General features: G+C 38.6%; 3 protein-coding genes across 3 annotated transcripts in view; 2 read left to right on the top strand and 1 right to left on the bottom strand.

The window, feature by feature from the left end:
- HCRTR2 (hypocretin receptor 2) overlaps positions 1 to 12,983 on the top strand; it is a 34,834-nt gene extending 21,851 nt beyond the window's left edge. The window contains exons 4-8 of the mRNA XM_056344207.1: positions 2,732 to 2,847; positions 7,870 to 8,090; positions 9,476 to 9,597; positions 10,644 to 10,844; positions 12,500 to 12,983. Coding sequence (XP_056200182.1) covers positions 2,732 to 2,847; positions 7,870 to 8,090; positions 9,476 to 9,597; positions 10,644 to 10,844; positions 12,500 to 12,693 — 854 coding nt within the window. The 3' untranslated portion in view covers positions 12,694 to 12,983. The remainder of the gene's footprint in view (positions 1 to 2,731; positions 2,848 to 7,869; positions 8,091 to 9,475; positions 9,598 to 10,643; positions 10,845 to 12,499) is intronic.
- A 5,218-nt stretch (positions 12,984 to 18,201) lies between these two features.
- GFRAL (GDNF family receptor alpha like) lies at positions 18,202 to 45,220 on the top strand. The gene is given in 12 exon segments (XM_056344013.1): positions 18,202 to 18,236; positions 21,593 to 21,727; positions 28,512 to 28,588; positions 28,591 to 28,666; positions 30,223 to 30,651; positions 31,364 to 31,420; positions 32,138 to 32,465; positions 34,507 to 34,766; positions 37,578 to 37,676; positions 44,080 to 44,161; positions 45,134 to 45,147; positions 45,150 to 45,220. Coding segments are annotated over 12 exon segments (1,650 nt in total). The 5' UTR covers positions 18,202 to 18,214.
- A 4,105-nt stretch (positions 45,221 to 49,325) lies between these two features.
- Positions 49,326 to 137,303, bottom strand: HMGCLL1 (3-hydroxymethyl-3-methylglutaryl-CoA lyase like 1). Its single transcript, XM_056344379.1, has 9 exons — positions 137,058 to 137,303; positions 111,446 to 111,523; positions 110,341 to 110,448; positions 105,280 to 105,375; positions 103,333 to 103,481; positions 90,162 to 90,225; positions 85,552 to 85,740; positions 58,853 to 58,978; positions 49,326 to 54,536 (listed from the first exon to the last, which is right to left on the bottom strand). Exons 1-9 carry the CDS (start codon positions 137,172 to 137,174, stop codon positions 54,423 to 54,425), a joined length of 1,041 nt encoding a protein of 346 aa, XP_056200354.1. The 5' UTR covers positions 137,175 to 137,303; the 3' UTR covers positions 49,326 to 54,422.
- Positions 137,304 to 144,179: the final 6,876 nt, after the last annotated feature.

Below are 144,179 nucleotides of genomic sequence, written 5' to 3'. Positions count from 1 at the left end.
GCTGAGAAGGAAGCTTTAGAAAAATTTAAAATAGCCCTGCAGCAGACAGAAGGGGGCTTGTTTTAGCATAGTGATCCTCTATCAGGTGAGTTATCATACGGTATGACTGGTGCTGAGTAGGAACATGGGTCTCACTCCAGTCCAATCCCCATGACCACCTGCTTGCTTTTCATCCCTTCTCTCTTTTCTGTAAAATAGCTGCCAGTGATGTGAGAATCATTAATTTCTTCTTAAGGGGATTGTTACTCTAGCTAAGAACGATCTCTGCCTATTCTGAAGTCCATTATGTGACCATTGAAGGCAAAGACACTTTTCTCCTCTTCTGCTTGGCAGTAAGAGGTCCAGCAGTCCCAGCCAGGCAGGTGATATATCATCAGGACCATAGACTGACTGATTTTCTCATTCAAGGAGCCTGGAACTCACTTGATAAATGAATGGTATCCCAAACCAGCCCTTCCTCCTTCTTGCTGCTGTGATTGTCAAACAACTTTAAAGCTTTTTTTTGGCTTGAGAAGCTAAACAGAGTCATGCTTCTTAGGGAAACGTTCTACAAAGGGCTTTGCCCTGGGTGGAGGAAGGGTAGGTTTCCTTTGATGTTTAGCAGCTGGCACTTTCCAGGTGGCTAAACTTCAAAGACAAGTGTTAGGATCTTCCTCCAACTTGGTCCATCAGTTCTTTGTAGATAGCTAGGCTCATTTAATGTTTCACTTTACTTGGAATGCTAATTTGGAAGCCATAAACTCCAGATGGCCTTTTAAATATGTACCGTCCTTCTACCTGAAAGGGGCCTGGTTGCCTGCAAAGTGTTGATGGGGCAGGTGGCACCTCCTTCTGAGCAGAAAGAATGTAGTTTCAGCTCTGACCTCCTGTGATCCCAGTAAGTCACGTTACTCCAGTTTCTCCCTAATTTCTCCACCTATGAAGCATGCATGTTATTATTCCTGTGTTTGACAGGACTGCTGTGAGGGTGCATTTTCTGGAATGCAAAACCAAGTTTGAGATCATCAGTCAATACACAAACCCAGGTTATAAATTATAAAAGACCTGCTCCAAATGGTCTGCCTCCCCCAGGGGCATTGACAGGATCTAGTAGCTGCGGCTGCTAGTTAAGAGTTGGTAAGCTGGTTTTGCTACAGGATGTTAGAGCAAGTAAGGAGCCAAATGCTGCTTATCTGATTTTTTTTGAACCTTGATCCATCAGAGCTGTCAAATGTCAATGACAATGTCTCTGTTACCTTCGCTAGCAACAAACATGGGCTGGATTTTGCTATAAGAAGTTTCTCTTTCCCTGGTACTGAAGTTTTTCTAGCTGGTGAACCAGATGACACTATCAGGCCCAACACTGAGCATGATATGACTTGAGAGTGGGTTCGAGGGTGAGCCTGAAGCTGATGAGATGGTGTACTCTTCCCTGCTAAGAGAGTTATGGTCCAAGTCTTTGTATGTCCTTGTCTCATCAAACTCTCAGGGATTCTCCTGGTGTGCAAAGGGACTTCTTGTTTGATAAGGTCCACAATCTTAGTCACTTTGAGGCAGAAAATAGGTTTGACTTACCAATGTTTTGATCTCATGCAAATCCTTTTGCCTTTTTTTTTTTTTTTTTTTTTTTTTTTAATTAGAACTACAGTCAATGCAGTTTCAGTTTCAGATCTTACCATCCTGAAACATTCGAAATTCTGGAAATTATCATAAACATTTCTTCTTTACTCAAGCCAAAATGCAATACTTAGGTTTACCATGCAGTAGAACTGCTCATGGGGTGCACAGTTTCTCCTCTGCTATGTATTGTCACTCTCCTTAATGTGAATTCCTTTTCTGAGGTCATCCATAAATGTTGTCATTAATACAAACATATTGGTAATATCAAACTAAATTTGATGTAACAAAAGTGAAAGCAAGTTTTTCAGGAACCCACTGCGCTTTCTGCTAAAATCTAATAATGAAGCTTATGAGGTAACATTCTTAAAACACTATACACTCACAACACTTGTAAGATGTTTGTCTCTAAGCAAATAACATTCATAAGTTGTCTTTTGAAAAGAGATACACAGGAAACTAGGATACAGTAGTAGCAAAGTCATTATTGTTAAAGCTGAGTCAAAAATAATTTTGGAAATTTCCTAAGTTTAGAGCACTTGACCAAATTAATTCTATTTTAAAAAATGTAATCATAATAATAAATCACTGAGTCTTATCATGTTTATTCTGCCAGCAAAAAGTGATTTAAGAAAGGTCTGTCTCTCTGTCCATCAGCATCCTGTGTGCTGTAGTCTACATCCTGTTTATAGGTGAGAGACTGCAGTTTACTCAGGGATACATGGTAATCTTTGCAGAATTAAAACTGAAGACAGTTACACAACCTGTTAAATACAACAAAGATGGCCTAGGTTAGATAATTAGTCAGCTATTGTTAGGTAATGGAATTTTCTATCTTTCACTGATTTCATAAAAAGCAAAAATTCTTAAGACTTCATACCTAAAGTAATAATGTGATATGAAAGCAATACTGTGATAGAGGAGATGCTCGAGATAAAAGCATGTTTATAATAGATACAGAATTTATATTGAAGTTATTAAAAAAACAATTCTGACCATAATATTATTGGAGATATCTTCCATTATAACCTATTATGTTTGAAAAACATGCATACCTTTATAAATAATTTAGCTTAAAGTGATTTTGATGTATGTATATTTAAATGCTCTTTTCTTATTTGAATTATCTTTCCAGCTGAGGTATACCCCAAAATATATCACACGTGCTTTTTTCTGGTAACATACATGGCACCACTGTGTCTTATGGTGTTGGCCTATTTGCAAATATTTCGAAAGCTGTGGTGTCGCCAGGTAAGTCACTTAACACCAGCTCTGCTTGCTTTCTGTCGTGTTTATGTGCAGACTCCCATGTACAACCTTCTTCTCTGTTTGCCCATTCAGCACTGTTACCAGGTTCAGAGACACTGTTGGCTCACAGTGACCTTGGGTAGGCACTGAGATTCATTAAAAAATGAAGGCAGTCAGGCTGAATGTGAACCCCTTCTGCCTCATGTCTGCGAAGGGTTTGGAGGGGGAGAGGGCAAAAGGCAACAGAAAGATTGATTATAGGCAGAGGAAAGATCCCTCCCATTGTATCTGAAATGCTTACCAAAATACCTTAGGTGACCTTATACCACTAAGATCTCCTGTAGCAGTCAAAAGTGGGGATTGACCTTCTACTTTTGTAAATAGTCTGTTAAATATTTTATTTTTATGTTTCATTCTATGAAGTCTCAGGTTCATAGCAGGTCCAATCTGAACAGAAGTTAGATTAGAATGTCCAGCTATCAGAACTGTGAGACTGAAATTGCCTGATGTGAAGCTGGCTGTTGCCAGTAACATTTTATGTGAATTACTGACAAATAATTGGCATGATTTCACATGTGAATATCTGTTTTTTTCAAGCTTCAAGTTAAAAATACAGGGGGGAAAATACTAAACAAAAAACCCCAAGCAAGCAAGAACACAAAGAATGTTTGAATTGAAGTGGCAAAAATTATGTGAATTTTTTCAGGAATATTTTTTCCCCTCCAACATTTTGACGTTGTGTCAGCCTGAGAATAGTTTCCTGGGTGTGAACACTAATCTGTCATGCATCAGTCCATGGTTCTCTCTGCTGTCGTCTGCTTTGTTCAGGATTTATCTATAGTTGTGGTTCTCTCCTACCCCCTCCCTGTCATTCTGTAAAGGACAATAAACTCATCCCATTGAAGACATTATGCAAGATATTCCCTCTCCTGTTTTCTCAAATAGCTCTAACAGTGGCTGACATTTCCATCAAGATATCTGTGTGAATCGTTTCAGTTTCACCATTATGTCTGATACCATCCAAATTTGAGTTAGCCTGTCCTGACCAATAATACCAGGAGCATTTTTCATGCAGTTTAAACTGATCCATCAGAGAAATCACAAGCAGATTTTAGATTTCTAAATATACATATGTTAAAAGCAAAAATAAAATCTTATACTGAGAAAACAAAGTCTCTTGCAAATAACTAAAACAGGAAAAAAACAAATCTGGTTTAAGGCATTCTCTTATCATCAATACATCCTAATACCAATTATTTTCACTTCTAATCAGATTAGATTAAACCCCATTTGCTGTTTATCTTTAAATTATTATACTTGCTTGTAATTTCTTACAAGTTTAAATAACAAGGTAGCTTGAAGGTAAAATTTATCCTTTACAATCTGAAGGGACTGCTCCCCAGAACAAAGGTTTTGCTTGGTTAGTTTTGAAATTAAATTCAGTTTAATATATCTTTAAGATGCTCAGTATTGCTGAATAGTTATCTGTCCTGTAGTACCCAATGACCTTATCACCATATCGCTTCTTAACCCTCTCTTCTATACATTCTTTACAGTTTACTTGTTCTCTCAAACTCTCCATTAATTAAATGCAGAACAATTGTTCTTAACCTGCCTATAGCTTGAAAATGCTGGCTCAGATTCAGAGCAGAAGTTGGACGATTGGAAACCTATTTGTTTTATTGTTTTTTTTTTCCCACGATTGTATTAGCTGAGCTATTTCTTAACAATATTTCTTCTCTATGTACATCTTGCATGCTGACAAGGTTAGGATGATCCCTTTTTTTTTTTTTTTCAGTGGCAAAAAGACAAATAATGCTACAGGCTTAGTGCTATCAATGATGTAAAATTACAGCTGTCTCGTTTCCTAGCATAGATGATAGCACTATGTATAAGAGGTTGCACTAAGTGAAATTAAAACCACAGCATATCTATTATCAACTGTGACTTGGCTGCAGACATCAGGCATTTTTCTAAGTGCAACAGGTGTGCCATAATCAGTCATGTAGAGCAAATGAATGCAGTGCTTTAAATGTATTATTTGATAATAGCTTCAATTAAGAAATCATGCTGTTCACCAGAACTTCAGTTAATATAGTGATCCTACTGCAAGGTGCAATAAGCCTTCCAGATGTACATGACAGAATAAACACAGCAAATGGCAGATGCCTTCTATGCCTTAAGCTTTTAATAAAGGTTCTTTTTTAAAATTGAGTGCGTTGTACATGCAAATTTTCAGATGACTAAAGGTAAGATAGATTTACAAGCTATCCTTACCGTACTTTGGGCAATAGGCCTTAAAATTATTGATTGTGTCTTTCAAGCAGCTTTTTGAATATAAGCTTTGCAATCTTTGAACTAATGATTCAACTTTGTAAAGACAAGAACAATCATGCCACAAATACAACAGATCTTGAGTAATTTATTTTAATTATTAGCAAGGAAGTAGTGACTTAGAAGGAAGGCTATGTTCTCTTGTGGATTTAAGTAGATTAAAAATTCTGAACAAATGAATAAGACCGGATGGACTTACGATAAAACTGTTGATACATAATTTGTATTATGAAGTTCCATACCTTATGCCTCAATTTACTGATGTCCAAATGCATTGACACTGAAGCCTACTCCTATCAATAACTAGGAACCCTACCGATTTTCATTTTGGCAGGTAAAATACACCCTTCCAATCTTTGCAAGTTGTTATTATATTTTCCTCTGGTTATAAACCTCATGACAATAATTTGACGGGATAGAGCAAAGATACATAAGAAAATAACTGCAACGGTTAGTACCTGTTTGGACACACCTAGTGTCTTTTAGTAGATCATTGGAATTACACAAGTTCTCCACAATTATCTCTATAACTGATTCATTATTGAAAAGCAAATATGTATTATGCTGGCATGTGTATACTTGTACATACATAATCATAGAATCATTTAGGTTGGAAAAGACCTTCAACACCATCAAGTCCAACCATTAACCTAGTACTGCCAAGTCCACCACTAAACCATGTCCCTAAGTGCCACACCTACTGTTTCAGCTATGCATCTGTGGGTATAAAGCTCTTCTGTGGTTTTCTTTCCTGATAAAAGTCTTGCTGTATTATTGCATATTGGTGTAACAGTAGCAGTACAAACTCCTTAAGTTGTAGCAATTTAATACATAGTACAGTGAGACTGTACATAGTTCTACCTTTGATCACCTCTTGGTATTAAACACTGCTTAAATACCAGAAAAGACATCACACAAAGGTACAAACCATGCAGTCATGTCCAGCATTTCTGTAGAAATAACCGTCCACAATTTTGAGCCACAATAACGTGTCTCTTCATCTAAATTGCTCCTACCTACATGAAAGCTGGTCACAGATTTCTTTAAGTGAATACTTGACATAATCATGAGGGAGAGACGTGGCTGAATTTTTCTGCTTCTATCTCCAGTTCTTGCTACAATATGGTAACTCAATATGACTGAAAAGGAAGGAAAACTTCTGCTTCAAATATAGAGAACAGAACATCAAAGTACCCTTGATAAGCTAGAATCAGAATCTTAGACAGCATATTACCTCAGCAGTGTGTGGCAAAGACACATTGCAGTACTGCACCCTACGGCCAAGCAGGGTAAATCCCTTGCAGTAGGACAGACGTGTCCAGGTATGAAACTGATACTGCTGATTTCAGCAGAATGAGTGGGAACTCGCAGTAGGAGTAAGTACAAGGTGGGTTTTTTTTTTTTGCTTTAAGTCCATATGCACATTAGTAAAAAATAAATGTTATAACATAATCCTTGTTCTGCTTCATTGATTTCCTGTTCATTACAACACAACTTTGCCAAAACGTTCCAATAGTTGTAAATCAGGTTTGATGGTGCACAAAAATGCTGAATTAAGGGCTTGTCTGTGCAAAGAAGCTATTGAGAATAAAAAATAAACCAAAACCAACATAATGACTGTTCTAGAACAATTCTGAATGTGCATGCTTTTAACAGTATTCCCTTTTTAGCTTACTTTTTTTCTGAAATAAATATCCCAAAATGTCACTCTTTTCTGGTCAGTTTGTGTGGAAAAGTCCTCATTTTTTAACTGTTACAATAGACAATTTGAATTTTTAAGATACATTTAAACATGAATTATTTTACACTCATGACACTAGTCACCTCACAGATAATTGTATTACACATGAATAAAGCTATATTTCTACCCAAAAGGTTTTCACAATGTGTAACATTGAAAACATCATTAACGTCATTGTAATAAAGTTCTCTGAGAAATTCCCTGCCATCTGTAGTCTTTCACATTTGGCTGAAGGCAGGAAATAATTTTGAAGAACTGAAGCAAAATTGCTTTATTTGGCTTGGCTAATGTGAGGAAACAAAACCAGAGATTTTTCTTTTGATAGCATGGTGCTACATCTACCCATTGCAAGGTGTCTTTGGCTAACCTGATTCTTCCTGTGTCTTGGTACTCTTCCATGATTCCCCTCTGTCACTGTATATACATTCAGTTTTGAAGAGCTTTGCAGAGACATCCATACTTCGGCTGTGTTTTCTTTAGCTGCTTCATTGTCATCTAGATTGAGTATTTGGAAGTTTTATGGCACTTAAACTATGTAGGCTTTAAATCTTTGTTTTCCAATGCTGAAAAGCTGTTTAGTATTTAAAATTAACAGCATGTTAATGGGATAAACTACTCTGCCATACAACAAAACATTCAATGTGCAACTTTATAACAACATAATTGCAGCAATAGGGATGGTAAGTGTGATAGTCTGAAAACACAAGGTATGTGGGAAGTAAAGAAAACATAAATATATCAATTATATTTGGATAAAACGCAAATTTTTTTGCAGTCCTTGAAGTGTGTCCAAAACTGGGTTTGTTTTTACAGCTACATCAGTTAATTTATTAAAAAACCCTACTTTTCCCTGCAAGCTTACATTGCGTACGTCAACATGTCTATTTTTTCTTGTTAAAGCTACCCGCAATGCTAATTTTTCAAAGTGCCCCTTATTTTGTCTTTCTTAGATCCCAGGAACTTCTTCTGTTGTTCAGAAAAAATGGAAGCCTCTGCAGTCCTCAGCACAGCCCCGAGTGCTAGGACAATCAACGAAGTCAAAGATTAGTGCTGTGGCAGCTGAAATAAAACAGATTCGTGCAAGAAGGAAAACAGCACGTATGCTAATGGTTGTCCTCCTGGTTTTTGCACTTTGCTATCTACCAATTAGCATCCTCAATGTATTGAAAAGGTAAACACTTGGTAGAGCTTTCTGTGTAAAAACAATCCTCTGTTATGAGTTTCCTGTGATTCTGGCAGATACTTCTGAAGGATAAGCTTACTTATTTCTCAACAAAGAAACTGAAAATAAGCATACAGTTGCAACAACAACAAAAAAATCTAATTTATCCATACTACTTAAACCAAAGACCAGATTGTGGAACCCTTTTTAACAAGCTCTTCCTCATGAAAATGGTCTAGCCTGTCTCCTCATTAAAACCTGTCATTTACATGGGATTACAGCTTGTTTTGTGTAAACGCATCCCTGGAAGTGCATTTACCTACAGCAGCAGCTGAAAGTTAGCAGGAGGGTGTAGTGTTGTGGTTTCGCCCCCAGGATTGTGAAATGCTGGGTTCAAACCCAACCCCTGTCACGTACAATTTCGACACCTTAGGCTAACTCTTCAGTTTGCCTACAAAGCTATGTTTTTCTTTTTTACCCTTTTCTCTCCAGTTCATTTGAGACATAATTGTGTATGCTTTTTCGTTTTTGTACAGTGCCTGACAGGCTAAGGCTTTGGTATAGTTATATCTCATGAGCCCTCTGGAGTACTGATAAATAATGACCTATTAGCAGAAGATTTGAACATCCTAAAATATAAGCAGCCTGTTACTGGTGCTTGAGTAATGTTTTAGTTTTAAAGGAATAGGTTCACATTGGGTATGAAGGTTTAAATAAATGCCACTCAATTCTGGAGCTTTCCTGAGGCCTAGTTTGAATACTTTTAATCCTCAAGTCCTTTGGTAGGCAATGTGAGAGGAAGAAATACTTCCAGAAGACAGTTCAGGCAACCTACAATCTGAATCACAGAGGAACTGCACAGGCTGCCTCGACTACAACAGCAGAGTAGACCCATAGTTAGATTTTCACTTAAATAGCAAAATTTAGGCATAAGGAGTCTGGGAAAAGCAGATTTCTCCAGAGGGCAGAAGCTGCTACTGTGCCCTCAGCTTTGTGGCCAGCTCAGTGACTTTTCAGTTCCAAAGCCCATGTTTATTTGAGAGTGGGCCTAGAGCAGGGAACCTCAATGATGTGAATAGGTCAAAAGCAACTTTTCCCTTCTTTCCTTGGCTTATCTGACACCAGCTGACTTTGGTTACTTAGCAGAAAAGTGATGCATCTGCACCATTGCAAAGTAAAGTGCTGATTGTCTCTTTTGTGCTAAACCACCAAGACAGGAGGCTGAGGGACAGGGAGAGGACTTCATTGCCTCAAGAAAGCCAGCACTGTTGAATCAGCTTTTCTGTGATACTGCAAATAGGTCATCAGAGATAAAATTAGTCTAGAAGTCACCAAATCTTTTTACATGTTTTCTAGTTTTGCCATCTTTCAGTTTTGTTTTTCTTTTTCTGTAGGGTTTTTGGCATGTTTAATCAAGCCGATGATAGAGAAACTGTATATGCCTGGTTCACGTTCTCACACTGGCTTGTATATGCAAACAGTGCAGCCAATCCTATTATTTATAACTTCCTCAGTGGTAAGTTACAGTTACATAGAATTTAAATTTAATGTATAGTTTGAATGTAATGAGCCATAGCAAGTAAGATTAATGACTGTGTAACATCAGCCCAGCTCCTCCAGTGGGAGCTAGATCCTCTTCTTGGAACAAGCTGCCTGAAGTATTACCTTTAGGCTATCTACCTACAACTAAACTAAACAGTGCCAGGGCCTGAGTCCAAGTGCTTGAATTTGACTGTCCATGCCATTAATTTGGTAGAGAATTCCCTGGCATGGCTTTGGTCTCCCTGGATATTGCCTGGGAGGCAGCACAGGCCAGGGACTGTCCCTAGTTTGCATGTTATGTGCAGGTACTGGGGTTTGGAGGTGGTGAGTCTTTAATAGTGCTTGCATGGCTGAACTGTGCCAACTAGGTTCAAGAGCAAAGAACCAGCCAGGATGTACAGTATAGATTTATCTTAGTTTGTATTTGTCTTATTTGGCTGTGGACTACAGAATCAGCTTCAAAACCATGAATGACAGCAAAATACAGGGAGGCAAAAGTCTATTGATCCTCACTATTTCCCTGCTGCAGTTTTTTTCGGTGTATAGTGTGAGGATGATCTGAACAATTTGCTCTGAGCCCCAGAGCAGACTACTGGGTTGCCAAACACTTTAAATCTTCTTTTAAAATGTATTCAGGTTGAAATACAAGTCGGTCATGCCCTCTCATTTCACATGTCATTTAAGGCTGTGATTGCTCAATTACTTGTTTCTGTTAGATATGTTATTAATCAACAGACTTTCCGTGACATGATTTCATAAATTATTCTAGTTTGTCTGTTCTGTCTAGCCAAGGATAATTTAGGCTTCATACTACACCTCACATATCTTCTTACAAAGGTTATATTTTTTCTCTTTCTCCAGGGTGTTGAAATTGTGATTTCCTACTTCTGCGTTAGAAGAACATCTGGGTGTTTTGGGTTAATTTTGCTTTAGATAGCTGCTTTTTTTTCTAATCTATAAAGTTGATGAAACACGGTTTCTAGTACAGATTTTTTCATGAGTCTTTTTTGTGGTTGACAGGGAAATTCAGAGAAGAATTTAAAGCAGCATTTTCTTGTTGCATCTTTGGCATTCGCAGTCACCATGATGAACGGCTCACCAGAGGTCGTGCCAGTACAGAGAGTCGGAAATCGTTGACCACCCAGATCAGCAATTTTGATAATGTTTCAAAACTTTCAGAACATATTGTATTGACCAACATAAACACACTTCCAGCAAATGGTAGTGCACCTATTACCCACTGGTAGTATACTTGTCGCTATGTCTTTTGGTGCTGTGGAAGTAAAATTTAATTGTGCATACAACAATATCTGAATCTGAGCACAATGCAATGAGAGAAGTGTTCATAATTAAGAGCTGACTGTAAGAAAAGTAACTTACAAAAAATATCTTATAGAATATTCTACAACTTTGGTTATATATTGATGAAACAAAATTTAATCTAATTTATTTCAAGAGCTGAGTTGCAATTGGGGAAAGGGTAAGGTAATCATATTTTATATAAATATTTTCTTTGAACCCCTGCTTCCTTTAGACTCCTAAGTAAATAGAGAACAGGTACCTGAAAGTATGAAAATTGTTTTCCCTGGAGTTGCAGTGTCTTTATAAACAGCTGTATTCTACTCAGAGCTAATTCTCTGAAGTTGTGATATATTTAATAGCAATTATTATAACCAAAATTGGGTGTACAGGTTGAACTACCTGAACATCCTTGACAATTTCAAATTATTTGCTTACCACACATTCTGGTGTGAGTTGGCCTGATCAGATAAGAAATTCACATTAATTTATTTTCTCATATTTTCTGTTCTTTTTCATGTTGGGTGGGTGTTGTATGTGTTCAGGAACAGCTGGGAAGCTACTTCTGATTTTTCTGCAGTACAGGTTGATAAACAATTGAACACAGTCTGAAATGAAAAGCAGAAGTTCAAACTTTCCCAGTTCTGGGTAAACAGTGAAATGATTGTGCAGTTCCCTAGCTTTGTGAATAGGTAAAAAATGGCCTACATTTTTTTTTCTATTTCTTATTACATTATATGTAATATCCCAGAAGGACTTTACAAGACACTGCAAGTACAGGATTCATCCCTCCTTTCCTAGGGATGTGACTTTTTTGTTGTCCAGAAGTTCCCTCAGACACTATAGGTTAGGACTATACAAGCTGTATATTGATAACAGAGAAATTGGTATCTCCAAGAAGAGCTAATGTGTTCCTAAAATACGTATCTAAAAATAATTATATTAATTACCTCTGAAGAAGTCTGTTCTTTTCACTTACTATAGAAAGAATGTTTAGGGGTTTGCTGTCCTGCATTCAGCTTGCTCTTCTCCAGTAGTGTTGCCATTCCTATATGTATGGCATAAGCAAGGTTACAGCCGTGAAACACAGATGACACTGTGGCTGTAGATTATGTTTTACTCTACATCTGTTATTTGTCATAATTCTCTTCTCCCTGCTGTCCTGTGCTCATGGCAGAGAGGTTGGACTAGATGATCTTTAAAGTTCTCTTCCAACCCAAACTATTCTGATTCTATGATTGACTGGCTTGTACACAGGAAGCTGTAGTGCTCTGCTGGTCACAGTGGCATCTGGATAAGGAACCACAGGGCAATTTACAAAATAATAATAAGTAATGGAACACATTAAAAATGTTTAAAAGTAAGAAAACTGAGGTTTGTGCATCAGAAATCTGCTTAGACTTAAGTCAAGAAGTCTTAAATTTGACATTTAGAAGTGCAATTAGTAACATTTTCTGGCAGCCCATTTTGTTAATAGATCATTACCTGCATAGTGTTCAGAGAGTGACAATCACAGGGTGAGCCAGTCAGCTACCTGATACAAACAGTAAAATAATCTTAAAAACTCTATCTTACAGGTATCCCAGCTACACTCAGCCCATTGAAATCAGTGGAACTGCATCTCCACATACCAGGGATGAACACGACTTCAAATTTAGATGAAGCCATGAGGATTTCTGCAGAAGGCACTGGCAACACAGAGAATGCAGACTGGGACAAATTTGTCCCTAGTATAACAAAACTTACCTCGATGGAGTTACAGCAAGGATGACTTTGGCTCAGTACATGTAAGGCCACCAGAGAATGGCACATGCTTTTAGCTGTGTTACAGACTACAGCAATGGGACAAAGGGATTCCTTCAAAACAACTGCCTCTCCTATTTCTTCTCAGTCTTTACAGAAACCTACTTACCTCAGTATGAGCTAAAGAACATGTCTTTACAAGTCTTTTTAAAGACTGGATTGTATCATACTTTGTATATACTGTAGATATTTATTTTTATATATTTTAGATGCTGTGGAATGTTCTAAAATGTATCATATAAAGAACCCTAAGTATTTCAAAGAAGTCTCAAACATCATTTATTTATATCCCGTTTCTATGAATCAGTGACTTATTTACAAGGAATGCTTATGCACTAGCGATATTCTGGAATTACTTTGCACTTCTTTTTCTTGTAGTAAAAAAATTCACTTGTAGTAAATTCTACGTTCATTGTGGAACTTTCACTTCAGATTGATGTGGGGAGATTCCACATTACTTTGCTAAGCACAGACATGCTTCTAAGATGTGAATCCAAAGTGCTGCAAATCACTCATGTTTTCATAAGACTACACTAAACAGCCAAATATTTTTTTTCTTCAAACTCGAGTGCCTAAAAAATAACTACTTAAATAAAACTTATGTGATGCTCAAAGGTGCTATAAGCTCAAAATTCCTACTCAGGCCAATAGGAATAACAAATGTCAGCACCCCTGAAGAACAGAACATTTTAACTTCGGTAGCTCATTTTAGTCCATAATGCCTGCAAGTGTTGCTCTAGAAGATCTCTAAGGGTTTTTATAAGAGAAAACATTGGTTATCTTTCTTGCTTTCAAGATTTTTCTCTCAGCTGCCATTTAATACTAATGATACAAACAGTAAACTGATTTATATGCCAAGAAAATGTTGACTTTTCAATGATTAAAATACAGTGTTTCTCTCTGGGAATTATAGAGGTGATATCTCATTGGACCAGTAGATCAAGTAATCATTTATCCATTTTCCATTCATGGGATAAGCTCCATGGCCTGGAGCTTCCTACCATGCATTTTAAATTTTCTTCTTAAAGAATGAACATGGTGCATCACTGGAAACTTAGTCTATTAGGGGAATGTGGCCTGTCGGTTAGAAAGAGGCTAGTCTAAAAGAACCTGAGCTACACACTCCCTGGGGCACTATTCTTGCATTTCAGTTCAGATTTTTCAAAAGGAAAGGTAAGATGGGCAGGAGGACTTGTTTTTCAGTAAAAATCATTTGACGTAGAAAGAAGACAGTCTCAAACATTCAAATATTTCTGAAAAGCCAATTATTCATAGACAAAGTGTTATTTGCTTACCTTATGTAAATATTTTTTCTAGGTTTTACTTTGACCCAATGTCATGTGATGTACTATCATGACAGCTATAGTTTTATGAAGTGCTTAGTCACTTTATGCTTTAGCCTCCCCCAACAGCTGTTTTACTTGACATTGTTGCAATTACTTCTAGTTTACACTGGTGTAAAGTGAGAGGAAAAAAATGCATTTGTTTGTATATTAAAGTTTTCCAATAAAAGATAAAAAAGAGAATATTCTTTTTTTGTTAAAAGAAAAATAAAAAGAAGTACCTAAATGAAAACAATGTTTAAACATCAAATAAAAACATAGGAATTCCTATATTCCTATTTGTAAGCTTAATTTTTGAGTATAGCTATTATGTCATTGTTATTTCAAGAAATTATCTTTGTCTCTTCTAAGAAAAGAAAACCCAGATAACTGTGGAAATTACAGCAGGATTTGATTACATAGCTATTGCAATTCCTTTACCATTAGAAGGCTATTTTTGCTCTTCAGCCACAGGAAATGTAGTATACTTAAATGGTGTGGAACAAGATATAATTTTTCTATATCATTTGAAATTATTGGACAACCAGCTAGTGAGTTATGATATTACAGAGATGGGAGAATGGAATACAAAAAGTCTTTTTTTTTTTTTTCTGTTCATGTAAGTAAATTAGAAGTCAAAAAGTTAAAAACTAGTAATCTAATTTCAAATTAATTCTCAGTGGTCATTTAATTGTGCCATAAAATGTTGCCTCAACCCACTGATGAAAAATGTCAATTATGTCAAAATTTTGCAAACCTGTACTTTTATTTCAGGAATGTAAATATCAAGAAATTTCCTTGAAGAGAGCGCAAGAATGTAGAAAGTAAATAGTTATCTAAGAAAACTTTGTCAGTATAAAAGGGGAGTATGTATACTTTTCGAACATAACAGGCCACAATTAATGTGTAAAACTTGCCAAGATCCCTGTGAGAAGAACTGGAAGGGAAAGGGCACAGTATTTCTGACTTGGGCCAGCTAACTAGGAGCTAAAATAGTAATGTTAGCGATGCTCATTGAAAAACTGTAAGCAGCATCTTTCCAATGAGGGGTTAAATACCACCTGCCAACACAAATTGTCTTTTTGCTTCTACCTTAATGCCTGTGGGATAAATTGTGTTAGTTAATCTGTGGTGGGAACACCGCTAAATGTCATCGGCCATTTTTGGCTCCTGCAGGTCTTCTGTGACATCGTTAGAAATGGAGCTCCTGGCCTTAATTTTCTCTTTGTAAGAGAAAACTTCTGTTTTGTTCCCTTTGTTCTCTTTTCTTATTTTCACTTAGATCTCCAAAATTAAAGTATTCCAATGTTTCTAGGAATAACTTTAACTTAAGAGTAATTTTTGTGTGGAGAATATAAATAAAAGATGAGACATTCATTGACAAATGATTCTGAGTTTTTCTGTAGCCCGATTTTTGTTCAGTAAATAGCATATCTTTCAGACACAAATGATATGATCAGAGCTTATCTAAGATATAAAATTCTAAAGATAGAAAGTGTTAACTAATTCTTGATAGAGAATATGGTTATCAAACTAAAGATTCAGCTATTTTAATAAAAAGATTTTTCATTCAAAAATTTGTTTTTTTGAAATAAATATTTTTGATGCAAACATTCATATATATTTATTCTGTTAGCTTTACAAAATTTGAGAAATATCTAGACATATTCTTCTTTAGCTCAGATATGTTTTCAGGCACCATACCACCAGAAAAACTTCATAAGCATTTAAAAATCTGTTGATGACCTGTGTAAAGTAGTGGTGGGGTTTTTGTCAGTTCTAAGACCTTTTACTCCAGAAAGATCCAAGTATTTGGATACATTCAAAATATTATCCAGCTGGATTTATTTTTTAATGAAAATAATCACTGGCAGTTTTCAGTAAAGATAAACCCAATAGTGAGTAGTGATTATTCATTGGGACAGAAATGGCTGTGAGAAGACAGGTGAAGGTTTTAAGAGCAATATGGAATTTAATGCCTTTTGCATGTGGCAGAAATTAAAGCATCTTAAGGAAACTTATGGGTTTCTTATCCATCAAAAAAGGTCAGGTGAGGAATGAGCATTTCTTATCCGTTGTATAAGTATTGAAAATTATCTGAAAGCTGAGCTTTAACTGGGTTTTGTTACCTGTAGCTGTTCTGGTATTCTAATATTTCCATTAACAACTCAGGAGCACTGGAAATGGAGTTTGCATGCCATTGTTTCTGGTTGATCATAGCATCATAAGACATAGAGTTTAAATCACAACATATTTGTTCCTGCAGATAGAAATTGTTGTGCCACCATCATTCTGGCACTTAGTCTCTCAACATATTTCACAGTCTTGGAGTTCTGGTATCCTGACCTCTTTCTCCTTTCCTGTTGTCACTGTAGTGATAAGCTTGTGCCCTGGCAGTCATAATGACTGCAAGGTAACTTCTCCCCCTCTCCACCTCCAAAAAGGCGATTTTTTTCCCTTTTCTTCTGGACTGCATAGAGGGCACCATCTCATTCTCTGATATTAGCAAAATGGATGCATGTCATTAACCTGGAGACTGCTTTATAGGAAGGAGTACGCTACACATTAGCTTGTCTCAGCCCTCGCTGCAAAATGTATCACAACCTAATGCTGCATGTTACAATGGATTAATGCCAAAGCAATTTTAGCCTTCCAACCTAAAATTTTCTCTATAGCTAAAATTATATTAATCTGTCAGGCTGTTCCTTTCACCTGACAATAAGGTTTTTCTCTGACTGTTGGATATATTGGATGAAATAGTATTCTATTTTTATTGAACACACTTTCAAAAAAAAGAAAAAATATTACAAGTATTTATCAATGTTGGCATTAAGACTCTAAATAATGCAATAAGTTAACTAAGTTAAAACTTGGGTTTAAAAAAATAAGAAATTATACGCAGGATTGAATTTTTCTGAGCTAAACAAAAAATAAGCAAAATCTGGACTTGGCTTGAGTTTTGCTTTGCCAATAGGGACAAATTTCACCCACTGTATCTCTTATCTCTACTAGCTGTGCTGGAAGTTTTGTTATCTTTTTGTTTGAAGTATTCAATGATCAATTCCAATGAAAAATGTCCTGTATGTGATATGAAATTTGAGAAAACAAGATTCACAAGTAGCATGGAGAGATCAATAGGGATCTGTTGTTTCCTCCTCCTTCCAGTGCAAAAACAAAGAGGATCCAGTGAAGCCAGCAGATGTATCATTGTATGCTTGAGGGTTGATTTATTTTTTCTTAAGTACCCAAGTCAGATGCTGGTTTTTGTATGCCGAATTGGTTTTTGATGTATTTTAGTACAACTTCTGAAGTCAGATCCATAGTGAAGTATGGGTCTAGACAACGAAGTAGTTATCTGTTCCTCTGGTCTGTGGTCCAACATGCTGCATAGTTCCTCTCTCTCCTTAACAGATCATGATCCTGTTCCACATCTGAGACGAAACAAAGTTCACTACGAAAATGCATTGAAAAGTGCATACGGAGGATGATCAGACATAGCAACAGGCATTTCCTGGGGAGGCAACAGGCAGCCGCCAAAGACCTGCTCCGTTAGTTTCTGTGGAAGCCAGGCGGGAACCGAAGGCAGAAGGAGCGCCAGACCCCCGGGAAATGCCCGAGAACCGGGTCCCCTCTGGGCGCCGGCCGCTGTGGCCACGGCTTGGCTGCTGCTGCGGCAAGCGGGGCGAGGCAAGCGCGGGGGTGACGGGGGCAGCGAGGGCGGCTGGCGGGGTGGGGGCAGCTTCACCCATCGCTCCTGGCCGAAGGCGGTGGGCAGGGAGAGGGGCAGTACCTACCTCGGGGGTGGCGGGACTGGGTCCGCAGCGCGGCCGGGGGCCGGGGGGCGCCGGGAGGGGGGGGGGGGCAGGGGAGGCGGGGGGGGGGCCGGGCAGGGGCTGGGCGGGGCCGAGGGTCCGGGGTCCGGGGTCCGGGGGACCGGGGGGGCCGGGGGGCCGGGGTCCGGGGGTCCGGGGGACCGGGGGTCCGGAGGCTGGGGGGGCCGGGGGGCCGGGGGTTTGGGGGGGGCGGGGGCCGGGGGGGCCGGGGTCCGGGGGGCCGGCCGGGCGGGGCGCTGTCCCCGCGGCGGGTGCTGAAGGGGCGGGGCCGCACCGGCACCTGCCGCCCGGCGCAACCCGCTCGGCGCGGAGCAGCAGCCGCCCGCCGCCGGCCATGGCCGCGCTCCTCGGCCTCGGTAAGTGCCGGGGGAGGCGGGGAGGGAGGCAGCCCCCAGCCTCGCCGGGACGCCGGCGGCGCCCCGCGCCTCCCGGCCTCCCCTCTCCGTGGGCCTCCCGGACAGCTGCACCCCTTGCTCCTTCCGCCGGGGCGCCTCCGGGCGGGGGCGGACAGGTACCTGCCGGGGGGTCCTACCGCGGTGCGACGCCCCCCGGGCCCTGCAGCCCGGCTGCGGGCAGCGTGTCTGCAGGGAGGTAGGGCAGGAGGTAGGGCAGGGAGGTAGGGCAGGAGGTAGGGCAGGAGGTAGGGAAGGCAGGGAGGTAAGGCAGGGAGGTAAGGCAGGGAGGTAAGGCAGGGCAGCAGGACCCCCGGCGGTGAGAAGCTGGGTCGGCGAGGAGACCCTCGGGCGGGATGCCTGGTCTAAATAAACAGCCACCTGTTTGCTAAGTGGGAAGCGGTCGGTGGCGGCAGCGCCACACCGGGGGCCATTGACATTTCCCTTCGGGTCCGAACAGAGGAAAAGGGAAAATAAACAAATGTGCTGTAGAAGGATTTCGTGGGAAAGAATACAATAAGACGAGTATATTTTAATTTCCTTTATTCTCCTTTTCCCCTCTCTACATTTTGTAGATGTGCTGCCTCGCTTTTTAACACCCCGCTACTCTAAACTCATCTCCCGCTGCAGGTAGTTCTGCCCTAGGTTTTGTTAGAACAAAGCTGTTCTTTATCACTTTTCAACTATATTCGACTACAGTTTGCCTTTCCCCTTTGGAGCTAGCTGTCTTGCTGCTCTGGCTGTTGGATAGCAACCACAGCTTCGTTTCCCATGATTCAGTATTATCTGCCAGGCAATAATTCTGAAATCTTGGGAGAGACTGCAATTTCTCTGTTCCTCAGTTTCCAATCTGCAAAATGAAGATGCTGAAATGTCCTTTGTTTCTTTCCATTTTAGACACCAAATTCTCCAGAACCGGGAATCTTACACCTACCCAGTGACTCAGTAGACACTTGCGCAAAAATACAGACTCCTGTAGAAATCTAAATTTATGTGTCTTCATGTCAAAATGGATGTCTTTAAAAGTTTTAGCTACAAACTAACTCTTCAGTGGCCTGAACTCTTCTAAGTAGAAAATAGTTGCTTAATACTCCATACACTAGAGCAAATAGCTAAAGTGAATGGCTAAAGTAGTAACGATCAGTTTAAGCAATTACAAAAGCTACAGTGCACTAGATTCTAAAATCATATAGGCCAGTTTGTTTCATGTATGCTTGTGACAGTATGCCCCCATGTCTTGCTGAGAAAACAGAAGACCCATCCATAATATGTAGATGTAGAGAAATCCTTTCTTAGATTGAATTAGCTTCAATCACAGATTATGCCACTCAGCTCTTTACTTTGCAAAAGCATATCCTCCTTTTTGTGGGCACAGTTTCCAGGTGGGTTAGAAATAAACATGCTCTGACATAATCCTTACAAAGGAGCAGGAACTGCTAATTGTCTTATCAATCGATTTACTTTATTAGTTTTCAGTCAGTGGTTCTCAATAGCTGTCTTAATGGGGGGACATACGGGAGGGGACAGGGATGGGACGACAGCACAGACTCTTAGTAGCACGGATCCTAATCAAATGTGTAAATCTTCCATTGTGTTAGTACCTACAAAACAGGTAAATGGTCATACAGCAAAATACCTTTTCTTAAAAAGATCCTGGGTTTGTAATTTTCTATATATATATACATTAATTTTCACTCATAAAGTATTTGAAAACTTTTTTTTTTTCCCTTGTCATCTGAATAAATAGTAAGCAATTTCACAGTTAGAAAGAACTTTTGGAGACAGTCTTGGGACTAAAATAATGAGCCAAAATTGTCCCTATGGATGGGCCAGCTGCACATTCCCCAATGTCAAGTGGCAGGAGCCATTTCTACTTCCAGGTCTTCCAGGCTGACCGGCAGACACGGCCTAAGGGTGTTTCAGGCTGGAAATCACTGAAATCGCAACCATCCCTGCACAGATCTGAGAACTGGCAGCAATATGTGCAAGTGGTGAAGGATTAGCACCAGCTAGAGTAAGCACATGTGGCCTCTCCTGAGTCTTGTAGGCACACTAGATGCTATTGCACCTGTCAGTTATAAAGTATTAAATGTTGCTTCACCTTTACCAACATGCATCCAGAAACTGTTCCCTATGGTAGCACTATTATATCACAGGTAAGCATGATTTCCAGAAGGGATGGCATCACCTCCAAACAGTAGTGGCTCTCTAGGATTATTAAAAGTGATATTTGATAAATAATTTCTGTTTTCTCAAAGGTATAATTTGAAACATTTCATTTCTCTAGATGGGGTCTGGAAAAGTCCTGGGGAAATATTCCATGCCTCTTGCAAATGATGTTTAAAGAATTAAGCAGTGATGGAAATTCCTCAAATGCCATATGAACTTACATGAACATAAAGGAAAAAAGGAGACTTGGCCTGGGAGATTCTGTGTCCTTCAATACCTAAAGAAAACACTCCCATCAGATGTTCAGCAGCTAGTTTGATAAGGCCTGAAATCAGTGTCTGAAACTTAATTTTATAGAAAATTAAGACACATGGTTACAAATTGGAGGCTGTGTTACCATGGGAATGCTGATGAAAAAGCTAAACCCCAAATGGTTTGTCTTAGCAGGGCAATTAAATTTTCTACTGATAAACCAGAGGTGATGCTGATTTAAAATTCCTTACTTTAAAACCTCCATATCAGTCTTCAGTTTCAGAACTTTTTTATGCAATTAACATGGCCATTAGGTTCAGTGCACTCAGGGAAGCAGGTAAAGACATAAATGTGGGGGTTGCTTTCACAAAATGATGCATCTGTGAAGCAAAACTGAAGAGGCTTAAGAGTACTGTATTAAGAAATAAAATCATATTTATTATCTAACAGTTGTGTAGCTGTCAAATATCTTTCACATGGTGTATTCCTAGGAATTCCTGTGTAGTGTCTAGCTTGATGAAATTGCAGTCCAAATAAAATGCTGTTTCCTCTGAATTTTATACTGTCTTCCTTTTTGTAATTTATTACGGATCTTAGAACTGCAGTCATTTCTATATATCTATGGACTGATGTCATATATAGCTATGGTTGATGTTATAAGACTGGGGTAAAAACAATACAAAATATGCCATACTGCAACTCTGAAAATTTAAAATTAAAATTTAATTTTCCAGTTATGAAACCGAGGAAATGTTTTATTCTGTTAAAAAGTAACTTGGTAGAAAATTTGAATCTATAGATAAACCATAGTAAATTATATTGTTATAATCTAAGTGTAAATGAAAAAGGTCAGTACAATATCTGTTGTATTAAATAGTTGTTATATTCTGTTTTTACAGTGTTGTTCATGTACTTCACAAGTATATCTACTGGCCAGACTACTGACTGTCTGCACTTGAGGGAGCAATGTATAAATGCTGCAAACGGATGTCAGAGTGTCTGGAATGTTGTTGAAGATGTCTGCAATATTTCAGGTAATTCTGTATGCTGTATGCAGCTTTATTTTGAGTGTCTGAATGTTTGCATATTCAGAATTTATCATAATATTGCTGTGGTAACTGAACTAAGTCATGGAGAGTTCAAAGAGAAAATGTTGGCAAAAGACAGTCAACTTCTGAAATCCTTGACAAGGGCCAATACTATTCTCAGTAGCAGTCACACTGTCTCTTCAGTAAGTTGATAAAAGAAATTTTTGAACTATGAACAAAGTCAGTCTGAATCAACTCAGAAGTCTGAATTCAGCAGAAATTATGTTTTTGTGGGATCCTGTTAAACAAAGACAGCATGCAGCTGGAAAGAATTTCCAACCTTGTTTTCCATAACCTAGAGGAGTTGATCTGCCCCCTACCTGGAAGTGTTCGAGGCCAGGCTGGATGGAGCTTTGAGCAACCTGGTCTAGTGGAAGGTGTCCCTGCCCATGGCAGGGGGTTTGGAACTAGATGATCTTTAATATCCCTTCCAACACAAACAATTCTATGATTCTATGATCCTATGATCTCGAATGATACCCAAAACTACGTAGTAAAAACTTAGAGTAATTTTAAAATATTGTATTAGAATAAGAAACAAATCAAATTAAGCATGCCTCAAAGAAAGCTGCATTATAGGGAGGCACACTGTATTTATTCAGTGAATAGTACCTACACGTCAGAGTGATTCACTTGCAGGGAGTGATGGTACAATAAAGTGTGGGTTATGATGTGACTAAGCCTCCTTGAATTCTCACATTCTCACATAAATGAAAGCAGGAAATCAATCTCTGTCTCTGTTTATTCCGCTTCCAATGCTTTGTGCATCATTTCCAAGTAAGGTATGTTTCAAGTGGGGGAAGACCAGATGTTGTAAGTTTTACCTGAAACTCATCCTAATCTCTGTTGTCATTCAGGTGAAAATGCTCCTTTCTCTGAAGGCCAGTTAAATTCTTGAACAAAGCTTGGGTATCGGTCACCATTTCTCTCTTTCTTTAGATCCCTCCAAGACCTTGCTGTTAATTACCGAGTTGCCAGGTGCTGTGAATATGAAAGGGAGAAGAGTGGCAGTGCAGTGGGGTGGTGTCAATAGACCAAGCTAGTAATGAATCCTTTGTTGACTGATCAATTGATCAATTGATCTGTCAAGGCTACATCAGTAGTATATAAATGGACAGACTATTTTCTGTCCCTGAGATCAACTGTCATGGGGCAGCATTAATCCATATAACTGAATTGTCTTACCTCCATGCTGGCTGCACAAAACTGCCTTTTGGGGGTGACTCCAGGCCCACGCCACCTTCACAGGCTTGGTCCAGACCACACACCATGTAAAAAATGCAGCAGTATAGACACAGTCACTTGCCATTAGCCTAGCCCATGCCTTGGTCCTGTTCATAGATGCAGCCAAGGTTATTTAGGTACATAGCTGCCATTTCTAACAACTTAATTCCATAAGGCAGGTTCTCTGTCAGTGGGAATCAGAGGTATCTATATCTCCATGGAAACCTCCCTTCTCTTTATATTGACTTCGTTTAAACAAACCCAGCCATGTCATGGTCCTGATGCCATAATCTGTTCTGAGCCTCAGCTGCAGCAGGTTGATAAAGTAAAAGTCCCTCTGCCTGTCTTGATGCCAGGACCCAGTTTGATGTTTGGTCTGTGTTGGAAGCCAGGCAGCAGAAGATACTGCCTGACTTTGTGGTCAATAACCCATTGCTAGAATGTTCACCTGCAGTGTGAACTACCTGAAGGCCTCTGTCTGATTTGTTGCAGAGATTGGAACCCAAGCATCCCAAGTCACAAGAGCAGTATTTAAAATAATTAGAGCAGAAAATTCTCTGAGGAGTCCTTCTTAGTGTGTCCTGTTCAAGATGTGTATCTGCTTTGCAGATACTTTTAAGAACTTTAAGAATACTTTTAAGAACAGACAGAGTAAATGAAAAATACATGATAACCTAATGGTTACAACTGCCCCCAAAGGAACTGGGTTTCAGCTCATGTTCTATTGCATTTTAAAATATTTATGTGAAGTGGAACAGTTTCAAAAGATATGGCTGCTGTTTGAAAAAAAGTATTTGAATATGTAATACTTTCAGGCTCAAGACAGTGACCTAAAGATGAGGTTTCTAGAACCAAACCTCCTCCCCAAATCAGAAATAGAATTTGCTTCTCTCACATCATTCACAAAGGCGTTAGCACTGAGGCTACTTGACATAAAGATCAGGATTTGTACTGTAGCCTGTTCTGCGTCACACCCTGTAGCCAGCATGATGACTTCTGTGGTCTCCCCTTTGGATTTATTGCATTGTCCCATAACATGCCATTTCCCTCGCTTATTGTCCTCTGTGGTTATTCACTGATATTAATGGTACTTGTAACTGGACCAGAGAAACCTTCAGAAAATAAATTCTTGCGATGGCTTGTTTGGTTCTGCGTCTGTATATTTCCTTAGGATGATAGCTTTTGGCAAGGACCCTCCAGCATTGCAAGGCACTCACATACTGTGTTGGGTCTAGGACAAATTATTCTAAATGTGCTGATTAGATGCTGTGACCCAGAGGCTGTAAACCCACAGTCAGACAGCTGATGGTACCTCTCAGGGAGCTCACAGAAACAGTGACAGAAAACCTAACAGCAGCATTTTTACTAAGAGTGATGTTATGCTGTCCGTCAGGAGTACTCTGCATGTGCAAGACTAAAAACTTCATAGATGAGCTGTAGGAACAGAAAGGCCCTTCAGTGCTGAGCACAAATGTGTTAGTTGAAGGCAATAGGCAATGGGAAAATATTCCTTTTGATAGTTTCTTTATTAAAAACCTGTCTACAAAATATAATTACGCTCCTACTCTGTGATGTAAGTTCAATAACTCACTCCCTTGGGCTGCAACGTCCAAGCTAAATGTGTGCGTTATCAAGACCTCCATCTTCTGTTCCTCAGAGCAGGTCTGGTAACACCCTCCAGATGACAGCCTAAGTCACTCCTTTCTCTGTCAAACTGTCCATCACTGCTCCTCTACTACTAGAGCAGCATTTTTAGAGTCCTCTGAGTCCAATCCTTCTTCCACTTCCTGTTTTGTGTCAAGATACGGCGGGGGGGGGGGGGGGGGGGGGGGGCGGGGCGGAGGGGGGCAGGGAGGGGGGTTGAAAATATCTATGAGTTAGCTTGCAGGCCAGAATGGAAAAGACTGTTTCATTTTGATGGAATCAGAACTTTTCACTTTGAAAATGTCAAAGAAGTTTCAGCACTGCACAATGAATATTTTAAAGTTCGGGATTTTCTGGGGTTTTTTCTTCCTTTATTTCACTGAAAACAACAGAAATTTCTGAGCTCTAATTTAACTGCGAGTATATATTTTCTTAATTTTTCAGAACTAGAAACATCTGGGTTAAAAAACAAACAGACAAACAAACCCCCAACAAACAACAAAAAAACCCACCAAACCAAAAAAAACCCCTCAGATCACCTATATATTAAGAAATCATATTTTTAATTAGATTTGGAAGTTTATTTTTCTTAGAATAACAGTTTCTTTGAGGTTGGAAGGGACCTCTGGAGACCCAGTCCAATCCCCCTGCTCAGGCAGGGTAAACTGCAGGCTGTCTCCCAGGGCTGTGCCCAGTTGGATTTTGGATATATCCAATGATGGAGGCACCAAAACCCCTCTGAGCAACCTCTTCTGCTGTTAGGCCACCATCATACTAGAGAAGTTTTTTCTGGCGTTCAAGTGGAACTTCTTTTTTTCCAGTTTGTTCCTCTTGTCCTGTCACTGGGTACCACTAAGGAGCCTGTCCCTGCCTTATGCACTCCCCTCCCATCAGGCATTTATACACACGGGTTATGTGTGCTGGACCGCCCCTGAGCCTTCTCTTCTCCAGGCTAAACAACCCCAGCTCTCTCAGCCTTTCGTTGTAGAACAGATGCTCTGGCCCATTAATCACATCCGTGGCACTTTGCAGGAGCCGCTCCCCTATGTCCATGTCCCTCTCATCCTCAGGCATCCAGCACTGGACATGGGGTCTCACCAGCCCTGGAGGGGAAAACCCAGTACTTTCCTCAGCAGTCTGCAGGTGCAATTCCCTCTGAGATGACTGAAGAGCTGACTGTGCCCGACCAGAAATTATCACTCTGGAAGTGCCACTTTCTACTCTGTCATGCTTCTATCAGTGGTCTCATGTACATAAATTATAGTACATACAAATAAATCAATTTATGAATAATGGCTGCTAAGCATTAGGTCAGGGATCATTTTTTGTAAATGCCTTGGAAGCATATGTATAGGCTAAAATATATTACATATACTTAATCAATGGTAAAACAACAGTAATTGAAAACCAGCAATAAAATATTTGCTGCTGTTCATCACAGCTGAATCAACACAGTGTACAAACAGACCAATACTGATAACAGGTTGTTTCTATACAGCTTTCAAGAGGCCAGGCAAGGGAACGCCATAAATCTGATGTGCTTCCTGATTCTGTCTGTGCCTTGTGTATGTTCGTAGCCCCACAGACTGCCTCCCAGCCCCGGGCTGTCAGCCGCTGTGATTCACCGTGGAGCACGCACAGCACACAGGGCCACCCTGGGCACAGCCCCTGCTCCTGACCCCTCACCACAACTCACATAGCTGGGGATCTGCATAAAATATACCGGGATTTGTGTTTCTTATTGCCCTACCTCTGCTCACCTCCACCCTTGAAGTGTCCTCAGTAACCTGAAGAAGACAGTCACAAATTTTGTAAATTAGCTAACTTTTACACAAGCCCCTCATTTCCTTTCTTGCTCTTTTTCTACCCCTGGAATTTGTCCTCCTGAAACTGTCTCCTGCAATGCTTTTATTATCCCTTACTCACTTGATAAAATATGGAGTAGAATATCCACCCACCCACCTCCATAAGCCTCCATAGTTCCCATATCATAATATATTTCCCACCCTGCTCTTATGGTCAGAGAGTGTTGTATGCCTCTGGCCTTCAGTAGATCTCCTGAACTGCTTGGCTACTGGAGAAAGAAAGAAATGTGAGGGCTAAGGGTCAGGGTCATGCGCTACTTCTAAAGGTAAGTTGAGATGGAGTTGGAGAGGTACAGGCAAGCCCAGCCACCATCACCTCCGCCTTTGCTGATACAAGAGGTGAAGTGGGAGCAGAGGCTGGGGACTGCAGCTCTTGCTGGGCTGCGACATCCCCTGTAGCAGTGCATGTTTTAATACATCCTCAAACCCTCCATAGTCAGCAACAGCAACTAGAGAAAGGGCAACACAGACACTGTTTGAAAAAGGATTTTGGGGTGGCGGGGTAGAGATGCGCGCTCTGGAATAGCTGGTAACTCATTTCTTCAGGTACAGGCAAAATGCCCTGTTTCCTCCTACAGGTCTTCACCTGGACTGCCTTCTGCTACTATTTAAATAACATATATATAAATAACATATAAATAACATATAAATAACACTAAAACTCTAATCGCATTAAAGCTTGACACACAGCTGCTAGCTTTGCACTTTTACTACATGGTCTCTGCTGCTCCACACTAGTCACCAGGGAAGCAGCAGGGCAGGAAGCCAGACATCACCGTGGGCAGGGCAGAGACAATAGCATAAGCGCTTAGCAGATTAAAATATGATCCTCATGCTGCCTCATGACCAGCCTGGATCTTGTGAGCCACATACTCCTTATCTTATATATTGTGAGATACTTAATATCTATGAAGTGAAGAGAGGAAATGTGCTGGTTTGGGGCCCTGCATACCTGTTTTGTCAAGGCAGACCATGGCTTTCACAAAATAAAACTTTCTTAAATGGTATTAAACTGCTGCTTATGTAACTTTCTTAAGTAACTTCTAACTTTCCTAAGCAATAATACATAATGAAATACGTTGGAAATCTTTTAGTCCATAAAGTAGAGGGCTGATTGATATACCTTCGTAGATTTACAAACTAGTACGCTTTCTTTATTTTTACTACACATACAAGGAAAACACGACCTGACAGCCTGTGTGAGTGGGTCATTGAGTCCAAGTGCACATGCAAGCAACAGGCTTGAAACTGGACAGACAAACTAAGGATTCTGCATTTTACTTTAACTTCTCTTTTATTGTTATTATACAAAAACTTAAGAATCAGAATATTCTTGGACTCCTTCAGATTTGTTGTCATTGCAAAACTTAGGCAGTGAAGTTGCTCTTTAAGGTAGCAGTCCGAGGGTATATCCAAACAGCCAGACATTTGTAGGCTCGTGCAGTCCTCACATGAGGGATCTGAAGCAGAGATGACAACTCTCAGCATGGGGTTAGCATCACCATTACCATGGGGCTGTGCCTGCCCTCCTTCGTCCCTTTCTCTTACTCTGTTACATGGCAGTACCTTCACCTGGCCCACACTGTGAGTTCCTGTTCCTGTACCAGCAACCAAATTTCTACACAGGAACAAGATGAGTGTCTCAGTGCCTCAGTCCAGAATGTGCCCCTCAGCTCCTGTGCATCTTTTTAGTTTGGTCTCTGTGTCTCATCTACCTAGAATAAAAGGTAAGGGTTCAAGGGTTTGTGTACTTTGGAAATGAGAATAGACATTCTGGCAATGGGTCAGATCAAATAAAAGGCGGCAATATCGTACCCACAACTTTATTATATCACTCTAAATTTTATTTAAAATTTGTAAATTATGACAAGTTTTCAAACAAAGCTAACTTCAAACCATCTTCTCTTGGAAAAAAACCATTATTTTTGTGCTTCAACTGAATTGTTTTATGTAACCATAAACATTAACAACATCATAATTTTAACGGTGAGTTCTAGGTAATAGATGCAAGGCAGAAGATGCTATTGGATGTAATAGATTTAACCAGGTCCTGGCTGATAAATACCCAGAATTTAAAAAAACTGTGTCTGCACCATGGGTGATTTTTGTAGCATCATGACTTTGCTTGGGAAACAATGCAGCATTAATAAAGGTAACAACATAAAATTTTAATTACAAAGAGCAAAAAGAAATATACATTTTTGTAACCTTCATTTTAACTGGATTCAAGTTTCTTCACACATTTCTTAGATCTAATAATTTCCCCAAAATTTAGTTTTGTCTTTTCTACGATATTCACACTCCAACATGCATACGAAAGCAATGCCACATCTGCTTTAACATAAGCAAAGACAATAAAATGCATGTGAGAAATTCAAATGGTTTCTAAAGCTCTTGCTCAGTCCAGTGGAAAGCAAGAAAGAAAACACAATGTGCATTGAGAGCTACCCATGCCCAAGGAGGTTTGAGTGCCACTGGATCTACGTTACGTGTAGAGAGGCAGATCCAGCCACCTTGTGAATGGAAGTGTGAGTGAATGGGGACACACAGTTGTGCACTTGTGTCACATTGTGTTACAGGAGTATCTTCATACATCTAGGAGAGGTTACTGAATGTGGGGAACAGTTACTACCTTCATAAAGCTGTACACAATATATAAAATGCATCCTTTTAAAAATTCTGTTGTGATCAATGGGCCCAGCTCCTTTATTATTGGGGGGGGGGGGTGTTTATTATTCTGAGAACTCTTTTCCCTTCAGAAAGTCTATATCTGTAACTGGGAATTACTTGATGTATGAAAGGCTTGCAGTTTCTGATCCAGGGTCTCCTGGACTAATTAGCAAAGCTGACATAAGAGAGGTAAAATCAGTCAGCAAATGAGTCTGAAAAGCAAGCCCAGAGGTTGGTTCCTGGCATTGATCCATCACTCCCTGTTGGCACCAACCAGTGTGCATCGTAAAGTAGTATAATATATGGCTTTATAGCAGAGGAAATAATAACATTCTGATCTCTTACTCCATGCCCAAAATAAGAAGAGTAGGTATCTGAAGCCTGATGTTGATGTCACTGGAACAGTTGCTTTTGCTTCTAGCAAAATTAAGTAATTTTATATTTTTTTTCTGATTGAGATTACATTTCTCACCAGTATAGCAAAAAGTCTGCATGGACTTACACTAGTATAGGTTTTACCTACAGATGATATTTTATGGTGTTGGTAGATACTTTCAGGAGTAATTATCCCTGTCTAACTTAAATGCCTGGTTTAGATAATGAATGAACCATCTTCTGGAATTGCCATTCTCTCTTTACAAATTACGTATTCAATTAATACTATAATCCATGATATGTCCAATCTGTAGGTGGTTAAAACTATGTGAGATTGACCCCTTTAGATATGATTTTAGTGAGGGTTTCTTGTATTACTGTCAGCAGCTGAATTGTTAAAGTAGACTGTATTATACAGCTATCAGGACACAGTAAGCATTCATTAAGATTCACAGTAAGAATCACATTAAGAATCACAGTAAGATTCATTAGTCTGCAAGGCTCTGAAATTATGTATTTACTTACAGCTCAGAATGAAACTAGAGCTGTTTCATTCATTTTGTTGCATTAAGAAAATTGTCCTTTTCCTGAGTTTGTTTTGAGATGACCAGTGATGATACTCCATCTTCCATTTGATTTACATCTCTGTACCTATTTGTACAGAACATTTGGAAACTTCCTCAAGATCAGATACTGAGCTGAGTTTTAGGCAACACAGAAACACCAAAGACCAAAGACACCCAGAAGAATTAGAGAACGACTGCAGTATTGCAAAACAACGCTGTCGAGAGGACCCTTACTGCTTTTTAGTGTATAAGAGCTTCCAGCGAGCATGCCAGGCAGATGTGGCAAAATGCAGGCTCCCGATGGTCAACCAGGAGTGTGTGTCAGCATGGAAAGAACTGAGAAAAACTGTGCTGGGAGAGTGCAAGTGCTCAGAACCACTTCAGATGAGATGCATTAAAATATGGAAGGGAATATTTAACAACGCTTGTTTACAATACTCTCAAGAGAGCCAGGCTTCAGCAGCTAGTGAAAATGACGATGATGATGATGATGTTGATAATGAGAAAAATCAGGACACCGACACAGGTTAGTGGTATTGCAGCAGTCTGAATGCTTTCATACATAACAGTAGTGTGCGTAAGTCTGTGAAATTTTTTTTCTTAATTATTTGCAGTTTAACATTGGAAACAGGACAGTTTTAAGAGCTTATTTAGATGCAAATGAGTAATTTGATAGTAAAATCATAGCCTGAGTGCAAATATTATTGTCCTTCAATGTGTTTATTTGATACAGTCTTATCCAAATAATTTCCTTTTAGTATGCCACTATAACTAGAAACAATATAAGACCAATAACAATAATTTTCTAGTAACAAGAATTGTCTGCTTGCCTTGACTTTAGATCATGACAAGCAGTTAGTTGACCTTGAAAACTGGGTGCACTGCTGACCCCATCATTAGTTCATGCCTCTGGCCTTCATTTATTCACAAGAAATCTGATTTTATGCTGTGCTGAGCAGTTCTAAGAACTCTTCTTCAACTCACAGGATCTATAATTGTGTGGAGAATGTTATCAGCAGCCATTGATAAACTGTGCTTTCACCCCCCAAAATTATAAATATGCATAAAAATTATCTTAGAGTTTGTTAACAAGCTGACAGGTCCTATTTGGTCAAGTTAATTCATTTGATTCTTGTCCATTTCTACTACTGGCACTATGCCATCAACACAGCCAATGCTTTAAAGTTAAAAAGTAAGTCAAGACATTATTTATCACTTATGCCTTTTTTTTTTTCTAGACAGTATTAGTACAGAAACAAAATTACAATGGAGTTTATCTGCTCTCTCCAAACAAGGTAAGTGTGAACTTACTTATGAATCCTAATAACTCACTTTAGTTCTGTGTTCAGATAGTGTACAATGTATCTTGAGATTAAAATGAATAGTTTTCATTCAAATTACTGAAGAGCAGTGACTCAATAGGTCCAACATATTTTCAGTGAAGCTACTGGGTAGGTAAGAATCTAAAAATGTCAGGAAACAATCCTGACCCCGTTAAATTTACAGAGGCAAATCTTATCTCATAAACATTTTAGAGTCAGAATTTCCTAGATCTTTTTGGAACGTGTATGGCATAGGCTAGAAATACCTAAACTAGCTTTAAAAGCACAGAAATGTCATTTACAGTCTCTTCTCCTTTACTTAGTACACAGCCTAGCACAAGACTGCTTGCTGGAGTTCTCAGTGGTTTCAGGTACCTGCTAGCCACTAGCTTCCAGGAACTGTTACCATGAAGAAGTTTCCATCTTGCTAGTTTTCACTTTCTTCCCCCTTATTTATCTGGCAGGGGCAGAAACTTGCAGGAGGGTTGCTTATGAGGGCCAAGCAGTGGAAGGGAGAAGTATGAAGATCACAAAATGGGCTTAAAAGGGGCAATGCTGGAAGAGCTGGACCAGAGTTTTTGGGAGTCAAACTTGTTTTTAATGGGAATGTTGCAGGCATCATCAACTAACAATCATCACTTGAGAACGGTTTTCTTCTTACTTTCTTTTAAAAACTGTTATTCTTTTTAGCATACAGAGCAAACAGAACCTGTTTGGAAATGAACAAGGAGTGTGTTGAAGATGAAGTATGTAACAAACAGTTGTCCCTGTACCTTAAAGTTTGCTCAGTAAATAAGAAATGCAACATGGAAGAATGTCAAACAGCCATGAGGTTCTTCTATCAAAACATGCCTTTTGAAGTTGCCCAAATGATGACGTTTTGTGATTGCACCCAGCCTGATGAATCCTGTCACAGAGCCAAAGAACTTCTTCATGGCAAGCCCTGTGCAGTTACTGCAGTTCCAACCCCATCGTGTCTGAATGTAATCCACATGTGTGAAGAGAATGAATTGTGCAGGTAAGTAGAAGAAAGATTTTGCCCAGTAATGTGTTTTTGAATAATGATTTGGTAAACAACGTTTACATATATGTCATATATCTCATCTACAACAAAATTATATTCTGCACTGTACTGTGTATCATCACTTGTGTTTGACTTCTTCACAGACGTCTGCATCAACTGTGGTAATGCCACAAGTAATTCCACAAGTAAACTGAAAAATCTAATTTCCAGAAAGATCTGGAATCTAGCGCAGGCTTTTCTTAGCCTGTTTCATGATGCTTAACTGCATTTCTGCTGGACAAACTATGCCATTGCGTATTTTCATTACCACTTTCTTCAGATAGCACCTGCCAGCCTGCACCTTTGCCTTCTAGCAGTTTGCACAAAATGTGCAGTGGACGAGACAAAGTTTGTTTGGTTTAAGTAATTGCTTCTTCTACTGCAGAGTCTGACCCTTTGTACCCAATGGCCATACAACCAACTTGGCCTGCCCAAAATTTTTTTTTTATCCTTTTCATCTCAAGCATACCGATATTTGAAAAAAGCTGCCCTGAAACATGCACAGATCACCAAACTCATGAGAATAATGCAGTTGTCAGATTTGACTTTATTTGTAGAAAACATGAGACAGGATTAGTCTGTGTTAGTAGTTCTACATAATTGCCACCATTTGTGGATGATCAATTGGCCCGCTTTGTTTTTCAGTGTAGTCACCAGTTCCCTTGTGGATTAGGCCTGAATCTTACCTCGAAGTTGCGCTCTAATTAACCTTCAGTCAACAAACCCAGAGGCCAAGAGACGGTTTTAGTTCTGTGCAGGCCATTCACATTGACATCAGTGGGAATTGCCCCTTTTTATGTCAAGAAGGATTGGGCTACAGATGTATATCTGTGCATGTGCATGTGTACACATGTAATATCATAATGGAGACTTGCTGAATTACCCATCATTTTGGGAACATTAATGTTTCCTGGCACTGACAGTAAGTGGATATAATTACCAAAATTAGTCTATGAATCATGACTAGCCATATCTGTAAATCAGGAGGTGAATGAAAATAATTCCATTAGCACAGAGGTGGCATCTGCTTTGAAACCTTTGATTGTATAATGAAAATATTTACAATAATGTCCTTGTCAGTGTTGTAACAGCCCATGCTTTTCCATGTGACTTGCTTGTAACAGCTACACAATATCAACGGTAAATTAATAACCTAATTTTATGATTGAGGAAAAGATGTTTTAATATATTAATGTACAATGTAAAACAGCTTACTTTTATCATTCCCTAACATTTAATGGAGGTGATAAATTGGTTTCTAATTGATATCTACAGATTTCTCAGTTAACTTTTAATAGATGTTTTCTATTATCATTCATAGTGCATTAAAGGCCAATTTTATTATATCCTAAGATTAGCAAACTGAAATAATTTGAGATTATTGAGCTGGGAAAAAAAGTTAATTCTTCTCATAACTAATCTCCGCTATCAATCTTTAAGTTCAACAGAATTACTTCTAATTTTTCCTGAGCCTTGGACATTTTGTATTGTGTTAGCACTTGGGGGGAGGAGGGATTGGCATTGGGTGTAGATTATTTTATGTAAAATAAGTGGAATATTCATTCTTCCTTCATGCTGCCCAGCAAACTGGCCCACTAGAACAGAACCTAGTGTGGTTTCGTTGTGATGACTGGTCTAATTCCTCTAGCTGCATTTCTTCTCCAAGGATCCGAGACTGTTGGTATTCACTCTGATTTTTTGCTGAACCCTGGGAAAACCTCCACAGGTGCTGGTTAGAAGTGCAGTTGCTTTTTCTCAAAAAATTTTTCAGTAAAACCAAGTTTTTCCTCAAATTACAATTTTGCAGATTTCACTCAAACCAATTCGGTGCAAATCAGAGCAGAATTTAGGCCAGATATCACTGAATATTGTGATTTTTTAAGGCTAAAGGGGTACCTTGGAAATACTCTCTTTTCATGATCATTATTAAATGTCTTTTTGTGAAAACACAGAGTTCTTAAACTGTCATGGTATACTTCTGGGTTTTTTCCACCAGGAAAAAATACACAGCTTTTTGGTCAAAGTGTTGGAGACACGTGACAAAAAAATGCTACGATGATGAAGATTGTCTTGAAACTTTAATCAAGGATGACATGCCCTGTTCTGCAAATGTTGACTGCAAAGGAGCCTACATCAGCAACTGGGGCACGATGCTGCGTGTGGAGTGTACCTGCCAGAATGTGCCTCCTGCAGAGCAATCTTTGTGCAAGCTCTTCCATCACATGCTTCACAGCAAATCCTGCTTCAGTGAGTTACGTGAGTAACACACAAAATTTTAATGAATAGAATAATCAGTTTTAAAGAGTATTAAAATGTTGACACACCAAATCCTTACTATATCTTTGCTACTGTTGATCTCAGCAAGGTTTATATCTGCGGGTTTTTAACTCAAATCAAAACACAAATTGCAAGTACAGTTTTTTCCTGTTATTTATATTAGCAGTAAATGAATAAAATTGACTACGTCTCATTACATGAATTTGCTGAAATAAAAATAAAAGATTAATTTCCAGGGTCTGTATTATTACTCAGATTAGAAGTCTTCCTATGATGAGCTAATTTTGTACTTTGGTACATTGTTTTTACAAATAATATGATAAATTATGTTGGGTTTTCTTTTCTTCTTGGGAGCTAAATATTAGTATAGCTCACACACATCTAGCAATTTAGCAAATGCCCCGTTTGCCCCCACTTATTGTGCTGTGGGTCACATCACAGGGTGGTTCCTTGAGTCCTTCAGCCTAAAACTGAACCTGAAGGTTCCTCTGCCCCCTCTACAAAGCTCCAGCTACATCTAGGCATCCAGTCCATGGACCAGACTAAAGACCACAGTATCCTCTTCTCCTCATGTCTCTGATTTACCACACCAGCTATTCTGCTATATAAATCCTCTTCACATATACTATGTGTTAGTGCATCTTACCCTACACCAGTCGTCTTCTATATGTAATTATAAAATTATTATATAATTATACTATATATTATGTTATATATTTTATATATAAAATATATAATACATAATATATATAATTATAAAATTATAATATAAACCTAGCTTGGGAGATGTAACTGTATCTAAAGATTTTAGTGAAAAGCAATGACTATTTCATAGTTCCATCTGATGGACTGTCTTTTAAAAACGTGTATCAATTGTGTGTATGTGTTTCACTGAATGAATTAGCTAGGTTTTTAGTTTTAGTGGCCAAAATAGTGTCTGGTGGGCTGATAAGGGTGTAATTTTTTTCTTGTCACTCAGAGTCTACCCAGAAATCAAAATCAAGTTGCTGAAACACTGTCCTTAAGCTTAGTTAATCACTACTAAAATTCACTCTGAGAAAAGATTAAAAATCTTATAACTCCCCTGGAAAAGTGATACCATCACACACTTAGGTTTGAGACTACTGGCAGTGATTTTGCTGATGAATGTTATTTATTTGTTTGCTTGTTTTATGGCTGTATTTAATGGTTCAAATGAGTGATAACATCATTGTATTAGTTATTCTTTACCTACAGAGCAAAAAGATGTCCCTCATGTCATAATAATCAAATAATTGCTCATGAGCTTTTGCCATTCCCTGAAGCAGTCTCAGGATAAAATGTTTATTTTTCGTGATGGTAACTTCTGTAACCTAATTGGGATTGAAAAACAGAAGCTTGCTTGCTCCTGTGGTGCGACAAATTCCTGCTAGTTAAACAAAAACAGTTTGGGGATCCAGGGCCTTCAGCTGAGTAAAGGATTGGCACCTACTCTACAGAACATTTCCAGAGTCTTGTGAATCTTGCTTTTATTTTTTCTAGATGTCTAGTTGTAATGTAGCTAAACTGAAGAGAGAGATGGTTATGGGTTTGATTGTAAGGCACAGTGTTAAATGCCATTATCTGTATGGCAGTTCAGAGTCATGGAGTGAGTGCTCTGCTGCAGACCTCACCCAGCCCCTCCTGCTAACTCATCCATCTGGCCTAGGGGTGAACTTTGGATAACGTTCACTCTTACGCTGGTGATGATTTTTAACATTAAAGTCTTTCTAAATAGGCAAATACGCAGGGCTAGGAAAATGGATCTTTGCTTCTAGAACTGGTGTGAACAGACCTACAAATGATGTCTACACCATCACCTCTTCCTACTCTTGGTACAGCACTGCCTTGCCACAAATGTTTGCTCTTGTGGCTCTACTGGCAGGTTTAAAGCTTGCTGCAGGCTCAGTCTTGCAGACAAGAACTGTGAGTAACTGCGTGCTATATGAGACAGAAGCACAGTGTGGAGCAATGCCAATGTAGGATCGGTGTCACAACAGGAATAAGCAAAAATGCCAGTGACAGAAAATAAGAAGTTAAGTTCCTAACATCCTTTAACTCTGGGTTGTACTTTTGAATCTCACAGAAAAAAAAAAAAAAAAAACTATTACAAGGAGATTTGGTCCATTGCTATTTAGACAATGTTCCAGGCTGCAAACGTGGGCCTTTGTCATATCATTTTCATTCCCCTTCTTCATTGCACATAATGTGAGTGACCATACATAGTCTTGTATGGTTTAGCCTCTGGCTCTGTAAACTATTCTACTTAGGTAAACCTTTTACTTTTAATTTCAACAGAAGATACATATTTTCAGATACATTCCTGAAATCATGCCCACTAAGAGGACAGGCCTTTGTGGAAGAGCTGACTGAGGTCTAGCAATTCATTTGGAGAATATGCTCTGCCTTTTAGAAATGACTTCAAACTACTAACCATTTCTGATCCCTTCTATATTGGCTTGGTGGGACCAATTATTTTGGTAGGCCTATTTCTAAAACAGTTTATGTGACAAGAGAATTTAAGCTGTTTTGAGGTAAGGATATTTTTAAAGCACGCTTGTCCCCTGTGAGGCAAACTACAGGGGAGGTTTAAATGAGATGTGAAAGGAAGAACTGTCATTCACTTTGTTCATCAAGTATCAGTAAACAATATTCTTAAATAGCTGCCTTTATAAATTCTGTGACTCTTATCAAAGCACCAAACAGCAATATTCACCTAAATTATTATTTTAAAGTAATATTTTGAATGGGTATTTTCTTTCCAATATTCAGGTAAAATTTCTAATAAGAAGAAAGGTTTTCATTGGGTAAATACAGAAATGCCAGAAGGAAAGCTTTCCAGAGCACAGCTCCATTCTTCTTCAATTAATGGTGAGTCTGGACAAACCACTCCATGATTTTAAGAGAAGTACTCTTGAAATTTCCCCCATGTATGCCAGAATAAAGGTTTGATTCCTTTGGGTGGGTTCAGGCAAGTGAGCTCTACCTGTTGCTGCCCCATTCAACATAATGCAGAAAAAAATCTCCTTGTTTGGCTTTGCTTATATAACCACAAACCAAAGATAATGAGACTGAATCAACTTCTCTGACAAGTAGTTTTGAAATAGATGTCTCACAATCACTATATTATAATTGGGAAAATTAACCTATTAAGCCCACCAGAGCCTGACTCTCCATACAGTCATTAGAGAGGAGTAGCCATCATGTGTAATACAAATTATTAGCTTTGATGTCACACCTACTTCTCTCCTACCTCTCTTGACTTTTTGTGCCATAGTTGTTACAGCAATGCAATTAGGAAGCCACAGTAAGTGGTCTGAGGAGGGGCTTGTATTACAGTCCATCAGACTACCTTCTCATGCAACAGAAGGGCATGCAGTTGCAGATCATGATATCCCACGGGCTGAAGAGCGGCATCTGGTTTTATTTCCATGCATTTACAGTAAGAAATTAAGTGACATAAATTTATAGGATATTGAATTAATATACAAATTTTCCCATGGCTTAAATAATATTAATTTTATATTTCCTTTTGAAAGACCCAATTACGCAGTGAGAACACTAAAGAGCTTAATGCACAAATATCGACTCTAATGAGAATGACCTATTTTACCTTCTGTGGGGCAGATTACAATACTCCAGGCATTACTATGAATTAGTTCCCGGAACTGTTCATACTGAACACCTTTAACAGTGGAAAAATAATTCAAGCTCTGTGTGCAGTACAAAATGAAGGGACTTCTATAATCTCCACCCTTCAACTATTGCTGAAGTGGGCAACCTGGGACATATAAAAATAGATTCATGGGAATGGTATTCTTGAGACCTGTATGTGAATAATTAAGCGTTCAGCTGTAACTTTAGCATTAAAATTACTTAAGAATCATGTGTGTCATCCAAGTACTCTGTGTAGCCAGAGAAGAAAGTCAGGGACCCTCAGAAGAAGATTAATCCCACCTTTTCAGACTGTCTTTGCTGGAAGTGTTGGCTTCCCTTTGCCAGCTACAGAGGGAGCCTGAATCTCTAGCTGGAATGAGACTCCAGTGGTTAAACAATGCAAGTTATAATGCAAGAAATCCTGCTCTAAGTGAGAAAATGTAAAATGTGAGATATTTTACCCCTGTGACTAGTTCTAACTGCAGACCCTTTCTGTGGATAAAATGTATTATACATTTCCCTCAGAGATTCAGATAAATGTTTGCTAAAAGCAGCCTGCACCCAGTTAATTCTGTTCCCATTGAAGTCTGAATACTTTCCAAAAACCTGTCCTTGAACTCTTAACAGAATTTTGGATGGCCTTAGAAAAATAGTAAGAATGCTGACCAGCTTAAACCATACAATAAAATATTCCTTCTATTGGAGCTGTCAAGTACACTAGATGGGAACTCTCTAAGCTATAAATGTCTCATAGGAAGCCAGGTCAAGGAGAAGAATCTGATTCAGAATATCTACCTGATGATAAAAACCATATTGCAAATTGTTTCATAAATCCCACTGCCAAAAATCTAACTCGGTATCTTAGATTCATATGCTAGTAAATGTGCATTACTCAGGCTGCAAAGGGAGTTATCATCTTTACAAAATATTTATCTTTACTGAAATCAAATCCCAAGAAGAATCCCAGGGTGCAGAAGCAAAACAGTTACATTGTCAAATATGGCCTTTTGTGTGTGTGAAGGTATTTGAAGGTATTTGCTTCTTGGCTATTTTCTGCTTGAAAAGCAGGAGATACAGTTTGCCAATGTCTTGCCCCTACATCAAAGTCTCAGAAGAATCCTTTAGTTAGCTTGTCATTGAAAGATAAAAGGATGTCTTTCACCAGTTCAGACTAATGACCACCTATAGCTGAAGATGCCCAGAAGAAATTCCAGATTTCTTAAACTTTTTCTTGATTTTATAATTAAAAAAACACACTTACTGTTCAAAAAACAATAAAATTTCTCCATTCTATTCAGTGGCATTGCAAATCATGCAATTGGATAAGACTGGTTTTAATAGAAGCAGTCTTTCACAATAAATAACAAATTTAAACATATATCCATATATTCATATATATTAGTAAATATAACCATGTTTACTTGGAAGAACATTATTCCAGCTTTTGGTGTAAGCATATGATAACATAATTGTGTAAAAATCTTGTCTGGGTTTACTCTCAGCCACGTGCCTAGGATGGTACCAGCCAAGCCAGTCGTCTGTGGGCTGATACAACCCTGTTAGCAAGATGTGACATGGGCAGAGTCCTGACCATATAAAAGTTAACGAGACTTGCTTAAGCTTAGATGGGGCCAGAACTTTAAGTCATTTTGGAAACAACATCAAAAAGTGATAAATCAAACAAAAATTCTCCAAACTGCAAAAATGTTGTTATTGCCTACCCAGTTATGCACTTTCAGTTTGGTTTTGGCTTTATCCTATGCAAATTATCTCCGTGATTTTACAGATCTGCATAATTTAAAAGATTGCTTCCCACACTTTAATTTGAAAAATGATTGATGTGTGAAGATAAGCATTTACTTTGATCAGCATAGAGCTTTGGAGCTAAGGTATTTTTTTGGCTGGAAGAGAAAGCTAGATATACAGAACTCTTATCCTGTTCTTGTGAGATACAATAAAATTGGGCTTGACCCAAAACTATTGAAATTAATCTCATTTCATCTTAAATCGTAAAGTTATCATATATTTCCTACTGAGGAGTTTTGCCATGCTGAGGCTCTAGATAAACAAGTAATTGGCAGGGTTTATCTATAATTATACCAGCTGCTGCGGGAACTGAGATTAGTTCAACTCCAGCGACTTTAATTTGTAAGGTACGAAACACTGTCAATGTGACCGTTTTATAAATGTAGAAAAAAGCCTGTGACAAGCTGTGGGCAGCCAAGAAACCTCTGAGTACCCACTGGAATTAATCTGCCCGATGAATATTCACAGCCATTTCACTATGTATATGAAAGAGTGTAATCCCACTAATTGTTCCAGCTGCCGAGCCCACAGCAATCCTCCACCAAACCTCATGACTGGAAATGTCCGTTGTCTATGTAGACAGCTCGAGCTAGTGCTTCAGTGGTACCCGCAGCCCCAGTCATCGTGTCCCTGAGGTTGGCAGCCCATCCTAGGAAGGGCAAGACACGCATCATGGAGCCACAGTGGCCCTGCTATAGACCAGCCCCAAGGTGAGAAGGTCCACAAGCTTATGACTACAGGCCATCTCCACAGGACAGAGCAGCCCTCCCAGCACCTCAAAGCCCTTTCCCTGGCAATGGGAATAATGCTCTCCACTTGTATTGATTGGTTCATTCTCTGCAGGACAGAGCTGGAAACATCTTGTATTTTAGCCACCTCCTATTATAAGTCCTTAGACACTGTCTGCGCCTTTCTTTCTCCATGGTACATGCAGATATTTGTATTCCTTTCTCCAACTAGTCAGAGAACCCAAACCAGGTTTGGTCTTCTGCACCTCAGCCAGTTGAAGAGAAATGCTGAAACAGGGACAGCTGTTTCTTAGAAAAGTAATGGCATAGGCACGTTACGTACACTACCTTTTCTTACCACTTCTGCTAAGAATAGGAAATTATTCTAACTTTTAGTCATGCTTTTAATGCTTGTGATGGATCTATCTGCTCTCCAGAGCAGGTCGAACTCAATGATCTTAAAGGTCTTTTCCAACCTAAATGATTCTATGAATTCTATGATCCCAGTGAACTACGAATGGGCACACAACACGAAAGCTAAGGCTGTTTACTGATCTGTAACTACAAACGTGCCTAATTCCAGCTGGTGTTTTTATTGTTTGTTTAGGGCAGAGTTTTTTAAGCCTTACCTTGTTATTAGATCATGTTCAGATGGTCAATACCATGTATACAGGGATCAAAATGGGATAATACAGCCTGTTATGTAATACAGGAATTGAAATGTGGATTCTGGTGCTTTTCATGGACAAGATTTGGGATGAACAGAGCCAAGATTTGATAGCTGTATTTCTTAACTTCCCTAGCACTATTTCACATTTCAAGAACTGATTTGATATAGATTAATAGCAAAAATTTCTACAAAATAACCTTTTGATTTTTAAAGAAGAGCAGACTGCCTAGCAAGAAACTGCCTATCCCCAACAACATTTTTAAGGGAAGATGAATAAGCACATTAAATTAGTTAAACCACAAAGAATATATAAAATGAAGAATCAGCTCTTCAGCCACAAAAATGTGCCCTCTCCTCACCTTACAAATTCCCTTACTTCTCAGAAGGTAGGAGAAAATACTTGGCTTCTAGCATGATCTCATTAGCATCTCTCTTGTGTTCCCCCTGGAAGTGAAAATGTTATAATCAATGTCTCTTTTACCAGAAATTACTTCATCAAAACTGTAGCATTTTATAAGTTTTTGACAAAAAGCAGAACATTCTGATTTCATTTGATCATTTCAAAGTGTTTTGCTTTATCAAACTGAAACACTTTTTCCAACATTTTAAAGAAAAATATTACAATGTTTTGGTGACATTATATTAGCCCATTTTTGACCATCCATGACTGTTGCTCCTAATAATTTTCCTAGTCTTGAGATAAGTGATGTACTTTAGAAACTTCTATTTGCCTTAAATTTGTACACCTCAACTTCCACTTCAAAAAAAGTAGGAAACTTTTTCCCCTACAACTGCTCCTTCAATTGCAGAAAATTTTAACAAATGACTGAGTGTACAATTAAGATTCAGAAACTTTAAAAAAAGCCTAAGATACCATCTTTTCCTAAAACTCATCGTCTTTAAGAATTGTTGCAACTTGAGAAGAGGGACAACTGCTTATCTATTTTTCATGTTAACATCATAACATGTTAGCATGTTAATGATACCAGCAGTCCTGCACTGAGACTATGATAGGCCTTGCCTCCCTTCCTTCAAAAATGCACCACATGAAGTATCTTTCAGTAGCCTGCTGCATTAAGCAGCGTGTTTATTCTGTGCAACTTGTGATAGTTCAGTCATTGCTTTCGTTTTTCTTTTATTGGAAAACTTGGCACTTAGATAGCTTTTTGAGAAAAAGTGAGCATCATCCCGCAATAAAAACCAGCAGGTCCAGCATCCTGCTCAGCTCTTTCCTATTGGTTGCTCCATCGTAGAATATATACTCAGTCTCTCTTACTGGAGCCACTCCAGTATCCATAGTGCCTGTGTTTGTAGTACACTATACATCTGCTGCTTATATGTAGTGTATACAGAAATGTCTCATTTAGGGTCTGTGCACACATATGCACGAACACATGGAACACAATAATTGATTCAAACACCAGATTTTGGCCTTCTCACAGTCCAGAGAAGTGGCTCAGTGATGGGGCTGGGACTCCATCTCTTCCCCAATGAATGTTTCACTGCCTGTGTAAGGTAGAGGAGCTTGGGAACAGCTAAGGCCCTCTGCATTTGAGTTCCTATATAAATAAAAGTTATTTAGTTGTATAAACACGACAGAATCAGTGCAACAGGAAAGTAACTGAAAGGTCTCGTTTTATGCTCATGGCTCTGGATATGACTCCTCTTGTCCAGTCATCTAACCTCTGCGCCTCTCCATCCCAGGTTTAGGGTTTATGTTACATTCTCAACTTAAACATTTCCTTTAGAATATTTGATCAAAACTGATGGATTCATTCCTCCAGGAAAAATAAGTTTCTCCTCATTTGGAAAACAGAAGTTGAAACAGCTCCCAGTTTTTCAACAGTTGGAATTTTGAGCACATAAGCTGCCTAAGTGACTTTTTGGTGAGAAGCCTAAGAGAAAGAGGAAACTTCATGGGCACAGGGCCCAGAAACACAATGTTAGATCCCATTTTACATTAATTTGATTCTAGATCAAGCTTTGCTGCGCACTGCAATTTTCATAATATGTGAAAAAGGAAAAGCCTAGCAGGTAAGAGCCAGGTCTCCTCTGATACACAGAATAAAGTTAACACCTTAAAATCAATGGGAAGAATATTCCCAAACACAAATCTGAGTAACAAGCTGTTCCCCAAGTAGAGTAAAAGGTTGTACACATGTACACACATGAAGTGCTATCAGAGCTGGTATTTACTAAAAGGAGTCTGAAGATGATTTTGCACCAACTGGTGAAGGAAGAGTTTATTCCTACCATTGGCATGCTAGGTTATTTTCCTCCTTTTAATTACTTAAGTCAGAATTGATAGCTAATTTAGCTTACATATGTATGCATTCCAATTCAGATCTCAAATCTGATTCTTATTACTGAAGAAGTAAATGTTTCATGTCTGCTTTCTGTCTTTTCCTTATAGGTGAAGCAGTCTACATTATTGCCTATTCCTCCTGCATAGTTCTTATCCTAGGAATAGTCCTGTTGACTCTCCTGAAGATCAGGTAATTTGATAGGCATTATTAATCATGGGTTCTAGGAAACTGGAAAAGCAGAAAATAAAATGTTTTGACTTAGTTAAGAGGTTGGCATTGCGATTGTCTTTAAACATGCCCCGGTGATGGAAAGAACTGACATTGCGGGTATCAGCAGGGAGGAGTGAAATACGATGCATATCTACAATGCTCTCCATTCATACCGAGATCCCAGGCTTCAGGAGGTTTCATTTCCTGTCCCATGGCAGGGGAAGGTGAAATCTGAATTCAGAAATTCTGCGAGGCTGCCTTCCTAGCCCTGTAGCAGGCAGAGGTAATGCAGAAAGGAAATGAGAATATTCAGCGTTATAACATATTTAGAAACCGAGCCGTGAATGCTGCTATTGTAGTTAATATTCTTGCCCAATGCCATTTTTGCTGATAGGATTCTGTAAACATTCACACACACACACAGAGTACGAGAAACTGCCCATACACCAATGCTTGGTAAGAAAACAGAAATGTGCATTCACTTAGTCAAATGAACATGCCCTTTTCTTAAATGATACATTTTCTTGGACCAAATTAAATGGCCAGATTTCAAGAATTACACTGTCAGATGATAGCTAACAGAACATGATGTAGCAGGAGCTATATATAGTGGGAGGGATATTGAGTCAAATTTCATTATTAAATTCAGAGGCAGATCAAAGAGGAATCATGCAGAAAAATGCAAAAGGCAAGTAAAGGATATAGGGGAACAGAGGCTTTCTCTTTAGGTTTGCAGTTACAGGAATATCAGCATATAAATAAAACTCAGATTTAAAGAATAGAGGGGATGGAAGAAAGAGCAGTACATTAATAACAGTGAAGGGAATTATTTTATACCACAGTGTTCATCATAAAAAGAGGGGAATTTTGCCACTGATTTCAATTAAGCCAGAGTTCAAACCAAAAGCTGTACAGTTTATTGTTAAATACATGCACATTCTTTGTTTTCAGAGCCTGCAGAAAAAAAATGAGTCAAGAAGTTCCTTGCCAGACCATTCTTCTGAAACATTTATGGTCCATTATAAAAGTCACAGATGAACTACTCCGTTGCTTATGCTTTTCAAGGCTATTCTTGAAAGCCAGCCCGTTGTACATATGCGATAATAAAATATATATTAGAAAAACTACTATAACTTATGGAATTTTGTAGTTGAGCATACAAAAGATCTTTATATTTATTAACTCATATTAAACTTTTCACAAGCTAAAAAGAAAGTAGAACTGTACCCTCCCTGATTTCTATAGATTCACAGATCTGTCCTGAGCTGCACATTTAGATGCACATGACTGGTCTAAACGCTGTATCAGCATAAATCTGCCCAGCAGTGGCAACCTTTGAACCCCACCCTTCTAATTTGAAGGTACCTCGCAGAAAGGAAAAAAATCCACTCAGAAACACTTTAGAGAGCTGTTAAAAAGTACATATGTGGTAGTTTTGTACACTAGGTTCCCAGGTGCTGATGTGATATTTGTAAGGTGGCAGTCACGGGTAGCTTGTCTCTAGTGTGACGGTGGAGTGGAACACTTGCAGGGTACGAGGAGATCAGGACTCCAACCCCTTTCAGTACAATGAGGAATTAAACTGACTATCTAGGCTAATGCTTTGACCTCAGTATGCTGCTGCTGAAACTGGTTTTTCTTTCTCCTCCAATATCCCTCAAAAAGAAATGAGTGAGCCTTGCCAATCTGAATGCAGTAATTTTAGAAACCATTTTATGTTCTGACTGCCCAGTGGAGAAAGCCACTTGCCTGAGGCAGAAGTGTAGTGCCTGCTTCTCAAGAGAGAAGTTATGACCCGTCTCACCATCTGTGTTTCCTATTCATTGTCTCTAGGCAATACCCGAAGTGCCTAATTCTCCCCGTGCACTGTACTGGGAGTCATGGTCCCTAACACACCACTCTGGATTCCACTTTCTGGCTATGAGCTCTGGATTTCTCTCTGTAGCGGAGTTGTTTTGCTAGATTTAAGCTTCTATTTGCTAGCAATTAGTTGTTTTTGTTATATCTTTGTAACGATCTGGTTCTGGTCAGCACAGGACAATGGACTTGCTATGATAGCATCTGACGAATTAATTTTATTTTGAATTTGATTAATTTGAATTTTATCTGGATTCCCACTAAATGTAACTCACACAACTAACAGTATCAGGAATGTAACACTGGTTCCACTGAATTCAGCTCCAGCTTTGACCATGACTGATTCAGATCTAGGGCTAGAAATTTATGATGTGATCAGAAGAGCAAGAATCTCTACTCTTCAGTGTGACTTTTGCTTCTGGCTTTGATGGCTTGATAATCTGAGAGCAAAATCTTAGGTGTGTAATTCTACTGGGCAGAGTTTTAAAAATGTTTAACAATTCTTACAAAATGCATTTTCTCTTTCTTTAGGATCGGCATAAAACGAAAAATTCCTTCTTGTTTTGCAATCAAATGCTATGTCATTACTAATCCATCCAGCCTTTGGACAAAAAAAACAACAGAAAAGTGCAAAGTTGGTTAGTTTGTTAAACACAACAATCTCCCTTATCAATCCACTAATTTGCAGAATTAATTTATCTCCCACCACATAGGTATTTTGAAAGAAGTATATTAATATTCATTTCAAATGTGTGAAAAGGAAAAAGTTCAAACTGAAAATACTGTTGAGAATATGTTTTCATCAGTGTTGCAGAAAAACATCTCTTTATATAGGAAGTATACATATGACGTGAACCCTGTGTGGGTTTTCAATCTGACTTCAAAAAAAAAGATGCAATGCTGAACCCCCTGTGCCACAAAATTTCAGGTAAACCTTTTATATTCAGATTTAACTAAACCCCAATCACAAAAAACATCTTTGTAACTTTCTGTCTTATAAACTTTTTGTTTTCTAATTATCTTATATTTAGATACTAGGAACTCTGCTTATATATGTGCTTAGACACGCATACACTCACACACACACACACACACACACACACACACACACACAAGTATGTAAAACGCCTTTGAAAACAAGGGTAAATATGTGAGTTACTGTGAAAGACAGCAAGATATTTAGTGGCTATTGTATTGCTTCTGTAATTTTACAGACTCTCTTCATTAGAACTGACTGTAATGCTTAATGGAAAAGTACATTTCCTCCATTATACATGTAAAATGTATTCTTTGGATTTATCTTTCCTAGTGACACTGTATTCTGTCAATTGTATCTAGGTGTTATTAAATAAAAGAATTTCTGCTGGGATGATCTGTATTCAAGTGATCATGATTAGACTCAACTGCTTCATGAACAGTTTCATGATGGAAGAAGTAGTATCTTTGTAAGAGCTTCATCATTAAAATCTTTTCCCCTGAAGAGAGACATCTGCACCTGATTCCCAGTTGAGGAAAATGGAAGTCTCAATGATGACTTGGGATTCCCAGGACATAGGTTGTTTTGGGTAAGGATGTGGTATTCATCCCTCTTCCACTGGAGCCAGGAGAGTGAAGAAATAAAGACTGATTGCGCTAGAGGGAGAAAGCAAAAATTTTAGCTTTACAGTGTTCTCATTTGAAAGGGGGAATACTGGGCTCATTTTTTTCTTTCATGATTGTTTATGCAGTTTATCTAAAGATCGCTTCAAATTAAATGTGTAAAGAGTTTTTGAGACAAGTGCACAGGACTAGTTGTTCCTTACGCAGTATTGAAGCTACAAGGCTGTAAAGTTCAAGTCTCCACTTCTGTCTCGCCACAGTGGGTCTTGAATTCTTCAAAAGGCAGATTTTCCTCAGCCATCTCACCTGTTAGTGAGCTGAAAGAATGGGTTTCTAGGACAGACAGGCATGGACTCAGCCTTTTCAGGCTGTTGTGGAATTGCATCCTAGTACTCTGAGCTAGATGTAGCAGATCAAACTAGTAAGGCTAGTTTGGATAGAAACTAGATGGATAGAAGCAGCACCCACAGCATGCCAAAGGTGATGCCTTAAAAGAGTGAACACCATTCAGTTCTTTCAAAAAATACCATGGGTGTCTTTGCACCAGAGAAAAAACTAACTGTTGAGTTCATGCTAGCTGTCATGGTTTCAGCTGGAACAGTTTTCTTCCTAGTAGCTGGTACAGTGATGTGTTTTGGATATAATATGAGAATAATGTTGATAACACACTGGTTTAGTTGTTGCCAAGTAGTGCTTACCCGAAGTCAGGGCTTTTCAGTTTCCCATGCTCTGTCAGTGAGGAGGTGCACAAGAAGATGGGAGGAAGCAGAGCCAGGACAGCTGACCTGGACTAGCCAAAGCAGTATTCTTACACCGAAGAACATCATGCTGAGTATATAGACTGGAGGGAGTTGGCCTGGAGGTGTCAACTGCTGCTCGGGCCCTTGCTGGGCATCGCTTAGTGGGTGCAGAGACATTGTATTGTGCATCACTCGTTTCTCTTGCACTTTATCTCTCTTTCTCTTTTTGTTCTCTAATACTGTTATTATTTATTATTATTATTCTTGTTGATGATTATTTTTTACTTTATTTTAATTATTAAGCTGTTCTTAACTCACAGGTTTTACCTTTTTCTGATTCTTCTCCCCCATCCCACGTGTCAGGGCAGGAGGGAGTGAGCAAGTGGCTGCGCAGCACCTAGTTGCAGGCTGGGGTGAAACTATGACACTGGTGCAGATAACTAACTGCAGCTTATGTTGAGGCACTTCAATGGTAGCATGGGGTAGGGAATTTTGCTGTTGACTTTTCCAAGAAAGTTCCCTGATCAACTTGCTGATGTTTCAGACCACATGCTGAAATCATTCAGTCTCCCATGAAGTGTGTAGGGGGTCTTAGACATCACTTAGAGGGCACAGATTTGCGCTCTGCGGTGGAACATCTGAAGTTAGAGAATGCCTCATTGAGTTTTTCAACTCCTACCTCCATTCCTGGCTGTAGCTTTTAATGTTCAGTTAATGGAGGGAAGAAATGTTTCCCTAGTAACTTAGAAGAGATTTGTGAGCTATAAAAGCACATGGGAACAACTGATAAAAAGGTAGTCCTAAAAAAATGCACTCAAAATGGATTACGAGGTAACAAAGTCAACACAGGCGTGCAGGTCAGAGTGACAGCTTGTATTTGCTAATGTCGTATGTGTGAGCTGGTTAGTCAGAGCTGCTGATTTTGGTGTAATACATGAGCATATCAGTTTCAACAAACACTGAGATAGATTTTATTTCAGCTGTAGCACCACACATTGCAAACTCACAAATGCATTTAACCAAGAGGGTACACGACAATTCCTTAACAAACATATAATCTCTTTGACATCGGTTTCAAAGGACTAAGTTGACTTTGGCTGTAGTCCTTCTGCCTGCTGTGTTATTGCAGCAATGAAGTTCAACACTGAGTTAAAGCAGGACCATAGAGAAAAATAATCTTAAAAGATATAACAAAAGAAAAGCATTGATCAGCAACTCAAGAAGTGGAAAGTGTCTTTCATTCACTTCTCCAGACCGATTCTTCTGTTTAGTCACTTCTCTATGCATTTCACAATCAATAAAGAGAACTTAAGGCAGTCTAAGAAACAGGAAAACTCAGTGACAAAGAATACTCATTTTTAGGTATCACTTCTACAACTTAAAAATAACTCCATGAAAAAATAGGCAGATCTTATACATTCACACTAACCCTTTGGACAAGCATTTTTTCATTTCAGCAGCACTGATCCCAAACATAGGAATTTTACCTCACAGACTTGCAGTCTTCATTTGCTGACTCCTTATTAAAATAATAAAAGTTTTATGAACTCGAATGATGCTATTAGGAAAGGAAAATTAGCTAAAGCTTCTCTGGACTTATTCACAAGACCAGAATATTCACTTACTTCCATAAACTCTGGTTATACATGAAAATGAAATATTAAAGTGCTGGTCCAGAGCCAAGTTGCCTCAATACATAAAAGTTTAAACTACAAAGCAAGCTGCTGCTGGAAGACAGTAGCACTATCCACCTATGGGATCCATGTCATTGCTGTGTTGTGAAAGGCACTGAAGAACAGTTATGTCCATTACCAACAAAACAGATCAGCTTCTGCAAAAATGCACATTAGCCATACCTTTAGAACTACATAATATCTTGAGCAGCCAAAAAAGCCAGTATTTGACTTTCTAGCTATTGCCAACAATGTAGGAAAAAGACAAGCTACTGGGAACTCCAGTTTACAAACTACCATGGCCCTGGCACACATAGGATGATCTCCATGTTCTGTGAGATCTCTGCAGTGCCTTCGGTACAGTGAGCTACAGAAGAAAGTCTCCAAATCATAGAAGTATATATCTTGGTGCATCTAATTTGTCTCTGATAAGATTCCGTGAGGACAGTCAGTAACTACTTCTTCTCTCCCTCATACCCTCAGAGGTTACACTATCCCATTCTGAGCATTTACAGAGGACCACCAGCAAAACAGACAGGGAGACGGGATGTCCCCACATTCCAACAGTGCAACCATGATATTCAGTGCTCTTGCTTTTTCTTGATCCCTTTCAACAAATGCCTATATATATAGATATAATTTTTATAATGACACAGTAACAAGAACACCTGTTCACAGAAGCCAAACACCTGGATGCAAGCCTTTGCAGCCAGAGGGTTGCTTCAGGGTGAGGTGACAGCAATGTGTTCAGTGGGGTACACTGACAGGGACTAAAAGAGCAGGGCACCATTAGCTGAATATAAACATAAAGATTTAGAAAGTCAGAAGCACTGGAGAGCAGTAGCACCATCCCAAGACTTGCCATGTTTTTGAAGGGATGTGGTCTCAACTGCTTTATTATGTGCTGCGTTCAATGCTGCCTATGTGAGTGACACGCATGGCATAGCTACTGCATTAGCCCTTGATCTTAAGGGCAATATAGGCCTATTTTGTGAAGCCAAAGATTAGGCATTAAATTGCTCCACACAGTCAAAGTGATGCCAGCCCAGGAAAGCAGATCACCAGCACTTTATGTGCCTAATAAATTTCAGTAGCGAGAACATGAGATGTCTCAGGATTCTCAGTCACACTACAAGTAAAGAGGGATTTTATGGGCACTGCTTACCTGTACCCACAGGCCTAAATTCATCCCAGGTGGTACTTTTGGCACATAAACATTGGCGTTTTTTGGAATTTGGCTCTGTTTCTTCCTCCCTTGTAACGATCCTGACAAACAACCTATTTGTCTGTGACCTCCACCCTGGATTGCTATAACTCACTACGTGGTTGAAGCTGAACGTGTGGGTAAAGAACAGGCTCCAGATGTGACTGCTCATCTTTTCCAATGCTCACATCATTACAGAATAACAGACCTGCATTTACAGCACTCCACAAGCTCCCAAGTAGTTTCGAAATCAGATCCAATAAAGAACCAAGGCATTTTAGGTTGTTTGTCCCTGTGACTTAACCGGTAACCTGTTCTAGTGCATAGGGTGAGATAAGAGCCTTAGAATTGCAAACTGGACAGCCCAGATGCTAAGAAGCCTAGGATGCACTATGCACAAAGGCATGTCTGAAAACTCTTCCACACAGTAAGGGTCTCCTTGCACCACAGTTAGAAATCCTTTGTGGTAGTTAGGAACATAGACATCTAGAACTCCCAAAGAACTAAGCAGAGCTAGCTTTTATTTTACAGTCTATGCTCTACATAGGTATTTTATTTAATGCAAAAGTTGTGGCAGTAGTGAAACCACTCACTTTTACCTAAGACGTAGTTAGTACATTTACCAAAAAAGTGGACAGCATCAGCTCGGTTCCTAACTTGGCCTACAGTTGAAGCCACCATCATCATCTTCAAGGAAAAAATCTGTTGCAGAGACATTTTTTTCTTGTGATCTTTCTGGACTCAGGAATTTTTAATTCCATGCTAACCAATGGCACATCTTCATCCAGATCCACTAGAAAGTGTGTTCTTTCTCAGTCTGTATATAGCTGGGTGGTTAGATCCATCGATTAGGATGCCAAAAAATGTGCATTTAAATCTCCCCAGGCTGAGTAGCAAGCTAATCTTGGATCAATTGTTTAGTCCAAAATTCAGGCTAACATTTAAAAGGTGGTTTGAATCACAACTACTTTTGTATTTTTAAGGGGTGACTTCCCTTCTTTGAGAAGCTCAATCTTGCTTATGCCAGTTAAACATGCTCACAGGATCTTGGGTGGAAGAAAATTCATCAGGCTTACATGAGAACTGCATACCTCAGCTCAAACTGAGCTAATCCTGTGCCTGCACAGAAGCTGAAATTTTATTGTTAAACAGAAAAGTAGTACAGTATGGTTAGTCACCTTCAGGGGTAAATGGCACCTGAATTAGTGAGTCCTTAGGATGTCAATTCTGGCAGCTTGGTTGGGCTTAACTACTAATTATTAGACTAAGTACTGCTGCAGATTCCTCACTTCTTCATTGGATCTAATCCATTACAGAATTTTAAAATCTGTGAACAGTTCAAGACCTAGTTTTATTGAATTTCATATTTTGATATATGAGTCATAGTGGCTGCTAAATAACAAAGCTCCAGCTGAGAAGTTGAGAAAACAAGGACAGAGCATTTTCTGTGGTGATCCAACTATGCATCCAGAGCAGGACAAGTAAATCAGGGTGATCACATCTTTAAGAGTACTTGAAGGTCTTCTAGATACTGTAGGAAAGGGTTAGTATTTTGGATTGATAGGCAAGATATTTCCTGCCTCACCCGAGCACATTTCTTTGCTTATTCTTTGACTCTTTCCATGAGAAGAGCGAAACAATGTAGTTTGTATTAGCCTTGATTATCACTACAGCATAAACAGGACAGAGGTTTTATATCAAATTTATAGCTTTGAGTTACCTGGCATGCAAATTTGTACTTTCTTAAGCTGTGCCAATCTTAAACTACAATACTGGCTTAAAGATCTCAGAAAAAGTTCACTTTGGAATTTCAAAGGCAAACTGAGACTCAGCTGTAACTTGGCAGAGTTGAGTCCTAGACAAAAATTACTCAGCTTTTTCCTTCTTTACATGTTTTCTTACATTTTCTTTCAGCTTAACTCTCCCCAGTCTTTCATATTTTGGAGGAAAATGGAGAATATGGAGAAAGGATTTTAGATTACCATGTTAACAGGCTATGTTCAGAAAAAATATAGCTCAAGGTTAAGTACACCGAGAATTACAGAAGGATCCTACACAAACAATAACAGTACTGATATTTCAGACTAAAAAAATTTCAGTATTTTCATGGCACTTTTGACAGTTTATAGATAGGGTAAGGTTGTTCTTTGAATTTGTCCATTTCTGATCTAAAAATGAAAATGCAGTTCACTGGCATCTCTGCTGAACTAAGACATTTAAAGAACAGTATCACTATCAGTAGATCACAAAGAAAAAATGTAAGTGGTTCCCTTTGTGTAAGCTAGTCCAGCAGAATATTATTATCCTCCAAAACTCATGACTTGTAAGTGAGAATGTAAATGCATAGACTATAGAATAAAAAATCAAATTGGTCAATGAGATCTTGGGATAAAAATTTAGCCCCTTCTACACTCTTACTACCCTGAATGATGGTTGAAAACCTTGCCAATTTTAATTGCTTTATATAATTAGGTTTTAATACAGTTGACAAAAAATCCCAACTACAACAAATATAACTTAAGTAACAAATAAGGAGATTTGCATTAGATTTGGAGAATGTGGCAGACTGCCATTCACCACAAAGTCTTGGAACAAGATAAAGTCATCCACAACTTAACAGATGTTAAACAAAACAAAAATTAAAAGTGCTATTGCTAAAAAATTCTTATAGTGAATTCAGATTTGGCTCCATGTTCTTAAAACAACTGACTTTACAAATGAAAAGATTCATATAAATAAAACACATAATAGAATGGCCACACACAGTGTGGGATCTCATAAACTACTGCAAATATTTGTACTGTTCTAGAAGTCATCTTGATTAAAACTTAACTATGTATTTGCTGTTATATGCAGTTTTCCTGAAAAGAACTAAAATTCAATCTCAAACAAGGTAAAATGTCCTGGTGTTGGTGTTTACACATTTTTATCACCTGTAGAACCACCAGGCACAGAGTTCTATACTACAGTCATCTATTTCTTACTTAGAAATCAGACAACTCTTTACAAGAAAGTACAGTACAATAACTCTTCCCATAATAAAAAATTACATATGGGTACTGGTTTTGGATCTTTGTGGAAATGGTTTTGTTGTATTTGTTTTCTTGACATAAGTATCTTCGGTCACGGTAGATGACAAATGTAATTAAGCTGCCAAAAAAATCCATTTAATTGCTAGTTCCAGTACTGAAGGAAGCTTGTGCAACCTTTGAGTTTGTTTTCTTGTTCAAAGCTGTACAGATGAAATCTCCAGCTTCCATCACTGTATAAAGGTTTACTCCCTAAAAAAGAGGTGAAAAATAGTTAATAATAATAATAAATGCATATGTTGAAAAGGCTTAAACTCCCTGTTTTTTTGCTCCAGGGTCTAATTTTTGCAAAGGGCCTGATTCATGTCGTAAGTTGGTAATGGAGATCGGTAGAGTTACAGTGAATTACACAATAGTCACAGCTTCTAGTTATTTGGAAAGTTCTACCACTTCGAAAGTGATTTCTTGTCCTAACAGCAGTGGACCAAAGACTTGAGTAATATCTTTCCAGCTCAAAAGAATCTGGAATAAAGAACTGGAATAACAACTAGAAGAAGAAAAATATAGTGTCTACAAATGTGCTGTACTTATTTATCACCCAATGCTAAGAAACCTCATGCTTAGAAATATTTCATTTGCAGCTCAGAAGAACGGAAGAAATACACTTGTACTGGCCAATAAGTTCAGCACGAAATGGGATCCCACATTCTCTTGAACAAATAGAATCTCCTTCTCAAAGAAGTTCCTTTCAATGCAAAATTAAAATTTACATTGCCAGCACAACTGGGCAAAAAATTGCAGCTGCTTGATCTGCCCATGCTAAAAAATAGTCCCTTGAGCAATCAACCTGTTTTTAACTAATATAAGATACATATCAGTACTGCTTGATTGCTAAAATGGAATCAGATCACTGATTAAAGAGGAAAAAAATACTTATTAGTCTCCTGGATTATTCACGTATAGTGCAAGTTTTAGAGTCAGAGCATGTGAGTGATAGAAATACTTGCTCCAAAGACCGGAATTTAGAAGCCAGTAAAGTACCTGTAGGAGGGATGCGAAAGGGGACTATGAACTACCAATACAATGAGTAGTCATATAAAACTGGGAGAAGTGTGTCATTCAGCATTAAAGAGCACAAAATGTACCAGAAATACACTTTCGTATCACTTAAGGATTTCTGCACTGAAGTTCAGACCAGGACCTGATTTAAATGCTTCATCCCCTACTTGGATCTAGCACTTATTTCCATGTTCTGTGGAAAAATTTGCCTTTTTCATTCTTGGAGTTGGCTAAAAATGTTAATGAGAATGAAAATTACTTCACAGAAATGTAATCAAAAACATTTTGAATTTGAAAAAAAATGCTTCAATGTTAGCAACCACCTTTAGTATTTAGCACCATCTAAAACATTGTTCAAAGACACTCTTTCATAACTGTCTCATTTTAATACAGTTATAACAAGGGTGATTTCAGCATATTCTGTTTATCTTTTATTGGCCATTATTTAGGCTTAGTTTGTAGAGTGCTATTGCACATAACGTAATCTAAAAAATTCTTAGAGCATCTGTGCTTTTTTACTAGGAAGAAATGAGAAACATACCATCATAGACATACTTGGTAGACAGACTATGGAAGATGGCAAAATAAAATCCCCAAACTATACAAAATTCACATTTTCAGGACTGTAACACTGCATAATGTGGTAAGTGTTGATAAAAAACGTATGTTCAAGGTTCACATTCATTAAATGGAACACAAGCACCTCTGCCTTTTAAATTCTTGTTATGTAAGTGTTGTGGACCAAAGAGGATTACCATGAGGGCAGAAACCCCAGAATTCACAAGCATGACTCACAGATGAAGATGGGAAAAGAGTAGGGACAGGTGTTTGTAAAGTTGTTGAGTCAAAATAATATGTCTTCAGAGAGATATTAAGAAATGTACTTAAGTGTACTTGGTAAACACTCCATATATCCAGAATTATTCCTTGACACCAAGGAATGAAACTATGGAACACAACGACAAGTACTTCCAATAGTACCTATGAAGTTGGATAAGTGCCCTAAATCAGAGGAGCTTCTGCCAGAAGGCGAAGTCCTTTAACTCCCATTGACTTCAGTTAACCAGTTCTCCTTCAGCATTCATAAATACCAAGTCTATTATCTCTCTATACTTCGGTTTCGGTGTCAATAATGTGAGGCTAACAGCACTTAGTTGCTTCTCAGGAAGGTGCATTGTTTTCCAAGTGCTTTGAAGGCATCGTAAGCACAAGTACTATTACTGTAATTACACAGGAATCATATAGAAACTGTTTTTATAGAAAATGTATGTCTCCCTACAAAGTTTCCTAAGCATTAATGATCTATGACATAATTATCTATCCATCACCATGGTGCAACCAATAAATCTTTTTGTATATGGGCTCTGCTAGAAAACATTTAGCCTGCTGGAGATTCATTTCACACATCACTTTCTTGGTTATGTGTTCTGAAGAACAGTATAGAACAAGCACCAGTTACCACTTTGATGTATCTAGTCAATCTGAACTCGATAATATACACTTAAAATACTGTCCATCCTTTAGCTGACACTGTAAGTGACTTCAGTCAACAAAATGAAAGCTTTAGTGCATAGCTGAGAGAAACATGAGAAAACGCTCCTTGCAAATGGACAGTATTAATAATTACAATTTCTTTTTATGCCATTACACAAAAAAGGACATATTAATAGATTTTTGTGATAACGATTTTACAGAATTGGCCATGGTACCAAAAAACAACACTGAAAAGACCAAAGGTCATATATTAAGGTAATAATTTCAAGGTTCCATGTCTCTCAACCAGTAAACCACTATTTTCTTAACGAGCCAGAAAAGAGTCAAAAAGCAAAGCCTTGTGTTTTGCTATCGCATAATCTAACATTAAAAAACCAAAAGGAGGACTAAGTGTTTGATTGTGAGATTCTTATCTCCATGGGATTTGGTATCAGCCTTTAGGACAAGCTAGATCCCTGCTTGGACACAAGATCATTAACAGATTAATAAATCTTATCAAGAAGCCTGGAACAGGTATATTTCATTTAATCAGGGTATTTTTATTTAAATTATTCCTTTTGCTATATGTCAGTTGGAAAAGTCAGTGGGTATTTTGCCCAAGGAAAGACCACAATGAAAACCTAAGTCTAAGGTGCATAGCAATGTAAAGTGAAATGCATGATTCTTCTCCTTATTCCAAAGAACTGTGTTGTTTCTAAAGAATAAGCACATTCTCCATGAAAAAAAGCTATCCCAAAGCATGTATGAACAGTTCAAAACAGAGTCCACTTGTAAAACGGACACTTGTGATTAAATGTTTAAACCTTTTCTAAACAAGTATCTGACATCTACCCAAACTCCCTAAGAAGCACATGAAAGCAGATGAACTCCGTGAACTCTGTAAAGTACTGAATATGCTTTAACAATGCTCAGGAGATGTACAGTTCAGCAACAAGTTCCATGACCCTTTTATGGCAAAGAACTCCATTGGCATGATCGCCACACGGAACTGCAACCTACAGATTAGTGGTAAGATCTCTGGTAACTCAGATCTTCGTGTTTCAGACATCAGGCTTTTCAATTTCTTTCTGCAGCAGTTTAAATCCAAACCACACACGCTGCAGTTTTTGCAGGTCTTTATATGTTCTTCTTTGACCCTGACTCCCAAAGTCTATGTCTAAGTTAAAGGTAAAGTCACTGTATTGCTTGAGTTAGCACAAACTCATTATGCCACATTTCCAGAACAATGACGATCAACAGGAAGACCAAAGAGCACATTCTTTGGGGAAAGCAGCATCTCTTGGTTCCCAGGAATACAGAATAAATAACATGCCAGCTGAGCCAGGGATACTAAATGTGTCCTCTTGAAGTGTGGATGCTCACTGGCAAAGTTCATCAAAGTGCAGCTCAGTGCAAATAAGCTGCTTTGCCTTCTCTTCCAAGAACAAGAATGGAAATAAAAATGACCATGAAGCTTACTAGCCAGTAACAGATTTTGTACAATTTTTAAATATATTAAGTGGACACCTGAGAAATAGCAATGTCCTGTGCTTGACTTCCAAACACTAAACTTTTTTTCTACTTTGAAGCCGGAAAAATTATCAACAAATAAGCACTCTGAACCAAATCCAAAGCTCTATGAAAAGAGCTGAGGTCTGCTCAGTCTTTCCACTGTAAAGCTGATCAGACTTCCAGAGCAGTGTCTACAGTAGTGATTTTTTTGTGGTTACTGAGGCATAGCAATGACTCAAACCAGTTGCTACTGAGCTCCTCATAGGTAGGGATCTCCAGGTAGAGAGCGGGGCATTATTCAGCTTCCTGTCAAATACACAAACCGGTTCTACTCTAAATTGCCTAGTAAAGTCAACGTCACTCATGTGATCTGTCAAACCATGTTAAAGCATGAGTTTGCAAAAACGACTACTTGCTCCCAATGTTTTATTGTACAGCACAAGTAATTGTCAAGTACGTATCATATCTTTTCTAGAATAATTTGTTTTTCTTAGTGTCTTAAGTAGAAAGTAAAAATATCTTACTGTATTGACCCCCAGACCATTAAGCATGTATATCACATCTTCTGTGGCTACGTTTCCAGTAGCACCTTTTGCATAGGGACAACCACCCAGTCCTGCAACAGATGAATCCACTACAGTAACTCCCATCTGGAAGGTAACAACACAAAAATGCAACATCAGCATAGAGTATTATTTATAATAATTCATAAATAGCGTGCTAGACATATTAGTTACTATGGATAAAATACACATTTCTCCACAAATGGATGTGTTCCTCAGAAGAAATTCCTTATAATGGCCTTAGCTCTGACATCTTTATAAGGTAAGACTCTTCAAACACAGGATGTGGAACCAAGAACTAATGGTCCATTACATGCAGCAGATAAGATGATTGCTGGTTTAGAGTGAAACAGAGGTTTATGTTTTCTCTCTGTGTCTCTCTACGTGTTGTTTATAAACAGTGCATCTACTCTTGCAAAGTCTTACATGCAACCAAACACAATCAATGTGTTTATACAAATGTATAATTTTAAGCATATGTGTAAGTCTTTGCAAGTTGGAAGTCTTAATATTAGCATCTGATTCATGTGTCATCCAAAAGATTTTGGGACATCTACCCTCTAAAATGTGTTTTGTATTAATGGCTATTCTTCCACAAAGAATTTCCTGAGCATTTTCTCTCTTCTAATTTTCTTTTCTTTCCTCTTTATTAGAGTTCATAAAGCCACCATGTAAATAACTTTTTTGTTTGTGTTTTAGAGGAACACTACACAGTATTTTCACCCAAATCAACACCAAAATGTAAGGAAGAATTAAATTTTGCCAGATCTGTTAGAGTTCATGGGTTCAAATCAACTGTAAATAAAAGCTTAAAGAATTTTATCCTGGTGAATCTGACCCATTGTTTACCATATTCACTAGTCTAGAAGAAAACACAACCCTCAAAACAGTAAATTTCATACTTTAGAAGTCCTGGAGATGCATTCAAAAGCCTAGTTTTTAAGATGCTTGGAATAACTGAACAGCTTGCATATAACAGAAGTTCTCATAGACAGAGGTTCTGAGCTTTACTTTGAATATTTTTAAGGGAATAATTGGTGCACAGTGTTAAAGCTTTCTCATTTAAATCATGACTTGAAAAAACACTCAGCTGTCATAACTTCATAATTCTCCCATTTTTATTTTCTTCCTACAGCATCCAAGTGTTTTCTCTCTCCTGATTCTCTCTCAGCATATTCATGATAAAAAATAGTAAACCAGTTACCAACTCTGCTTAAAAGATAGTATTAAATTTCCTATGGGATAAAGCCTTCCCTGGCAGATTGGTCATGGAGGGAAAAAACAGCCTGTGATTTCCACTGATTTGTTTAGTGAGCTCTTGCACCCTCTTCTTTCTGTGATTTTAAAATAAAGCTGAAACTGGGAAGTATTTCTTTCTGTAATAACATATTATATATATGATCCAGGACACCGGGTCCCCCTTGTCAGAGAAAGCTCTTCAGTCTGCCTCTTGAAGAAGATCATACACCTCAGGAGGCATTCAGGCTCCAGAGATAACCAGAGACAGCAATGGCATTAAGCAGAAAGGCCATCAGGTCTTCAAAGACACCAGCTTCTCTCTACCTTAAGCACACTAGAGGGTTCCCCACCCCCTAGGGCTAATTTAGGCAGACGAGAAGTTTGGAAGGAGAAGTCGGGCAGGCAAACCAGAGCGCGATCACAGCTCAAATTCAGGACAGGCATTCCTGTGCAGAGACATGTGTTCAAAATTCCAACTTTGGCTTTGGGTCCGGAGCAATTCAGAGGTTAAACCATGCCTGTTGCTCACATTTGCAGGTCAGTAAGATCTAGAGGCCCGGCTGCATGGAGAGCTGATCTCCATTGCTGTCCTTCTGAGGGACCGAGCTGTCCCTGCAGGCTGCTCTGGGAGCCTTAGCTTCTCCTCCACAGCCAGGCGTGCACCAGCTGGCGAGGCAGGCAGAAGGCGATCTCCTCCATGTTGCAGTTGCCAAGTCCCCTTTCCAAACAGACCCATCGGTGTTGGGTTTTTTACTTCTGAAGTAAACCTCCCGAACGTTTTGTTGCATTTCCTTCTAGTTTTATCCTTTCTATAGTTTTATCATTGGCCTTACAGGCTCTTTGAAATCCCAACATTTCTGGAAGGCAATAATAGAGTACTCCAATGAAGTGTTGTCCCAGCTCCTGTTCTCAGACAAGGAACGTTACCTTGAGCTAGGTAACTGCTCAACGCCTGCGATAAAGACCTCAAAGGAGCTGCAGTGCATAACTGTGACAGGCACGACAGTATTGCTTAATACTGCTCACACAAAGAGGCTGTCTAAGAAGGGATATTGTATTTTAAAGCACACTAATCTGTGAATTATGAAATGAATCACCGAGTACATGTTTCACATTTCAGTCGCTTGTCACACACTTTGTTTGTGTAACCCACCGGTCAGAAAATGTGTTACACAACACATCTGTGTCCAACACACAGAGGGCATGCATTTAGGACAGCTTGCAACTGGAAATTCCGTCTCTTTTTGCACTGTCTGCTAAGATCCATACATTTACTCTGGAAGTCATTGCTTCAAGCTCCACAGTGGTAGCTTTCAAGCTTGTAAGTGTGCCTGCAGAAACACACCTAAGGACTCTTAATGGGAAGACTTAGGATACGGTGAAGGTCTGGGGAAGAGGTAAGGGAGACTAACATGTAGATGTGCTGGTACAATACAAGCATGCATCCCACTACCATGCCTGCTCTCTCAGTCTGATTTTAAGCTTTCCATCAGAAACGACTGTTTCACAGATGAAAAGGTAGAAAAAAGTGCCTTTCATGGAGTTTTCCTATTTTCAGTTGTATGCTTCTGTCATAACAGCTAGAGCATTCTTGATGTACTTATTTTCAGTAACTTTTACTTGAGGATAAAACCTATAGGCAAATAATGTGCTGAGGTACATCACGGCTGTTAAACTCCCAGGGAATATCAGCAGACTCAGAAACAGTTTTAGAAGCGTATAAGCAGTTACTTTCTAACACCAGTGAATTATCTCATGAAATGCTTGTTCTTGTGCAAAAATGGGAAAAACGTCAACTAAACTGTATTTGGTGAAAACAGCCACAAAAGTTTGCCAGATCAAAGCTCAGTATCACGATCAGTAGCCTGCTCCAGTCCTTCACAGAGCTCTCACTGTGAAAAAAAAACAAGAAACAACATGCTGCCAGCATTAAAAACATGTCTTCTAAAGGCATTAGATATATTTACATTTTAATTTCTCGATGTGCTTGTAGAAACACTTGTGATGCCCCTGTAATGCTGCATTTGCATTGCAAGTTTGTGGCACTGGGGTATATGTTTCTTATTGTTTGTTGAAAGTGTTTGCAAACACATGGAGGGGTATGGGATACCACAGCAACACGAAGGTAACATGAAATATTTATCTTTGTCCAAGCACATCCTAGTATTCTCGGGCAGTCTCGTCTGAGTTAATTCACTCTACCTCCACTGGAAACAGGAGTAAGCTCCGTCAATTTAGCCTAACGTAGATGCAAGAGCATAAAAAACAATGCCTTCTGCTGGCTAAGCAGTGGGAGCAGTAACCTCCAGATGATGGACAGTGCTAATTGTCTTTTAAACCATCAACTATTATTGCTAAACAAAAAGAAGGAAGTCTAGTCACAGCTTTACATTGGTAACATCCTCAGTGTGGTGGCCTTCATCCTGGTACAGGACATTTAAACCATTGCTTCCCAGAAGTAGTGTACCAACACATGCACATCTCTAAAATTGCATCTGCATCAGGTTGCATTTGCCATTTTAACATTCAGCCAGTTGTAGACAAGGTCTTGACACGGCATATGTAATATAGCAGCTCTGACTGACCTCCAGATCAGAATGTCTTCAAATCAGTGCTCTTAATATGCCAAGAGCGGGTGTGTCTCTGCCTTTAAGATACTGTTCTTTAACGTTCTCTTCACAATGCTTCTGATAAGATGGCTACTGCAACGTACTGCTATTTCAGCAGCAGGCTCAGCTGTATCTGTCTGCTCTTGCATGTTGTACAGGCAAATATAATGCCTTTTCTGATTCGTGTGCAAAATCACTGTAGCCCATCTCCAGTGTGGCCCCATTCAAAAAGCCCTTAAATAATCCATACTCCACGCTCCATTCTAGCAGTGCTAAAAACAGATGTTGGAAAACATCCTTCAGCAGCACTACTAATTTGGAGGTTAATATTACAGCCCAGCCTGTCCAAGCAAAGTCTGAAGTAGCACCTAATAAATAACTTCTATGCAAGTTTGAGCAGCTATGAAACTGTTTTGCTTTTGCAGCCATTAAAACCATAAGGGGCTCTAAAAGCAAAGCTAAAAACTGACATAATGTGTAAAAGGCCTCTTCCTTCATCACATGTCCACTATTTGTCAGGCTTTTACAGGAGATAATGAGTTTCAAGCCTTTCAGCAATCTGAGCTTGCAAAACATTCGCTGTCAGTATGAGATCTACAAGCCCACAGTCGTCTTCTCACTTCCTGACAGTCACTAAATTGTGCTGAGATTCATGAGAAGTTGCACGGCAGCTCTGTCGTAGGATATGTCCTAGACGAGCACTCACTGCGCTGCTTACGTATGGATGTGTGTGTGGGTGAAAAATGGCTTGGCTTCCAGGACAACTTCAGTGCTCCAATCTTTTTGACACTTGCAGAGTTTTGATAATCGCTAAACTCCTGACAGTGGTTCCTGAACACCTTCCAAACTTTAGCTTTGGCTAGCTTTAGCTTACTCTCTAGAGAAGGCAGAAGACTTTTTGCTCCTGTCCCATGCTAGCTTCCTAACTCCCCAATGAGAGAGCAAGGAATTAAATTCATCACCTTTGTCAAATAGCCAGTTTTAACAGGAAACCATTATTGCCAGTGAACAATAAATGCTTCATGTGTCTCAGCTTGCTTTACTACCTCCCCATAACTTCTTGTTGGGACATCAGTCTCCTTCCTTACTGCTCTTTAAACCTGGCTTTGTTGGACATAAGTTTAACTTTGTCCGTCTCTTAACAATGGCAAAGTCAGTGTCAGTAACTGCAGGGATGCATGAGGTATAAATCAGAAGCTATAAAACAGGTCTCACAAATAAGGATTTTTTTTTTAAACTATGAGATTTTGAAACCATAATATTGAGGAATGCAGGTATGCATCAAACAGGAGAAGATTTGTTGTCCAACATAGTTTAGGGGCCACAGCACTGTCAAGTTCAGTACTGCAGTGTCTTAAAGATAGGTGCATGTAAATGGGACAAAGAATCACTGTATTCAGCATTTGTTCAAGGAAGGGAGAAGGAAGAGAGGTAGAAGTAAAAGGAGGACCTACACACGGTAAGTCAAAGGTTGTCCACACAAAAGGCAGCACAAGACTAATACTGTTTAATCTTGCAACCCCTGTCTGTGCCTAGCTGACACTTCTGGCGTGGATGGTACTGTGTCTCTCAGGCATCAGTCTGCTACCCACCACTACTTGGTATGCCAGCCATCAGGAAAAATGCCTTCTCCTGTAGAGACAAAGGTAACTGTAGAAATACAAACAACAGCAGCGCTTTGTAAGTTGGCTGTGCCCACAGAGACCCTTCTGTGAGCTACATTAACAAGTTGTCTAAAATGAAGGCTTGACATCCCCCTTTATTTCAATAAAACAAATGTATGCAAATAAATATTATTTTAGTATTTGAGCAATCAGAAGCATAAATTTCTACATATCAGGCAATAAAATGGGACAACATCTCTCTGTGGAAAACCCTGAAAGTTAACTGCATTTCCTTCCTGCTTCTTTTTCTCTCTGCTTTTGCTAAAGATTAATGCATCACAAAAGAAAACACTACTTTTCAGAGTTAACTTCATCACTACTGACCACACGGTGTCACTGTTACATTAAAATCTATAATTTCCCAGTTCATTTAGTTAGAAAATTAGTACATTCAGTGAAGAAAAAAAATAATATCCTTTTCTCCAGAAACATATTGAGATGCAAGCAATTTGTGGGTAGACGTGCCACATAAAATAGGTTAATACAGCATTCCTTCAACTTATGGCACACATCTTTTCATATTGCTACTGACACATTTATTATAAGCAAAGCTGGCAATGACATCTAGAGTTAAAATTCCCTAACACTTTCCATCATAAGGCCCTACTTTCAGTTGTTTATTACTTTGTCAGCCTTTAACTGCTGCAGCTTATATTTTCCATGCCTTGTCTCTGCCTCAGGCTGGATTTTTTTGGAAAGTTTTAGTGAAAAATGGGGTTGGCCACTTCCGAGAACAAGTTTGGGGGAAGAAAATCACTTTGTTATGCTAATATTCAATAATTCAAACACAAGCTTCTTGGAGATATTCTTGTAGGTTTGCACTCTCAGATTTGGCACAGGAGGAATACTGATTTTAAGAGATCACACAGTCTGGACCTTAGTTACGAGCTTAGAAAAGTTCCACCTCGCCAGGAACTGGTCAGTCTGATAGCTACAATGCTTGAGTGACCAAGACAGCAGCAGCTGACCATGCTCCTTCCCTCAACCTCAGCAAAGAACTGTGACACAATTTCTCTGTAACTGAGCCAGAAAATCTGTGTCTCTGGCTGACAGTGCATCACCTGCACAAAACACCTCTCACCAATGGGCTTGAGCAGCTGAGATCTGTGTTGCAGATCCAGTTCTTCAGAGAACGTTCAAGGATGTTTAGGGGGAATTGATGCCATTAAACAAGGATGGTTTTGAGATTTTTGAAAAGCTTAGAAAGTCCTAATAAAAATCCTACGCCATAACGAAAATTACTGTGGGGAAGCAGATGTTCACAAATCACTACTAGTATTGCCTATGCAGGCTTATTTTGCTCCTTTTTTGAACATGTGAACTCTTATTTACAAGACACTGGGGCTTGCTAGTTGGGGGTTGTGCACAATTCGCGCTGCTCCCCTGCTAAGGGACACAGCACCTGCAGGGGGAGCAGGAGAAGCATTTCAAGGTCTTCTCGAAACCCATGAAGATGCTACGATCATCACAGCGCTGAGTGACTTTCCAGTCTCCCTTCCTTCCCTCCCCAAGCAACTCAGGGCACGGCCAGATCTCCCAGTTCAGCTGCTGCTGATCTGAAGTAAGTAGTTATTGCCCCAGATGCTTTCCAGCAGAAGTTGCTGATCTCAAGTCAACCTCTCGTGGTTTAACAGTTTGTCTGCTTGCTATGATCTTGTGAAATAATCTGATCTAAAAATGCAGAAGATTAATTTTGTAGATCTAAGTTTGGATATGGTCAGAAGACCAGTTACACAGGTAGAACAGAGAAGATAATATTCTTGGGATCTGGAGGGAAAGGGGGAACTAGAGAGGAAAGGGTGAACTAGCTTCAGGGGAGGCAGAGACAGGGCCATCTAGTCCAGAGGTGCAACAACTGCGCCAGGTTGTCCATGCTCTACATGCAGCCCATTGACGACAAGGTTCTCACGTGCTACATGTCAGTGAAAATGAATAAAAATAAACCTGAGAATAAAGCGAGGGCTTTGAACGGACACAGAAGACAAAAAAGATTGCTTAACTTGATGGTAAGGTTACCGAGAGTTGCTCTGGGAGAGGACAATTTTGCTGGGACTGGAGAAAGCATGTTTGGAACTGCTGACAGCAAAGGTCCAATGAAGAAACAAAACCCACTCACTTTGCAAGGGACGGCTCACAGAGGATAAGCCAAGCAGAGACACACCCACTAAAATAAAATGGGTCAATGATCATAATGGCTGAATTATGGGACATCAGTTGAGAATGGGTTGAATGAAGGAGGAAACCCCAGGTAAAAATCAATGTGTGAGATGCAGGCTGCAGAGAGCACACTTCACTGTGAGTTACAATATTGCAAAAGGCCAGAGTGCTGCTATGGACAATCAGGGAAGGGCACTGATTTAGTATTTGAAGTGCACATGGCAAACATGGAACATGTGAATCCATCAATAAAAATGGCAAATCTGATGCCAGCATCACAGTATCTGAAAAGGCAACTTTTTACTACATTCAGGGAACATATAATCTAGTTCATTTAGGTACCCCTTTTATTGATGTCTATACCTTAGAAAGAAACTACAAATACTTCCAATCTCGTTGTTCAGTCCTGGTTAGCTCTGCCAACTCCCAACCCTCAGCATTACTCAAAGACCAGTTTCTGTTGATTCATTTGGTGGCTTAAGCTGGGTGGCCAAAACTGCTCCTGGAGGTGTAATTTCCCTCACTTCGATTAAACAGAACACTTTCAGCATGATGCACCAAGTGGCAGAGGACAGTCCTGTAGCAATGTGAGCAAAAAAAAATAGATGGGTGGCAGAAAACATCTATTCTTATAAAATAAATTTCTAGCAATGATGGCTATATATAAGAAAACTGGGAAAACAGAGCAGAACTCTTTTTATTCCATGGTAGTATTATGGTATGTCAGCACCAGGGTATCCAAAAGAACAAAATGGAAACAGCATTTAAAATCCCATCTGACTTCAATTCAGCCAGAGCTCTCACACAGCAGCACCTGACTCCCCTAGAGCCAGGAACATCACCCGCCCGCAAAACCCACTTTGTTTTGACTTTCATTCCCCGTGTTATCTCTAAAATCACACCCACCTGCCACTCAGCAAGAAAGGGGACCTCCCGCGCATCCCCAGGGCTCATCTCCAGATGTGCTGTGAGACGAGATCCCTACAGAAGTATCAGCTCCTTGTCTGGGGCTGATCAGTCATACAATGTGTGTGGTCTTCACAGTCTGAAAACCACCACTAGCTCCTTAGCGTGGAAGCTGGGGAAGCTCAGTCAACCAACATGAGGGACTCCAACATGGCATCAGGAATTCTAATGGGTTAATGTATGCTGAAGTCAGCCTCTCTGTCTTCCTCTGTGCAGCCTTCTCCAAGGAATGCTATAGCAGACTAAAGGTGAGACCGCAGTTTAAGTTGTTGGACAGTAAGACTGATGCCTGTTCTAGTAAAACGACATTTTCTTCCACAACTAATTCAGCTGCACCCAGTGCTTTCCATCTCAACTGCATAACCAGCATCCACATAGAGAGTGAAAAGATCTTTTCAGATATGAGTGACTTTCAGTATTGTTCCCACTCACACCTTGTCATCTAGACCTGCACTTGTTTCTCCTGGATGTGATGATATACAAAGGGAGGGAGCAGTCGGAAAGTGCCCTTCAGTCCAAGTCTCCCATGTCTCTGCCACATACCAGAATGCCTGCTGAACGTTTTGGCTATCCCGAACATGGTGGCAGTAACAATGTACTAAATGATCTGTTGCACATGACAGTTTAAGTAGATGACTGCTCCTCTCTCACGCTTCCAAAGATTTTCCTCTGATGTCAGTACCTATGCTTTCCAGAAAAAGTTGCTCCGGTTACTGTTACAACTATTATAGCATCTTCCCTCCCATTTTACCTATTTAATAGGGATTAAGTTAGGCTATAGTCAGACTTCCCTCCCTCCCCCCCACCCCCCCACCCCCCCAATAACCATCCCAGAAAGATTTAGCTGAAGTGGAGCAGGTTCAGCAGTGGAGCTAAATAACAACCCATGCATGTGTCCAAACACAAACACATCCAGTAGGCAAGCAGTGGTACTTGCCTACGTGGGGCCCAGGTTTTTTTTTCATCTTCCTTCTAAATACATGTCCTAACTATTGGGTAATGTGGGACACCCAGGCAATGAACCGCAAAGCTCCTGCCTATGGCTTTTTTCTCATTTGAGACCTAAACTGCACTGTGCTTCACAAACGCACAGCAACACTTAAACAGAAGATCCTGCTGAAGCTTAAGTTTTCAGCTACTTCAGAAACACCAGGAAGGTGGTGGATTCTGTGCATACCCTTGAGAAGTCTAGCCCCTCTCTTAACTTCATCTTTGCCTCTCATCTTTTCAATCAGATTTTGCTGCACTTTTAATCTCCTTATGCAACAGCAAGATAGAAAGCCCCAAGCAGCACAGTTCAACTTCTTAGAAGAGTCTGGCATTTCATACAGACACAGATCTCTTGAAACTCCTTAACTGCACAAAAGTAGATTGCACTAACTCTTGCTTTCCTGAAATTATTATTCACTGGGAGCTTGCCTGAGCCAGGGCATGGACCTCAATACTGTATCATCATCATCATTATTATTATTATTATTAGTTCTAACCTGCAGTTGGAGTTCATAGATTTGATTCCTCTTGCAGATCTCAGTAACAATCAAAAAAGTATCAGAACTCATTAGTAAGCATGCAGAGAGAAAATGACCTGATTGTATCAGAGAAGAAAAGTCTGTTTTCATCTTTTTAACTGTTGTTAATGGTTTTCATCTTTTTGGGAAAGCAACAGCTCTGTTAATTCTGAGGCTACTTATTTTGCAAAAGAAGATACTTGGAAGTTTTCTAAAGGAAGTCACACATTTCCAACAGGGTACATGTTTTACAATGATACGATTTGCTACTTAGAACTAGGAAATCACTTTAACTTTCCTCAAGTGTATATAAGTGTTATCCTTATGCACTGTTTTAGCTGTTCATATTGATTTAAAATGTACTACAAGGATGTGCAGAATTTTGAATTCTAATTTATTTTTTTCATAATCCATAGTACCTTTTGCATTTTATATTAATATACACAAGATATGCTTCCTACTTACAATACACAGTATATGCTCATAGCAGTTTTCTAACATGAGATATTCCTGGAGGTATGTCTTATAACAGAAATGAAGAATTGTGCATCCTTCTCAAGCTGAATAGGTTTACATCTCCATCACTCACCATGACTCAATATTAGATTTAAAGTCTAGGCCAAAAATAATTTGTACAGTTAATGCTGTTAAATAAAACCTGCACTTTTTATTCAGACATAACTACTATTTTGAATCTCTATTAATTCTATTTTCATAAATCCCTGAGTGAAACAATACTTTATTCTATTTTAGTATGTAGGATGTAAGGAAGTTCAGGGATTCTGCTCCCCAGTATTCATTGACCAAAGCTACTCAGCCTAAGGAAAAGCAGATTGCCACGATGTATGGTAAACTACCCCTAGAAAAAAGCTCCTGGCATTTATTACATCATCTGGATTACACAGGTGCATATCCATCTTCTCTCATATTTGGAAAACAAGAGCTGCATTCTCCATTCAAATGCTTTTAAGTTATTTACAGCTAGATCTGGAGACTTAATATTTATCATCACCAAGTATAAAGCCAAATGTCCTTTTTCTTCAGGAGCACCAAAGATTAACAGATTAGAATGTTTTCCACATGTCCATTTTACTGTCAAGAGAATATTAAAGAAGTTTTCCAGCTTCCGCAGCTCAGCCAGATGTCAATGGATCCCACAGTGAAGCAAAATTGGCAGAGTAGCCTTCTCATGACCCCGTCATTGTTTTATCAAGGATCAGTTTAAAAGTATAAAGGGCCATTTCTTGCTGAGATCTGTAATGTTTTTCAGCCCTTTTCCCCTGCAATTACACAAAAGTGCTGACTTTGTTGAACTACTGATATGCAGTAGTATTTCTTATGACTTCTCTCACACTGCGCTGTAATTGCTGTTTGTGTTGGCACAAGAAAAGTACCACATCTTGTTTCCACTGTACATTTCCGGACTCTGGTTTCAGTAACATCAGCGTAAGATATTGTACTGGGCATATGTTTTGTTGTGTAAACATTAACTGGTAATTTACCCTGTCAATCTCCACAGGATGGCCTCTAATTACCAGAGGTTGAGGGGCTTCAGATGGACATTTTATAAAATATTTACAGTAGTTAGACTGCTTCTCTTTTTTCTTTCACTGGTATCTGCATTCTGAAAATCATTCCAAGGGGAAAAAAATACAACATCAAAAATCATAAAACAAAACAGAACAACAAAACCGAATGTATTAATTCTTGCACACCTCATTCTCTAGAGGAAATAACACTAGGTTCCCAATTAGCTAAGCAAAAGTTAAGGCAATATTGCAGTAGACATTAAAGTATAATATGGCATTAGATATATCTGAATTATTCCCTTTACATCTTTTGTAACAACAAAAAAAAATAGTGTATTATTTCTATCAGTACTTTTTTTCTTAAAATTCATTTTCACTAAATATCCTCTGAACTTGCGAACACCTATGCACATACTTAATTTCATTCAAGACTCAGACAAATGTATCTAACAAATGGGACCATGAAAGTCTTGTTGGAAAATACAGCATCTACTGCAAAGATTCAGAACCAAGGAGCAACCTCCTTTAAGGGCTCTGGAATATATGTTTTCATTCACCTATATAATTTCAAGGAAGTAGAACTTTACGTTTTGTGCTAAAATACAGCATCTTGAGTAGAATTCCAGGATTGGATTAAATAGTTAATAATTAATGTGACAAAAGAAGATGCAATCAAATAGGGCATCTTTTTGGACACCACAGGCAGAGTGAATCTTTATTTCAATTAAAGTTCCCACCACAATTTTCATCATTATGCGGGAAACAAAAAAAAGAAAAAAAAAAGTGTGACAGTTTCTCAGCTTCTACTATTCTAACTGGATCAGTTTAGTAATATTAATCGCATTACAGTACCTTATCATATTACACTACCTCCAAAAGAATCTTCCCTCCCAGTATGTTGACTAATTAAGTGGTAGCATTAAGCTGGTGAGACACAAAACGTAACGTCTTGCAATTTTTTCCCCCTTCTTTTGATTGAGGTTCCTTCTTCAAAAAAGACAGTTGCAAATTGCTCATCCAACATATCTGCTAGCAGTAAAGCCAGAAGACTTATTTTGTTTCAAAAGGCATTCAATTTAGCATCTTGTCTTTTGCTACAGACGCACATTACATTGCCTTGCTAAGTCTACTTTTACTCTGTTCACTCAGTTTATTCTTTAGAGGAAAAGATACTACATCAAATTAAAAATTCTTACCTATTTTTGCAACTCTTAGCGCAAGCAAAATCTAACTGTTGTAACACAGATCAGAGAAAAAATATTTCTTTCTATAATTGTTTATTTTATGCATTTGAAAGAACTCTGTATTAAGCAAATCACATCATTTGCCTCTGACAACCTGTCACCATACAACACTTGCACTAAGCAACAATGGAGAAAAAAGTTAAATAAACAGGAAAATACTTAAGCTGGCAAAAATTATGGAGTGTATAAAACTATCATTCATTTATCTTTAAAAATGATCAAAAGGTTTTTATTTCTGAAAGCCTGGCTGTTTCAATTTGTACTGTAATATTTCAAAAGAAAAGAAAGATAAATGACAAATTATTTGACTCAGCAGACTGGTTCAGTGTTGCTTCTGCACAGCACAGAAAGAAAAGAAGATGATTGTCATACTTTAAGGACTGCATCAGCTTTGGTTTCTGTCTTAACTGAAGAGTCATCTTTGACTTATTCCGCTTACAGAAACAGTCGCTCGTTCTCGTACAGCTACAAAGGTCCACCCAACACACAGAGTAAGTTCAGGAACTTCAGACTGATCACAGTATCTCTGGATTTTCTGCAGTTTAATTTACCTTAGGAAACACCCTGAGAGCTTGTTTAAAGCCACCTGATGCCATCTCAGCGATAGGAAGTCACTCTCCCTCCCTCATTGTTTGCTGGATGATAACAAAATTGGTTCCAAGGAGCCATAAACATGCAAGAATGGCCAGAGGTTTAGTTCCACCCCCTCAGCACAGCTGTCTGTAGGGCTGCCCAAAAAGGAAGGAAGCACCATCTGTAAACACTGTGCTTCCCTACTGGAGGCACTGGGATTTGTGATTTCCCAGGCCTGTTCCTGCAATGGCAAACTCCTCTGATCCTTGCTTGGTTCCATGCAGTGCCCTCTTTTTCAGGCAGCAACTAGAATAGAGAGACCCAAAACCAGCAAAAGGTAATGAAAAGAAACAATAATTTCCAAGTGGAAAGCACTGTAGTGATCCTATCCTCATTTTACACTTGCTGTTAAACTTTAAGAAAAATACTTCAGGCTAAAAAGGGAGGGGGAGTGATTTCCATCAAGTAGAAAAATACACATGTCTAAAAGCCATTTATATTCTTCTAGCTGATGTACACAGAGTCACAGCCTGATTAAAGTGCAATATGATTACAAGGAGGATTTCTAAAAACAAGTCAAACAACTCTTACAGAAATAATTCATTTTCAAAACATCACGAAAATCAAATGAGGAATTAAATCCTGAATAAAAACCTGGGTTTAAAGGTACTTAAAATAACTGTATCCTCACCAAACTTTTGAAATTTTTCTTGCACAACTTTTAAAATTATGTTGAAATATCTTGGTTTTTCTGTCACTGTGCCACACACCACATTTTTAGTGTGCAGCACGTAAGCTTAAAACAGAAAGAAAGCAAAACGAGTAAGACTGTATCACAGTCAATCAAGAAGGAGACCAGCTGCAAACACAAAGTTAAGACACACAGCCACTGACATACTCCTAAGTTGTAGATTAGAAAGTATTTAAAACTATATATGCTAGAATTATCGTTGTAAGTACATATTAATCACAGGAATGAATAGGCGGTCTAATGAATATTATTAACTTAGTATTAATCTAGAACATGTTTTAGATTACTTTTAAAAATACAGATACTGATTTTTATGGTGCATTTAAATTAGAAATTTAATTTAAATTGGCACGTTAGCCATACCAGTTACAGACTGGCCAACATTTTCCATATTCAGATCCTACAGTAAACTGCTTAGTTTTGCCAGTCTTTTACTAATCAAGCTGATATCCTGTGGGATGGATGTCTGCCCTGAACTACAGTGCTCTGGAAAAAAACTAAAACAGTTCAGCTTTTCAGAACAACTTACATGCACACTTAAATGTGTCATGCTAGTAAGCAGTGCTGCATACCTCAAGCATGCCCCCACGCCGTGAATCAAAAGCATATAACGTGGGGAGTCCCACCTTAGCTGTAGAGATGGGTGTAGTGTAGAGATGTTTAAGGAAGACCTGCAACAGCTCTGCAGTGAGATCACCAGGGATGCCAGCAGCACACTCAGCTGAGCAGAACCTCTGAAATCTCAGGTCTGAAGACATCCTCGAATGGCTGCAAAAATCTCTCTTTTGTGCTGTTAATACACAGGAACTTGTGCTCTTTTGTGGACACATACATATATATCTGACCAATGAACTAAATGGTGTCAGGTCTGGAACTCAACTGTCTACCGTGCGTAATTCTTGCCACAGTCCCTGCCACAGCTTTGGCCTGGGCCAGGTAGTGCTCCACCAAACAACTTCTGGCACCATCTGGGAACCAGCACCATTTAGGGGTTGCTCATACTTGGCAGTCTGGAAGTGTTGACCATATTTTGGAGGGTAACAATTTAATATTATGGATTCAAGCTTTTTGTATCGATTGGTCTTAGTGCCACAGAGGCCAGGAGGTACTGAGACTGGGAACACTTTAAAGGGGTGATATAGCAACTATAGGAGTGCAAAGTCTATTCAGACATTCAGTCTCACATCTAAAATTAGTATGATGGCTGATGAGATAGAAATTGAATAAATGCATGCTGTGGGAGGAGTGTTGAGAAGGGATAGTGGGATGGGCTTGCAAGGATGGAACACTTCTGAGATGAGCCAGTTCTGTAGAACACTTATCTGTGGAAATCACATTTCATTTGTTGTGAAAGTTAGAAGGTGTGTAACAGACAAGCGCGACACCGTAAACCCAAAAGGGACAGGTAACAGCTGTTCTCTAGCTTGTCTTGCGGTGAATGAGAGAGTGCCTATGTGATGCTGCTGCAGCTGTTTTTTGTGAGGCACAAAAACAACCTTCAGGCCAATGAAAACTCTCCATTTTCCAGTCATCTTGATAATCTAGACTCTGATATTCAAGAATTGAATGAAAAACTGTTGTTAAATAACAGTAATCAGTTAAATTTCTGATTGCTACAGGCAGTCATCTCATCAAACCTACAGCCAGCCATGCAGTGCCCTAGAAACTACCCCTCCCCGAAACACTACCTCTCTTATGCATGCAATCCAGTTGAGGCACAATAGAAATATGCATGGGGAATGTGACACCAGTGTGCCCTGACCATATTTTTTATGCATGCTACAGATCAGTGACTTCAGTTTTCTAGTGTTCTATTTTCACAACTCCTAAAAGTACTAAATATTTATTTTAAATTGGGCTTAGCATTTTGAAAACTATTTTATACTAATTTGTTCTATAAACACCTGAAAACCCTTTTTGAAAAGCCTTCTTACATTTCCAGCATTTGGAAGTAATTTGTTTCTAGTCCAAAAAAATGAATGTCTGTCTCTAACAGAAAGAGCTGGATTACTGCCCAGTCCACTTCAGAACTGGATGATGCTGACTTTTAGCCATTTAAATAGTCAAGTTAAACAAGACACGGTTGGGATGATAAAAGGAGGTCTGTAAAAAGACTATTGCTCTGGCCATGTGGACTTAGAACTATCAAACAATGACTAGAAAAATAGTGAGAGAGAGGAAAAAATTAACATAAGTGCCAGGCAAAATATTAGGATTAGGTGAACGTAGGAGCACAGTATCTGTTCACATCATTCTCCCTTCTTGCCAGTGAGCTGCCAGCAGGATACTGACACTGCTTAAGCCCTGATGGAGGCAAAGAATGGCAAAAAGGCATGACAGAGGAGAACAAAGGAGAGGGGAGATAGACACTAATAGTTTGTATGGGGTACTATCCTCAAATGAGCCTATAATCTGCAGGTTTTGTATCTAAATTATATTCTGTGCTGTCTTGCGGGAGGCTTGTTTGCAAGCACAGCTTTGCAAACCTCTTATTAGCTGGCAAAAGGTGAAATAAAAAAGAACTGTCTTCTCATATTCTATCAATACTAACAACTTCCCCTTTTACAAACTATAGTTCCAGATATGACAACTAAAGAATGATGCAGCAGAACAGATCTGATGAGGACCAAAGAATCATTTAAAGTAAATTCTCTGAATCTGTTTATTTTTGCATGGGAAGAAGGCATTCATAGGAGGAGAAAAATGCATCGTAGTGAAAGCAATACTAGAATCCCTTTTAGGTACTTGTCAACCAAACCAATGTGGCCTTAATTCTTCAAGATTTAATGAAACAGGAAATGATCAATGAAGTTGCAACTGGAATGTACCACTGACACTGCAGAATGAAATGAAGAATGAAGAACGAACACCACTGACATGATGGGAAACTCAGAAAAGAAAGCATTTAAGATGTGATCAGGAAAGCTACAATAAAACAGCATTCTAAGAGAAAAGTAGAAATATGCAAGGAGGATGCAAGCACAGAAAACCAGAAAAGAGCATAGAATATTTGGGCCATATTCATTCTTTCTATAATTCTATGGCTTCAATGCTATTAGTATAGAATATCTTTGGCTTTAAGATAGAAAACTAAAACCACTTCAGATTTTATTTCTGTAGTTGCTGCAGTGAGTTCTCCAGTCATATTCCATTTAGGCCTAGGGTGATAAATCTATATGAATTTACTGAGATATAAAGACAGATGCATAGATTTGCATGAGAAATTCAAGGTTTAAAAATGTTTTAAAAGACAGCTGAGGTTTGACTGTAAGCCAAAGAGAAGTTGTGTCTACTGCTCCAAGTCAGCTCTAGTGAGGGAATTTGGAGATGAGAATAATCTATAACTGATGAAGGATCTCTTTGTCTGATTAGTATCCTGAAACAGACTTAGACTTGAGGTTTATTGGTTCAGTAACTAGGGTTGAAAGCTTCTGAAATTCAATCATCATGTTAGAGGCAGCTAGAACAATGTAGATTTCTATTATTTGTTAATCCTTTAAAATATACTAAGTTTCATGTAAGATATAAACCAAAAAACACAAAAACGTACAGGATACCTATTGATATACGTAGGTAAATAGTTCCTTTGCCTCAGGAACTCTGGCTGCTTTCCAGCGTACGGTAACAAATACATTCCCTTCCTTATCCTAAAAAGTTTAAAAAAATCAAAATCTTGTACCAAAGTCTAGTGTTTAAACTTTTTTTTTTCCCTAGTAATAGCATAATAGCTGTAATAATAGCAATGAGGAGTTTACTTGTGAACTATCAGGCTATCAAGGTTTTCTGAAGCATAGGGAGAAAGGTCAAAAATTTACAGCTCCTCAGAAATTGCATACTATGCACATCCCACAAAAAGCAGCAGAAAGCAATAAAAATAGGGTTGCTAACTTCTTTTGTACTGATCTGAGAAAAGAGCAGGAGTGGTACTGCCTGTTCATTTGCTTGCTTTCTTATTTTGCTGAAATTACAGGCAACAACATAAAACCAGAACCTATAAAAAGACACAAAAGAAAGAAAAAACCCAAACAGAATGTACTGGAAAACATCTGTCAGATTTTCAGTACGAATGCTTATGTTTTCATTTTCTTCCCATATGTAGGTCTGATTTATTCATTTGAGCAGTATGTTTTTTCACTTACAAAAGTAACTAGCCAACTGCTCATAGTAGCAATATTATTTGATAAAACGCGAGTGTTTTTCTACTTTCCTAAAGCACACACCCTCTTTTTAAGCTTTCTTCACAGAAGAAAGTTGCTGCCTTTTCACAATTCACCTGCCATTTTCCCCCTAATTTATCTGCTTTCAAATACAGTCTGACTCACCTCTGTCTTGTTAGCTTTCAATCTTAAACGATTCTGCTTACTCTTTTCTAATACGCTCCTTCAGCTCAAACATCTGGTTTTTTTTAATTGCTAGCTTTACCTAAGTGCTATGTTGTTTCTATGAGGAAAAGAGAATAAAAGGAAACAGAACTAAAAAAGCAAACATGTTTTCTAAAGAATTTTGTGTTATTGCTAACAGCTCTTTTAGTTTGACTGTATTCAAAAACATTGTTTACACTTTCAAACCCAGAAAATACTCGGTAAGTGACTATGATGAATTAGTTCCTAGAGAAATCCAAAAGTAGAAAGCTGTAGGAAGACCCTTATTTAAAGGGTCCCATTCTTACAATGGGAATCTAAAATTTGGAAAGTTTTATTTCTACAAGTTAGAAAAACTGCCCCTAACATAAGTGTTATGGTATTGCAAGTTATTCATTTAAGCAGGAAAACCTGGGACCTACAGGCCAATACTTCCACAACCCTGCTGATGGGTGCTTTCCAGCTTGAAGAAATTCCGTTTCATAACTCCACTTGTTTCCTGCCATTTAGCCAACTTTCCACCTATTACATGCCTCCACGCCTTAATATTAACTTCCAGTGCAGAACACTGTAAATTGTTTTCTGAAAAATCAAAGCATATGATGGCCACTGTATATCCTTTGTCTTCTTTGGCAGTGACTGCCTCAAAGAATTCCAGAGAAATACTGAAGCATGACCAGCCCTTCCTGAATCCCGTACAGCTATTCTAAGTCAAGCTGTGTTTTCTAATGTTTCCCTATCTGAACCTTGAAATTAGTTTCTAGAGATCTCTGTTAAGTCTTCTGCAGTTTCTTAGCATACCTTTGCAAACAGCAGAGGAAAGTAAACTTATGAGGTCTGCTGAAACCTTTCGATTTCTACGTGTTTCTTCAAATAGGAATGCAAAAGTATTAACATTTTTTCAAGATTTCAAAATATGTGCATGCTTCATACAGCAAGTCTTTCCTACCCTCACATCATGCTACATCAATTCTTCAGAGTGCCAGGCTGTGCTGGGGAAAGGAAACGGAGTGTTACAGAACTCAGATAATTTGATCAGGCATGTATGTATCTTGATCACTTGCCCACTCATATACCTTGGATTTTTTAATCTCAAAATTACCAAACTTAAAATCTATTCAGTTTCTAAACTTTGATTTCAGGAATAAATTTTACATCTAGACTTCATAAAAATGATTTGTACTTGTCTGATGCTCTTCCTCTGTAGACCTTTTTTAGTGTTTCACAACCTAAAAGTGATGAGTCTTATTCCTTGTTTTACAAATAAAAAACTGAAGAAAAGCGATGTGCAGAGTGACATGTCAAATCAGGAAAAGACAAACCAAGATGTTACTGTTCATATAGTACTTCTTATTGGCTTAAAAAACCCTGTCTGCAATACGGTGCTGAAATTTTAACTGACTTAAGTGTCATGACTATTTTTTTCTGTTAAAAATTAGTTTAGATGTAAATAATTTCATTGCCAGGCAGTGGGTACCCTGGCACACTGCTGATAATAATAAAAAAATCCTACTGGCATTTCATGTATTATTCAAGCAAGAGCTTTGGCAGTCGCTACACACAAGTTCATTTCCTCAATTACTATGTATCTCCCCCAAATCAGTATTTTTTTTAGTTTTGTAGCAACAGACAAGTATGGCTAGACTGCCTTCCTCAGCTAGAAAGTTCACGTTCACTGTTACATGAAAATTCCTGGCTCAAGTGTAGCCCAATGAGTACATGCAAGGCTTCACACTTTTTCGTAGTTGCTTATCTATCTTCTCTACCTTATACAGAAGTGTCAATTTATTCTACTACACTACAGCTCTGAATGATTGTGCTTCGCAGGTAATTAAAAAGAGAATTTTTTACATATAAAGAATGATAAGGTGTCTCTTTTTTTTTTCTTTCTTTCTTAATATCATCTTGAACGTTCAATTTCAGGTTCCTATTGAGTTAGACAAAGAGTTGAGAGATGTAGATGCATAAGCAAATTTATGATCCTACCAGTGGTCATTAGGAAGAAGTTGTTGAATTGCCAATGATGAACGTAATGCGCAGCAGCAACGGTAGATAAAGCTGGGAGACAGGACAGAAGACTTTAAATCCTTATTCAAAGCCTGTGTATACACTTTGTTCTCTGTTTTACAGGGAGAAAGTGCAGGAATTCAGATGCTGGTCAAACCTAGCCTTTAGGCAGATAAAAAGCAGTCCTGAATTTTGAACCTCCAAAATGGTGACCATTCATACCGGCACATAAATAAATGTGCGTACCTGAATTTATGATGCTTTGAGTTAACCCTGCTTTTTTTGTTTCCTTTTAAAGATTTTGTTTTGTTTCCCAGCATGCTGTGGATTTTTTGATTGCTGTTTCATACTTAGAAAATCAGGGACCCAAGAGTTTTTAGTTTTACTGTTTAATTTTTGCTTATGTCATGTCCTTTTTGTTCTCTTCTAGTACAGCATTTTGCAGCAAAGCTCATCTAGTTTTAAAATCTCTCTTTGTATTTCTGGCCCTGTCCAAGCAACCATAAAAAAGATCACAGCCCAGCTATGGTTTTGCACTAGAATTATGGAAAACGGGGGATTTCAACATAAATCCAGGAGAAACCTGCTGGTTTTAACTTTGTATCTCTTTGGAAATGAACTCCAAAGAAGAAATCAGCACATAAAGTTCATGAAAACTAAACCCAAGGAAGTGTGCTTATGAGTTTTTACAACATAAAGTTTCATAAAATTGTACTTCTAATAAATTATCCTGTCACTTCCTTTTAAATCAAGAGATTAAACTGTGACTGTATACATGTTTGTATGTATAACTCAGCAAAAAGGTAAAAAATCACCAACAGGAACCCTAGAATAATTTATATGTGAGTAGTATACAGGTTATGTATATTAGCTTTCCTCTCGCTCGACCTCCCAGTATTGCTATCCACACCTTCATGCCATTTTACCATTATACTTTATCATCACTTCTCTATGCAACTGTAACTTGTATGGCTTCTAGCTGCACCTACTAGCTATTTGCTGGGATAAGCTTCCATGAGCCCTTCATCCTTGTAGACGTCTATTAAAATAAGCTGGACAAATCAAAGGTGAAAGAACTGGCTGCAGCGTATGAATGGTAAGTGAATTTTCTATACAGATTCGGTATTTATTTGGAAATTCATCATAACAGGTATATTCTTTTAGGTCAGTTAGTCACAGAAATACAGGTCCAAAAACTTCAGAGAGGAATGGCAATGAAAGTAGTCTGGCACCTAAGAGATGTGTAAGTTCTGTCAGACACAGACATCGATTCTTCGGACTGATTCCTGGAGTCTTTTTTTGGCCCAGCAGAGCTCCCAGTACAGAACTGTTAGGGCTTTGTGCACACCCAGACACCAAGAAGTGCTTTCTGGATTTAACTGACTAGCACTATCTTGCTTCTCTGCAAGACAAAGCCTCCAGCTGAGGTCCAAGACCAGAGCATAAGACCTGCTAACTCACAGCTGCTCCATCTCCCAGCTCAGCACCCCCTCCACTACCTGCCAGCCAGACATCCTTAAAGCTCAGGATAGCGGTGGCCAGTCCCTCTAAAGACTCGACTGTCTCCAGCAGCAGCAAGCACAGCCTGCTCCATAAAGGCAGGCCAAGAGTCACAGCTAGGCAGGCAGCGGCAGCAACCTCACCAAAAAAGAGTCGGGAGTGGAGGCTGCGATTCAACATCAGGATCGGGTCTGCAGATAGCACCCAGGATTGGTCACACATCTGCCTAAGAGCTTGAGGTTTAAAGCCATCACCAAGTGAAGGAGGAGGAGACCTCCGCTGAGGTTCCTTAGCAGCAGGCAGCTCCTGGGCATGAAATCTTAGCAGCGAGCTGGCCTCCATCCGCCAGCTGAAAGGGGTCTCGACAGCCTGTCGCTACAGGCAAGCTCAACTGCCACAAATGGCAAATCCTGTATTTGAAAACAAAGGACTAGCTAGGAGCTGGTTTTGGGGGGGAAATTAATCTCCCTTAAGGCTTCACATGTAAGCTCACATGAATCATGGAGGCAGGAATTTTAAACATAGTCTTTTTTTCAGTTGCTTAACTTCAGCTCTAGCATTTCAGGCTGCTGGCTGTTGCGAACTCGTATTCCTGTAACACAATGATCCTTCTGAATTAATAAAACACGAACTTCAGCATCTATGTTCGAACTCCTCTCCTGGTTCTGGCTCTTAAAGCTTTGCCACATCAACATTGCTTGCCTTTGTGTGAACTACATAAGTAAACTGGATGCACAAAAATATGCAGGTTGGTTAGTCTCTCCAGCATGCACCAAAAAGGCCAGAATCTATTTAGTTGTGATGAAGGGAAGCGGTCAGTAGCCAGCCACTTCTATTAGGATCTTTTTTTAAAAAAAAAAAAAAAAAAAGTTTATTTAATCTTTAAAATTCAAGGATCTTAAAGACATTAACAAAATATTATGAAATATGTTAAAGTCTCTGTAAGGGGATATATTACACTGTAATGAAATCCTGTATTCACAAATTGGGAATTTGCAGTCTGAACCTTGAACATTTAAGTAGAGGGTTGCTACATTTTGTTTCTGGTACTAAAGTGTGGATTTTATTTCAAAATTCTTGTTTTCTAGAAAAAGAAATCACTAATAAAATGTAATTTAATTTGGCAAATCATCAGTTTCACTCATCATATAGTGTCCAATAAGGTGGAAATAATTACAAAAGGTCATAAAAATTCTTGCTCCCGGTAAGTCATTAGTTTTATGCTTGTTTTCTCTAAGTTAGGACTTGATCCCAGTAGTGTAGGGATCTGTTTATATCAATGAGTTACAACAGCAATTTGAATTTGATAAAGTTCTATGGGATTACCATGTGATTGTTTCATTCATTGAGGTATCACTGCCAGCCAAAACTCCTCTTTGCATATTCTTTCTTATGTTCGGATATGTGCTATGAAAACAGACAAAGCTATTTCTGGCAACTACACAGGCTATGCAAGAAAAGAGTTCTGTATCACTTCCCTTTAAAAAATTCCCTTTTCGTACCCGCTCTGCACACACTACAGGCAGGAGCCAATTGTCAAGGTAACTCAAATCTCCTCAGATCAATGGTCTACCTTACTGGGGCCTCTCCAGCACAGAAGTTTCCTGACCCATCCTTTTACCCTTCCTTGGAGGTCTGTAACAATTTCCTATAAATGTTTTACTACTTCTTTTAGTTACATCTTGTGTTTGTCACATTAGCTAACCCTCATATGTAATTTTACTCAAAATACCATAACCTTTAACTGGATTGCCACATCACTTCTGATCTTCTGCATTTGTCTCCTTGGTAGATGGTATACTCTGATATTCTTATATTAAACCATTTAACCAAGAGTGAGTCATGTTTCTGCTTTAACTGTTTACTGTTTTGTTCTGAAGCATCACTTCACGTTCCTCAAATTTTCACACAGATGCTCTTCATGAAAGAAAGTGAAATTCCTTTCTCTAAGCAATGCTTTCTATCTATAGTATTCACTTTAACAACTTAAAAAATTACTTATCCTTTAAAAGTTGGCTGATCTCTCTCCCATCTTTCACTACCTACCCTTCTGCTAAAACAACACACATAAAACTGAATACTAAAATTACACGACTACTTCCCTGCTAATTTCTTATACAGATACAGCCTGTCAGTTGTAGATTACTTTGGATCAGCCCCAAACAAAAGAAAATATTCTGGGTAGTATAATCCTGCATGGAACAATGTGATCTGTAGAAAAAATTACTTACTGAATCACCAGCACCTCTTTCCACTCCTAGGAGATCTCCCATCGAAGCAACGCCTGAATTAGTGCAGAGTGATTTGTGGCTTTCCAGCTGTCATTCATTAATTCTTAGGAAATACAATATACAATACAACAGTGTACAGTGTGGGGTTGTAGGCTGTGATGTTTTAGGAAGAGTGTAATCTTGCCTGCTGAATGACTTCTTTTCGAACAATAACCATAGCTCATTATTTCTATAACCCCTCAAACACATTTCACTCCTGATGAAATACCGAGTCGGTCGCGCAGACCCATAAGGGAGGAAGGGTACAGAACTGTGTCTGTGGAGAGTCTGGTCTAGGAAACCAGCGGCTGAGCTGGACAAGGGGTTTCACCCCAGTACTTCGCCGTTTGTGTATCTTTTGCAGAGAGGAAGGCACAGAGAAGCCTTACCGCAGGGGCTAGAAGGCTAGAACTGAGGCACTCTGATCCACTGCCTTTGGCACTTTGCCAGCCAGCTGACCCGTGAAAGTTGTCCTGTTTTAGGAGTATTGTTTAGCTACAATTCACTGCTAGCTGCCTTGTTTCTTTGACCAGAGACAGGAGAGGATGCTGTGAGGTGTGCCCCATTGGAGGATCCAAGAGCCTGGGGACCTACCTTTAGAGCCAGCCAAGGAGCTGCTTGTGCAAAGCCAGTCAGAGAGACTGTGTAATGCCTGCTTCATCAAGGACTTTTGGCAAAATCTATGACAAGTACAGCCCAGCCAACAACACTGCACCTTTAGACATGCACTGTAGCAGAACCTGAGCACATAAGGAAGTTTTCTGGTGGGCCTCAGGCACCCCTGGCTTCCCAGAAATCTGAGAAGGCTGCACAGGGGCTTTTTTTTAGGTCTATTGCTCTCCTGAATTTACATATTAATTAGCCTGAACTGCACACTAGGTACCTAAGAGCTTCTTTCCCCCTTAACTCTCACACAGTTGATTTAAGAAGTAAAACAACAGGAGTAGGAGGTAAACATGAGACAAGAATCACAACAAATACTGGGGTTAACAAAGCATAGCCATCCTTCAGTGTTTAGTAGGCACCAGGACAGCAATTATTTTAAGGAAGGATTTGAAAAACAATGCTTCAAGTATTTTTATGGCGAACTCCTCCCATGCTCAAGGGTTTTCCTGCTTTTAGCTATTACATCTGCAACTGAAGCTAACTGTGAAATTAGTGATTTATTTATCCCATGGTACATACACACACATTTGCAACACTAGAAGTAAGTGTGAAAAAGTTAGAACCTTTTTTAACCAGATTTTGTCATTCAGTATTTAATCAAATACCTGCGGATTCCCATGTTGAAACTTTCCCTGTTCCTTCTTGTGGCTTATATCACTAACACTGTTAACACACTGCTGTTATTCCTAAACAACCTCATAGGAGCTCTGCCAAAATAACAAGTTGGACAAAGGAAAGCTGACCTTACAAACGGCTGCCTGAACTGCATGGAAGCAGAAGATGCCATTAAGTGTAAAACAGAACAATAAAGCCCTACGATTTGTAAACAGCTTTTGATTCCATAACATTTATTAAAAATAGTCTCCTTTGGAATGCATCTAAACAGTAAGATATTTTTCAAGATTCTATCTTTACAAATAGTACATCAGAACTTGTAGCCTGTTTCTTGTATTGTGTCCTATTCATAAAAATATATGAACACAAAGGGAAAAATATATCTTATTGAAATTAACTATTTTTGATTATTTAGCCACAGATTTGAGAGAAGATTAAATAGGATATAAAGATATTGCTGATCTTATTTGGAAGGTATAACTGATAAACAAAAGGCATACTTAAGACATGTTTGCAGTGATAAAGTTATCTAGACCACTCTGTGTATGCAATTATCAATAATTTTGCTTTATCTATCTTCAATCAAGATGTAATTATGCATTATTCTGTTTTATATTTAGACAACTCAGTAAAGTAGAAATTTTATTTTAGTGAATATCAAACATAGATGTTCCTAAGAAAAGTGGAATCAGAGACATCATAAAAAAATATTTTTATGTCCCTCATCCAAAATCAATGGAATATAATAATCATCACTGGGTTTTTAGTAATTTCATATGGAATTGAAGGTAATAAATAGATAAGGATTGACATTTCCTGGCAAAAGCAACAGCAGTAATACTTGTAGACAATCTGATGCATAACCAATACTTTCTGGAACTTTAGTGAGTGCCTTTTTCCTCTTCTAATGATTCTTTAAGGGTGGGATTTTAAAACACTGTGCACTTGAATTAAACTAAAGACCATTAGTAACATTTCTGTAAAACGAGATCCTGTGTTACCTGTATGGCTGTGAGGATATTGGCTAACGCCTGGCCATACGTGTCATGACAGTGAACAGCAAGAGCACTCAGAGGAATTTCTTTCATAACAGCTTCCAACATTCTTCTCATACTTCCAGGAGTCCCCACACCAATGGTATCCCCCAGAGAGATTTCATAACAGCCCATACTGTACAGTCGCTTAGATACCTGATTAGAAACAGAGAAACATGAAAAGGTCAAGATAAAAGAATATAAATTAGGGCCAAGAACATGCATTAAAAAGGACGTACTTCTGTACAGGTTTCAGGATTTGACCCCCCAAGGCAGATCTATGTATCAGAAACCCTCTATTTATTCTTCAAAACTGTCACCCAAGAAGAAAGTCCCATAGATCCTCTTATTTTAAATTTATAGTTCTGCTTCTGTACGTAGAATAACCAAGCAAGCCAAATCCATCAAAAACTTGGGTTTTGACTCTCCCACAGAATCCAAGTAAGCAAGATTTTACACTATGAATTAAGTTTCTGTCAAGCCCTTTCCCAACATTTCCCCCTCTCTGGGGGTTTCCCAGCTGTTTGGTTTTCTCTGTGTACTTTTCAGCTTACAAGTTGTGCAGGGTAAAGACCTGCCCTTCTGTTTGCTTATTAGATGGAGCCAAGCACAGGGCTGAACTAAGACAATAAATAATTAACAAGAAGCCTGATTTTGCTTTCTCTTGGCACTGAAAACATGAATGGAAAATGAAGTTTAGCATGCTGTAGTTAATATTAATTTTGCTTGCTTTCCATGAAATCAAACATTAAAATACTAACAAAGCAAAACTGTAACTTAATTAACATTCTATTCTTTAAGTTTTAATATTTTTCTTAATACCAAACAAAACCATACACCAATATTTCTTACTTATGTAAGTAGAGCTCTAAACATTTCTGGAATTACATCTTTGAATTCTTTGTATGAGTAAGAGATTTGAGGTCTGGCTCCATGTTTTTATGGAGAGAGACACACACTTGGAAGCACAAAATCATATTTGCACCAAAAATCTTTAGAAATTGAATGTAGGATCATTCCATCCTAGTTTTGCTGAATTTATTTTCAGTTTCTCAGTATGTTTGTCCCTTTTAGGATTCCTCCCTGTGTATCAGTGATCCCAGCATGCCACTCCACTGGAAGAGAATCCAATCCGTGTCTGGAAATTAACTGTTCAGAAATGAAAAAATATGACCCTTTTCCAAGACATCTTCAGTTGCACTCCACTCTGCTGTTAAAGCAATTCCAGGACTTCATCAGTGGGATTGCTGTGAATATGTCTGAGGACGCTGACAAAGTGCTGCACCAGCAGTCTCCAAAGTGCTGGATTAATATTGCTGTTCACTTAATTCAAAGAACAGCTGAAAAAGAACTTCAAGTAGTCTGAACAGTCCTGCTTAAAGCTTGAAAGTGCTATGACTATTGCAAATGTAGTAAAACTCTCTGTACTTCAAAGTCAAAGAGCCCCTGGTTTGTATCAACATAAATTCAATATACTCTTTAAGAAAGGGACATTCACCAGACTGCAAAAAGGGATTCTCACAGCATATTTTTATATCATCAACACATGGCAGGTGTTTTAACTGGACTACTGTTGTAAGAAAAAAAATCATCGTCTGCAGTTAGTGGTGGATTACCCCTAGTTAATCCCCAAACCTCAGGTTTTGTGTAAAATCAGGGTAAAGGAAGCAGACTGCATCTTTTTCTCATGTTCTTTTAAATTCATGATTCAAAGGTTTTCTAGATCAGCATTTTAGTGGCGACAAAGAGATTATATAAGCTGCTAGAAATCATACTCCGTTCACTTCCTTTGCTTGCTCAGTCCTTAGGTCTTTCAGCTTTCTGAAAATAAAAGTTCTGAAAGGTGACAGAAGAGAGGGGGAAACTCTGCTAACAAGCTGAGCATCATCACTGACTTGTCATGATCTAACCTTAAATCGACCTTTAAACAGAGGTCTCTATTTAATTTCAAGAAGAATGTGCATGCTTGGAAGTTGGGTGGGAGTTTTTGTACTAAATTTTCTATCCCACCACAGTAGGAGGCAGCCCATTAGTTACAGTTTTGTAAGTTTTTAATGTGGATTTTTGGGAGGAGGGTGGGGGAGAAGAGAACATGCTATTTTGTCAGGATGTGATTACGAGCTTGCAGCTTTGTTGGTGGAACAGGGCTCTGTTCTGCACCACCGAGCCATTTTACTATGCATGAGTCTCCTGCTACTCCCCTTGGGAACAGTGCCCTGACACCAAGCGTGGACCAAAATGGGAGCTGACAACCCAGCACTGCAACCCCATAGACAAATGAACAATCCTGCTGTTGAAAATAATACCTAAAACTATGCTCTTAATTGAATACAAAAGGTCCAGTTACAGATTATTTTAAGCAAATAACAACAGAAAACCACACTTCAGTCCCTGTGCTGTAAGGGAAATAATCCATCAATATTCAAACACAAGTAGGTATGTTTTCTGTAGCCTGATCAGCCTGTATGCTGGATAATATTTAAATGAATTCACTGCTCTAGGTTAAAAGGAAGCTAAAGGGAGAAAGAACCAGGCAGAAAGATAAAAACTGCCAAGTGCATGACTGGAGGACAACAGATAACACAACTGCCTTCAAGGATGTTATACAGTGCTTCCAACAACTTTCAAGCCTTATTTGCCTAACGTTGAAATTCACAAACCACAGGATGATAAATGGTTAAGCAGTGATTCCATTTCAAGAAGCAGCAGAGTGATAAAAGGACTATTCAGACTATTTTAGGAGATGAGAATTCTTTGCTGTTTTGCTGGGTTTGGTTTTTTTAAATAAAGAACCATATGGATATACCTGATGAATTCTACAAGTCCGAAGGCATCTGTAGTTTGCATTCACTAGATAACTAGGTGTAAAATAGTTATGGATCTAGTATGCCAGAAACATATATGGTCTGGTTAATAATCCATCTCTCCTAATTGCTTTTGCTTCGGTAAAAAAAATCTTTGCTTAAGAAAAAAATATAAATCGTCACCATCATTGACTGCGGAGAAACAGTTTAAGTCTTCCAATCATAGCTGCTGATTGCAACGCGCAGTCAGGGGGTCAAAATGGTCCCATCCCAAGAAAGATGATGACCATGACCAGGGTGGCAGCTCTCTGAAAGGGTTTAGCAACAGCCAGTAATTTTGATAATTCTGATTCAGCAAAGGATAAGTGCATGTGTTTATGTAAAATCCATTAACAGCTCATTAGATTCTTCTATATAAACATCAGTGCATGCTGAATCAGGACCTGAATTAATAACTTCATTGAGGTAGCTTTTATTCTTAAACACATACACAGTGGCGTATTCAAGAATACACTTAGTAGGACAAAGACAGAAAATAAAACAGCTGTGTGAGTAAATGTTCGCAGGTTTGGAACACTAAATAGCACTCCCACCAGCAAACAGAAAAGAAGTCCTCCTGCACAAGGAGAGTAGTTTTAAAAAACGAGCAACGCATGGAGAGTGGAGAGAAGCCTGTTGGGGAACATGATACTGCAGTAAGCAATCTACCAACAGCACAGCTGAATCTGTCATCGCTGCTCTAACTAAAGCTGTGTCACTTCTAACTTCCACTTCATATTAAAACAAATTAATTTAGAAATACTGAGTTACCTTCCAATTTAGCTATTTTTTTCAGAGTGTGAGTCTATGTGGCTGCTGTGGGAGAAGTATTATCACAAGTTCCACCTGGAACATATACCAGAAGATCATGCAGGAGAACAGGACGTGAAAGCCACACACACATCAGACAAACGTTGACTAGCTTCTAGTGCTACAAAGAAAAAAAAAGTGGAGATTCTGCTAGATCACCAAAAATTGGTGATTAAGTGTAAGAGAGAAGGCAAGTCTTTCTCTGGGAGGAAGGCCAGCATGTTCTACCTTGTGCCTCTTGAATTCTCTCTGCACTTTCTTCCCTACTGTCTATTTAAGCTTCGATGCCCTCCTTGTCTTCCCACAAAACTTAACACCTGTGTTTCACTCATCTCTTTCATTGCAGAAAAGAAAAGCTCTACTAAGACATCTTCCTTCTCTTTTTAGCCTAAATGGGAAAAGGTGGTGGGGAGGGAAGATGCAACTTATTCCATCATAACAGTAGAACAAGTTAAGAGATAAAGTTGGGGATGAGTTTTGGTTCATGTGTCAATCACACGACACTTGCCAGAAGCACAATGTTGGAGCAGTGGCTCCATCAGCTGACAGCACAGTATGCTTACCCCAGCATAAAATGCATTTAAAAGCAGACACGCTTTGCAAGAGGTTGTGCTGGAAACCATGAGCAACATGGTCCACTGACATATGTGCTTGAGTCTACTTCCTTGAGCATTTCCTTACCTTCTTGTTGGAGGAAATTGCATATATTTTTTTCTCACAACTGGTAACAATCAAAATATACTATTTTCCTCGGATTTGGCTGCTTATGGTTGAGTAAGGTTATGCATCAGCTATGATTTGTTTGTCTTTCTTACACTTTACCCACTAAAAATCTTTTTAGGATTAAGTACAGAACATTACTTATAGACATCTTAAAATGCATTTTTGATTCATTAAAAAGAGAAGCCAGCAGTTCATTCTTACTTCTGCCACTTTAGCCGGTACAATGTTTCCTTCGTATGGGCATCCCAATGCACATGACACATACCTATAATAAAAAGAACACACAAAGATCGTTTCATATGTTTATCGGTATCCATCCACGTTAAATATGATTTTGAATATTTAAGCCAGTCAATGTAGAATACAGATTTGAATGAAAAGTTAAAATTACATCAGATGAAAGTAGAAGGTTTATCAATTTTCTTTTTAAATCACAGAACACAGATTTATAGCTTATTTATGCTCAGTGGATGTCACAAGTTGGCAATGCAGCCAAGCTAATAGTGCTGCAGGAGACTTCAATTGTTCTTGGCATTTCCCTCTGAAGTTCTAAGAGCCAGCTCAAGTTTTGCCTTGCGTGGCCCACACAAGGTACTCAGAAGAAGATATCACCACCTTCTTGTCCTAATTACCCGAATCATAGAGAGCAACACAAGCAACTTGTAACAACATCTCACAAGTCACTAGAATTGTGGTGAATGGGGTAGCTTTCACCCTCTCTCTCTGTACTGCCATTTCCATCCCTGTGTCCCAGAAGAAATACAGCTCCATCGCAAGCTGTATTTAGGTATGCCTTGGGACAAGAAGAAATCAAGAAGCCAGAGTATTTCTCAGAAGCTATTGGTTCCATAAAGCACAAAAATTGAAAGCCACAACTGAGCCTCCACTATTCAGTCCTAATGCTGTGATACCATAGAATTTGGTTCAAATTTCCCTTTTTTAAAGGCAATTAAGAGCCATGAAATTCCAATTAAACTTCTAATTGTTTATCTTAAATTGATTAGGAATAGGATTAAACTAACCAGAAACAGTCATTCAGAATCAAAAGAAGTGTGGCTGTAAAGGGATTTACAGCAGATTCAGAGGCAGACAGAGCCCCAGCCCCAGTGGGAGGTTGTTCAGCTGCTTAATAGAAGAACAAGAGCCTTCATCGATGCCCCATCATTCCCTGTCCCTCAACACTGAAGGATATAATGCAAAATTATACACTGTATAATGTGAACTGGATTGAACATATGCCAGTTTGCATGTAGTCATGGTCCGTGGGGTAAAGGATGTATTGTTTCTTTGCAGCTGAAGGAGAAACTGACTGATAGAATTTGAAATTAGGATGAGTAACAGGCAAAAACAAATTATGAAAAAATGTCAACATTTTCATGCAAAGAATTTATTCCATTCCTTTTATGAAGGTATGGCGTTGGCACACTGGAAGTAGCAGTAAGAATGAAGCAAACCTTGAACCTAGAAAGAATTTGATTAGCCCTGACAAAGAAATTGAAATTAATTTTGTTTCCACAAAAGTGGTTGGGTCCATTACCTACCACTCATAATTTTAGTCCAGATGCCTACTAGGCATGATTTCAGTTATCTGTATGTCATTACGAAAACCAGGTTTTTGAAGCCTGACCACAGACTTCATGAAGTATCACCCCCAATTTAGATGTCACTGTTTAAGTTTCAAAATTCTTAATTTTCTTATCTACTTTAAAGATAAAAAAAGCAGCTACTGTCAACAGTTAAACACTGCCCTGCTTTTCAGTGACACATAACTCAAAAACAATTCAGGATAATTTCTTTAATTTCTTTTATGCACACACAGTATTTCAAATGAAACCAGGCATGAAAAATTTAGACCCAAAGGATGACTTTTTACATACTACTACAGTGCCTAGAGCTAGTGAATACACAGAATTTTACTGAAATTATTTTGCAACATCAGCCACAGCACTTATTATGAAGTGAGCATGAACAGTACTAAATACAAAGTAAATGCAAAACACTTAGCACATATGTGCACGTTCCCTTTAATTACATATATCTGTATATGTTCCTAATGGCTACATATGTTAGACCAAAAAGATGTGCATTTGGTAGTGATAATGTGGTATGAATGACATCTGGAATGGAGTAGCGCAAGCAAAAGTAAAAGCAGGCCAAAAGGTACCTAGAGAACAAGGGAATATTCCCTGTGGTTCACACAAGTGAGCAGAAACTCGCCTGAGCTCTCATAATTCAGCTGGGCCTGCTGGGGTATGAAAGTCTGTGGTGACCTGAAGAATCTGCCTACTGCAATGTACAAATCTGTTTGAGATTATGGACTCTCCGCATGCTTACAACATTGTGACTAGGTTGACATTTTAAACAAGGAAAATATGATAGGTATAATTGATCTGGGCATCTGAAATTCAACATTCAACTGGAGAAAATAAGGATTACTGAAAGAATTTGACCAGAGAACAAAGCCCTGTGGAAAAATGAAAGAACTGTTTTTCAGTAGAGTTCATCAAGGATGAGCTTGGCAGAATTTTATCTAACATTCTCGTTTAACGAATTAGCATTAGAAGCAGAGATGTGGTGATAACATTACATTTCTTGGTGCTGTCAATACAAAAAAAAAGCACTGGGAATTAATGGAGAAAGGACAGGAGCAATAGAAATGAGAGTCAGTTGATGGCAATGACAAAGAAAGTTAAATGCTTAAAATGAGACTGTAAAAGAGTAGAATGTGCTCCAAAGACAGATGCGAGGATAAGCATTTCTAATAGAGAACATAAAATATGAATTTCATTTGACAAAGTCTTGCTAAACTCTTTACTGAAAATAAGAGACACAATTTGAGTAATTTGTAGAAAAAGTAATGCAAGCTGGAACAGATGCAGGCAAGGGCTGAGTACTGCTCACAGGGGTACAGAGAGCCTAGCATGTGAAAGGAGAAAATTATGCATGTCTATGTGAAAAAGAGAAGATACTCATGTGTCTGGTCTGAGCATTTGCCAAGACATTTAGACTTAGAGCAGTGCTGGGTGGGATGCTTTGTAATTGCATTTGTGTGGTTCCAAATTAGGTTCCAAATTAAGAAGCTTAAGTGAGAGCAAATAGGTTTCAATAGGAAGGTGCATATGTTACCTAGATATGTTTGGTTGTTACATACTCTTTTTTGTGTTTGAAATAAGCCATAAGGCATTAAAAGCACAAGAGAACCCAGACAAAGCAGAGCCCCAAGACCTCCACTCACAGCCCTGCAAAATGGGAGACAACTTTGAATAACATGCTGAAGAACTGCTTAGAAAGGAGAAAATTAACAAGACGGAGCCACAGAGAGTAACAAAAGACAGAAGTTTAAAGAAGAGTCTGGTCAACTGCAGCAAACACTACTGACAAGTCAAGAAGAATGAGAATAGACTACTGTTTCTGAGATCTTGTCATCAGGGAGTTTGGTGAGAGCTGTTGCAGTTGCAAGCAAGGAACAGAAGCCAAAGTGTAGGAGTTATAGGAGGGAATCACAGAAGAGGGTCTCCAGACAGTAATTATAAACAGCGCCTTCAATGAGCTTAGGAATGAAGAAGAGATAGGCGATGAGATATGATATGAAGAACCAAGTAGGGTCAAAGGTGCAATTTTTAAGAGGCAAATGCTTGCTTATATTGCAGTGGAAAAGAGCCAGAGGACAGTGAGAGGTTAAGAAAGAGAATAAGGGAGGGGAGAAAGAAGAAGAAGAACAGAACGTGGGGTCACAGGGGCAAGTGGAAGGGGTACGGATGGAAAGTAGACAAGAAACTCCTGCTACTCTGACAGTGGAAGAGAAAGAGAAAGGATTAGGGGAGGGGAGGGAGAAGCGAGTGACAGAAGGAAGATCATACTGTATTTTTCCTTAGGAGAAAAAGCGAGATCCTATGTGAAGAAAAGCAGCAGAGGGAAAAAGAGGGAAGAGTTTGAGCAATGAGTTACAGAGGCAACTGGGATTTGATTTGGGGATTCAATTAAGTTGGAGAATACAGCTGTTTTCTAAAAAGATGGCAGGACTGAAAGAAAAAAAGACTGTAATGAAAATTACTGTCTTGGTCTCAGGATATTCACTAGAGGCTCCACAGCATGAGAGAAGTAAATATCTGGGAGTTCACCAAGCAGACTGCAATGGAAGTGTTTAATTCTAAGTATGTGCTTAAATCTTTGCTGAATCAAGGCCAGATGTTTTAGTAGCTTAAGTACGTCTTTAGCATGCAATCAAGGAAAGAGCCCATGCAACCAGAGGTGGAAAAGAAGGACCTGTAATAAGTGAACATATCTATACAGCTACTTCAGGAACACACAGTTAAAAGCTGTTTTGCTCAGGTTCTCTGAAATCAGAATTCCTCCCTTTAATAAAAAGAAGTTCTCTACTTGTTTCACCTGGCATTTTACCTAGTCTCTTGTCTGTCCTACATATTTCACTGCAGGTGAGTTATCACTTGGCCTTCTCCTAAACTGTTTTCTATGCATATAAAAACATTAAAAAAATAAACCCCAACAACTCTACTGTGTAATATTTTGGACAAAAATGCTGAACAGCCTCTGGGGATGGGGAGGGAGAAGGAAGAGGAAGAGAGTTTTCAATTTCTTCCACTAAGCCAAACCCAAATTGCAATGCTCCACAAATGGCATAGACAGTGTAAGGTCCCCACGATCAAGGTCACTAGGAATGGTGATAATCATCACACCAGCCCAAAGACTGTGAAGTGCAGGACATAAAACCACAAACAGGGTAAATGAGCAAACTTTTCATAACCAAAGTGTGTTAAAAGGAAAATGAATCCAAGCAGAAACTGAACTCCATGTTGTAATCAGCCCTTTGTCAGCTTGTTTCAGCAAGAGTTCCAGAGCCAGATCCACAGCTGCTACCACAGCTGGAAGCACGGAGCCTCCTGAGAAGCCAGTTGCAAACTCAGATGCTGCTGTTTCCTGTTTATTATTATAGTGTAAGTTCGCATATAATTTACCATGTTCACTGCAGATGTATTTATTTTTATTGGACATTCGTGCTAAAATGTATATGCCTATCATTTGGTGAATTCATAATATTAAGGTTGATATAGTCTGTCTCTTTGCAAAGGAAGCCATTTGTTAAAAACAAGCAATCTTTACTGTATGGAGAGGGGAAATACAAAAGACAAGAGGGAAATGAGATTCTTCCAGAAAAAGAATCTCCAAGCCAAGCCCAAAATATTTAAATATGGCCAGGATTTTTTTCCCACATTCAATTAAAAAAACACCAAAAAACAAACCAAAAAACCTATATCTCCATTTATCTAGTGCCCAGTTGTGAGCATATATATATATATATATGCTATTCAAAGTGAATCCTGTAGTAATAGTACTTGTTATTAATTTTAGAATGCCTAGAAAACACTGTTAAATTGTGGACTCTGTTCTAGAAAATAAATTCTCTAAAACCAGAACAAAACTCTTCCTATAATGAAGGGCTTCTTAACCACTTAACTTTTAATAACTATGCCAAATATCCATGGAGCAATCAGTAACACATGGGCAAACACATTGTATTGTTACCTTATAATTTTGTACTAACATTTCAAGTCCTAATTTGCACTACCGTTTCAGAGAAAACAGGGATCCTTTTTACTTGCCACAGGTATCCAAAAAAAAACCCCAACCCCCCCCCCAGCTCTTCTGGCCTGCTAATATTTTCTATCTGCAGGCACAAAAAAACGGGTAGAAGTTGGTGTTAAGTTTTTCCTAAGGAAAATCTCTCCTCTTACATAGTGCAATCATGCAGAACGATAGTACAATGGCTCCTACATCCTTTTCTTAACCTGTCCCCAGTACAAAGAAAAGCACCAAGTCCCCACATTCCAGTCATCTCCAGCTTCTCAAACTTCTCCAGGGGACCGTGACCAGCTGGCTTAATCCTGTGTAACTGTAGATTTGTTTACCATTTGCATAATAAAATGTGCTGCCTCCAAGTCTATTAAAACGTAGGTCTACATTTTGTTGTTCCCATAACCTCAGATACAGGCTCACTTATGGTGACGTGAAGGTGTTAAAATTAGTTATATATCTAAAGAAGCGATAATGGCATAAATCATCCTATTATCAATATAATTGTGACTATGCTAAACTACAGAGTAGTCTACAAATGGGGGTTTAAAGCAATGTGAAAAAAAGTGTACTCCATATACATACTCCCTATGTATTCCAGAATACGAGAAAATACCAGTGCAAAGTTTCTGTCTGTATTCATAAAACATTCACAGCTTTAAACTGTATTGATTTGTGCAAAACTGAATTGCTGGAGTTTATCTCATGGTAATTCCAATTAGGTATAGAAAATACAGTATTGTAAAGCCATCCAAATATCTTGAATTAAGGCATTTAAAATGAACTGTAATAAAAGAAAAAAAGCATTACTGAATTGCATTATAAAGACCAGACTGTCTCGATAATCAAAAGTTTCACATAATCAGGACATTTCTTTATAAACAAAACAGACTTCTTTATTGGTTTCCAGAATTAGTTGTTATGAAGTATATTAAAATAAAACTGATATATTCCACATGCATATTTTTTTTCAAAATAAATCCAAATATCACTAGCACACGATAAAGGTAACTAAAATCAGTTCTTTCTTTTTAAGTTTCAACTATTTTGTGTCTTACCTTGTGTATTATTATCAAAGTAGAACAAGAATTATTTCCTATAATCAACAAGGAATTATGTATGTTGTAACCTGTAACCTTTATTATAACATAATATAAAATAGAGTAATAATAATATTCCATACAATTGTTTGTTTTGTATCTATTTGTCATAGTAAAAAATATTGCTATATTTCAAGTATATCAACCATTATTTGAATTATATACAAACACAGATGTGAGTCCAATGCTGGTATGTTTCAATGTGCTTTTATGTATTGTGAACTTCACCATACTCATCATTCATAAAAGACAGAGGACTATAAACAAAGGAATGACATACACCAGTTTAGAATTAATGCCTGATTACATATGCTTTAATTTATGAAGAAGCAGCTTTGCAAGGAAATGCTTCTACAGTTATTTTACAGCACACATTTGCATCTGTTTTTCCAACACTGAAACACTATAAACATTTGCACACACTTTCATATTTGCACATGCAAATAGTACAAATTGCCTCAAAAGGGCTATTCACATGGATATTTTTCAGGACTGGGACATAAATACAGCTTTTACCTACGGGTCATGGAGAAATGTTTTTTAGTAGAGAAAAAAAATTACCACCTTTCAGCTCTTCCCAGTTAATTTTTATTAGGACTAAGACAGTCTTATACAGAACTGAATGTTTCAGAAGATAGTCTGACTTTATTTCACTGTCACAGGACACGAAGTTGGTAGTGAAGTACTCTTTGTGGAAAAGGGGGAAACACATATTCCTTACTTCCTTACTGTTCTATTGTACTGATTGCAATTTATTTCTGTGCCTTTTTAAATTTTGGAATACATTAACTTGGAAGAATCTAGCTTAACCAGAAGTTACCTAACATTTTCTTCATATGTACATTAAAAATCAATTAAATTAAAACACAATCCAAGTGACCACTTGCAATCACGGTTTGCCACAGTTTTTCATCAATCCTAGCTGTTAGGCTTAATTTTTAATCACTGAAAAAGATGTGATATTTTTAATACTACCTGAATTATGCATTAAAAGATGCAATTCCAAAACCAGCAGTATTTTGTGTCATTTCACATGCAAAATATGCATAGCGGTAATTAGCTGACCACACAGTTTATAACTGATTTGGCTCAGCGTCTTCACAGAATGTGTCCCAGATGTTATCATGAAGTTTTTATGCACGTTCAAAAAATAAAAATAAAAACCCCTTTATGATGCTAATAAATAGTCCAACTTCTAAGACCATACACAAGACTCCAATTCTTCATAAACATCTGAAGTAATTTAGTAAACATTTAGAAAACTGTGTACTGTGCTAGAGATTTTAAATGTGACAGCTGACAACATAAATTTCCTGGACGATGATTGAGTCAACGTTAGTGCAGCTGTAGCAACAGTAAGACATGCAAAAGCTTAAAGTTTAGTTTCAACTGTTTGAGTGCATTTTTCATAAGATTCAAGGATTGTCGATGATTTATTGTCACTACATAAATTCTAAATTGCCAGTAAAAATAGGAAATAAAATTTGAACCCCTTAAAATTATTTTTGGAAGTATTTTTTAACGGCACAAATAAGGAGTTAGGGCACAGCACTAAATTATCCATTTCCTGCAAATAAATAACACCTTAAACAATAATAATGCTTTAGAAAGGAAACAATATCTGTCTTGAAATTAATATAAATACAATTTATGCATATTAATATTTTTATTATCTAAGTAATTCCAGCAAAATATTTAGCCTACAGAATTTGTATTAGAAGCCAAAAATGTGTAGTCCTGGGAGCTTGCTTGAGCAAAGGCATATTCTTTTGCATGCATGAGCAAAGACCATGTTTCTTTAAAAGTAGCCAATCTATAAAAGGGTGATTAAAACGCCAAAATGTTGATTCTTAGTGCAGAGTAAAAATCTGTGTCCATATAGTCCACAGCTTCATTTTGTATTACCGTACATGACAAAGCCTATAAACAGATTCCTTATATCTTGTAATTTACATAAATTACAAGGTGCTAATCCTTACCCTAGGCACAAGTAGGATGGGATTTAGCTGTTCTAACTTCTGACATCAAAGGTAATAATCTACAGCCTATGCCTTAGATAGAACATCTCTAGGATGACTAACACAGGATAGCACCCAAGCTCATTTGCAGCCAAAAGGATGGATCTTCTGGAGAGCGGTTCATCTGATCCTAAGGCAGGTACTTAAAAAAGCACATACAATAAATCGTAGCCTGAAGGCTGCCTATTTCCCCTCTAGTAACTACAAGCAGATTTAGGATGACAAACTCAGACTTGTTGTGTGGTCATACTCAGATCTGCCTCATGTTACAACAATAGTTGTAAACAATATATAATTATTTTCAGTAAATAGAAGCCACAAAACAAAATAAAACCTGAAACTAATCTTCTCCTAAATAACAACCAGTCAAACCATAAGCATCAATTCTAAATAGTGAATGTCAACTGGTGAACTATGTAACATCCCATCCTTTTGTTTCCAAAATGCTGGGTGTTGAGGCCATTCAACAGAAACTCATAAATCCTAATTTCTTAAACTGTCAGTTTCTGTCTCTGCTTGACTTGTCTATGTGATACCTATGGATCAGGATATAAAGAACAACTTGCCACAAAGCTTTGACTGTCTCAGCATGTAGAGAATTTTGCATGGAACTGGGATACAGAAATGCCATTTATTTTATCTGTGACTGGAAGCAGCTTCTTCAGTAGCAGCTAAATATAGGATCATAAATCAAGATCATAAATATTAGGCTTTGATAGCTAATTCTTTTTTGTTTTACCTCCAGGAAAAAGCCACCTTGATTGCACTGAGTATTTCTATGAAATCTCTGTTTAAGTCTTATTTTCTAGTTACCTTTTCCACACTTTTCATTGAGGAAGAGAAGCCCAGTGTTTGCATCACTAAATACAATGTAACACTCCACAAATCTTCTAAATGTACTACAGTATTTGGGAGCTAATGAACTACTTCCACTCCAGTTCTAATGAATTCCCTGTAGTAGTGCAGAATTTTGTTGGGTATTAGTACCAGAGAAAATTATGGTTTACTCTTCTAGCAATAAGTTGGAAATGACAATCTGCTTCCATAATCCCTCTCCTCACAACAGCTCAAATGTCATGAACAGATTTATTTACTTCCTGGATTTAGCAGTCAAAATTGATGTTTCTTCCTTATGGGTATTTTTTTTTAACTAATTAAAAGTTCTAAGTCCATTTTCTAGAGCCTTGTTCAACTGCTAAGTGATCTACCATTAAAAAAAGTCCTGAATTCTGCATTTCTGTGTTTATGCCCCTCCTATTATTTTTCTGTCTTCAGAATTCTATTCAACAAAAGACAGTACACTGGAGCTTAAAAGAAAGTTCTGATGTAGATGGACACTAAACAATCCTTTTTTATTATTATTTCTGAGCAATCATTCCATCTCAATGCTTCCTACAGATTCCCATAACTCTGCCACCCATGATGAGTGTATTTGAATGAGTATGAACGTGCAGAAACAAGATTCATTGTATCACAATACTTGGCAATTATTCTCTTCAAAACTTATTTGTCTAGACTCTGATCTGTAGTCACATTTTATTTGTCATTAATTACTATTTTGTCTCCTCAAAATCTCCCTGGCAGGGATTTTTTAAAAGTACACTTAAAGTCCAAACAGATTGTGTTAACCTGTTCTCTTTTTATCTTTTAAGTTACTAGAATGCTCAAAACTTTCTTTTCAGTATTTTCATATACTGAAATCCATGTTCAACGGATGTTTTAGATACTCAGAATTATTACCTCAGGTTGTTTTTTTTTTGTTTTGTTATGAAATAAGGGTCCATATTCTGCAGTTCAGATTCTCGGCAGATTTTTAGGAGATTAGCTACTTTATTATTGAGTTATATTAGAAACCTCTGGACAAATAGCAGACCGTCCTCTCCTGGAAATTTTGATTTGTTGAAGTGTTATATTAGTCCAGCATCTTATCTCCTGATGCCTCAACCTCTAATTTTCACTGGATAAATTAGTTCCTAAACTAACATCCTGTGATGCAGAAAGCTGTAACATAAATATAAACATAATTTCTCTTCAATTACCCTCTTTAATTGGTTTCTTTACTTGGTTGTAATTCCACAAATCAAATGATTCTGTCAATGGCTTCCTACTTCCGAATGATTCATTTTTCTTAGACCTGTAAGCCTAAGGAAGAAAGCTATAGCTGGAGAGAACTTACATAATTTTTATTCACAACTTCAAATCTGTTCACTTTGTAGCAGATCTGATATTAAGCAGTCCGCTGTTGAAGCATTCTGTAACATACTGCACCTGCCACGACAGACTCAAAAAATTGTCCTGCATGCACTGTGTGAAGTTTGCCTAGGTCTGCTTACTGAAGTGAAATTACAGATCTTTGCACTGGATGCACAAAGTAAGCACTTTTAAAACATAACCTTTTTGAATTTTCTGAGTTCAATTATCTCATTTCTCTTCAACTCTGCTGTTTTTTCTGTTTGCCTCATTACTGGTTCTTGACACTTCCCTGCATCTCCTCGCTTTGTTTTCCTTCTTTTTATTTTTAATTACTATCATATTCTTTTTTTTTTATTATTCGTGCTCTGCTTCCATTTGACCATTTTCTGCCTCCTATTTCCTCCTCCCTGTACACGCCTTCCCATCCTGCTGCCTTCTCGTTTTTTTCTGATGTGTGCAGGAAAAAAAACTGCTACACAGTTCATCAGTTAGCAGACAATAAATGTATGGGAATGCTGTAGAATCCTATCATGGGAACAATCATTTCCATCACTTCAGTGTATCAGTGCCAGAATAACTGCTACTGGCATATTACAAATGCTTTAGACATACAATGTGTGGGAAGAAAAAGCAGCAGGTTGCCATTTTCTTAAACGTGTGAAACTAGTGCACAGAAGGTAAGTTAACATTTTAAGCTCCAACATCAATGTAGAGTACATTACAGGGGCTTCATGACCTTAAGTTCACATTTTCTGGACCAGTTGCAAAGTCCATTTGTTGACACCCATAGCTATTCAAAACATATACAATGCACAGGCTTTGAAGATTCCCTTGATGGTTGGTTGCCTCTATTTTGCCATTTGGTTGAATTTTGTTTGTGAAATACAGGAATATGAAACAGAAAATATTGCCTCACATGCCCAGACATGTGAGAAAACCAGAAAACAAAAGTTTACAGTAAACATGTTCACCAGTGCCTAAGGTCTGTTGCTACACACATGCTGTCTTTTCTGAATTGACTGCCTACTCCCTTACCCACACCTATATGGGTCCTAAAATTCAGACATCCCTGAGCTTAATCCTCCTTGAGAACTTAAATTGCTAGTTATGTTCTCAGCTCAGAATTGTTTCAGAAAAATGTGGCAAACAGTGGTGGCAGAGACCTTTTAAACAACTGATCTCTTGTAAGAGAAGCTGCTCAGGAAGGCAAGCCCTGACTCTACCTGACAGATTAGCAGCTAGGTAGAGTATTTAAACTTGGGTACAAGTTATTGTTTCTTAATAACGTGAAAGTCCTTATTTCTCTGTTCAGTGAATTTCCATCTGAACTATATAAACAGGCTAGGGGAAAATGACCCGAGCATTTATGAGCTATCCTTGGCTGGATGTGTGTATGTTAAAATCCTTGGGCTGGACAAGATGACCTCCAGAGGTCCCTCTCAACCTAAATCATTCTGTTATTCTGTGATCCTCTGAGGCTGAGGTGTAACTACAAGTCAGATCTCCCCTTCTCAAGGCAAATGCTCAAACACCCTCAGTACTGTGCAAAAAGTGAGCAGCAGCATTACCTCATCATGACTTCTGGAGGAAAATGAGATCCCAGTACTTATTCCCAGGCAGGTTTTCAAGCACTAAGTCTCTGAGGTATCTACCTCTATTTTCAAGTCCAGGTATTTTCTGAGCATGATGTAGTTTGCATTACTAGTAATCCTAAAGGAATCTCACTGTTGAGTTTCTCCTTGAACCTATGTAAGCCTTTTTACATTTACAAGGACCTTCACAAATTATCTTAAATAAGTAGCTCTGTGTAATGCTAAAGAAATATAAAGAAAAAATAGCTAAAGAAAATGGAAATGAAAAAGAGAGACTGTTCAAAGGTGAGTATCATTCAGGATTATTTCAAGTTTAAAAGAAGGTACTCTAGAGAAAGATAAATACTGGACAATTTCAGAGTTTCATGCACTAAAGACTCAAAAAACTTCAACAAGTGGAGTTTTCAGAACAACTTATATAAAGAATTATTTTTTTCTTACGAGTAAATTTGTTATATCTCTTTTATACTTTGATTCTGCAGTGTATGACATGATATCTTATCAATTCTATAATAAAATACAAGTTTGCACTGTATTTTCTAAGGTGCAGGCAACAGTGTTATGACTTCTCAGCAGCACAAAATAAGTTTTGTTCTGTCATTTGTGATGATTAAATTTGTTTAATAAAAGGGGTATGTTTATATACACAGCTTATTTTTTTAAATGTCCAGAGAAAACTAGTCACCATTAGCATTTGCAAAACACAGAGCAAAATTACTCAATATATTCAATCTTAAAAAAAAAAAAAATACAATTAAGACTCATTTCAATCATCTAAAATGTAAAAAATTAGTAGTATACTCTTCTACTGGTAGAAAAAGCCCTCTGTAACAGCAAGGCAAATAACTCTGTATTACTTAAGAATCTTTATATTTACCCACGCACTGGGATATTCATATTCCTTGCAGATTTAGCAACTTCTTCAAATTTGTCTATGCTTTCTTCAATTGAACAATTAATGTTCATTTTGCTAAAAGACTCAGATGCTGCACCAAATACTGAGACTTCTGTCGCCCCTGCTGCAATCTGAAAAATACATTTCAATAAAACAGAATCATAACGCTGTATTAAAAGATTAGGTTAAGCATTTAATTCTGTGTAACATTCTAGAATTTTAAATCACATTATATCATCCATATCTAAAAATACAAGTTTCATTCCAGTTTTTTTAAAATTGATTGCATACAAACAGATTAAATCAAAATTTGAGTTCATCCATTATGGCATATTTCCTTCCCCTTCTTAGCAATTAGGTAAACATATTTTTAAAGGGATAAATGATAAAGGTATTAAGCTGTAGAAAACCACATGAACCTACTATGAAAATAACAATGATACTTATATTCATTTTTCAGAAAAGGAAAAGATCATATAACAACTCTGAAATATCCATCCTCTGTACAAAGCCTACTCCTCATGAATGTCAGGAAGTCATTCTCATGCTTAGGAAAGCTCTGTGCCTGCACGTGCCTAGAGCAGCAACAGTAACCAACAGGGATTTCCTTGTTAGAGCCAACTCTAGGATCAAGGGCTCCATTGGTCTTGGTGTCATAGTCGATACGGGTAACAAGGTAAATGTGTATGTGAGAGTCTGCTGAGAAAAAGTCTCAAGAGAAAATACCGGTCTAGAAGATGTGTAAATGTGGTGACTTCAATGAAGGGACAATTAGCCCGAGCTTGTACTCAGTACCTCAGTAATTCAGCTAACATGAGGCAAACTAGAATGCTGAAAGCCAAATGATAGAAGAAGAAAACATTTAAGCTTAGGAAAGTCGCTAATTAATTAATTCTCACTCCAGTGAGAACAATACTCCTGTTGTATGAAAAAGAATAGAGCTTTTCCCTTCACTCTCTGCTTCTGCAGGATAATGTCTAAGCTTCAGCAATCCTTACGGGAACAAATAACCTTTCAAACAGTGGGAAGAAAAAAACTGGCTGCAAGAAAGAACTCAGCAATCACCCACAACTATTTCTGCGTTGTTTACCTTTCAGTGTATCACTAAATACAGTACAGAGGTACAGCAGATCTAATTCAACTCATACAAGCTACCACTGCAGACACAGTTGTGGCACTATAAAACTGACTATTGATAGTTAACTCGCCTATGTACAGGATTCTGTTTTAATGGAAATTGCATATACAGTATACAAACTGCATGACAGATTACACCACAAACACCCACCAAGCCCCAAATATGGCTTGTCCTATATCAAGCCAAAAGCACAGAAGCAAAAAACTTTTCAGAAAACAAAAACATGTAAAGACTTGACTATCAATGTGTAAGTTTTAAGATGACTGAACTGCTCCATTTTTGCAAGCCCAAGCACTTCAAGTGCTTCAAATCTATAATTTTGAATATTTATTTAGTATGAACTGAAAAAATTTGAACTTTCAAACCCTACCAAAATGAAATGCAGAATTTAAGAAATCTAATACATTCCTATAAAGCATTTTCATTTAAATGACTCTTTCCTCGTTCTTTTTAATGACTTTCCAATAAGACATTCTTCAGAAATTTCTCTAGTGCAGAAAAGTCAAAGGAGAAGGAACTGTCTGTCTTACTACACACAAGCATCATTTATAGGAACTTGCAAAGACTTTTTGATCAATATTTCCATTAAAGTATTAATATAGAGAGCTTAGTATCAGTCTATGAATTAGCCCATTTTTCACAATGAAAACTGAGAGCTTTAATTAAAAAAAACCCATAGCTTAGTTCTAACAGCACAGGTTATATGACATTAAATAGCTCATTTATGGTACTGAACTGAAAGTGGCTGAAACATGTAAGAGGTAATTGTGGACACCTATGAAGGTACTTACAGCTGAATGAAAACCTTGAAGATTAGGTGTGAGGACAGGGTATTGGACTCCAGGTTGTCGCTCAATGCCCCTCATTACTTCTTTGTGATCTGCCATCTAAAATATATAAATAATTTGTATTAATCAGCAGTTATTTTCTGATTGTATATAGCTAAGCAGAAATCGTCTTAAGACTGTGTTTTTGCCTTCATTAGGTATACAGTTCACACAAAAAATGAAACAACAAAAGAGTTAAATCAATGGTTTTCTTAACTTTTGACTATTTGAGTAGCATGCTTTCCAGCTCTATATGAATATAGAATTGGGGCTAAGATTCCTATGGTGTTTCTTTCTGTGTGTATCTGTAAAAACATATTTTGCATCATAAATTGATAGATTTGTGTTCATGACGATCATCAACTGTTACTAAAACCTTAAACTTACTTCAGCGGACTCAACAGGTGGAAATCACAGAATAACTGACATTTTAAAACCATCCAAATCTTGAAAACTTCAGCACTCTTATAAATACAACTTCATAATCTTAAGCATAAGTGAACCTAAATTATTCAAAACTGCAATCAGCGTATTTGTAAAGACTAACCACAAGCCTATGCTTAAAAATACAGCAAAATCCAGTTCTCTGCATAGTGTAACATTGTAATATACTTAGAATTTTCTGCCAAAAAAGAAAATACTTCTTTATTATAGGAAAGGTCAAAAGACCATTACTGTCCTCAAGCATTTGTTCCCCTTAGTTTCCTCTCACAAAAAAACCCAAAACTAAAAACCGCCTTTTTAAGATATCCTTACACTTTTCACACTCAAAATTAAATGTACTTCATGTACTGATCAAGAAGACATATCAAAGACTTATTCACATAATGAACTGTAGATTATTTAGAAAAGCATATTTTCTTGAAAGAACTGGAAGCAAAATTAGTTTATTTTTTAATGTTTTGCATGCCTGAATACAATGCAGTTAATAAAACATTTAATTTCTTAGATTTTGAGTTTTAACAAATGAATAATGTATTTTAAATGCTCTTAAAATCAGCTCTCATAATAGCAAACCTTCCAAGCAAACAATATTAAATTGGATTTCTGATTCTTTCCACACTGATGAAAAGTCATTTGAGGAATAGCAAGATATATGAACTACAAAGCTTTCATTACTCCTTATCTTCAAAGGATACTTTATTGATACCTTTGAAGTAACACAAATTCTAAAAACATGATATTAAATTATACCAGATTATTAAGTGACAATACTACTAGCAACCTGGAATCATTCTGTCACTATGACAGAATATGGTTTCCTACTATGAAGATGAATGGATTAAAAGTATCAGAAAAATGCATGTGCACCTCCTCAAATGTAAGCCCAACACGTATTTATAAGGAAATGGATGTATGGTATGAAAAGTGTCCTATAGCCAGACACAACTAATTTCTCATCAGGAAACAAGTGATGGCACAAAGCAACTTTTTATAATTGCTTTTACATAAATTAAAACAGTGTGACCACCTAACATATCTAATAACCTCACAAAAAACCCATTTGTTAATGCCTTAGTTTTTTAAGAACTATTTTTCATTCCTTAATTTAATATAAATAGTATCTACATTTCTCAGGGCAAGGGAGGCTGTTTGAAACCAAATGATTAATTAAATGGCAAATGCTGGAACTAATTCCACACTTTAAAATTATAGCCTGACTTAACATATACTAGAAAACCAAAATGACACTTTTTCAACTAGTATAAAGCTGCCAGATCCAAATAATATTATATATATTACATCTGTCCCGTTACTATTTTTACTGTAAGTAAAATCCCATTTTAACACATATTGCATGTTATAAGATTTTAAATTTTAATAAAATATTTCTTTTCCAAATTTCTTTAAAAATAAGCTTTCTAATGATAGGTATTTATAATTTTTGGCTGTTTAGGTTATAGGTGTGGGATCCTGTTTTACATGGCACCTTGCTACTGTGGAACTTTTCCTTTTAGTTTTTTTCAGTAAAAAAATCTTTGCCAAAAAAAACAGTGGATGGGAAGCCATAAAAGAGCTTTAAAATACTAAAAAAAGTAAGCGAATGAGTGATCTAAACATAACCATGAATTCTATTCCCATGACCTATGAAAAGAAAAAAGGAGCAAAGAAAAGACAAAGTCAAGACTGCACTCCTTATCAAAGCAACACAATCTTATTTTTTAAATAAAAAAACATTTAAACACAAATTAAGCCATTAAAATAAAATATTCAGACATGAATTTGAGATAAGAAGGGATTGTTCATTTTTTCCAAAACTGACAAACCTGTGCTAAATTTGGTACTCCTAATGGCTCACAGGAAAAGGAAATAATTACACAAGAAAAGAAGAAATCCACCCTTGCTTTAGACTCTTCCTTCTAATGTTTAAAAACCTACATTATTCTCTGTTGCTGTAACTGCCAAAGTTTGATGGCATTTGGAAAAACTTAGCTAGTCACTTTTAACGGACACAGTATCACTGCCCCTGTATTGACAAATCTGCAAAGAAATTCTGCATTGTTGCTGTTTTCTTCCCCTTTCCTATTATCCCTCCTTTAGACCCTTCCCTGGTGATCCTGAGAATACTGAAATAAAGTCCCTCCGAGTATGTACAGTTTGCTCTGCTAACTCATGAATAAGAAAAAGTATGACTGTACTATGTTTTTCGCAGAGGAAAGCCTGGAACACCGTCCAGGCCCAGGATGCATTCTCAGTTTAAAATGGACAAACTTCATATACATCTGGACAGAAGATGTGCAACAAGCAATGTTAAAAATTGAAGTATTTCATGTTTTACTCTGAAAATAACTACTGTGGTCCTTACTAAACAGACAAGTACTCAAAATGCTTCTGTGCAAACAAGTACATAGCTTCTTGAAAATCAGTTTAAATGATACAGACAAGTATTGACTTATTTCCTTACTTTGCAGGGGACAACTGAATTTGCACAAACAGGAGCTACATAGTGTACTTCAGGACTCAGCCTGAATTTGCGGTGTTAAATCACAAATGAAAACCTGGCACTCTGATGCCAATGTAGTTTTACTGCTGACTTCAGAAAGGCTAGGATTTCTGCTGAACTGTAACAAATGTAAAAACTGATTTTGGAAAAATAATAAGCAAATTATTACAATTCATCAAAACCCAGTATGACTGCTGACAGAGTGCTAGATCTGCACCTCCAAATGCGGAAAATGACATTTCATTTAAAGAAAAAGAAAAAAAGACACGCTACCTTTCTTTTTCACATGATGACTATTCTCAGAACAGTAGAAAAGAGGTAGGAACAACATTTAATTATATTAATGATGTGTGACCACTCCAAATCTTTAGTTACAACTGAATGTTTAAATAAACAAAGAGCAAAATAAAATGCAGAAGTACTTTCTTTGCATCCGTTCCACAGTACAACATTAACTGTAAAGAATTTTCTCTGTATTATTAACTGAAAAAGGTCACTGCTCCTTTGTGAGCAAATGCAAAATCAGGATAGAATCTGCAACATCTCTGCATAACTAGAATCCTTCAACATGCAAGCAAGTATTTTTCTGTGTGTGTGTGTTTGTGTTACGTGTTTGGAAAAGGAGGACTGCATGGTGGATAGATAGACAGACATGTATCAAGTGCAGCAGACATTAAAAAATGGTGTTTGGCTTCAGGGAAGTGCCAAGTTCCCATGACACTCCACACCACCACCAGGCCTGGGGAGTCTATTCCCTTGGTTTGGTGCTGGGGAGCACTCCTGAGTTTACCCAGTTTGCACCACCTCTGTGCATCTAGGTTTTCCTGCCCTGATTCTACGTCTCTGAAGTGGTGTGGCTTCCACAAGAAGTCCCCGCTACCCTGACTGCTCCCCAGAGATCAGTCCCACTGCTCTTCATCTAGTGATACCCAGTACCCTGCATCCCAACTGCTTCGTATTCTCAAATCTTTATCATGTCTACATTCATCATCCTATACCCCAGTTGCCCTTTACTCATGATGCTGATCTATCATCCCTACACCTCTTTTCCCCACTCAGCATCCTATGACCAATTCTCTCACTCCTCATTTACTGCTGTCCCTTGCACATACACACCCATACAAGCTTCTACCATCATGCTGCAAGGGGCAAACTGGGAATCTCCCATTAAATTGTTTATGTTTGGAGAGCAAGAAAAATACTAAGATTTCTCACACCCTATGCAGTAATCATGGCAAATTGTACTCCTAGTATTTCTGTTGATCAGGGCCTGGAGTTTTCCCCTCCTAAGAGTTCAGGTGGCTGCACTCAAGGCCAGCTCATTGACAAGAAGACAGCAACTTTAGAAGCCTCAATCAGCCTTGGAGCTCATCAATAAAAGCTGGAAAGCAAATCAGCAGAGGCTCCCCCCGACAGCTTTGTTAAATAGTCTTAAAGTGGCCTACCCTCCCTTTTCACTCAACTTCACAGCTTGAGCTGAGACACTTTCTCGTTTCCTCTCTGCCTGAGAAACAGTGCAGCTGCACAGCAGCAACTGAGCCCATTCTTGATCTTACTGATAGAACCTAACCATGTCTCCCAGACAACTCCTGGCTTAACCTCGCACCTGCTGCATCACTGCGGACTCACCTGAGTACGTGGACTCTTGGCTGCCCTGGTTACCCTCACTTGTTCTGCTCTGTTGGAGCAGTCCAGACTGTTGGACTGCCCTTCAGTCAACAAGGCTACAACCTCTGCTCCCCTTGTTACCATGCTTGGCTTCCTGCTCCCCTTCCCTCCTGGAACAACTTGTTCTTGCTGCTGCTGAGTTACGGACTTAACCAGCTTTCTGCACAGCTTATTGGCTTTTCTTCAATTTTGACTACTTCTTAATAATTAGCCCAGTGTCAGCTGACCTAAACAAAAGCATAGAACTTTAAAAACTGCATAAATAGTGTCTGACAACAGCACCCAATTTTACAAACAAACAACATCATTTCTGTTCCATTTGTGTCTATAATTAGGCTATACTACTGGAAAACTCCACTACATGGAATGGCATTTGAATTAAAACAGTTCTGAATGGTGATGATTTTACATACCTGAGGCACCCATTTGGATGAAACAAAACTGGTCACTTCTATTGCAGGCAGGCCTGTTTTGGAAAGCCGGTTGATTAACTCAATTTTGATATCCGTTGGGACTATCACCTATGGACATGGAGACATACTATAGTGAAGTAACTTCATGTGGTAAGAAACGTTTGTAAGTGAAATTTCTCAATACGTAATCAATAGTATTTTTTTTTTAAATAAGGAACTATACTCATACATTATAGTCTAACTATACTGTTTCCTAACAGTAGGAAGCTACTGCATAAGGAAAGCACCAAGCAGTATACGTGATCCTACTTCATTTTTTGTCTACCACAAAAGAATGAGGAAGCACTTCTGTGTAACGGGTTATAGATCTGGCCTCACTAATCGTTAGTAATCAAACAGCAACCAAGCAAAGAAGTAACAAAGGAAACAGTAACACAAGATAGCCCAACCAGAGAAAAAAGGGAGGCAAAAACCTCCATAGCTGAGACAGAGTAATTCCATTCTGTTAATACTACTAACATCTTTATGTTAGTAACAACAATATATGTAAGCTTATTCTCCTGTTTGTGGAAACAGATGACTGTTTTGATATATGTACCCCATTTTACATAGTCTCTTCCAATCTTCCATGCTTCCCTATCACCCTTCAGGCAAACAGTAATATCAAAAGAGCAACTGCTTTTTTTTCCATGCCTGTTCAGCACGAAGTATGACAAAACCTATTGTACTATTCCTACTATAGTAGCAGTTGTAGCATAAACATGTATTATCAAGATAGCCAGTGCTTCATGGTGTTAACCAGTTATGTCATGACAGAATATTATTGACTGACAAGACAAATTCCAGAAAAATAAATGGTAGTTGAGTAACAGAAAGGCTAGTTAACCAAGTATAGAAAGAAATTGTATGATTTAACATCTGGCTAAATAGTAATCTACTTCTAATACACAAAACAGTTATTAATATGAAAATAAATATATTTATAGTAACAAATGGAAGAAGCATAATCAGCAGGATGTAGTTGTTTTACACAATGAAAATAACACTGACAACCAAGTCAAAACACACACACACAAAAAAAAAAAAAAAAAGAAAGAAAAATTACCTTTTCATTTTGTAACCCATCCCTTGGCCCAACTTCCACAATCTTTATGTACTCAGGCAGTCCAGATGCTTGAGATTCCTGAAATAAAAATCAATACTGAAATACAAAACAATAAGGGTCACCAAGATCAAAAGCACAGCTTGTACTTGTCCTTTCCTATGACTCTGGGTATAAAGTCATATTGTCAGCATTAAATTTGCCCACAGCCTTTAAAAATCTGTGCGAACATGTTCCACACCTTGAATTAGGGAATAAAAGTTAAAAGCAGAAGTTATCCGCATGCATGTTCCACTGCTCCTCTGAGGCCACAAATGTTTATTATAAAAATGTACATAAAACCATAAATGAACATTGTGTTTTACAGAGTGAGAAATATTCCCATTTCAAAAAGCTTCCCAATGAACAATCCAGTCCTCCAAACTTCTAACTGAATGTTCTCAATTTAACTGAACAGTTACTTCTCTGTAAATGTTTGCAAGACTAGGCTATAAATCTGAAAAGACCAGAGCAGTCAAGAAATGTTGAAGAGATTATTAATGAAAGATGAAAGTAATTCTTCTGCCTGAAGATGAAGGTTTCAAAGAAGGATTTAAAGCAGAACAAGGAAGGCCCCTGGTAGACAAGAAGAAGAATTTTGCTGGTGTAAGAGCAGCTCTGGAAAGGCAGGAGGCTTATGGTGACAGGAGGGAAGGAAGGCAGCAGTAAGGTCAAAGGGCTAAGGAGAGCATGGGGAGTTGGAAGGAGAGGAAGGAGAAACGAGCAGAAAAGCAGGTGAAGGGAAATGAAACTTCCTTCTTTATTATTTAGCTGCTCCGTTCTTGAATCAAGTTGACAGGTGCGGCAGTTAATGTAACCTGGGCCTTTTAAGTCCTGAAACAGTTCAGAGCCGTTGCTTGGACTGACCCCCAAAAGCTGTGTGTCTTTAAAAACACATCAAATGGCCAACTTGGGGCACACTGCCTGTGCCCAGTGGAGCGGACAGGAGGGACAAAGGCAGCCTCACCAGGAGCTCTGGAGACACCCTGTTTTATGTATCACACTGAGTACAGAATGCAACCCAGTGTCTCCATGCCAGCGTTGAAAGCCCACACTGGGGTAAGTGCGAGCTGCCTGCAGGCTGGCTGCTCCTGCTGCACCCACCATCTCCCCCCAGAATTAAATGCCTCTGGAAGGATGACAGTGCCAGCCCATGGGGACAGCTCCTGCCCGCAGCAGTCACAGCTCACCCAGAGACCAGAAGTCACTTCTGCAGCGTGTAAATACAGCCACTAATCTCACATCATCCATAACCAGATGGAAAACCCATTTTTCATGCCTCCCTGGCCAGTATCATTAGGATTGTTTCAACCAAACGGCTGCTAATTTCTCCTCACAGTAATGGAAAATGAGCATTCCTACAGCACCTTTGGTTTCTCCCCACATTCTCAGTGCCCATGGATAAAAGTAAGTTCTCTGCAGCAATAGCCAATATACAATCAACATATTTCAGAGCATTTACTGTGTATTTATCTGAGCCCAGTAAAAAGAATGGGAAACAGCTGTACAGTATCTATTTGATCACGTGGAACATCTGGTAAGTTAAAGCTCTGTCAGGCTGTGCTAAGCCCACACTCGCTGACAGTATAAACCTACTTAAATGTGAAGGTTTTACCTTCACATCTGCTGCATATTGTTTCTCTTAAGTTATTTTCACAAATATGGCACTGCTTCAGCACTACGGGCATAAATCTGGGTTCTTTCACGAATATCAGATCCTTCTTGTTAGACAAATGCCACAGCTGCATTATGAGTAAGGCTGTGACTGGAAATATAAAGGAGCTGAAATAGATTATGTGAACTGAAGCTTAATTTAGAGTATGAAAAAAAGTCTACAAAACTTTGGTGGCAAAAATGTCCAATTTCTAGGCCAAATCCTGTAAATCCTATTCAGTTCCTACTGTGATAAAACTTTTGCTGAAATCAAAGCACTGTACCTGTCTTTGCAGAACAGTTCGCACAGCTATAGCATGTGCAGTAGCCATTCGTACAGCCACTCAGTGGATGTCTGCAACCCTTGGATTTTGTAAGGGACAGAAGTTTTGAAGGGACATTGCAGAAAGGCATTCAATATTGATTTTTAATCTCTGTGATGTTACAGGCACACAATCTCTTTGAGCCATAGTGTGGGTCTCTCAGCCCCTGATCTTCTCTACAAGCCTTCCTGTCCACTGGTCAGTCCCAACTTGAATTCACTATTCTTGAACGTGATACTGAGAGCCATGTACTGGATGACTCTCACAAGGGCCACGCAGTGGAAACTCCAGGCAATACTACAGACAAATCCTTACACTCTTCGAGCTGATGAACTAATGGCTTAAAGTAAACATCTTGGCTCTGAGTCCAGAAAAGTGTTCCTTTGCCTTGAATTTCATCGTTTCATCCATAGTGCATTGATTGCTCCTGTCTTCAAGGTCACTCAGGTCCTATTGTATGGCATCCAGTGTGGTACTGATGATGTATCGTGTCTTTCTATCATCATCAGATCTTACCAACTTGGTATTTTCTGGTGAAAACATTTGGATTACATTTGGATTAACATGATTACTTTATTTTAACACAAACATATACTCTCTCAAAAAAATTTGAGTTAGTGCTATAGAAGAAACAAGTTTTTTAAAAAAGACCTGAGGAACTCCACCAGCAACGCCTCTTTGTACTAATGAATCTGCTTTCAACATTCTCTCTCATTTCCTTCTCAGCCAATTTCTTACTCAGCTCACAAATTCTGTTCTGACCATCCTTATCCCCAACATAACTAGTAATTTCTCTCATGCTGCATTGCTGAAGTCCAGGTAACAAACAAGTAAAAGGAAGGCAGAATACTTAAAGTTCAGGACTCTGTGTACTATTTATGCATTTTACAGTGCATAATCACTGAATAAAATTCAGAAATAAATTAAGAGACTGTAAGAGTACACGTACCATCTTCTGCTAAGATAACTAGCATTTTTTCATTCTGTGTCCCAAGTTGAATCGGAGGACTAAAGCAGTACCTCTTCACTTTAACCTCACTTGTCCTATGAATGAATTGACAATGTTGTTGGGAAGAAAAAAAGACTCCCTGCATGCTTGGGAAGTCTTCTAGTCACAGTGTCACACTTGCAGAATATTTGGACATCACTCAAAACACAGCTGAAGAAGTCACCTGGGCCACCAGTCACATCTGCATTGACTAGACAAGCTTCAAATCCACAGAACAGAGGGAAGTCTTTAAGACCTTATGCAGAGTTTAAACACTTCTCTATTTACTATCTGGATGGCATTAGACCTTAACCAGGTCTTGGGCTTCATGAATTGAGGGATCGAGTTCCCAAACTCTAACTGGAGGATTCCAAATGTGCACCATCCTCTTAGGTAAAAGGAAAGATTTTCAGATCCAATGAGACAAACTTATGAGACTTTCGACACCTTCAAGTATGGCATTAAATGGTCTACAAGTAACAAAAAACCCCATAAATAGAAATCAATAGAAAAATGAAAAATAGTTGTTATATTTTAAGAGAATGCCAAAGAGGTGAACCTTACAGAAGGTTCTTACTTACATTAAACACTAAACATGTCAGGTAAATTGTTTCAGAAAAAATGTATTTAATAAATTGTATTATAGTAAGTATTTTTAGGTATTTAAGTATAAAAAGTAGTTATGGTAGATACTTAGAGGTGACTGCTTATTGAATTATATAGTGGCTCTGTTAAAAATAATGACTACCAAAGTACAATGTTTGAAATATCAAAAAGGAAATAGCTGACATAAAAGACTAAGAGCCTGGAAAATTTGTTTTTTCCATGTATCAAGCCTTGCCAAGGGAGAACAAAAAGCATATAAAACCACAAAAAATTACTTCCCTCAAAACAGAATGCAGCCAAAGAGTCTTTTTTAAAAAATTAGAAAAAGGAAAACCATACCATTCAGCTTGAGAGACGGAATGCCAAATTTCTGTATGGGAACATTTTCCCTGAGCTATAAATAGCTGAAAATTCAAGTTTATTATAGAAAATCCTAGCAACCTTTAATTAAAGCAGTATAATCTTCACTGCATCACTACTTTTAGTAAAGGTGCTGAGGTTCCTTCAGCCTCTGATTTTTATTCCATGCAGCTCATTCATATGGGCACTAATAGCACTGGCAAATATTACCCTGAGCTGCTCAAAAGTAACTGAAAGGACCCAAAAGTAAGAGAGAAGAATCTGGAGGTTCAGGACTTTTCAGTCTTTCTATACAAGTAAAGATGAAGCTCTGCTTTCCTTTTCCACAAGGTGGTGTTCTGGCACAGAGGACAACTGAACAAAGGTAGGTCCATCTTGTACAAGGAGGAATTACTCAGGAGAGCAGTTTTAAGCAAGGATCAGCAGGGAGGTGGCATCATAACTCTGTGTATACGTGCAGTGACATGGACAAATGTCCAAAAACTGGGAGAAGGCTCTGAGATAAACGATACAAATGAGAGAACAAATAAAACAATGGTCAATCTTCTGAACATGTAGATGTCTCTAAACTTTGTAAGACATAGAGGAAATAAACAGGAAGACATTCAAATCTTAGTACATAATCAAATAATGATTTAAGTGGTATTACAGACACTTGTTTATATGGTTCACGCTACTGAAAGGAAGATATAAAACGTACTCATCCACAAGTTAACTAGAAGGAAAATGGAGAAGCTTCACCTGTGAGATATAAATAATATATACAGATATTCGGAAAACAGATGATATATACAGATATTCGGAAAACAGAGGGCCACACCTGGTGAATAACCATCAGTAAAGATAAACTGAGTATTCATCCTAGAACTTCTGCAGTATGTAGCTGATGTGATAACTGGAAAAGCAGAAGCCAGGAACAGGCCACAACTAGCAAAAAAACTCTCTCAGCCCTCGTGAAGCTTTCATTAATTATTTTCTTATGGTATCATTGCTATTCATGTCCTGAATGATAACACAGTAATACCGGAAACAAAGCAGTTGCAAGTGCTTTAGACAGCAGGACCAGAATTCAAAATTCCACTGACACACTAGAGAAATAAATATGATGCATTTCAATAAAAGCAACTCATAACACAACACTTAGGCCTATCTCTATTGTATCTGATGCTGAATAACTAATTAAAAGATTTTTTGCATGATTTCCTTTGCAATTTATGTCTCCATTTTAGTAATTTTGACCCTCAAAAAAAGATTTTTGTAAAATAGAAGATAGATAGTACCTGACTAAACAGTTCCATAGAAAAGGACTAGGATATTAAAACAAGTAACAAATTGAACATCAGTCAATAACACTGTGCTCTCAAAAAAAAAAAAATTAAATGGCAAATCTAATCCTAGGCTATAAATAGGGATGTTATATATAAAACAGTAGCTTGCCACTTAATAAGTAGAAATATTTTATCTATTTTGACTTCCTACTTCAAAAAATAATTCAATCAACTGGAGATCATCCATAGGAGGGCAAAACATAAAATACAAGAAAACCATTATAGAATATGTCATGGTTTAAGCCCAGACGGTGACTAAGCCCCACCCAGCTGCTTGCTCACTCCCCCCAAGGTAGGATGAGGGAGAGAACTGGAAGAAGTGAGAAAACTCCTGGGTTGAGATAATGACAGTTTAATTGACAAAGCAAAAGCCACACATGCAAGCAAAGCAAAACAAGGAATTCATTCACCACTTCCCATGGGCAGGCAGGTGTTCAGCCATCCCCAGAAAAGCAGGGCTCCGTCACATGTAACTGTTACTCGGGAAGACAAATGACCTCCCTCCAAACATTCCCCCCTTCCTTCTTCCCCCAGCTTATATACTAAGCATGACATTCAATGGCACGGAATACCTCTTTGGCTAGTTCCAGTCAGCTGTGTTCCCTCCCAATTTCCCATGCCCCTCCAGCCCTCGCCCTTGCAGGGCCTGAGAAACCAAGAAGTCCTTGACTTGGTATAAACATTACCTAGGAACAACCAAAAACATCCATGCACTGTCAACATTGTTCTCCCACCAAATCCAAAACATAGCACTGCACCAGCTGAAACCAGGACAGAATGAAATTAAATGCAGAGTTAACTTATCTGGAATAAACCAAATAATCATTGAGGTCAAAAGGGACCTCTGGAGATCATCTAGTTTAACCAGGCAGCCGAGAACCATGTTCAGCTGGGTCTGGAGTATCTCCAAGGATGGAGACTCCTGGGCAACCTGTTCCACTGTTGACCACCCTCACAGTAAAAAATACTTTTCTGATCTTTGGAGTTTATGGTACTTCAGTTTGTGCCCATTGCCTCTTGTCCTATCAGTGACTTCGTCTTCTTTATTCACCCCACTAGGTATTTGTACATATTGGTAAGATCCCCCTGCGCCTTCTTTTCTCTGGGCTAAACACTCAGCTCTCTCAGCCTCTCCTCATATGACAGATGCTCCCATCCATTAATCATCTTCATGGCCTTTTGCTGGATCTGATCTGGTATGTCTACGTCTCTCATACTGGGGATTAAACCTACAGGTATTGCTTTAGTCCACCTCTTCAAATTTAATTTGAATGTGCTTAAAACTTTTATTAGAGGTCTTGTGTGAGCTCATGAAAGAGTAGTGATTTATATGTATCAGGAGGCTATCTGAACTGACTGGGAATTCACTGTAGGGATTTCTAACATTTCTACTGTAATTTCCATTAATTATTCAATTCTAATATAATCTGCTAGTACACTTACTAAATTGTTGCAGAGCCGTTTAGAACAAAACCCAAGTAATTCATATGAGAATAGAAGAAATACGATTTTTAACACAGGGGAATTCAACAAAACTATAAATGCTTAAGCTGCTGGAGTAGCCAGTTGTTTGATCTAATCCTGTCTACCAGGAAGACATTAATGGTAAAGACAAAGGTCATAAAGTACAAATAATATTAGCTAAGAAATACTATGAAAAAAATGGTATTTTTACTTAGAAATTAGAAATTAGTATTTTGTAAAAAGATTTCAATCAAGTGAGCAGAATTCTGATGAACTGACAGTTCAAAAGGTAACAAATGGTATTATAGGGAATGCTCCAGAGATTATAAAAAAAATGTTGCTGTATTAAGAATAATAGTATTACACAAAACTAGAAAATTAAAGTCACATTCCTAACTACACTACTCATGGACATACAGTTATAAATTTTAAAAAAACAAAATACCATCTACGTATTACTATTCCTTTTGGAAATCCTTTAGAATAGGTCATCCAAAGCTACGGAAGATGAAGTTTAAGAGCTCAAGGTTAAGAAACCTCAGGTCATTCCTGATGTCTAAACATACGTACCTGGACTCATTCTGGATGACTTAAAGAGTTCTGGCCTCCAAGTGCTCATGCAAACCTGCTCATGGGGCAGGGGCGTGGAGTGGGGGGGATATGGAAAAAAGAGGGGGACGGGGGGGAAACAAACCAGGAAGATTCCCTTTCTGCCATTTTGATTTCCAGCTTGAGCAGACTGAGCTCTTAAACCAAGAACCCTTATTGTAGGTAATTAAGCCCACTACCCACCACAATATATACTGTTTACCACAACTGGCAGCAAATTAGTCTTTTCCAGAGGATGCAAAGCTGTCAAGTCCTTCTGAGTTCCCAAAGTCCTTCCATAGCTGATGCTCTCTAATGTGAAAGACAAAGACTTGCAGGATCTCACCTACTCTCAGGTGCTGAAAATGACACACTTGCTTCTGTTTATTCCCAGAACAATTGCTTAAAATTGAGCAACAGAAGTTGTTCGGGCTGGAAAGAGTAAGTTACAGCATTTCTTGCATTCTGGCTATCAGTAAACGCCTTTTAAATTAATCTTAAATGTGAGACTTTGTTGTTTAAAACTGCTCCCCCCCTGGCCCCAGCATGTCTACAAAAGAAAAAAAAATTGGAAACAAACAAAACAACAGAAAAAAAGAAACTAAAAACAAGCCAGCCCAAATTCTATCTTTTGACATTCCTGCAAATGTTTGTTTTTACTGATGAAAGATTTCAGGACATTTCAAACCTATCAAGATGTGTACACACTGCAGGGCATCTTAAATGGCACTAGACACATTTGCTGGGCAACTGAATGGAGCTTCTAAATAGTTCCTCCCATGCACGTGTCTAAAAGCATGGCAGATGTCTGAATTCCCATTGCAGCTGAAGGAGCTTTATATAATACGGCTGATAGAGATAAAGAATTGCTAAGCCACTAAAGATAAAGAGTTGCTAAGCTGCTCTCCATCATCTTTGAAAGGTCATGGAGGACAGAAGAAATGCGTGAGGACTGGAGGAAAGCCAATGTCACTCCAATCTTCAAAAAGGGCAAGAAGGAGGATCCAGGAAACTACAGGCTGGTCAGCCTCAGCTCCATCCCTGGAAAGGTGATGGAACAGCACATCCTGGAAGTCATCTTGCAGCATCTGGAGGAAAAGAAGGTTATCAGGAGTAGGCAACATGGATTCATCAAGGGAAAATCATGCCTGACCAACATGACAGCCTTCTACGGTGGAAGGACTGGCTGAGTAGATGAGGGGAGAGTGGGTATCGTCTACCTTGACCTCAGCAAGGCTTTTGACACTGTCTCCCATAACACCCTCATAGGTAAGCTCAGGAAGTGTGGGTGAGATGAGTGGACAGCAAGGTGCATTGAGAACTGGCAGAACGGCAGAGCTCAGAGGGCTGTGATCAGCAGCACAGACTCTAGCTGGAGGCCTGTAGCTCACGGTGTTCCCCAGGGGTCAGTACTGGGTCCAGTCTTGTTCAATCAATGCCCTGTATGAAGGGACAGAGTGTCCTCTCAGCACGTTTGCTGGTGATACAGAACTGGGAGCAGTGGCTGAGACCCCAGCAGGCTGCGCTGCCATTCAGTGAGACCTGGACAAGCTGGGGAGCTGGGCGGAGAGGGACCTCATGAAGTTCAACAAAGGCAACTGTAGGGTCCTGCACCTGGGCGGGAATAACCCCACACACCAGTACAGGCTGGGGCCAGCCTGCTGCAAGGCAGCTCTGCAGAGAAGGACCTGGGAGTTCTGGTGGACAGCAAGGTGGCCATGAGCCAGCAGTGTGCCCTGGTGGCCAAGAAGGCCAATGGGACCCTGGGGTGCATTAGGAGAAGCGTGGCCAGCAGATGGAGGGAGGTGATCCTCCCCTCTGCTCTGCCCCAGTGAGGCCATATCTGGGGTGCTGTGGCCAGTGCTGGGCTCCTCAGCTCAAGAGAGACTGGGAGCTACTGAGGAAGGTCCAGTGGAGGGTTACAAAGATGCTTAGGGGACTGGAGCATCTCCCTTATGAGGAAAGGCTGAGAGAGCTGGGCCTGTTTAGCCTGGAGAAGACAAGACTGAGAGGGGACCTTACCAATGTCTACAAATATCCTAAGGGAAAGTGTCAAAAGGATGGGGCCAGGCTCTTTTCAGTGGTGCCAAGTGACAGGACAAAGGGTAATGGGTGCAGACTGCAATGCAGGAAGTTCCATCTGCATTTGAGGAAAAACTTCTTTTCTTTGAGGGTGACAGAGCACTGGAACAGGCTGCCCAGAGGAGCTGTGGAGTCTCCTTCTCTGGAGGCATTCAAACCCCACCTGGATGTGATCCTGTGTGACCTGCTTCAGATGAACCTGCTTTAACAGGGTGTTGGACAAGATGATTCCAGAGGTCACTTCCAACCCTGACCATTCTGTAATTCTGTGAAAAATTCAGGTCATCCTAAGGTTCATCTCTAGTGGCTTGATGATCTCAGTCATCAGGTTTGTATAACTGCTTGGGGACTGAATGCCACTCCAGAAGGAAATAGGTCTGTTGTGCATTTTACAATGCACAGGATATGCCTACCCCATAAGATGTCTCATATATCCTAGGTGTTTCAAACGGCACCTAGGCACCTACGTTAAGGCAACTACGTCCTGTCCTAGGTCTGTACTGGCTATCGCAGGAACTTAGCTGCTATAGACACCTACTTATGTCTTAATTCAGATGTCCTAATCCCAAACTGGCATCTGCCTCAAATGAACTATATATAATTTAATAAGTTACCAAGAGAAATTGGAGGAACTTATTCTGAGTTCCTGTAAGAGCTCAGTAGGTGATGTATTCTTTTCATCATTCTAAATCAAGTTTTCACCCTTCCTTGCTGACACGATTCCCAATCCATCCTGCTGCTGCATCTAAACTCTTCCTTATTGCCTTCCATCTTTGCCTCTAAGCTCTTCCCCATTGAAAAACTGGAATACAGATAAATACATAGGAGAGAGGAAGAAACATTACCTTGCAGCAGATCATTTCAATCCAAAACATACCCTCAGCAACTAATACCTCACACATAAACAATTTTCCAGGTATGAAAAGTTACATGTAGCACATGGACATTTAAGCAGCATCAGTCCAATGAAGAGGATTCTAATTCTTGTTTCAGATCACGTCTTTGGAGCAACTGGCATAATTTCTATTCTTCTGTGCAAGGTATGCTTTAGAAGCAATTCAGATCAACTGAATTCTTGCCTCCTTGTTTTCCCACAACTCCTCTGTAAACAGAGCATTCACATTGATCCAGACCTTCACCCATGGACTGAGTTGCCAGTTTGACCTTGGGCCTCTCTCATCGCTGTGGACCTGCCTGATGGTCACTAGGCTGCATGGCTAGTTCTGATTACTGGACTGAATCCTGACTGTGACTCACTGCCTTGCACTCCTAGCTCTAACCTTGGACCTCTTCTATCACCACAAACTTGCCCAATGACCTGGACTCTTGCTTGAACATGACTACCACCTCTAGGCCTACCCTGCTCATCTCACTTAGCTACTATGGGACTGGGTCCTGGCAGGTGACCTGCCTGTTAACACCCTAAGCTTCCCTGCCTTAGGGAGATGCTAGCCCTTGCTGCTCCCTGACAATCAAACTGAGATAATTACTTATTCCCTAGAGTTCATTGCAATATTTGGACCTTGCTCTCTCACATAAAGTTCAGATATATACACCTTGAGCAGTTCTTCACCCCAAGTCATACATGATGGGAATAGAATGCACCCTATTTCTCCTTCTCTTTGCCCCTTTCTATCAGTCATACCTAAAAAGAAAGTGTAGTAGTTAACGGCTAACACTGTTAAGTATAAGCTTTGTTGATGGAAGCCAGTAATACTGCACGCTCCAGTTTGTATCTGAAAGTGAAGTGTTTTGTGCATTAACTCTCTCTGATCCTGCTGCATCATACACTTACCCAGTAGAAGCTACAGCTATTGGATGCTATGAGAGTAATCCCAAAGGCTAATGTCTTGTTCAAGCACTAAACAAGGGTCTGACACTAAAAAATACACCAAACTCCAACTAAAGTACAAGAGCTCTGTCTGATACACAAACACAACCCTGCTCATAAAAGAGAAAACTGAGGCACGATACACAATTGTGCTAAGTCACTTAGTGCACAGAGAATCTCCAGAGGGATACTAAGCGTGCACACTGATTTCACAGCACAGTATCTCCCAGGTCTTAGCAAAATGTAGCAAGATGCAGCAAATCAAGCAAGCAACTCCCTCCCATACGAAAGGACATTTCTTTCAGGCCAAACACAAAATAGCACATATCACAAAAGAGCTACAATTAATAAATAAATATAATTTCTGTCTGCAGGAGTCTAACAGGGAGTAAGAGAAGGAATTCCTCACTTCTCAGACTACTTTCCTTTAGAGTAGATCAGAAAACATCAACTCTCACATACTTTGGGTGAAACACCTGCTGAAAATTGTTTTCTGTGATTTGCAGTATACTCTTTTGCTTATAGTGGATGTGCCTAGCCACCCAGAAACGCAAACAAAATCTGCAGCTGCCTCCATCATATAATTTGCCTTGTATAACCAATTCAAGTGAACTTGGCTTGAACTATGAATACACATAAACTGAAACCCTGGCTCTTGCCGTTTTCAGTTGAAAGGGTAGTTTGGCAGTTGAAAGTCCAAAAATCACTGTTTGGAGATGTCTACTTCCATTTCTATTTTAAAAGTGTAAGAATAAGCTCTAGTAATTTATTAATACGTTTTTAAATACATGAGAGGATGAAAGTTGCTTTCTGCTGTACTTTTCATATCACATCAAAGACTAAACTGATGTTCATTCTTAAAACTATTCCTCATTTTCTCCTTTAATGAGGAAGTGCCAAGTTCAGAAGTAATAAACAACGTTAAAGATTCCTCATTGGTTTTTTATCATGTTGTGCGTTTGGAATGCATGCTGAAACTACTACTTTTAGTCAGACAAATTACATCAGTTTCCACACTGATCTTGCAATAATACTACCCTGTATTTCTTCAGGACCTTCTCAGTTTCTTTATAAACTAGATTTTCTTCTTGATCTCTCCATTATTTGAAAAGAACACAAAATGTAACTGTATTTCTTTCAAGACTGAAATGCCACACTGAACTACTACACTGGGCATGTGTTTTTCCCAGAAGAAGAACATAACGCCACGAACTGCTAGACTATATTCTTTAGCTTCAATTCCGATTAAGTCCTTGCTTTGTAATTTTAATGTACTGCTTTCAACCTGCAAAACTGTGCAAAGCACAGATACAGTGAAATGATAGCACACAACTTAATCAGTGGTTTTATCTCAGGTACACAATATAGGCTATGCTGGTTAGGAAATTAATAAAAGCTGTATTACCCACCTTACCTAAGGGTAAAGAGCAAAATCTGTTAAGACCACCTATTCAAAATATAAACATTCATGAAGAAACATACATAGTATCATTATTACACAAAATACAATTACTAGTATGATTTCAAATATTAGAAGTTAAGTACTTAGGACAAATATAGCCCTATAAATATCAGCATTCTAGATTTATTGTTACTTCACAAATTTTGTTAGGTTTTATTTTCTTCAGACATTTTGATATCTCAATTTAAACAAAGCCACTGAAAGCATCATGGAAAATATGTGTAGAAATGATTATGATGCGAAGATAGTTACAGACACCCAGAAGCCTTTCCCTTTAGTAAGCAAAGGTGAGGACTGTGATTGCATAGTTACTCATTTTATATTGTGACCATCAAAATCCTGACAGTCCATGCTATGTTGTAACTATGTTGCCAAGAGCAACAACTTATTACATGTCAGTAGAAAGTCATGCAAACATTTCTGGTAGTCCTGGCTGAAGATTTGCCAAATGAGAGCTCCAGTGGATCAGAAAACTCCACAGGCAGACGCAGACTACCAAAACTGCTGTTCTGACAGCCCTTCAAAAAGGAAATCTCAGGAACTGGGGACTGAATGTCTAACAAAAGGAGCAGCTACTTCTAAAAGCAACTGCAAACTATGTCCAGTTGTCTGCCATGATGTTGGATGCTCTGAAAAAAAATAGTAGCATTACAGGACAAATATTCAGAAGGATAAAAGCAAGCCCAAAGACTGTTCACAGTCTGTATTTTACATAAAATCATTCATAACCTGACAGAACACAAAAATAGATCCAATCTGTCAAATAACAGTCTCCTGGATGAATCTGAACTTTTTGAATTAGCACTGACAACTTGCCATCTTTTAAAAAACATTTGTTGCTATCTTCAACAAATGTAGAGCAAGTGGAAAAGCAGAGTGTCAATTACAGCTAAAGATTCATGCAATGTAAAAGCAGACAGATGTGCTGTAGTCACAGATGGGGGTAACGTGCAAAATCATGATGAAGGGAATGTATTACTAGAGTCAGGTGGTAGCAGAGGCATAGGCAACCACAGCTAAACTTGTGTTACAATGGAATCATTAATTACAAATAGTACTAGAGGCCTCTGTTGTTAGTAAGAGGCCAAAACAGCCAGTCACTTTAGCAAAAATTAAAAATGTATTTTCAGGACATGGTGTATACATTACCTTTTTCTATTTCCCTAAATGCCTCCTTTGGCTAACAAGCAGCACTTCTCCATTAACCAAGTTGATTTGCGGCCAAGTCACTTTCATTCATATCCCTATCTTGGTCACAGCCTGGAAAAGCAATTATACTCTGCCATCTGGGCTGGATGAAAAGGATACAGAGAACTGAGATCAACAGCATACTGATGACACTGGAGCCAAAACCTCCCACACTTTCCTTTACCATTATTTATGATAATAGTATTATGGCATGTATGGCGTTTTACAGGCAAGACTGAAGACAGAATTCTAGAGGGCAGAGTGGTGTTTTTCCACACACATTGAAAAAGCAGAGGTATGATCAGCCGTACAAGACCAACATGTGAAAGTAATTTGTCCTTTATAATGCTTTGGGATATCAGTTGGGGGGGTGGGGTGGGGGCGCAGGGTGGGGGCAGGGAAAAGCATACATTGACAAGCTAGCCCATCTACCCTATCAGGCAAGTTTCTTTAAATAACTTATTGTCAATAAAAGTGAGTTATGTGTAGATCTTGAAGAACTCAAGCAAAAAGCTGGAAGTAAATCAACTATTCTCAATTATTATTATCATCAAAATCACCTTCTGTGTCCAACGGCAGTGCCTAAAAGATCAAGGAAATCTTTAATTCAAGTACAGCTGGGCCACCACTATGTTTTCCATAGCTCTCTTCCCAAAAGACACTGATAAAAGTGACAGTAGTTTAATGGTTATTCATTTAGCCACTGTTGGCAACTCATCCTTCAAGAGAACTTAAAATTTATAAAAGTCTTTAGAAAAATAACATCTGCAAAGTGTTACCATAATAATTTCCCAACAGTAGGAAGGAAATTATGGTATCTTAAATGCTACACCACTTTTGATGTTATAAAAATGTTCCATTTTCACAGGGGAATCAGTCAAACATTAGCATATCTAGAGAATATCATATTCTTCTCATTTAATTGAAAATAATTAAAGCTATTGAAAATTTTCTTAGTATGAAAATTAGAAAAAAGACAGACATAATGCCTTATTTTAAAATAAACATCTAAAAATTTTTATCAGTTTTTATGAGCTTATTAAAAAGTACTTGTAATGATACATCACAGCTTCTGCTGAATTGGTTAAATTTCCAACTTATTAAATAGTAATGTATCAAAAGTTTGACATGTTATGATCATGCAAACCTTGAAACAGTGGAGTGGGCAAGCAGAATAAAATGGACTGATACTGAAGAATTTTTGACAAAGACAAAACCAAAATGGGAGTATATCACCTCAGACTATTTAAGATTAAGGGCTGTCATGGCAAAATGAATCATCAAATTTCCTAATTTTTTATTACTTCCACTTCTACACTTCGCACATTTAAGAAAGTTTTTTCAGCCTCCATATTCCAGATAGTAGTTGTAAAACAAATGAGAAATAAATATGTGTCATTGTAAAACTGGTAGTAAGACCAGTGGGTCTGTGTTAGGCAAGTGCAAAATAAGTTAAAATTATTAAAATATTATTATCTAATATTATTACCATTAGCTATACTTTCATTTTACTGTGACACATAATCTTGACCAAAGGTTTATTCTAAACTCTCATGATAGATAGTAATACTTTGGGACTAAATAGCAATCCAGCCATACCACTCACTAAACTCAAAATGTCCTGAAATGTCCTTAATGGCAGGATTCAATTGGACTTAGACATCTGAACTTAGGGTATCTACACATTTATGTCTACAGGTATGCCAGGTATCCCAGTACAGTCAATTTATATATTCACATATGAAGTCCTAATGTTCCCTAAACACAGCATGTAGGACACGGGACCTGTGCCTTCTTTGGCAGCTGGGTGTAAAGTAAGATACTATAGGGCATCTTAAATGGCATCAGCAATGAAGCATGGCCGACCGAATCAAGCCACTTCTCAGCACTGGTCAGCAATGGCCAAAAGCATATAAAACAACTCAGCTGATTAAGAAGGGCACAAGTCCAGAAGGCTAATTACACAGGCATCTAGTGCATTTGAGATTCATCAGACTTCCAGCTATCACGCCAGAGGGCATAGGTCTCCCATAAATCTTGTTCGGTATCTGCCAACCCTGTAAGCCATCTCGGCTACCTTAGGGCACCTCACATGGCACCAGACAACTGCACTTAGGCAACTGAATCAAGTCCTAAGTATCAAAAAATGGCACAGAGGCAAGAGAAAATTCTCAATTGCCAGTTGATTCCTCTCTGTGTAGCCAACAGCCAGCTGGTTTAGCAGCTTAACTTTCCATTTTCTTCACAGCATTCAGGCAAAAGTAAGCAGGGCCAAGGAACTTGCCTATCCTTTCGCTTCATGTAGGCTGTTTTGCTTTATATGAAACCAACATATAGTTCAATTTCAATTATGCTTCCAGGCTTTTAAAAATTCAACTGTGATCAGCTGTGGATTCTGTTAAATCTTTTTCCTAATCCCATTATTTCACATGATATACCTTCATCACTTACCTTGCTCCCCCATTTCTCACATACTAACACCTATATTTAATCTCATCTTAACTACCTGCATTAAAAGTAAACCCTAAAGCCACATATAGTTCCTTTCCAGATGCTGCTGTTGATTTATTTCCCTATGGGTTTCACCTAACATTCCACCAATGTCCTCTGGCGCTTCAGTCCACATATCTCATGCACTCAAAGCCTTTAAACATTTTTTTTCCAACAAACTCATAAACTAACACCTTTATTCCCATACAAAACAGCTAACATCTGCGGATAAAAAAACAGCCAAACAAAGAAGAAATGTCAACCCAGCACAGTTTTTTACCAATGCACATTTTAGCAGTTTTTGCATGTAATAAATCTGATTTTTTGTCACAAGAGTTGTTGAGAACCACTGTCATAAGTGTAATTAATCCAAATAACAAATTAAATCAATTGGATTAACTTTCATTTATTTACACCAAACCATAAAATAAAATAAATCTCCATTTAACAAGAGTATTATCTAAAAATATCACCTACAGCATTCTGAAAGTACAATTTCCTTATCACCTGCAGCATCTTTTTCATCTTTTGCAACATTAGAATTTTGTCCCAAACTACAATCAAAATCTTCACCATCAATTATTATGTCTAAACTAGTAAAAGTCTGAAAAGTCATTAACTGATTACTTCCAACTCTAACACCTTAAGATTTAAAAGCAACCCTTAAAACTATCCCTGAAAGTTATTTCCCTGAAATGTAAATCACGCATTTATCAGTTTACTGATTCCTTTGGAGTGAGAGATTCATTTGAAGACCATATAGTCTGAAAAAACAAGGCCTATATCTGATTTATAATTTCATTTAATAAACCTTTTATTATTCATTACAACTTATGTCACTATCAACATATTACAAAATAGAAAAAAAATTTTATCTTCACTGCACTACTTAAGTTTTAAAGTCTGCACACCATTTTTGCATTTCTGCCCCAAAAGGGCTATACAAGTGTACATCAATAGAGCAGTAATAAAATATATCCCTCTTGCTGAAAAGCAAAAATGCTGAATTAGCTTTACTGGTATTTAGCACAGTATGAAAGCTTGATTTTGATCACGGAACTACAAGTCTCATATTACATGCTTTTATCTCAGGAATTCGAGATCAGCCAATAAAGCAACTTCTCTCAGTTTCAATATCCAGATGAGTTTTTCTGTGTGACAGAAGATGGATGGATCAGATAGCCAGAGAGAACCTTTTCCTATAAATATATCCCGACAGCTTTTTATTCCCACTCTTAAAATTAATATTTTTCTTTTCCAGTTTTTTCTGAGGTTCAGTTAATTGATGAGCCTTACTGAGTGCACAGTACTTCATTACGCTGTATGTCAAGGTCCACATAGGCATTATGATGTGTATTGGCACACATTGTAAAGTGGTACACATTCCCTGCAAGCTCACAATCTTTAATACACATTTTTCTTTCATACTTCATCTATCTTTTTAAATATACATTTGGGGAAAAAGAAGAATGCTAAAGAAAATATTTCACCTTTGTTAAATGAATGAGAGCTCTAAACAACAGACGAGAATTCAACACAGCCTGAAGTACTAAACTACTTTTCTGAAGTTCCCCCCCAGTTTCTTTAAACACAACTTCTTCCACATTTCACATATCAAAGGATCTCAATAACATTCAATTCCTAAAATTTCCAAGAATCATCACCTTCGTTAAAGGTCTTCAAATACTTATATTGTGAAAGAGCAGAGGGTGACAAGAAGTCTTTCCAACTTTATCTCTGGACTGTACATACATTGCACCAGTTTCTCATTGCAAGATATTCACATAGAAACTGAAATTCAAAAACACAGTTTCACAAACAAGTGAATCTTCCAACCCAGGTGCTGCAAGAATTGGAGCTAACAGTTTTGTCTGAAACACCAAAAAAAAGGTCCTATAATTAAAACTGCAAGAAAATAAGGGTAACTTCATTCTAGGTACCCAGCATTCCACCTTTAAGCCAAGTCTAAGTGAAAAAACCTAACTTGTGATCCAAGCCACTACAGATATGATTGTTACTAATGTTTATTAGACACCTCGTCAGACAGTTTAAAGATACGCAACTTAATTAATAAGGAGCAATAAATATTGTGCTTTATGAAAGCTTCCACATCTGACCAACTGGTAAGTCTTACAGTAGTCTAATAAGGCACTTGTGAGATTTCCTTACCCAAACTAGAAGCTGAAAATCCACAAATTGTAAATAAAATCCTTACTAAAACCTGAGACAAAGATAATATTCCCATTTATTTCAGTAGGAATTAAATTTGGATCTAGTTGACCTTAGGCAATTCACTTATCTTCACTCTCAGCCAAGGCAATGAGAAACTGAATTAAGAAGAATGATCTCAAGATGTATGAATTTTAAAATGACGATTTGACACACGGGGTGTCTGAAATTAAATCTTTTTCCTTGAGTTGGCAAGAGAGGAAATGAACATCACTGTGCCCATATGTAGGCTTTGAAGGAGGTGGAGGTGGGACAAGTCAAAAAGGGGATCTAACCAAAAAACAGATGTTGGATCAGAGTAGAAATTTCCTGTGTGTTTTTTTAATTCCCAAATTTGCAGCACAAGATCTGTAAAATCCTTTACAACATTTCCAGCTGTATTCTAAAGTTCTAAACCCACATAATAATCCCAATATAGCATAAATCTGTATCAACTAAAAAGCTCCTGTTATCTTTCCATTATTTACAATCCAATAGCACAAAAGAACCAAAAATCAGTGACTCCACTGAAGTCAAACTTACACTTTATTATCAGCCTTCTATCTTCTAACATCCTGTTTGGCACCTTTAGCAAACCAACTACTTAGCCTTTTCAGACTTTCTTCAACATCTTATCCACCAAAGTTCTTGAGCTCTTACGCTGCAGCATAAATAATACCTGGCTGAAAAAAAACTGGCATGAGTCTACTGACTGGATCTTCTAAAGGGGAAACTCCTCTTGACTTCAAAGAAAATTCTGGAAAGAGATCAGCATTGAACCCTCTCTACTCCAGCTAAACTCAGTGGGAGTGTGTTTTTATGTTTTATTTACTACCTTCAGTGTCAGCAAGTACCGAATGTTTTTTATCATCTCCAAAGTCATCAAAAAGAGGTACAGCACACTGATATTAATTTAATAGTTTATAATTTAATTCTAAATTACAGTTATAAAAATACTTTCTATTTATTAATTTACATACTTTTTCAATAACTTTGTGTGCTTTACATCTCATGAACATTAAGAAACTAAATGCTGCCTGGGAATCTGCAACAAAACAAAAAAAAGTCCCATTCTTATGATGTATTCGTCAATAAAAAGATCTGTCTACCGAGTTCTGTATTGACAAGGCCTCTACATGTAGAGGAATATGAAGGGGTGGAAATTTTGAAAGGCGACACAGAATCTAAATACCTCGGAAATTCAGGATAAATACATAATATGAGGTAAGAATGGTGGGTAAAGGTGAAAGGGAAAAAAAAAAAGGATAAAAGATCTTAGCCCTGTGCAATTAATATACTTTCTCTATACTGGTTTCATTAAGTATCTTTAAATAACATCATCCTTTTAAAAAGTCAAGGAACAAGAATCCTGCAATATAAAGTTCAGGACATCTAGCTTCTTCTTTCTCTATTAAAAATACACTTCATATGCAATTTTCAGCTGATAAAAAAAACCCTGAATGTATATTATGATGTAATTCTTGCATATTGTATTTGTCATAATGAATCAATAGATTTGCAGCAAATTTTTATAGTACTTCTTAAACTAAATAAATTAAATTGAAAATGAAAATAGCCTAAATAGTTATTTAAGGAGAGACTCCAAATGTGAATTTGTTCCTAGAATATATAATTATGTGAAGATAAAAAGAACATGAAATACAGTATGTCTCAAATCAGTTGCTCTGAGGTACAGCTAAAAGATTCAAATAAAACAGACACGCATTCTCCTCCCAGGTAGCATAATATCATACGCCTCATTTTTAACGCTGTAATTTGAATCAACAATCAACCATCAAATACAAGTGGTTAAGACAAATACACATAATTGTCATATGGACTGAGGTTTTCATTGTTATTCTTGAGTTACTTTAAAAATAAAGTTGAGAGGTTTTGACCATATGTTTAAAACATGACAGTACATTGCAAATTCTAAACTAGCAAATTAAAACTGCAAAAATAAGACGCTTGCATCCATCTCTTGATCCAAGAGTCCAAGAGTGTCATGCAGTGAGGAGATGAGGGAATCTTAAGAGTATGTGTTTTAGGTCTGGATATTTAGGCATGTAGCATATAAATAATTGCAACCTAGGCACTGAAGCAGAAGTTAGATGTCTAAATTAGAAGACCCAAGCTTTTGTTCATTATGATACGTATTTAGCATGTAGAATTTGTGTTCCTTTCCAGTTATAAAACAGATAGTAATGTACACTGTGCTTTCCAGTGATAGTACACTGAACAACTGTAAGTAATTCTGAGTATTGCATCCCATATGACAGCCTAAATTTATGACAGAAATCCTACAAGGTAACATAGGACACATTAGCATTATTTAGGTAGAGCCACACCTCCTACAGTCACAGCCACATACAGCAGAGCAAGAGACTAGAGTTTTACTTGCGACTTATTTTTGCTTTGCTTGTGGTAGACGCAGCCCTCACCAAACCATATAACTCCTAACATACTCCACGTCTTAGTATACCTAGCTAGTGGTACATTAAAACACAAGCGAATGATGCTTATTACTTAGCCATGTTTAGCCACTACCCTGTTGTAGAGTAGAGTAGGATGCACTGATTTAAAGTGGCAGAAGATGAATATTCACACCGAAGCTGACACTCTGACCTTAAATAATTATATTTTTTCCAAAGTATTGTAAGTCATGCAATGTAATTAAAAACTGGATTTTAATTGTCTCTATTTTACATCATTTAAATATCTAGTCCTCTGTAACTTATTACATAAACTATAACATCTTTTAAAAATCCAACCATTTTCACTACTATGGAAACCACAGCACATAAGCCTTTTTCTAAACCTAAATCATATAGGTTATTACCCCTCATTGTTTTGATTAGAAAGCTATTAAATAATGTCACCACTTGATACTTAGCCTTTAAATTTCTACTGTGTATTTAATATACAGACAGGTTGTAAGCGTTCATTTGTGTATAGCAACATGTTTCTTTATTTTAAGCAGCTCTTTCCTCTTCTACCCTGCCTGTCTGCCCATCCTCCAGGTCTTAACACTAGATATCAAACAAACCAGTCATTTTACATTTCTTCTCCATTTTCCTCACCATTCCAGTGGTGTAAAGACCTAACTTGTCCCAGCTGGAATTCAATTTCTTGAACAGGACTAACCAAAACCGAACAAGCCTCAAATACAGTCTTTTGCAATGGCACTAACATTTCCCTGTTTGACTGGAAGTACTTGATCTGATGTATCCGAGGACTTAATTTGATTTTTTTAACAGCTGTACTGTATTGGCAGCTCATAGTCCTCCTATGATTTGTGAGTATTCCAAGGTTCTCTTCTTCAATCACTTGTAACTGATAATGTCAGTTTCTAGTCTGGGTTATTAGTCTCAAAGTACCTAATAATTCTGTATCCTTGAATTTCATCCCAGTCTTTTACACCACTTCTTTAACCATCCAGTTCTTCCCTGCTGTGTCCCTTAGCATATTCCTAATGCATTAAAATTCCATTTTAACCTACATGAAAACATAATATTAAGTCTGTAGGATGAGACCAATGTCAGCTGCTCTCAGACCACCTCTCCTTCCAGCCAGAAGGCTCCTGCTAAGCTCGAGGACAACCATCAGCAGCAGATGAACAGCCAGCCCTCCTCCCTGCTGCTCAGCCTGATCTTTTTATAAAACAGAACACAAAATACATGACAAATTCCAGTCAAGTGTTGTGAGTCACCATCAGTAGCAATCTCCTGATTACCTGCAGAAATCTCCCTAATACTGCAACATCTGCTGCCACCTCCATTCTAGGTAGATCCTAGCACATTTTACAGTTCTGATCTAAATCCATGTCTTTAACAAATTCTCATGTAGCTCCTATTTAGTAAAATTATTCAAACCTTTAATAGTAAATTAATCAGCCCTATTAATAAAAACAGCATACACTGGGGTAATGCCAAGAGAATGACGCAGAACTAGGATCTCCTTGTACGGAACATAAAACAGTATTTCTGAAGCAAACAAAATTAAGAAATTAAGAGAACAGAATAAAATGAAGATACTGCAAAAGGAATGTGGTGTCCCATTGATGAGTCAGGTGTTCGATAACTTTTGTACAATATACAGACTAGTATAAATAAGAGTGAAATTGATATTAATGAATTCTACTAATAGATATTAGAAAATTCTATTTACCATCTAGCCATTAGCCCAATTACCTTTTGCTTTTCACCTCTCCTTTTCCGTAACTTTCCTCCTCAAGCAGTCCTATGTTTTGAAATCAGTTGCAAAAATACAAAATTTTTGGCTAAATTAAACAGGAAAATTAAGGGAAAACAAAGACCAAGCCATCTCACTATGAAGTCTAGGACCTTTTATTTTGCCTCCAATACAGCTCCAAGTGGTTAAACCTGGACTTTTACAAATTAGACTGCACAGTATATAACCGAATTTTTATATATTTGGGATTTTTTTAGACAAAACTGAATTATTTTAGTTTTACAAGAGCCCTGGTAGCAACACTCTAACACCACCTACTTTTTACTTTGTGTTTAAAGAAAAATCCTGAAAAACTCCTGAAAAGATTTCAGCACAAAAATCAACTCCTTATTTTCATCAGCCATGAAAGCACTCTATTATTTCCGGGAAACTGTTTTTTGCACTTTAAGCCCCTTCCCCTATTATATTTCTCAGTGTACCCACATAAATGTGATTACAGTGGTGTCTCCATAACTGCCTTGCACATATTGGTCAAAACAACAAAACAATAAAAAAATTTAAAAAAACAAAACCAAAACACTTTTTACAACCATCACTTGAGCTAGTATGGTTTCTAGATCACATAAAGAGGAACATGTTTTTTCTTGAACGGGATTGGTACAGTATGCATTCAAGCACAAGGAAACCCTTTATAGGTTGTTTAAGTATTCAGGTGAGAAAAATGTTAACAGATTAATGTAAAGAAAATTATTAAAATAATCTAATAAAAATCACAGCGAGGTACTGCAGAAGCAAATGTTAAAACTTTAACAGTGACCAACTCCAGACTTAATTAGTGTCAATGGTTGCAAGTAGACTGTGCAGCTTACAATCGCATCGAAGTGCATAGGGAGGATAAGCAGTAAATGATCATGTTTGATGTTTACTGAAGAACTTATATCCTTCGAGGAAGAAAAATGGTTATGAAAATGAAATAAGAGCACTGCAAAAATGAAGCAAGATTTACAGGCATCCATTACAATAAAGAAACCTTCTTGTTTTTTATAGATATTCTAGGAAGATATTATTGCTTGTCTTTGACTTAAAAACCTCTTTGTTGCAAAAGCCCTTGAACCTTTCAGATGCTTTTTCTGACAGGGGGGCAGAAACTGACACAATCAAGTGGCATATCATGCCATTTTGATGGAACTTCTAAAAAACATTCACATCTTCTGAAAGAAAATGATGCACCAAAATACAGCAAGGGCACTTGAAGAGCGACAGTGATCTGCTTCATGTCTAATACACAAAAGTCCTTTCATTTTATTTCCTTTTACAGTAAGGAAACATTTTTCCACTTTTACAGAAACAACTGAAGGAATTACATTTGATTTTTTCATCAAAATTCAATGCTGCATAGATACTGTTCTCAGGGAACTGTGATAGCTGGAAGCTGTATGGAGCTTACCTATACAAAGCTCTATGCTCACAACAGCATTGCTTCAGGTATTCTGTATATATAGTTTTTGAGATATCAAACTCAGATCATCTGAAGCAAAACTACAACACTGCCAGCTTTCATTGCACTGAGAACATTGTATTTTTCGTGATTGCCCCACCTCTGAAGTTACATTCCTACCCAATAATTAAATTTCACTTCCAGATGGTGAAGAAAAACGGAAGATGTACGCCCGGTATATCTGAAAGGTGTAGAAAACAGAAGATGCAATCAACAACAAGTGTATTCAAAAATATTAAGAACCCACGATTTTTAAACCAATTTTGTTCTAGGCTTGGCTTGTGTTTTTTAACGTTTGAAGCACTGATTGATTACTGGAGTTAGACTTGGAATGAATGACAGTTCGGACACATTAAACCCAAAAAATAAGTGCATGTAAAGACAATGTCATTCTCAGAATCATTTCTTCTTTGAGAACTTCATATTGAAATCTTCCTCCAATGTCCTTCCAGCTTGACGCAGCCTCTCCCTTAAAGCCACTGGCAGCTTTCCCTTCCCTTCCTTCCAAAGCCATGATCAGGGCAGTCGTGGCTTAGTGTCTTCACTTGGCCACCTGCCCACACGCCTCCTCACCTAACCTCCTCTCCCGCTCCCCCCCATCTCCAGCCACTCTCCAGACCTCCTCACAACTGGTGGACAGGAGGGTGAGCACCCGCCCTCACTCATCCCTCCACAGCACTCTGACGGGTACTCAGAGCACCCCAGGCCAAACGGAGGGTCCTGCTGCTCCCGAGGAGCCGTGGGCTCTGGCTCTGTGTCCCGGCCACCGTGGCTCTCCACCTGAGGGCAGGTGGACCCACCATGCTCCTTTGAAAATTACAAACTCCGGGAAGCAACGGCAATGCTGTTGCCTCGCCAAAGTGTGTGTCACCTGACAACTCCTTTCTCACTTTTCACACAGTGGATTATAACAGGTGGGGGCAAACACGGGTGAGAGGGTTTCTTTTAACAGCGCCTCATCCCTGGCCGCAGCGCTAGCAGGGAAGCCCGCCTGTGTGTGCACTGCAGGGTGGGTCACTGCCAGCCGTGTTCGGACACAGCGCCCAGGCCAGGCCCAGCGGCCTGCGGGGATGACAGCGGCTCCCGCTTCTCCGTGGACGCCCTCACACCCAGCGGCGGCCGGCGGGAGGCCGGCGAGGCGGCCCGGGAGCGGGGCGAGGCCCGGGCAGCAGGGACGCAGGGTACGTGCATGAGGGGCGAGACGGCAGCGGCAGGGGGGGGGGAGCGGCCCCCAGCCGGCCCCGGCCTCCCCCTGGCGGCGGCCGCGCCTCGCAGGGCCGGCGTCATCCCATCCCTTCATCCCCGCCCGACGATACCTGCCCGGGGTGCGGAGCCGCAGGCGGCGGCGCGCCCGGCTCCCCGATCCACAGCTGCTCCTTGAGGAGGTGCTGGTAGCTGAGGCAGTGCTTCAGCGCCGACGGCACCGTGCCCATGGCGGGGCGCTCGCCCGGCAGCCAGCCGCAAGGTCGGCGCAGCCTCCCGGCCCGCGCGGACCCCGACCGCCCCGCGCCCGCCGCAGCCACTGGCTGCGGCCCGGCCCCAGCGGCGCCTGTGATTGGCGGAGCGCGCCGGCAGCCCCGCCGCGCCCCCTCCCGCGCCGCCTCGGCCCGCCGGCCTGTCAGCCGCCGCCGCGGGCCCCAGCGCTGGCGAGCCGAGGTGGGCCTCGGCCTAGCGATGGTGGCCCGAGGCGGGCCGAGGCGGCGGCGGGCCCCCGCAGCGGCGGGCCGAGGCGGTCCCCAGCGGTGGCGGGCGGCCTGCCCGGGGGTGGCTACGGGGCTGCCGCCCCGGCTGCCCTCACCTCCTCGCCTCCCCGGGCGTAGAGGGCGCCGGGCAAAGGATCCCCGGCGGTGGCCGCCCGCCTTTGGTTCGGGCGCCACCGCACCCTGCCACGGCGTGGCGGCGGTGGGGGACAAGCCCCTGAGGGGATCTGGGGGCCGTGCTGCCCTGAGCTCGGCGGGTGGGTTGGGTGGGAGCGTGGAGACAGCCAGACGTGCGGCCGCGGCCTCCCTGACAGGCCGCACACCCGGGAGAAGCGCAGCCCAGCCCGGGCTTGCGGTGCGTTTGGCAGGAGGCTTGAGGGGAAGGAGAGTAGCGAGGAGAAGGGACAGGGCTGCTTCAAGACCAAGCCCGCTTGCCCTGTTTGGGGTCCTGGGGCTGGGCAAAGGATGTGGAATAAAACCTGCCCTGCTCACTCAGCCGTTCAGGTCTCTGACAAGAGGCTTTATGCGCATGCTTGCATTTGTGCTTTTCGTTGGGGTAGCAGAAACTTAGGACACAGCAAATGGAATACTTCTCAGCTTTTAACAGCTCTCTCAGAAGCAGCAGGTTATATTTTGTCATCTCCTTCAGCATTCGGTGTGTCAGCCAAATTTCCAAACGACTCTCGAGCGAAACACTGTATGCGTTGGAAATTGTTTCTGGATCATTCCCTTTCTGGGGTATTGGGGATTTTTTGTTAAATTCACTAACCTTTCCCTTGGTCATTTTCTGCAAAAGATTATCAGGTTTACAGCCAAGTCACTCAGTTGTTTGCGGATAGACGTGATGCTCTTAAAGCATTGTCTTTTGCTGTCTTGCATTTCAAGCTTGCTGTTCTGTGCATCCAAAACCTTCCCGCTTTCTGAGTGCCGTTGTAAACCAAAACTAGATGCTGATGGATTGGCTGGGAAGTTTTTGTTTTTCAAGGACAATGACAGCTATTCAGAAATAAAATATTTAAAATATTTTAAAAAATGTATTGTAAAATATCACCGGTGGGCATCTCTGCAATTTCAGATCTGGCAACAGAAAAGGTGCCAGGAGGTTTCTCTACTGACTGTGACAGGAGGCAGGCAGCATCTCTTCTGCCTTCTTCCAGTGAAATATTTGTGAATTCAAAATTCTTGTATTTTCACAGTTCAAAATTCCACTAAGTTTCCAATAAATGCTGAGGCTGGGTACTTGCTTTGGTCTTGTTACCTGTAAAGCTAGGGATAAAATGTACAAAGGCTGGCAAAAAAATCAAGCCTTCCTCTTTCATTTCCCAGTGAGAGACAGTTCATGATGTGGTACATGTGAAGAGAAAATCATTTTACTGAGGTAAATAATCTAATTTTTCTCTTTTCTATACATTTCATAGTGGGTTGGAAATAGGGTGAAAAATGCAATTGCAAGGAAATTAGCATATGTCTGTGTATGTGTGTATACCTCTCCCACCTACCTGACCTGTTCTTGTTACTCCAGTACTGAAGTCAAATTCACATTGCCTTAATCGTCTTTCTTACAAATACCTCTGAAATTAGCTTCATTATAAGCCTCTGCAGGTAGCTTAACCATCAGACTGCCATCTTCTCCACTTTAAATCCCTTTGTTGGATCTTCGTCTGTCACTGTTATTATAAACATGACCGTGAAGTGTGCTGCCAGAATTGAATGCCATTTTTGTAGAACTTAAAGTTTCAGTGCTCTCTTCCAGCCTAAGTGCACAGTGAACATTTCCTGATGCAAACCTCCTTTAAGACTCAGAGTGCCAGTGTTGTTGGGCAGAGAAAGAAAATACACCAATGATACGTGGTTAAGTAATCCCAAATAAACCGGGTTCTCATGCAACTATCTCTCGTTTTTTTCTGTTGTACCTCCCTGAAATCAGAACATGTTTTTCACTCTTCCCAATTTAGCACTGAATTTTTCAATAGTGCTTCTAATTCCATGTAGCCAGTTGTTTCAAAATCAAGACACGTATAAATAAAACACATTTATCTGAAACTCCCATGTTTCTTGAGAGAAGCACGTGATAATTTGTCTGTCAAAAAGGCACTGTGTGTTAAAAGTTTTAGAGCTAAACCAAATTGTTATTCCTAAACAAGGGTCTCGTGGGACAGCACAGTCTGAAAGTAGCTCCAAGACGAGTGCGTCTTAGGCATAATCGTGCTGATACTGTTCTTTGCTTGCAGCGGCGACAAAACTTACTCCACCCCACTTTGGGAGTTAACATGAAGGCAGATATGGTACAATGTGCTCTTTAACCTTGTCTACTTTCAGTGGTAGCACCAGTATATTTACTGATAGAAGTGTTAGCAAAATCATGTAAAGAATAATGGAGACTTCTGGCAGATCTTTCTGTAACAACACATGGGCCTCTCATGGTCTGGATCTTTATATGCCCTGTGCTGTTCCTTATTTTGATTTTGCATATTTTTTTGTTCAACAATGGCATTTTGGAACAACTTCAGTTTACTAGAACACATGGAAGGACTCAGATGTGTTTAGTGCTACATCAGGATAGTGAATAGAAATCGCACATGACCGGCTTTTGGCTTTCCATCTGTCTCTTAAAACTATTTATCATTCTGATACTTCTCTGAATTTATCATTGTCATTGGCTCACCCTGTATTCTGGTCAAAGGTTTTAAAACGTTTGTTAAAAGGAATGCTATTCACTAGAATAAATAATCTCTCATAAATGTCATGCCACCAAGCCAACCAGATGGGAAGAACAGGCAAATTTGTGTAATATGTACAGAAACTTCAAATATTACCATGAGAGATGTTTCCGTACTCAGTATTGTTCCCATGCAATTACACAGGTAGTTGGCAGTCAGATCATTAAGAGTGGAAACATCAAGCTGTTGGATTTCCTGCAGCGTGACACAAAAACTTGGCCAAGAAAGGCATGGTAAAAATAGGTTAATCATTTACAAGCATCTAAAAGAAAATAAGAAAGTTGTTTAAAGAGTGATTTGATGACAGCAAGAAGGACAGAATCAGAAGCAAGGGAGCTATTCATACTGCTGATAATCATAAGTGCCAAACTGGCAAGCAGCCAAGGTGCCTACTAGGCAGGGATCAAAGACACATATGGTGAGTCTCAAACAACAAATAAGCCATAGAATTCTGGCAAGCATTGCAGGAATAATATGCTCCAGCCCTGACAAAGAGGATGAGGGCTAAAGAAAAAACAATGGGGCTACCAATAGTGGATCATACCTCAGGGAAAGCAAAGCTTTCATCATTTCAGTTTTATTGGAGAAAAATGCAGATAACTTCTCACATATGGTAGGTCTGGTTGATCTAAATTGATGGGAAGTGTAACACAATGTTAAAAAGGATTCTTTACAGTTGTGGCAGTAAATCAGTGTTCCATTAGCAGCGGCATCATTCAGAGACGGCATTCTTCAGAGAGCTAGTAATAGATTTACTTTGCCAAAGTAAGACTACACCCCAGGTGATAGACACCTGGCATTTGAAACAGACACAATCAAGAAGAAAGTCCAAGTTATGTCTTGCCAGATGTTGGTCCTATTCTTTTCTATTCTTTCACTAATTCAGTCAGATGGCAGGTTTTTTGCCAACTATATCACGAAGTAAAACACACAAACAAAAAATTGAAGCATTTTAGTTTTATTCTCATACTTTTTGACAGTATTAAATAGGAAAAGAAGGACATTCTGTGAGCTTAGACCTAGTTTCATAATTGCAAGTTACACACCTAAAGGCAAGGGATGTATCATAAGCTATGTTCGTTTATATTTATAAAGGGCACTGCCTTTTACATTGATAAGAATGGTACTCTGCAGCCCTTTGGGTGATCTCCAAAGTACCAGCACTACTACATAGATACATAAAATTGTGATGAGGCATATCAAAGACAACAGAGAATTGTAGCAGAAAGTGCTTATTTATGGATAACATTTTCCTTTTGAGATATTTCCATAACTGACAGAAATGCTGATGAACCAAATGTGTCCCTTGTCTGACTCCATCATTTAGACTGTAACTTCTTTGTCTCAGTGACCTGACCTACCACTCAACATTATCAGGAGAAACTATGAGCCAATTCCTGAATGGATTTTCAAGGTGCTATTATAATATTTAAGAAAATATTTCCTGTCAGGGCAAGTATTTTGCCTACTGTTGCACAGACTATGTTTCCATCTCTGTTTTCCACATAAGTGCAGTTAGTATCTCCCTCTCCTCTTTTCTGCCAATAAATACTGATGTGATTTCTTACATGGATTATAAGGTACAATATGCAGTAACCTCTGATTTCCTTCCTTCCTTTATGCTATTGAGAGCCAACAAAATATTATTGATTGTCAGTGGGACCAGTTTTCTTGCTCTTCCAAGAAATGACTCCTTTACATCATGAAGAGACACTGTAAATGATCCTTAGGAAATATTTACTGAATAAGGAGATGCTGGGACAACTTTTATGCTACATCCAAGTCTTCTCAAGAGCATTTATCAGTATTTAGCCAAAACAGCACAAAACATCCACCTGGCAAGTGTACCTGCACCGCATTCTGGGGAAAGTCCTCTCCAAATAGGAAAAAAAGGTTAAAGACCTGCACCTTTTCTGTGTTCTTTTAGGGAGCAAATTTGTTTTATTTTATACATGTTTTTTTAATATCAAATTAACCATATTCCATTGTATGCATTTGTCTGCCTGCTTACTATAGAGTGCCTAAGGTAACTACTCAGATGTAGATAGCTGCATTGGCTACATTTACTAGAATGAGTCCCACGCCAGCTAACATTATTAAGCCCATTACGTTACCACTGCATTTGTCTCTGTACCTGATTTCTACCTGTGCAGACAAGGAAAGTCTTATACCAGTATATTTAGCAAACTTCTTGCTGGCTTCAGAGAAAAAGACACCAAGAAAGCTAAAAGTGGACTGAAAGGGAAGGTGCAAATGAAATGCAGTCTACAAATACAAGTATATAATCTCACTGTATACTGCATAACATTTGTATCTGTTAAAGGTTACGTGGTTGTCCTGGTTTTGGTTGGGATTGAGTTAATTTTCTTTTCAGTAGCTGGTACAGTGCTGTGTTTTGGGTTTAGTGTGAGAACAATGGTGATAACACATTGATGTTGATAACACACTGATGCTTTTAGTTGTTGCTAAGCAATGTTTATACTGATTCAAGGACCTTTCAGTTTCTTAGGCCCTGACAGTGAGTGGGTGGAGGGGCACAAGAAATTGGCAGGGGACACAGCCAGGACAGCTGATCTGAACTAGCCAAAGGCCTATTCCATATCAGAAACGTCATGCTCAGTATAAAAATGGAGGGGGTGGGGGGTGTGTTGGCCTGGGGATCACAGCTTGTGGACTGGTTGGGCATCAGTCAGTGGGCAGCGAGCAGTTGTATTATGCATCACGTGTTGGGTTTTTTTCCTTCTGGATTGTATTCCTCCTTCCCTCTCTCTTTTTCATTACAATTATTGTAGTTATTATTACTATTGTTATTGTTATGATTTCATTTTATTTCCATTATTAGTGTTCTTAACAAGTTTCACCTTTTTCCTGATTCTCCCCCCATCCCACCAGATGAGGGGGGGTAGTGAGTGAGCAGCTGCGTGGTGCTTAGTTACCAGCTGGGGTTAAACCATGGCAGCGGTAATAGCTTTGAGGCAGGTAGATAAAGGGATAACTAGAAAATGTGTCCCTCTAGCAGAGGAGGATGCAGCTTCATCCTTAAGGGGAGGGAAGAGGATGGAGTGGAACTGAAGTGTTTCTGGGAAGCCCAGATAGTCCAAGGGACTGTGTATTTAGGCAATGAAATAACAAGAAAAATAGAGATTACTTGCTAGCTTGCTTGTTGGTGATATTGCAAACCTTGGAATCTAATATAGTAATATCTAATATACTAATACCTAATATGTCATTTTTCTATTTCAGACTTTTCCAGCAAGTGAAAATGAATTAGGCATTGTCTAATAAAGCACAAATATATGCATTCATTATGAATCCAGAACTTATATTTCTCTGTTGTTTTTTGTTTTATTCTTCTAATTTCTACGTTAATGTACAAAAAATATTTTGTGGGCTTACCAGGAATAACTGTTTGAAACTTTTTCTAAGGATTTGCCATATAGCTGTCCTTCAAAAATGACTTGGGATACTCAGTATGTACTTGGCATTTAATTGTTCCAGAGAAATAGTACTAGTATAGTGACCTGTCTGCCACTAGAATTTTTCTGTTACTTCTGTCACCAACATTACTTACATTAGGACCAAAAATAAATGGAGAAGTCATCTTCTGGTGCAATATAAACTTGCCTAATTTGGCAACCAAAGAGTAAAAAAGGCAGAGATATTACTGAACAGAGAAAGTGAAGTTTATGTTTGTACATAAAGGATATGCTTGCCAAGGTAGTCTGTTCATGTTTAATATGACAGTTTGATTTTTTTCTATTTACTTCATATCATTTTACCTAAACAATGCATAATTAAAATGCATATCCACAATAAATGAATGCAGTTGTTAAATTGTCAACACAACAAAAACTTTTGGAAAATATACTACTAAATAATGAAAAATAAATTGAAATAGTGTGTAATGTAGAATAAAAAATATCACATGCACCATAATCCAAAGTAATCTGAGATCATCAAGTAAATGTGTGCATCATTTATTCCTCCATTTCTGTTTGTATTTAACTTCAGAGTCAAA

This window comes from Falco biarmicus, chromosome 6 (assembly GCF_023638135.1).
Source record: "Falco biarmicus isolate bFalBia1 chromosome 6, bFalBia1.pri, whole genome shotgun sequence".
Classification (NCBI taxonomy): Eukaryota; Metazoa; Chordata; class Aves; order Falconiformes; family Falconidae; genus Falco; species Falco biarmicus.
Note: the sequence above shows the minus strand (reverse complement) of the source record. Positions and strands in the feature narration are given on the sequence as shown.

Bases quoted from the DNA above. Each gene is read 5' to 3' on its own strand.
- HMGCLL1 (XM_056344379.1), bottom strand. From the start codon at position 137,174: ATGGGCACGGTGCCGTCGGCGCTGAAGCACTGCCTCAGCTACCAGCAC. The intron at 111,524-137,057 runs GTATCGTCGGGC...TTTTTATTTCAG, and splicing joins CGGCTCCGCACCCCGGGCAG to GAATCTCAAGCATCTGGACT. The intron at 85,741-90,161 runs GTAAGAATGAAC...GTTTCTAATCAG, and splicing joins TACCGGCTAAAGTGGCAGAA to GTATCTAAGCGACTGTACAG.